General features: G+C 45.3%; 4 protein-coding genes and 2 long non-coding RNA genes across 11 annotated transcripts; 4 read left to right on the forward strand and 2 right to left on the reverse strand.

Moving 5' to 3' along the window:
• Nucleotides 1-5,487: 5,487 nt before the first annotated feature.
• Nucleotides 5,488-65,093, forward strand: LOC135391813 (baculoviral IAP repeat-containing protein 3-like). 3 transcript variants are annotated; one of them, XM_064622286.1, is made up of 11 exons: nt 5,589-5,666; nt 21,909-22,003; nt 22,807-22,849; nt 26,800-26,937; nt 29,159-29,296; nt 30,100-30,199; nt 41,632-41,675; nt 44,312-44,385; nt 44,960-45,018; nt 48,689-48,795; nt 56,887-65,093. In XM_064622286.1, the coding sequence occupies exons 2-11, from the start codon at nt 21,947-21,949 to the stop codon at nt 57,006-57,008; spliced, it is 882 nt and encodes a 293-aa protein (XP_064478356.1). In that variant the 5' UTR covers nt 5,589-5,666; nt 21,909-21,946; the 3' UTR covers nt 57,009-65,093. The 3 variants fall into 3 exon arrangements, with proteins under 3 accessions (XP_064478355.1, XP_064478357.1, XP_064478356.1); XM_064622285.1 differs by lacking the exon at nt 21,909-22,003 and having other exon boundaries at nt 5,488-5,666; nt 22,789-22,849; XM_064622287.1 differs by lacking the exons at nt 21,909-22,003; nt 22,807-22,849 and having other exon boundaries at nt 5,577-5,666.
• LOC135391814 (uncharacterized) lies at nt 37,322-39,409 on the forward strand. The gene is made up of 3 exons (XR_010422115.1): nt 37,322-37,683; nt 37,796-37,850; nt 38,051-39,409. It is a non-coding gene; the product is annotated as an uncharacterized LOC135391814 (long non-coding RNA).
• On the reverse strand, nt 59,492-63,454 carry LOC135392550 (uncharacterized protein K02A2.6-like). Its single transcript, XM_064623257.1, has one exon. It carries the CDS (start codon nt 63,452-63,454, stop codon nt 59,492-59,494), a length of 3,963 nt encoding a protein of 1,320 aa, XP_064479327.1.
• An 11,989-nt stretch (nt 65,094-77,082) lies between the features above and the next one.
• LOC135393414 (uncharacterized) lies at nt 77,083-77,774 on the reverse strand. The gene is made up of 2 exons (XR_010422622.1): nt 77,678-77,774; nt 77,083-77,243 (listed from the first exon to the last, which is right to left on the reverse strand). It is a non-coding gene; the product is annotated as an uncharacterized LOC135393414 (long non-coding RNA).
• A 10,809-nt stretch (nt 77,775-88,583) lies between these two features.
• Nucleotides 88,584-106,421, forward strand: LOC135391815 (uncharacterized). 4 transcript variants are annotated; one of them, XM_064622290.1, is made up of 6 exons: nt 88,584-90,687; nt 91,256-92,117; nt 93,434-93,660; nt 93,719-98,450; nt 98,977-99,085; nt 105,686-106,421. In XM_064622290.1, exons 2-4 carry the CDS (start codon nt 92,007-92,009, stop codon nt 93,783-93,785), a joined length of 405 nt encoding a protein of 134 aa, XP_064478360.1. In that variant the 5' UTR covers nt 88,584-90,687; nt 91,256-92,006; the 3' UTR covers nt 93,786-98,450; nt 98,977-99,085; nt 105,686-106,421. The 4 variants fall into 4 exon arrangements, with proteins under 4 accessions (XP_064478360.1, XP_064478361.1, XP_064478358.1 ...); XM_064622291.1 differs by having other exon boundaries at nt 93,719-98,125; nt 98,330-99,085; XM_064622288.1 differs by having other exon boundaries at nt 93,719-99,085.
• On the forward strand, nt 100,356-103,463 carry LOC135392551 (uncharacterized). Its single transcript, XM_064623258.1, has one exon. The coding sequence runs from the start codon at nt 100,356-100,358 to the stop codon at nt 103,461-103,463; it is 3,108 nt and encodes a 1,035-aa protein (XP_064479328.1).
• Nucleotides 106,422-111,596: the final 5,175 nt, after the last annotated feature.

Genomic DNA, 111,596 nt, shown 5'->3' on the forward strand with positions numbered 1-111,596 from the left:
GGTGCCGAAAGCGTGTGAAGTAATTAATAATAAGTAAGGAAGTAATAAGTAAGGAATGTAATTAACGAGCGTATGCAACGCTCAGTGGTCAGCTCTTGGTGTATATGTCGATGAAGTTTATCAAACAGAAAGTTCTTCGATAGCGTCAACTCTTTCTGAATTTTGAGTTCACGGACTTCCGTGAAACACCCGTTAGAATACGCTTCACACGGAGGTTTGGTCGGGGTGACGAAACCGGTTTTGCAATCCGGGGATGCTCTCTTTAGGATTGTCTGCGTTCAATCCAGACTCTAGCGGCACTGAACAACAGGCCTTTCGCCTTTGCCGATAACAAGGTCGTCGGGACAGCATCGCTTGCGTGCTGTTCCGGGAAATAATTTTTCTTTCGCCTTTGCAAGATTGCAGGAAGATGGTCCACAAAGCAACAACAATTCGAAGCACTGAAATCTCTCTGCGCTCCCTCCCAATTATCATACCCTTATGAAAATGAATCTTTCCTTTCTACGGACTTCTTATGTACTTTTTATTTCCTATATTGACAGTCTCTTGACTTGGACTTTTTGTTGATCAAGTCAACAGGAATTTCTGTTGATGTACTTTCTGTGACGGAACTTCCGTTGACAGCGTGCAAAAAACTTGTGGACTACAATTATATGTACTCTCTGGAGACGGATTATATAGGAGGTCCTGTTGAAATTTTCTGAACTTCCTGTGGGATTATCCACCAAAGCTAGGGTTTGCCGTTGCTGTTGTTTTTTCGTTCACCGTCAACAGACCAGAGCCAACAGAAACAAGAGATTTTCTTCAGACTTTTTCTTAACCTTGTGCTGACATCATATGTTTACTTTCTGTTGACTTAGAGCCGGTAACTAGAGCCACTCACAAAAGAGGTAGTATGTTTTTCTATTGAATTTACACATATTGTTTGCATATCCCTTACAAAAATGGTTGTTAGTTCTTTGTTTACGGTCGACAGACCAGAGTCAACCGAAACAACAGTTTTTCTTGAGACTTTTTGTGAACTTCGTGCTGCATCATGTGATGATTTATGGCGTTTAACTTTCGTCACGACTGACGCCCTGGGGGAATGTACGCCCTGGGCCGACTTCTAAGAGAACTGTGCCATCATATGTTGACTTACGGTGTTTAACTTTCTGTAGACCATTCACAACAGAAAGGCAACATGTTTTTCATTTGAACTTAGCAGACTTTTTACACAGGGAAGAACATGAAACGAATAAGGAAGTTTAACCTGTTTGATTCACTGTTGCATAATATAGTTTATTCTCAAACGAGCAAAACCACTTTGTGGCACGAGCGCCTTTCAAAAAGCGAGATCCTAACAACAACAACAACAAATAAGTTAATGATAATGAATGGGGAAATTCGCCACTTAAGGTGCGGCCCACTACCCCAAGGCACAATGGGGCAGGATGTGATGTGTCCTGATGATGAGGTGATGAACGATGCTAAATAGGGAGAGTCAGTGGAGTCAGTATCCTGGCTGCACACGTCCCTTAGGAAAATGAATTTTGCCGGTTTCATTTTTTTATGTCCTTTGGCCATTTTTTCATTTGTTTCCTCTTTGATTTCCTGTGGGTTATTGTAAAACAAAACGGCTATAGATGCTTTTCGAATTTCAGTTTTTCAAACTGTCCAGATAGGTCGACAACAGGCAGTAACTTTATTTGGATTTCCTTTTTCTTCATGTTCAAAAGACAGCATGAAATAGAAAATCGAAAGACGTGCCTTGTTATATGAAAGCTTGTTGTGCTAAACTACAGAACATCAATAGGCAAAATACTAGGCCTACATAAAAACTACATACAGACCTTGTTTGAACAGTGTTAATTCTAATCGTTGGCTTTCCTTTGGCTATTTGGCGCGAACTTTCTATAGACATCTGTTCGAAAGAAAATCGATAGAATATATCTCTTTTGTCTCTCCATAGAATTTACTCTGACTTGATGAAAACTGCTATGGAAATTCCGTTGAAGCGTATCAATATAGCCTATAAATTTCCTCTTGACAAAAACTGGATTTTGTATTGCCGGAGCTATTCACATATTAATGGCCATGTTGAAAATTGGCCACCGCGTACCTTTTGGAATTCTGTTGAGTTCCTGTGTGTGCATTGATGGGTTATGTAACCCACGCCACGCCACGCTGAGACGACGCCTACTCGAGCTCCGATGCACGGACTTTTCTCTATGGCCGCTCTGCTCGGCCCAGTACGACATCACACACAGCGGCCTGTGTTCAAAGCAGTTCTGACTTTCTTGAGCGATTCAGGTCTTATGAACAGCCTGTGAACTCAGTCGTGCAATCTGGTTCTTCTGTGCGCCACACTCGCCCTCAACACATTAACCTCATGCTTTCCTTTTAAAGTCATTTTCTGTGATCTATCTCATCATTCTTTCACCGTTTGTTAGTCATATTTTTGTCGTCTTTGTCTTTAATCTACCTCATCCTTCTTTCATCATTTGTTAGTTTATCCTTTATTTCCTAATTCCGTTTCTTTTCTTTCGATTTATTTCTTACTTCTTAACTTTCTTTGTTTATTTATTTCTTATTCCCTCTTATTTCTTTGTTTTTTAATTATTTTCTTTTTATTTAGTTCTTATTTCTTAATTTACTTTATTTATCTATTTATTTCCGGAATAGCAAGGCGGCGTCCCGTTTGGCTGACCTTTCCCCCGTTCTTTTTTCCTTTTCATCTAATAAATATATCCCCCCCCCCCCGATTTGAAAGGCAACACGTGGCCATAATTGTGGGGATCACCGAGGATAATCCTCAGCGTCTTTCGTAATATCTTGATTTACCAGAGCTTTCAGGATGGTCATCTCTGAGCACTTAGCATGTAGAAAGGCATACTTCTTTCAAAAAAGCAGCACTCCAGCTTGTCTTGCGAGTTTCCGCAAGTTCGAGAGTCCTGCGTGCCTCCGATTCAGAATGAAGGGTGAGGTGTATCAGCTTAATACAGTTACGCATGCATACAACACTGATGTGGGGAATTCCTTGAAGTATCAACTCACCATCAAGTTAACGTCTGTGTTTCTAACTGCAAACTTGCGCATTAACGCGTAATTTCCCATCCAGGTTGACATTGATGCAAATGGCCATCTCGCAGCGCAACAACAGCAACAACTTTATTTGATAATGACGATTGTGTTAGAAACAGATGACAGCTTGATGGCAAGTTAATACTTCAAGCAATTCCTAACTTCAGTGTTGGTTGTATGGGTAATCCAAATAATCTGAGACACCTCACCCTTCATTCTGACTCCGAAATAAGCAGAACTCTCGAATTTGCGGAAGTTCGCAAGACAAGCAGTATAGCCTATAGTATTTGTATCGCTTAGGAAGGAAATGGCAGTGCTACATATTCCTTTCTAGCTCCACATGCTACTGCATACTTGTACTGCATACCACTAAAAGAGCTAGAACACAGACGATGACACACAGAGATAACGCCCAGTTTATTGACACGACGCAACGACCACTGGCCCCGATTATTGCTATGATACGCAGATGAAAGCGAGGTTTCATGATAGCGGGGAGCAGGAGATCTGGCAGGGTTTTTTTTATTTCGGAGGGAAGGGATATGTGCGTTAGCAATACCTGTATTCGCTTGTCGAAAAAGAAAAGGGAACTTTCAAGCAAGCCCAAGCAGCACAATGTACTGAAAGTCAAGTGCAATAGGGGTGGACGGGTAGGTGGAAGACCTTGAACGAACTGGTGAAACTAAAGAACATTGATAAGACACATACCATCCACTCCTATTGCACTCGACTTTCGGTACATTGTGCTGCTTGGGAGGTGTTGTGTCGCGTCAGTAAACTTATGTATAGTGCGCTATGTGTATTTGTGTTGTCTGTGTTGTTTTATCACTTTTTCCGGTGAGCAGGAAGGAGTTGGACAAACGGCAAGATAGCTGGTGTTGAATTGTTGTTAACATTGCCCTGATAATATTTAATAATTGGGGGTTTACGTCGCGAGACAGCGGAGACATTGCCTAGGGTTTGAGGGGGAAAACACAGGAAGAACACGGGACGAGATGAACAGATAGACCCACGAACCACCAATGACAAAAGCAATGGATAAAGCGGCGGTTATTATGCGTTTATAGCGTCATTTCCCTGAAAGTCCGCCAGAAGACACAGAGGAAACTTCAGGCACCACATGTCTTCATCCTTTCACTTCCTACACTCTAAAAACAGAGCTTCACCGCATAGCACGCTGTGCGTCAACCATTGCCACGAATGATAGGCTTATCGCTTCCGATTCGAGGAGAGTTCCGATTCGATTCGAGAAATGGCGTACGCCATTTTGTGGCAATTTGGGGTATATGGTAATTGCCACAAAAAGGCGTAGCGTTCCTCTCTCCTCGAATCAAAAGCGATAACCCTATCGTTCGCGGCAATGATTGGCGCTCTACGTGCTATGCGGTGAAGTTATGTTTTTAGAGTTTACTCGTTAACGTGAGTGAGTGAGTGATTAAGGTTTTTCTGGCGCATGAGCGACTACGGCTATTAACTCGTTAACGTGACTGCGGAAAACAACAAGCGAGCGGGCGCTGTCGCCCTTCATGGAAGAACCGTTTACAGCTCATTTATTTTGCGTTTTCTCACTTCGTGCCAGTCATGCGATAGCTGCTGTGCTCGCAAGGACAGACGCGGGGCTTGATGATTGCATCGTAAGTGGAAACTCACTACCAGGGTTACACAGTCCTGAGGTTCGTCTGTTGCTTGAATCGAGGGAATAATATTTATGTGTCGATTTATGTGTGCTGTAAGGACTTTTTAAAGAGTTGTTGTTTTTAAGGATGTGTTAACGATGTACATTTTTGTCGTTTTCCCACGTAGCTTGCTTTCCAGCCGTGGTGAAACACACGTGCAACACGAGGCCTTGACTCTTGTTAGTTCCCCTGCCTGCGACAGCTATGCGATACAGGTATACTTGAGTGAAAGTCAGATAGCGGAGCAGTTGGCGGTATTCTTGAGTGCAAGAAGTTCCTTTTGAAAACTTGGTGTGGTGCTGTTTGTAGGCTGTGGCGAATATTAACTTCGTTTATCGTCATGATGCTCGATGCGTCGAGATAAGTAATCGGAACACGCCTACTGGACAGCGTTGCGCATGGTGCTCCCCGCTGTCCAATAGATGCGTTCCGATTATTTTTCTCTACGCATCAAGTTAGCTCTACAGTGAACGAACTTAGCCTCCCAGGTCTGCACAGATAAGGTATCATGTGATGACTCACGTGTATGTAAGTAAGAGGAAGTCAATTGGTTATGGCTCTCCTGGACACTTCAAGCATGATAAGGTGCATTTAGCTGGATGGGGTAACTTCGGCGATAACCCTGGTGGTTATCGTGGTACAGGGAGCATCCTCTGTATAGCGCCTCCTACCGTTTCTTGCTGCACGAGAGAGGTGATGAATCACGCGAATGCAAGACAGAAATGATAGCACTCGGTTAGTTCCTTATACGGACGGCCCACTCAGATAAGGTGCATGTTATCAATACGTCGACGCCCTTCAACAAGTACATTACCTTCCTTTGATATCACTGTAACGTTTCCTTTCTGCGATCCCGGAGTGTTGGCAAAGTGCGGCCCCCGGTGCAATAACGGTACTGAACGCGAGCAACGGTCTCATCCTATAACGGTAAGCTTATGACTCCTCGAGGGAACGCTTCTCACAATTTGGTATTGCCCTAAAAATACCGTAAATGGCGCGCAAACCCAGTAAATAAATATTTACCTATCTCCGACATAAGTCCCCGTTACGGCCGAAGGTGTCCCCCGGGTTTCTCTTGGGTTAGACGTGAAAATAAAAATACCTGCTGAGAGGTTGATTCATCATCCGACAAATTTTGTTAGCTCCACCTTCACCCTCAGATAACAATGCGCCATCTTAAATTCTCACTACGGCCCTCCTTCCCCAGCGTTTCTCTTAGTCCCAATGACTCAACAAACTCCCCGCAACCTGTGTGTTGTTAAACTGTTGCCCAAATAATTTCTGACCCATGCGAGGGCTAGGAGATGTAGCGAAAGGCTTGCTTTGCTTTATAATAAGCTTCATTAAGACTGTAAGAATGGTGTCATGTTAACGGAAGGTTATGCAGGGTGTCCCAGCTAAGTGGGAACAGCTTTTTTAAAAATATACAGGGTGGTGCACGAACCATGATAGAAATTCGCAGTAAAAAACGTAGAGAAACTGGAGAGACATGCGGTCAAGCCTCCGCTCGGAAGGCTGACCTTCGATACCCCATATAAAAAAGCAAGCAAGCAACGTATTTTTTTCTGCCAATAACGTTTGCTACATATTGATGACATTTTTATTTCATTTCAATTGACGGAAAGTTAATTTCTTGAATTGAGCTCCGAAATTTTGCAAGGCACCCTAACTTTTTCTTTGCGGAAATGGGTTCCCCGTGGTCATTTTACTCAGTATAGCACATAATCTGGCAATTGCCGAAATAAATTCGCCAAAAATGAGCCTTTCCTTCCACTTTTATTTTCTGTTCTTTTTTGGACGGCTCGTAGTTTCAGCGCGTGTGCCTTGTGGTTCTGTGTGATATGTGGTAAATTACTTTCGTCAATTTCAAAAACTAGAATACGACACATCTGCTGTCAACAGAGATTGCAGTCACTCGTCAGTAAAATTACTAAAATTACAGAATTTTTACAGTGCATTTTTGTTTGGAAATGTGCATGTGAACCTCACGTTGATGGGAACATGCGCATATGAACCTAACGGTAATGGTGCTGACTTATAGCATGCAGTTTGGCGTTGTTCACGACAAAGACAATAGTATTTATGAAACGAGTAGTCATATAAGCATGTAAGAAAAAAAAATGATGTCAACTATGTCGTTCATGCAAGGACATTGAATGTTTCGAGTGACATTGAATGCTTTACCTGAATTAGTCGTGAAGCGCTCCTGAAGTTTATATTGGACGCGTTGTGCCCAGAATATGTGACTGAGGGGTGTTCAGGAGCCTTTTACAACGATGTACTGACAATAATGTTCACATAGTGTTGGCCCTTCTCCCTCTCTGCCTCTCTGTGCCTTCTGGTCGCTGTATCGCTGCTGTTTGCATAACCTCGCATGCGTGGCTTGCGTTCTTGTGTTCCGGAATACACGAACAGTGCACCTTCGCCATGAAATGCTTACTGTACTTGTGAGGAACGCACTGTCTCGTCTGATGCGACGCCTAGCTTGCTTAGCTCAGCAATCTTTCAAATTCCATTTCTGAAAAGAAAAGAGCTCAAAATACAGAAGAACTATTACGTATAAGACACGTCCAATTAAGGTACAAGCCTTCAGAGAACAATACGGTTTCTACCGGTTTACCATTTACTTTACTGTTGCTTTAAAGGTCAGCTATGCCGATATCCCAAATAGTCGAAACGGTTGTGATATTCTGAAAGCCCACATCCAGCTCTCCCCAAAATACACCTTCATCCTCTCAGTTCGGTACAGTACCATGTAAAAAAAATAGGTAATTCATTCCGAAACACACATGGGCGCAGCCATTTTTATGACGTAGATGCGCCCGAACGGGCATTGTGACGTGTACGCGCCTTCGTACTTGTCAGTGGATTTCAGCTACGGCTTCTCGCGGCTTCACGTATCTGTGCTTGACGCCGGGCGGACAGCCGGGTTCCACCGTTCCGCGATAAGTAAACAGTGCAGGAGCTGCGAACTCATTCGCGAACCAACCTCTGTGCGATGTTGTGACTGGAATTCGTCGTTTGTGTTTTGTGAGCACGAACAATTTGTATCAAATCGCGTCTGCGTTAGCCCCTTTACGGCACTTGCCCATTGTAGAGGCTCACGTTTCGACAGCCGTGTCAGCAAGAAAATGCCGACAGCGTTTTATTACTGCAGGAAAATTGTGCTATGTATTTGAGAAACCGCATACTGCTATGGGACAAGTTTTACGTACGATTTATCAATGTGCAACACCGTCGACGATGGTATGTAACGACGAAAGACGTAAAACGAAATACAAATCACATTTTAAACTTTTTGTGGGATTCTGTGCATTTTCCAGAAGCTTTCTTTGAATCATGCACTCCCATGTCACGCTGCGTTGTGTGGTACGCTACAAACTACTGCATTTTATGTCTAACATCGGGATATTGTTTGTAATGAACACCGTCGCACAAAAACATGCACACGAAAGCTCCAGTAGCCATGTGGTTGCACACTATGCAGACGCAAAAGAAGTACCAGAGCACATATTGCCACTTTGAAATGTGGTGTCTGAAGAGTTAGGGCATAGCATAGATCCTAGAAATCAGGTGCACCTTATCCTTCTGTAGAGTGCTCTTTCAATTCACAACTCAGCCCATGGGGTGTAAAAGTATTAAAGGCAATTATGTGACTTGTCGTCGTGGGTGACACCACTGGCCAGCCTCGGGATTAATTCTGTGCTCAGGAATTACTGTACAAAGCACTTTGTATGTAGGACGTGATAAGCAATATGTAAGTTGCAACCTTGTCTGCAGCATTCTCGATTGCCTCTTACCTTTACAGTTCGAGATACGTTACCAAACCATTTGCAAAGGGCACTCTTACAGGGGCCGTGTAACTTGAGTTTTTAGTATAAAATTTATAAAAATATAAGTATACAATATGTAATATGAAATTTATATAAAATCAAAAATAGCATTTATAAAAAGAATTTATAAAAAAATAAAAAGGCTTCATGGAAGCAATCCGTTAGCATACCCATTGCACATGAAGCACAATTATATATGCTTGGACATCATCTAATTAATCTTCTGAACCGTATGCGTGGCTGCATACGAAATTTTTTATGCGCATCCTCTACCTTCCTATTCCTACATGTGCACACGAATAACAGTGCATATACGTGAAGTGGCAAAACGCAACGTTAGACTCTACCATCATTGTGCCCCTTTAACTTTTCCACATTTATGTCTGGTGAACAGGGAATATCTCACTAGAAAAGAAGACATTTGTGCATTGTTTGGCAAGCAAATAAATATATTTATTTACATTTTCCATAAATCAACAATGTTGTGACCTGGTGCAAATATTAATGTCAACAAGTAAAGTACTTACAAATTATTCCTATGTGCTCAAATGCAGATATGACAATTCTGTTTTTGTACCTCAGCACAGTACAGTTTCAAAATTAACAAACTGCACAGCATCAGCAATCTTAAAGTATCTGAAGAGGGGAATCACATAAAGCTCCAATAATAGACTGTGCAAACAAAGCTAAAAAAAACAAAGTACTTCAAGAAAAATCTGAATAATCGGTTGCCGTTGTGATATGTACTACTATGCACAGTTCATAAATGGAACATGTTACCTCATTGCATTGCCTCCATGTGAGCACTAGAACAGGCAGCTTTTTAGGTCGCTCTTTCCGTGTTTTTCTATTGTCTCTTTTTGTTTTCTGTTTTTGCATTAGCAAGCATGGCCATAGTGAATCACAAGCAACCAAGTACAGGATGAGACATCTACAATGCGACTGCTAGCTCTAAACTGATATATTTATTAGCAGACTCTGGAATATACACACATATGCTGCTAAGAAAATGACAATTTAACCAGTAGAATAACAGACAAGAAAAAGGGTTATATATCTTCCCCTCTCCTCATTCTATTTCACAGGCAGCCCTAGTATCATTCTGAGTGTGTCCGTGCGTTCCCTTTGAGATAACGTATCTCTGACAGAAGAAAATCCAACAGCGGACTGCTTACGGATGCAACTATCTTGGATTTCTCTAACCACTTGTTATTTAACCGCTGCCTTGAGCTGTGTGTTCTGGAAATTTAGGCAGCATCCAGAGTCCCTGCAATGTGTTGCCATGTTTCTCGAGGGCCTGTGTTTCACTATGGCTCTCAGATACAAACTACCCCATTTCAACACAGTAGAAAACATAGATTTGTAAATAGCATCTGTTGATTGCACTGTACATACCCCCCACATAAAGGATCATAGTGGATACTACATCTTGTGCGATAATGCCAGGAACACAAAAAATATAGATTTCAAACCACCCTTACGTCGTAGTAGTAGTATTTGTGTGAAGCTGCGCAATTCCTGTCCTGCAAATAATTTAAACCGTATGTTTCATCTGCCAGCGTGATGATCCCCTGAAAAGCAATTCACACTTGGCGGGAACTACCGGTTCTGAAACCTATCCCTGACATGTGTAGCCATCAGGGAGGAAACCCAAGGGCTGCGGTGGAAAAGACAAACACACACGGGCTATGTTCTCTCTGTGTATCAGCTGCTCTGGCTAGGTTTCTATTCACGCTTAATGGCTGTAGCAGTAATGCATGAAGTCCACTGCTAAGTTGTGTTGAGAAACAGCACTTTATGTTTGCCATGTCTAAATGAAACGTACCTGACCTGATCCAAATTAACCGTTCTGAGTCTGGAACACACAAAGAGAAAAACGCAACACACGCCACAACATTAACAGATAGCAAATGAGCTGTAGCAAGCTCCCCTTGGGACAAAGTCAACAAGTAATTCACCAAAAGTCAATGAGCGCCTGAAATGTAACATCTCCAGTGGCGTAGCCCGACCTCAAAGGTAGGGGGGGCTCGATACGAAAACTCTCCCCCCCCCCCCCCGCTGATCCTGTGTCGACAACACACACATACTTGTGCACACTTCAAACTGAGGATTAAAAAAGGGAACGAAAATAGTTGATTTAGACGTTCACAGTACGATTACATGTATAGGCTGTCATGACCAATGAAGTGGTGTCACGAGATTGGAAGTATTTTGAAAAGCTCATACTTTGAAAACCATTCAAGAATGCTCCTTAGATAGACGCCATGAACTGCAAGAACTTTCACGATAGTCACACTGGTCCCCCCCCCCCCCATATATTATGTTCTCGGATTTGCACGATTTGTGTGGGTCGGTCCGTGGCAGGTAGGGGGGGCTCGAGCCCCCCCTAGCCCCCTCGTGGCTACACCACTGAACATCTCTGACTGGTAGCAGGATGGCCCACGTTCAATTCCTGGTGCTAGCACTGACTGGCTTTTTCATGAATTATTTGTTGGAAGTTTCGATGTGCTTGAGAACCATTCGTCAACCATTGTATCCTCATGAGGTGATGAGGGTTTGTCATCCCAAAGAGACTCCCTTTCTGGCATGTGTCCTTATGGATGCTCATCACTGCAGAAAAAAAGAAAGAAAGAAAGGAAAAGCATTTAATGACAAGAAATGGATAGTTGCATTTACTGCATAATGATTGTGCACAACAGAAAGAATACTTTTGCACAGAAGGCTGTACTTCTTGATGTCTAACATCAAGTTACAAAATTCCAGAATATATGACATGTTGTAAGGTAGAGAATAAGTAGAGTTATTGAGTTGTCGAGCTGAGTTGAGGGGGCAGTTGTACCCCCTTTTTATTATATATGATTATATAATTATGTTTATGTCTGTACCACCCCACGCTCTCTACATTACAACATGTTTTATATATTCTGGGATTTTGTAACTTCATGTTAGACATTAACAAGAGCAGCCTTGTGCACGAAAGTCTCGTCTCATTAAAATTTAGATGCTCTCAACAGTCTTCTTTCTGTTGTGAATCTCTATCGCAGCATACCTGCACATTGCTGTTCTACGTACTGTGACTTTGCAGTAAGAGTATGGACTTGGGTACTTGAGAGTATGGGTAAAAAGACTACACAGCACTGCTCAGGTATTTTTGCCTATCGAACAGTATGTATGTATGCAGTATGCACACAGTATTTGTGCACCGGACCCACTAAAAATGTAGTGAATGTGGCATTGCCCACGGTAATGCACCAAGCTGAACACAATTATTGTAGAATCCAGGTATTTTAGCTTACATGTCAAGCCAGTACCACACCAGTATCCAGTGTGTAGTTGTGACAAATAAATAGTTTCCATTTTTCTTAGCTCTCAGAAAACAGACAGTGAATCAATAAGAGCAGACAATGTTAACATGAATTCTGGGCTATTCTTCAGTTGAAGATTCACAGATAGTAAAGGCACCTTCCTCAATGGACGTTGATGACACTGAAAATTCTAAAATGTTATCAGAGGCGACATCAGCTTCGGTGTGTCAAAGGATTGTATGTCCAACAGTAATCCAGCTAACAGTAACAAAAATGTGCAAAAGACAAATTAAATGAACTAATGTAACGTACCTTCTATATCAGACAGTAAAGCTTGTAACACCCCATCCACAGGAACCAGTGTCCAGACACAAATGTGCTTGAACTGGGAGATAGCAGCTAATCGGAATGGCGATCTTTGTTTTCCACCCTGGAAGCACATGTTGTAACTTTGAGGGCAGATTTAAAAGTGGTGTCAAAATGTCTGCATGCGAGTGCACATGAAAAGTTGAACATAGATGAATACTCAAATTATAACATCACATTGTCATACCTGTTGGTGGAGGTGGACTGCAACTAACATGTCAGCAATTTCTTCATGACCAGATGCAAGCCAGATCATGCTTCATTTCCGCCTTCAGCGTGCACCTGTGATAATTCAGAAGTTAGATTATCAATAGTATACTATTGTGTTGTTAATCGTGGTTATATCAGAGTAAGCGCAGTAGGACAGCTGCACAATCGATTCATTAAGCTTGCTATTTTTTATATCTGAACCTCGACTTACCATTTTTTGCTCTCGTTTTTTGCCTTGATCCTCCGTGGCACGTTCAAAATGTTATGCGTCGGGCACCTCAGATTTTCATCAGACGATTTCGTGCCGAGATTCCAAATTGCCTCTGGAGTTGCGCGTAACCTATGATAACATTCGTGGACGAAATCCTTGCAGTGGAAATTAGCAGGCACCACTGTCAGCCAAGAGCTTCGCACTGCTTGGTCTTTTGGCAGCTTATAATAGGTAACACTTGAATGCACCGATGAATTGTTCTAACAGCGTAGCACTCTCGCATCTTCGACAACTTCGCCGTGGCATATTTACGAATCATATCGCTCCAGCCCATAAAAGGCAAGGTCAGAACAAGGAAGTGCACTTTTCAAACGACGCTGTGCCAAAAAAAAACATTCACATGCTTTGTTTCCGGCTTAGCAACAACATAACAGCTGTTCGCTTATGTACGATGCACAGAGGAGGAAACGAAAGAAGCCAAGCTGCCAAGCCAAGAGTCCATGCCAAGCCAAAGACAGATAAACCGAGAGCAGTGACGTCGGTGCGCCCGTGCGCTGGGTTTGCCGACGGTCTGACGGCCGGGCGTGGGAACTAAAAAAGCTGTTTTCTAAAAAACTACGAACAGTTGGAGCAAGATATTTCGCACACATATTCAGTGTTCGGTAATGAACACACAGCGCGAGTATCGCTCAGTTCTGCGGCACTTCAAAATCGGCATATCTGACCTTTAAGTCACGACGAGACAAATAAGTTTCGGCCGAGGGAAACTGAAAATATTTGGTTGCTTCGAGCGAACCCAAGGGGAAATTTGAGCGTCAAAGTAATATTTGCATTGAGTGCATTCCTTGACTGCACCTAGTCTGAACTAGAAATATTAAAGGTATCGTAAAACAGTGTTGGAGGAACAACGGAAGATTTATCTGTTCGATAGCCTGAGCCCTAACTACTGTTACGTCACAATTTTCGTCCCAATTGCACTCGTGAGTTTTTAGAGAATTAAAATGGAAAATTGCGGGCAGCACTGTGTCGAAGTTCTCACCAACTGTGCATTGCTCGTCAGGTACGGTCACAAAATTGCGTTGAATATGGACAGCATCGGGTCTAAAACGACAGTCAAACGACGATCACGTGACAAGGTCAGTCTATATGACATGGATCACCGTTGGTTGACGAATTGAGGATTGTTTGCTACCAGACGTCGCAGCGAGCCGTTTCCCATCAATTTTGTTATCAAGTAAAAATAAAAATATTTTGCGTTCCCTGACACACTTGCGGCTTGCTGTATTGGCAAGTAAGCAGCTATTAAACCACCCGTCAACGTAACGTGTCTCTCGGCTGTTTTACGGCATATTTGAAGTTCTGCACTTGGCTGCTAATCAAGTACAGAGTTCTCGATGACCTCGTCGAACAGCTCATTTCATCTTTTAAGGCGAAAGGCTGAATGCAGCCTCTTCATCGGGTCGTGCAATGGGGGAGAGGGAATCAGTTTAATAGAAAGAAAAGAGGATCCAAACAACGGATCCAAGCGAGCCTATGGATGAAGCATCCCAAGGTAACGTGGTATCGTTTTAGACCCGACCTGTTAGACCAACTACAGCCGGAGGATCTTCATGAGAGCTGTGTGTCCACACATTGCGCAGAACGCGATCACTTACAAAAAAAGGAAAACATGTCGTACAATATCTATGAGATGTTGGTGTTGTGAGGGTGTCCAGACGGACCGAGTGATGCGGTTCAGTATCAGGGTGATGCTCTGATACAGAACCATCATGCTCTTTTACGAATGGCATGCGCATCAGGACTTACTGTCCCTTTCGCAAACCTTGTGAATGACATTGCGAACAATGTAATACCATGTAGAGCGCCACGATAACTGACTAATCTCCTCACTGTGTAGATAGATTTTATCATTGACATTCCTGTGTGCATGCTACCGTTGTTTATCGTTGTTCATCTGTATATATGTGTTCATGTGTACCCGCGTGTGTGTGTGCGGCATGGGGGTGTATGCGTGTGCTTTGCAGAGTTTATTGCGTCGAATAAATCTTCCCACTACACATGTAATACTGTGCAGCATTTTCCGACTCAGTACGTCAAATCAAAATGCTAAAATGTCACTTGTCCCCTGGTACCACCCTCTGGTTGACTTTTCGCGCAGGTTGTCAGTTGTAAGTGGTCTGTAAGTTGCGGCTACCCCTCCTGGATCCTGGACAATTGCTCGTTTTACCCCCACCACGAACCGTGTCTTCCCACTTCACCTATTCCCATTTCGCCTAATGCCTTTTAGCGAATTATCTTGCAATCCCTTAGGGAGTTCACCAAGTTCCAGCTCAAGGGGGTTCCATTTGGCCTAATATATGCTGCAGACAGTCCCACTTCGCCTATTGATCCGTCTCAGGTGATGAAAGAAGGCGGTCCACCAGCGTGCTGCCAAAAGTCCCTTTCGCATCTTCACATAAATTTACAACCTTGTTGGTTTTATTTCAGCATAGCATTGCGTTAAATACATTTTTTAGTACTTCCTGAAAAGTAATTGCGTGAAATTTGTTATTCTTTGTCGGGAAGTCAAAGTTAATTACGCATCTCCACATAACAACTTTATCCCTTTGCTAGTTCTATCCAAGCGTGCTGCCAAAGGTCACTTGACCTGTCATTTATTTCGTATCTGTGTGCTAAACCAATGAGGTCCGTCACAGATCACGTGCACAGGGACCACGTCACGGCAATCTGGTTTGTCACAGCGTACCCTTCGTCATGCCTTCGTGTTGCCTCCGCTCTATTCACGAGTAGAGTTTTCTGTCTCTCTCGTTTTTTTAAGTGAGCAAAAATCCAAAAATCTGCCTCTAATTTTTTTCATTCCAAGTCGAATTCCCTGGGCCGCACGAAAAACCTGCGTCCTTGCTAGTGATTTTGCAAAGTGGTACACTCTCAAAACTTAACTTCACCGCACAGCACGTCCTGCGCCAGCCATTGCCACGAATGATAGGTTTATCCCCTCTGATTCGAGGAGAGAGGGAGACGTACGCATTTTTGTGTCAATTTTCATGTCTCCGAATTGACACGATAAGGTGTACGCCCCCCCACTGTCTTCGAATCAGGAGAGAAAACATTATCATACGTAGCAATTGGTTGGCGCAGAGCGTGCTATGCGGTGAGAGTGTAGTGTTTGCGTGTCCAGTCTGTATGGAAACTTCTGTGTTTTACGTTAAACATTAATCCATTCACCCATCCAGGAATCAACGAAAACGTTTTACTGGATTTTATTATTTGTGGTATCGCACACACCTTCGTTTGCAAATGTAAGGGGTCTTTGTTTTTTGGGACGACGTAAGATTGTCGTCGGACGAGCGCATTCATTTCTTGCAGACGTCACTATCGGGGCGGGGCATGTAAGTAACACCCACTTGTTGACCGTCCCGTTTCGCCTAATGAGATTGCACAGCAGTCCCATTTCGCCTAACGCCACTCACCCCTCCCGGCTCTTAAATCCGATAATCCGGGTTAGGCAAAATGGGAATAGGCGAAATGGGATGTAACCCCACGAACGGTTAAGGCAGACAAACGCTCACGAACGCTGTCAATGTTATGCTTTCACTCGATTTGCATATCTCGTGGTGGCAAACACAGCAGCCGAATCAGTTCCATAAATATATTCCGTTATTGGAAATGAACTCAACTTGCAACAACAAGAACACATAAATTAATGATGATGAATGGGCAATGGGAAACTTGCAATGTCCAAGTGTATCTGACGAGGAGCTTGATTCTTCAATCCCGTTTCAATTCACTGCTCAATAGCTCTCCTATAAACGAAAGTACAGTTGTACACGCTTAGCTTTGATTATTATTAGTTGTGCACGCTTGGTGTACAGGTGTAGGAGTGTGCAGTGTGTTATGTAGTGGTTGTGCAAGGGCGACGCGTTTCGCATCGAACCTCATCAACCGCTGCGGAACTCTACGCTATCCTTTTCTTTCTGCAGCATATCGTTAATTTTACACCGCGGGGGATGGGTTGTGTGTACTGACTCAAAATCTGCACTGCAAAGCTATTCAAAATTCTGGCATACGAGGCTCATCCGCACCCTTAGTCACGGATGAGTTAATGGCTTACTACCCTGTGTACGAAGCAGGCCACAGGCTGGTTCTCCAGTGGGTTCCAGCCCATTGTGGCGCCGCGGGGAACGAACAGGCCGACAGCGCCGCAGAAGCAGCTCTCTAGTATCGGAAGTGGACCAGTATTGCGCTCTGCTGAGAGGGCACCGTCGTTCCATTCTGCGCCGCCTCGTGACACCCCTGCACAGTAAATCATTTTACACCTTTTTTAAGCACATGCTTGTCCCATGGCGCACTCCATTTTTTACACCATGAAATGTGGGTGTTTTCTGAAACACCCACCCTCCTCTCCTCAAGATGCTGCATTAATTCACCGAATGCGACTCGACGTGGCTTTTACAGCTCAGTGGCGTTAGCGCTCGAGACAAGTTGACCCTCCGAGAGGGTGCCACTGGGTGACCTAGAGTATCTCGAGCACATTCTTCTCTATTGCCCACACCTTCCCGAACCGCACTCTCCGGGTCGTTTAGTCAGCTGGACTCTCGCCCCTTCTCCCTATCGAAATTGCTTGGCCACTGGCCGAATCGAGCCCACCAACGCTCTGCACTCCAAGTTCTTTTGACCCTTCTGGACACAATCGGGCTTCGACCTTATTATGAAGGGGCTCATTATCGCATGTTCCACATCACTACCACCAATGGGGTAGAGTGTCACCTCAGGCGATGAAACTCCCCATTCATCATCTTAAAAATAAAGTTGTTGTTGTTTTCTGTAGTGTCACAAAATAACTAGATCGCGTTCGGCAACCTATGTAGAGCGACTCTATCTTACCAGAAATGCTTACCTGCTCCTCAAACACCTTAGAGCAATGTCGGCTGTACGTTTGGAGTGCAATGACTAAGAGATCTTCTTGAGTTCCCTATATGTTTTCGTATTCCTGTACCAAAAGACGCGCCGCTCTGTTTATCTGCTCCGGTCAATAAAGTTGCAAAACAGTTGGAAAACAGTGCTATCAACACGCTCACACTATAGTTATGCAACCGATTTCGAGACGGCAAATAGCTTCGGGGTTCATACTAGAGTCATTGAATACCTTCAGAGTATTGCAGCTGATGTACAACTGCAAGTTCTACGCCAGGTGGCGCCTTGTGGAGACGCCATATTGGCACCGTTAAGTTCGTCCGTTGTTAAGTTCGATGTTAATGGCGGATCCCATTTCTAGACGTTCGTTCTTCCTTCTGTATCCGACCACGGTTTTGCGTCTTCCTTGACGACAATGGAGTTAGGCCTTCTAAACAAAATCGCACAGGCTCTTACGGTCAACGCGCTTCAGTTCGCAATGTGAAATAAGCTTGCCGCAGCATACGGTCGTTTTGAGTGGACGAAAGAAACTGCGCTCTTAAAAATGAACTTCACCGCGTAGCACGCTCCTAGCCAATCATCATCCGGAATGATATCGGTGTCTCCCCTGATTTCTTGAAAACAGGAGGCGTACGCCCTTTTTGTACCGCTTATAGCGTGCATAATTGGTACCAATATGGCGTATGGCCCCTGTTTTCAACAAATCTGTTGTTAAAGGTCAGCTACGCCGATTTCCCGATGTGTTGAAACGGTTGTGATATTCAGAACGGGCACATCCAACTGCCCCCGAGACGCACCTTCGTTTCTCAATTTTGTCTTCCTATTACGAAAATTAATTCATCAAAGAAATCAAAACAAGCCATGGGCGCAGCCATTTTTGTGACGTAGATGGGATAAACCTGCTCCATCTACGTAGATAGAGAATCGTGCGTCTGATTGGATGAAAGCTGAGGCTTTCTCTGACTTCCCTGCCGTCTTCTCCCGTTTGCGAGGAAATCCAGTTATGGCCGCCGGCTACGATGAGTGTTTCGTCCGACGTAATCCCGAGAACTATTGAACGATGGAAACAACAATCGCGAACTCACCTCAACATCATTTTCGGCGTGAAATTGTGATTATGTGCTCGAGAACTTCGCAGTTCAACCGTTCGGCTGCCATTCACGTCAACCCGTTTGCTGCTTTTACTACAAGTACAGGAATGGGAGCGATTGAGCAACAACGTGAAACTTGGTGATCGTTTGAGCATATACCTGCAGAGGACTGGTCTTCAAATAAAGAATATTATATATAAAGAATATAAAGCCGTATTTCTGCCCATGTACATCGTGCGATTGCCAGGCTTGTTACACGAGATACATATATTGTGCAGCATCATAGCGCGACTGCAATGAACGACGTAGGAATGTATCGTGACCACTCGAACTGCATTCGTTGAACCATTCGTCGGTTATATGAAAGTGTTCATTAGATTTGCCCCGCACAAAAAGTGTTGGATGTAGTTTTGTAGTGTGTTGTTTATCTCGTAGAGCGCATCGCGGCATGTAGGTCGAGAGCCCTTATACGTATTTTTGCATGTTTACTTGAGTGTGCGCATTGTTCTATACCACCCAGGCCATATTTCATTCATAATAATTTCGCAAATAAACACGTACGGGTAGATCTCATATTGCTTTTGAGTTAGGCATAGTGTCTTCAGATCAGGGTATGTGTACCCTGTTTGCTGGGCCCAACAGATGTTATTAAGGGTAGTGCAACATTTCCCACTTCTTGAACCATGCTAACATTGCCAGAATAAGGAACATTACACTGTGCTGTGTATTCCACACTCAGTTGTCTCGCGACGTAAACCCCCAATTATTATATTGGGTACTCCACATGTTCAACCAGTCAGCACTTCCCATATCCTATTTTTTTTAAACATGTGCTTAAAATTGCACAACTGCCACTCAAGTAACTTTGCCACCAAATTAGTCAGTGACAAAAGGTATATGTATTTTATCACAAATTTAATAACCTTAGTGGAAATGGTTGATGTTGTCCTCTGCCTTGTACGGTGCACTTCATAGCAAAATACACAATAGTCCAAATGTTTTCCTTGTCCCCAAATGCCCTGTCAAAGCTGAAAGACTCTTATCAAAATGAGGAAGCGGGCTTGCTTGTCCAGAGAAACAAATATGAAACTGCAGTGCTCAACGTAAATGACTGCATGCTCAGCAACTAAGGCTGGTGATGCCGAAGACCAAAGATTTCTAGGTTAAAAGGATAAAAGACCACTGCAGCGTATTAATGTTGTTTCGAAAGTATAACACCACAAAATTTGTGAGCGTCAGTTGGTGTATTTAGTTATGTTGGTCACCTCCTGCACCAATTTTTAATAAAATTCAAATGCGTTGCTACCAACCAGGACCTAAGCCTGACCTATGATCTAATAATAATAATAGTATCTATCTATGACCTATATGGACCTTCACCACTAGTTTGGTCTAGGTTCCACACGTGGCTTCTAGTGAAATTCGAAGCTGCTCTGTAGAGCTGACAGGAGACTTGCAGAGTAGATAATTTTTTATTCATATTTTCCAAAGAACATGTAAAAAACAATGTGCTGTACCAACTGTATTCAAAGAAATACAAAGATACTTTGTTTTAGCTATGTGCATATTAGCAGATTATAGGTGAACGATGACACACAATGGGCGTCAAGGGTGAGAACACAAGAATACTACCACTGCAGGCACTGTCCTGAAATTCGAAGTCACTATTTGTCAGAAAGCAATGACCACGCACAGCCTAAGGATCATATTGAGCTCCTTCCATTATTCTTTTTATTGACAGCATGTTGGCTGCCATCCGGTCCATGAAAGTGACCCTTATCGTTGAAAGAACGGTTCAACAGCAAGCTAGCTGGTGATAGTGTCCATGATGGCGAGACCTGAAGAGGAGATACAAGAAGGGACATAAACAAGCTATGTTAAGACATTGTGTATGTCCCTTCCTATCCCTCGTCTCAGGGTTTTTTGCTATGGACCTTCATGATATTTCCTTCGGCAAACTTTACATATTTTTATGTAGAATTGTGAAGGTACAGCCAGGCGCTGTTAGCAAATCACACAGTACTTTTCTTGAATCAAGAATCCATAGAAGGTACACAGTCATCTTCAGCATTGCACACATCTATGGGACATGTTAATCACTTTGGAATGTCACAGACATGTCACGGAGGCCGGCACATGATTAGTGGTGCTGAACAGACAACTATGTATTTGTCATAGTTTAGGCATAAAAAGCAGTTTTGTCACCTGCATGTTGAGACAGATGTATCTCTACACACTTTGCCATGACACAAATATATGAAGCAACAAATGTACCCTCTACTTTATTATGGTTATTAGTCAACACTGCCAAGAACGTGGGAACACAGTCTTGTACCACCTACACTCTTCAAAATGACCTTCACACACGACACATTGTAGGTCAACGAGACTCCAGAATGATGTCCTCCCCCTTCCCATTGGCTGAAAACATTTTTCTACTACTTTGCATAAGGGGAAGTTAGTACAAGAAACGCACAGATTCCTTTTTTGAGCAAATCAGTATTCAGAGCGTTACCATACTGTGGTAGGCCTGCAGTGCATTACGTGGTGCAGCACACACTGTAAAAAATTTCACCGTAGAACATGTCCCCCGTTCTAATGACAGTCTTCTCCAGTTTTTCAAACTGCCATTACCCATAGTGCTTTATGGTATGACACAGTATTTCTAAATCTTTACTGTAGTTTACTGGTTGTAGCAGAAAAAAGACACCACTGTTTCCGATCACAGGACGCAAGCCATAGGTGCTATACGGAAACAGCACATGCTGCTCTCTAGCAGTTGTTAGTGTTTGGACATGGTATGGTGCATGCAGGGTGAATTCCATGGTTAAAATATCCAAACGTGAACAACTGTTAGATTACATGATGTAGAATGCTCTATAGTACAGTAAAACCTTCAAAGTCGGACACCTCCCTACCTCGGACAACTCCTCATGATTTCATTGCACGGGCAGGCTCCCATTGAAACTACATGGGGACGAAATTCTCTATGTCGGACACCTCCCTATCTTGGAAGTAAGATAGGGTTTTCCCTGCAAAGTCGGACAAAACCCTGGCCAAATTACCTCAATATCGGCCCATCTTTGCACCAAAAAGACCCAAAATGAGCCAGTGGCCTTGACTTTTGCCCCTTTTTTCCCCTATACTGGTCTCGGCATTTTGTTGCTTTAGTTTTTAGAGTCCAAAAACAAGTGCTGTCAGTCTACATTGTAATTCTTTATGTGAGCACTTGTCTTCAGTTTGTCTAGAGCCTTTGAACGAGCACTGCACCAAAGCTATGAGAAGTAGGCTGACGCTTCAGAGACAAGTCCTTGCCGCTCGAAAGGCTCCAGAGGTAATGCCATTGAGTAGAATCTGAACGGAATTGAATATACCAAAATCAGTAATAATTATCAGTGAGTGGGTAGAGGTACCACTACCAGGCACCACCACCAGGTACCACTAAGGACCTTAAATTGAAGAAGGGGGACATTTCTCACAGCTGTGATCTCTTCCATTTTTTGTTGCCGTCATATTCTGTAACTCGGACACCTCTATAAGTAGGAGACGCTTCGGCTGCACCACGGGTGTCCAACATAGGAAGGTTTCACTGTATTTATGTTCCGTGTCATGTGACCACAAACAATATATGCTTTTGCTCATGCTGCACAGCACAGGCGAATTGAGCTGCATGTGAGGATAATAACATGAAACCCGAGGCGCGGAGGAAAAGGCATGACTTTACGGTCCCTGTGTCAGTTGTTTCATGTTGTAATTGCGTACCAGCTGGCCTGTACCTAAGAAATAGGTTTGATGCATTGTACACGCAGCATAGACATGCAGTATGTGGTGTGTTGTAATGCTCCATGTGGATTGTTTCGGTACAATCTTGAACTATGCATACCAAGGAGTAGGGCATCTGTGACAGGTTTACCTGGAAGTAAGAATGTAAATGTTAGCTGAAGTCATTGAATAATTAACATTATCAATATACTGCTGCAGATCATACCAACAATAGCACACAAGATGCTCCGAAATGTTATGCATTAATGTCTCTGTACTCACAATATTAGTACAGCAGCTACTGAAAGGCATAAAACAAGTTTTTGTATGCATGATACCACTTGAATGCAACACAAGCTTCTCCTGCACTGCCAGAACACCACGGCGGACAGATTTACCTTACTTCACCTGAGAAAAAGTATGTACTGTTGCACATATGATGCTGTTTGAATGTCTCGAAACACATAATTTATGACCGAAAGACATCAACTGGAAGATTTCGATTTACCTTAGTCAAAACTGAGAAAAAGTATGTGCTGTTGCACACATGAAACTGCTTGAACTGCCCTTGAGCGCTCTGGAAGAACACCTTATTGGTGACCAAAATACAACAGCTTTAGTCAACATTGAATTTATACCTTACTCAAAATACACAAGATGTGCTGCCGTGCATATGATACGATGATGCTGCTTAAATGTACTCTGAAAGCGCTGGCACCTCAGGCATGGTTGCTCTAAGCTAGCGAGCAACAGCAAGGGTATACGAACACAAGAAGTCGAGCACAAGTGATGGAATGCACTTGATTAATCAGAAAATGAAATGTCTCAGTACCAGGTGTCACTGTTCCGTCAACAAAAACATATGAACTTTGAAGGGGCGTCTGGCTGGCACTGGTGAAAGCCTTCAGCTTGAAACCCAGACGGTGATAGTTGAGACGCGGAGTGCAAGCTTTTCGGTGGTGCCAGAATGCCTGCGAAATTATTTAACAAATAAGGCAATTCCAAATCTGTACTGAGAATACACCCGCTGGGGCGTAATCTCTAAAGGATGAAGCAGTAACTGACAGATAGCGTATTTTTCTCTTCTACGCGATGCAATTTACACCTCATGACTGACTTGTCTAACATTACGCGTCTTACCTTTATCTGCTGCCTAGTCCTGCCCCTGCAATCTCCTGCTGCAGATAAGGTTGGCACAGCATCCCGGACGATACATCTTCAGCTTCTTGTGAAACAAGTTGCGCATTGCTTCCGTAACATTCGTATGAGCCAAATGAACAGATCAAATCACTGCTTTCGAAGGTGACACCCAGTCGGAGTTGTAACCGATTGTTGCAGTCAATAGATTTCTCTTTCGCCTTTCGGAAAATTGTTGTTTGAAACATTGGAACTGCATGCTGAAGTGTTCTTGCAGACGGGAGCAAAACGCTCACGCATTCTCGGCACGCAGTGCAAAACACGAATGACACCAGGAAGTCTGTACTGGCCTAGCAAATGCTTTGCAGTCGAAGGAAGCAAAACTCACGTTCCTCGTGGGTTTAGTGAAGTCCAGAAATATATTGGCTCCCTAACAGCGAACTGTTTATCACTTCCCCAATGTGAATCTGCGCAGCAGACGGCTCGGCAGAAGAAACTGGCCGGCTTGGCGGAAGAAACCAAGCCAAAAGTCATGCCAAGCCGGAGCGCGGGCAGACCACGAATGTGTCGTCGACACAGGGTTTGCGGGCCACAAGACGGGATGTCAGTGAAACTAAAAATTCACTTTTTCGGAAAACCACGAGGAGTTTGGGATAACTATTTTGCATACATAATCAGTGTTCCCTTATGAACACATCGTGTGAGTACCATTCCATTCTGTAACACTCGAAAATCGGCGTAGCTGAGCTTTAAATGCCTTTAGCACTTGGTATATAAACACGCGTCCGCTTTTCTTGAAAAACCCCAACTGATTTATAAGCATCAACATGGGTTTCGTAAAAAACGATCCACTGTCGCACAACTTGTGGAGACAGTTCATGATCCCTGTGACGCTATAAATCGTAAGGGACAAACTGATGTTATATCTATTGACCTACAAAAAGCGTTTGATAAGGTTCAGCACAGCAAACTCTTGCAAAAATTACGTTGCTACGGGTTTAGTGATACTTTACTGCATTGGTTGTACTCATGTTTGAGCAAGCGTACTCAATATGTGAATGTGGATTCCCACTTCTCTGGCGTTCTTTCAGTTTATTCAGGAATACCACAGGGGTCAGTGCTAGGCCCATTATTATTTTTGTTATATGTAAACGATATGGCTGATTGTATTTTAGAACCTATCCAACTGAAGCTATTTGCTGACGATTGTTTAATTTATTGTCCAGTTGAAACCAAAAGTGATCAGGAAAAGCTCAATGCTGCCTTCCTATCCATAGTCAGTTGGTGTAATACTTGGGATATGAATATTAATTTTAGTAAAAGTTCCTACTGCCATATTACCCTAAATCAAAGTTCACATCTCTCGTTTCGGTATGGGACCCCAGAAACTTGTTTAAATGAAGTGTTGGCGTTTAAGTATTTGGGGGTAACAATTACAAGAATAATGGACTGGGGAAGTCACATTGACACTATTTGTTCATCTGCAATGCGCAAGTTATTTATATTAAGGCGAAAGCTCTCTAACTCGCCTTCTAATGTTAAATTATTGGCGTACGTCAATACTTAGATCGTCCTTAGAATATGCCAGCAACGTGTGGGACCCACACACAAAAAAAGCACATTGATAAATTAGAAAGCGTACAAAATAAGGCGTTAAGATTTATATTTTCTGCTTACAGTAGGCTTACATCCGTAACTCAATTGAGAAATCGTGCAAACCTTGATACCCTCGAGAAACATAGGAACTAAATCGACTTAAAATGTTTTATGCGATTTATACTGGTCAGCTGGGGGTTGATGCTACTCGCTATATGTCTCCAAAGCTACAAGAAAGACCGTTACGATCAGCTCATCAGCATACATTAAAGCCATATCAGAGTAGAGTTGACGTCTTCAAGTTATCTTTCTTTGTGAGAAACCCCGGAGGAGTGGAACCGGTTGCCAGTTCCTTTGCTTAGCGATGTATGTAACGATACTGTGTTTACTCGCATGTTAGAAAGTGTTGTGTAGCATGTGGTAATTGTGTGTATAGATGTTTAAAGCGTTTCCTTGATGTACTGATATGTTATCTGTGTGAACATGTGGCTCTCCTGTAACGGCCCGGTAGGGCCCACAGTATTAATAAATAATAAAATCAGGCGCAAGAACGATGCCACTAGGGATGATATTATGATAGTTGGCTAGGAGCGTGCTCTGCGGTGAAGTTCATTACAACACCACCACCACCACCACCACCATCATTTTTAAGAGCGCGCAGTTGGTTCCACTGGCGTGTCAATAAAATGCCGCCGGTTGCATACTTTGTCCAATGGGAGAGCGGCGCTCTCAATGTTGCCAGGCGGCAGTCGGCATAGTGCAGAGGAAACGCAATGCAATACTCTGAGCGAAGATATTCAGTGAGTCTAGCCCATACCATGCACTATGCTACACATACCTCTTTTTGTTTCGCAAATGTGAGCTAAAAAATTAAGCACAGAATAACACAATTTATATTCCTAAATGGCCGATTACGCGCAGGTTGTGAGAGTAAGTGAATTGATGGAAGATCGTAACATACGCCGTAACAAGAAAAAGAATTCTGCTTCGCCGTTCTTTATTCTCTTTGCTTTCTATCTCTGTGTTCCACGTCTTCCATATTAAGAAAAGTAGCGGTATCGGAGAAAGAATCCGCTGCTAACTATATTTGTAGCGGAGATATTTTTACCGTTACCAATGTAAAATGTAGCGGGATCGCGCCACTCCGCTACTGAAAATAGTAGCGAATACGAAAGTAGCGAATAGCGGTTACTAGTAGCGCCGCTATGTACAACACTGATTGTGTGTTACCCGAGTGAAGAGAAAATAAGGTTAAAATCGATAACGAACCCATTGCAAGGCGACACATAAAGAACGAGACACACACAGCACTGGACTGACAAACCAAGGACTTTATTTTTTTTTTTCAACTTCAGCCACCTATATCTGCTCTTCCCCACTCTCCTGCTTTTCTCAGCGCGGTACGTCTTCCCACGCTTTTAGCGGAAATAATTTTCTGTGCTTCCTTTTCTCGGCAAAAATGCGTTACTGTGTCACGCATTATGAATACAGTTCGAGAAATAGTTGTCTCTGTTCAATTTGATGGGCAAAAATATATTTTTCTTTTTTGCAATATAGTCGTTCCATCGAAAACTACTTTCGCAGCGTACACTTTATGCAGGAGACGCCTCTTTATACAGCCGTTTCTGATTGCAGTGAAAGACAGCAGTGAAGACGAAGGGTATACCACCATGGCCACCGGCGCGTCTAAGTGCCTTGGTGAAATAACGAATGAAACCGGCGCATCCATCAACAGTCAAGCATACGGTGGTAGACCAGGATCGCCCATGCAAAGTAAGATCGATTTCTCCTTTTGAAAAACAACCCAGGTATTGCAATGTTACTTGTGAGGAAGTACGAAGTAACACATGAGGCCCACACAGGGTCCATAGCCCGCAGGGTGGCCTGCCAACATCGGTTTTTGCCGCACAGCAAAGGCAGCTTTTTCGAAGTTTGGGTACACACTTCCCTTTCCTTTTGCATATCCTACATTGAAAGAGGGCGTATTGTAGCCATGATTGTTCTGGTAGCAATGCACACGCGATGGGTGGCAGAATGCTGTGGTAAGTTGCGCTGGATGGGTTTCACACCAGTACAGTTATTTACGAGAAGAACAGATTGAAATGTAGTGACGTGAGGAAAATTTCTGTTCGGTAACCTATGTAGAGCGACTCTATCTTACCAGGAATGCTTACCTGCTCCACAAACACATTAGAGCAATGTCGGCTGTACGTTTGGAGTGCAATGACTAAGAGATCTTCTTGAGTTCCCTATATATTTTCGTATTCCTGTACCAAGAGACGCGCCACTCTCTTTATCTGCTCCGGTCAATAAAGTTGCAAAACAGTTTCAAAACAACAGTGCTATCAACACGCTCCCACTGCAACTGATTCCGTGACGGCAAATAGCTTCGTGGTTCATACTAGAGTCACTGAATACCTTCAGAGTACTGCAGCTGATGTACAACTGCAGGTTCTACGCCAGGTGGCGCCTTGTGGGGACGCCATATTGGCTCCGTTAAGTTCGTCTGTTGTTAAGTTCGATGTTAACGGCGGATCCCATTTCTAGACGTTCGTTCTTCCTTCTTTGTCCGGCCACGGTTTTGCGTCTTCCTTGACGACAATGGATTTAGGCCTTCTAAAGAAAATCGCACAGGCTCTTACGGTCAACGCGCTTCAATTCGCGATGTGAAACAAGCTTGCCGCAGCATACGGTCGTTTTGAGTGGACGAAAGAAACTGCGCTCTTAAAAATGAACTTCACCGCATAGCACGCTCCTAGCCAATCATCATCCCGAATGATATCGGTGTCTCCCCTGATTTGTTGAAAACAGGAGGCGTGCGCCTTTTTTGTATCGCTTATACAGTGCATAATTGGCACCAACATGGCGTATGGCCCCTGTTTTCAACAAATCAGGCGCGAGGTCGATATCACTAGGGATGATAGAATGATATATAGTTGGCTAGGAGCGTGCTATGCGGTGAAGTTCATTACAACACCACCACCACCACCATCATTTTTAAGAGTGCGCGGTTGGTTCCACTGGCGTGTCAACAAAATGCCGCCGGGTTGCATATTTTGTCCAATGGGAGAGCGGCGCTCAAAATGTTGCCGTACGGCAGTCGGCATAGTGCAGGGGAAACGCAATGCAATACCCTGAGCGAACATATTCAGTGAGTCTAGCCCATACCATGCAGTATGCTACACATACCTCTTTTTGTTTCGCAAATGTGAGCTAAAAAAATTAAGCACAGAATAACACAATTTATATTCCTAAATGGCCGATTACGCGCAGGTTGTGAGAGTAAGTGAACTGATGGAAGCTCGTAACATACATCCTAACAAGAAAAAAAAAATCTGCTTCGCCATTCTTTATTCTTTTTGCTTTCTATCTCTGTGTTCCACGTCTTCCATATTAAGAAAAGTAGCGGTAGCGGAGAAAGAATCCGCCGCTAACTATATTTGTAGAGGAAATATTTTTACCGTTACCAATGTAAAATGTAGCGGGATCACCACTCCGCTACTGAAAAAAGTAGCGAATATGAAAGTAGCGAATAGCGGTTACTAGTAGCGCCGCTATGTACAACACTGATTGTGTGTTACCCGAGTGAAGAGAAAATAAGGTTAAAATCGATAACGAACCCATTGCAAGGCGACACATAAAGAACGAGACACACACAGCACTGGACTGACAAACCAAGGACTTTATTTTTTTTTTTTTTTCAACTTCAGCCACCTATATCTGCTCTTCCCCACTCTCCTGCTTTTCTCAGCGCGGTACGTCTTCCCACGCTTTTAGCGAAAATAATTTTCTGTGCTTCCTTTTCTCGGCAAAAATGCGTTACTGTGTCACGCATTATGAATACAGTTCGAGAAATAGTTGCCTGTGTTCAATTTGATGGGCAAAAATATATTTTTCTTTTATTTTACAATATAGTGGTTGCATCGAAAACTTTTTTCGCAACCGTACACTTTATGCAGGAGACGCCTCTTTATACAGCCGTTTCTGATTGCAGTGAAAGAGAGCAATGAAGACGAAGGGTATACCTCCATGGCCCCCGGCGCGTCTGAGTGCCGTGGTGAAATAACGAATGAAACCGGCGCATCAATCAACAGTCAAGCATACAGTGGTAGACCAGGATCGCCCATGCAAAGTAAGATTGATTTCTTCTTTTGAAAAACAATCCTGCCAGGTATTGTAATGTTACTTGCGAGGAAGTACCACATGAGGCCCACATAGGGTCCATAGCCCGCAGGGTGGCGTGCCAACATCGGTTTATGTCGCGCAGCAAAGGCAGCCTTTTCGAAGTTTGGGTACACACTTCCTTTTCCTTTTGCATACCCTACATTGAAAGAGGGCGAATTGTAGCCATGATTGTTCTGGTAGCAATGCACACGCGATGGGTGGCAGAATGCTGTGGTAAGTTGCGCTGGATGGGTTTCACACCAGTACAGTTATTTACGAGAAGAACAAATTGAAATGTGGTGACGTGAGGAAATCTCCAGAAATAGGTTGAGGTGAGGTGGGGTAAGCTTTTTGGAAAACACCGAGGTGACGAGAGCAGTAAAGAGGTTGAAATAGGATGAGGTGACTAACCAGAAGCGGTAAAAGATGAGGTGAGAGCAACGACTGTAAGGCGTTTGCTCAGCTTTACTTTCAACATATGCAGGAAGCTGATTTCAGCAAACGTGCTTTCAATACAGTGGCGATTGCGTCCGGGATCTTGAGAATGTGTCACAAACTAGGTTTTCACCTGCTCTGTGTGTCATGCCATCCTCGGGTAATTCGAACCAGAATGTTCTTCTCTCGTGGTCTTCTGGGGGGACATTGTCAGCGCGGTGCGTTTCCTATCGTCAGTTATTAGGAGCCTTCTTGGGTCGTCGAGTAATAATTTTGTAATAGACATAACCTATAGATCGTTGAAGTAGTAATACTGCATTATTCTGCTTGGTGAAGGGCACGGCAGCCATCCAGAAAATGGCAGTCCCAGTGCACGAGAGCGAGCGGACTACGCAACGATGGCGGCAGGAAACGATGCAATGGCGACCTTCGCTGAGTAAGTATGGTTCGAACTCTGTACATTTCTTCTACAACGAATAGTCACTTTAAAGCTGAAGCGAATACTTAGGAATAGAAGGAAACGCATACACACAAGCGTACGGTAGACACGTGCACACGGATATTTGTATCTCTTCCGGCTTTTTGGAGCTTACGAGCTTCGGTTTGAATTCAGAATATTTAAATAATACACGTTATACTGTGATTCCTTTCATTGTTTGAAAGATTTGAATGTTAACCGCTGCCGTTGCCGGTAGTCCCTATTACACGTAAGGTTTTCCTGCATGTACGCGTGATGACATATTGCACGTGCTGCAGGGTAGGACTGCGGCTAATTTCGACCATCTGGAGTTATTATCACGTGCGCCGTAAATCTCCGACGCACGGTGCTAGACACAGTGTCACCGCACAGGTGACCTTAAATATGGCCGCGCCCATGATCGCTGGCCAAACCGTTTGTGAACAACGCATTTAACTCCGTTACGTTTAACACCGTTTTGGACGTCTTTTGATCGCAGGAATAATTTTTATCCGATAATCTCGCAGATTTGTACCTAAGAGTTCGTACTGTTGACGACTTCCAACGACCCCGGTTAAGACACACTGAACGGTTGCGATGTACTTAAACCAGGGATGGAATACTCCCATTGATCGCAATGGGGAAGTTTTTCGGGCAGCAGCAGCGCTGCTGAAAATAGAAAGTAAGCATATGATGTCAACACAAAATTAACAGAAAGTTTCAAGGAAATCAGATGTTTTTGTTGAGTGTATTACGCAAAGAGTCTGTGTAAATTCTATAGAAAAAAAAACTTGCATTCCTGAAAGATGAAAGTCACTGAAAAGGTTAGCCAGCTGTAGGGATCGAACCCACATCGTCTGGATTTCCGGTCCAGGGCTCTACCAATTGAGCTAAGCTAACACGCCTCTCCAGTGACTTTCGGGGTGCGTCATCTGAAGGGACGACAAACCAGCCACTCACTCTCATCTCACTCACCCTCCTTTCACTCTTACATTTTTTGCTCACTCATACACACATTCATACGACGGAAATCGACGCAAGCGGCACCTGTTGAACAAGAGAGAAACTGATGTTCTGAGGCCTGAACAACATAGAAGGGACAGATACAAACAAAGCCTCAAATTGCCTAAGAAATTTCTTAGGCAATATGAGGCTTTGTTTGTATCTGTCCCTTCTATGTTGTTCCAGCCTCAGAACATCAGTTTCTCTCTTGCATTCCTGTTGGGAATGGTCTACAGAAAGTGAACGGCCATAAGTCAACAGGAAGTAAAGATATGATGTCAGCACAAAGTTAACAAGAAGTCCTAGGAAAATCTCTTATTTCTGTTGAGTTTGGTCTGTTGACTGGAAACAAAAGCTCAACAACCATTTTCATAAGAGTTGTGTCACCCCTGTGAGTTCAACGACAAATGGCAGATGGCGTTCCCGAGGCGCCTTGATCCGTCTACGTGGCGTTTATGCTGATGCCTACAGTGACGTTGATACAGTTTTAGGTGGCGTTTTACTAGTAGCAAAAAGTGTCCCCTTCATACCTATCCAATACTCTTGGCACCTAAAATGGTGCTGCATATGTAGAACAAGGGGGCAGATATCGAAGATGGGTTGGTTGGCAGCGCCTCATACATGGAGGAAGGAAAGAGAGGAGGAGACCTATTGCTCTGAGAAGTGAAGCAGAGATTCGGGGCCACTCCAGTGACATCACCGCTCGCCTTCGCTTGGTCTTCAGAAGAGGAAAATGAATCGCATGCGCCAGCAGTGACGTCACATGTTGTTGTTTGCTGCCGCCGCCCGCCGCCTTGCCGTCTGCTCGCTTCGCGTGCGCATGCGTTAGCAGACAGCGGTTTGCTCGATGCGGTTTGGGGTAGTGATGAAGCAAATTTGCTGAATATTCCCTTCAAGTTCTTCACTAGACGCCCGTCGATGTTCACCAGATGAGGTGAGGCAACGGTTCAGTAACGCCTGCGAGTTGCATGGTCGGTTGAAAAAATGAGGGCGTCTGTACAAAATTGTTCCGTGGCCGCTTTGTTACTACAGATATGCAAGAAGTCCAGTTTTTTCAAGCTGCACTCGCTCAGCCCAGGCAACAGCAGCACCAGACGAATGTACACAACTTCCGAGTGAATTAAGAAGCAAGAGTGCAATTCCGACGCTGGCAGGTACGTGTCATGCTCTGTTACACTGTAAAACACATGTCATTCGCGCTCAATGCACTTATTTTGGAGGTGTTGCAGCAAATGATGCTGTTGCACAAAACGGCAGTCTGGTGCTGTAATGTACACCCATACTGTCGAGTTCGACTAATTCTGAAAGGATGTCACAGTGTTCCAGACTGAGAACGTCAGTTCCCATCGTCTTCAACTAATTCGGTGGCGTGCGGACTATCTAATTGTATCACCTGTTCTATGTCTTCACATAAGTCGGTAAATATGTAACAAATATCGTAGTATTATTACTGATTAAAGGTCTTCATACATGGAGAGAAGAAATGCAGAAGGAGGCCAAGAGTCATTCTACGAAAGGCATAGGAGCACAAAGATTGAAAGGTGGAGGTTTAAAGTGTTTCGGTTTAAAGGACACATCAAAGGAAATGTTCCATAAAGTCACATGGTTCCGTCATGCGTGGGGACACCTGCCTTGCTGATGTGTCTGCCACATTCCAAAATGGCAAGGTATCATTTGTCTTCCAAGCTTGCTGTTATGCATATGACTTTGGGCTGTGCACTGACAAAGACAGAGGAAGATGCAATTGAGACAGCCCGTGCAGTCCCCTGTAAAACACTATGTTGTACTAGAATGTCTTTTTTTCTTATACCTTCAAGAAAATATTTGTTGATATTAGGAAAATTACGTGACTGTTGTGTAGCACTTGGCTTTCTATGCAGCTCAGTATTTGAGGTGTGATGGATGGCATATTGCAAAGGATTCAATTCACCTTACAAGGCAGTACTTGTGCACCACCATGAGGGACTATAATATTTATTACCGTGAGAGGAAAGATGACGACAATCAAAGCAGTGTTGCCCTGTTGGTCAAAGCCCAAACGAGCAGTTCAGTGTTTTCCCTCACACACAAAGGCAAGAAGGATGCTGCTACTCTCTTTCAATCAGGAAATACTGACTTGTTGAGGATTTCTTGCTAGTTCTCATGACAGGCAAAAACAGCTGTTAAGGCATTTGGGCACCAAGAAGTGTGTCCACAGATTATATGCATGGAACCACAGCTGGGTCATTCTATGAGATTGTTGTGTACTGACACTAAGTATATTTTGATAAAAAGCATCTGTTGCAGTTTAAGAAAACAATACCATCAGTCCATCACACATGCTCTAGTTATATTGCAGGAGAGTACTCAGTAATGGAGAGACATAAACACACACAATAAAGCATAAACTGATTAGAATGGCAGAGTGAGCCTACTGGTACATAGCTAATATGAAGAAATTGGATCTGTAAGGACAAGGGACATAAAGGACATACATACACAGGACTGGTCCCTCGTCCTTACAGCTCCAATTTCTTCGTATGGCTATGTACTAACAGGCCCACTCAGCCATTCTAATCAGTTAATGCTTTATTCTGTGTGCTCATTTCTCTCCCAGTACTGAATACCCTCCTGCAATATAACGAGACAACTTCCCGCGTGATTGTGCCTCTGGCTGATGGTATTGTTTTCTTAAGCTGCAACAGATGCTTTTTACCATGAAAGTATAACATCAATTGGCATTGCACGCATTGCCTTGGTGAGCTCCAAGCGGTTGTGTGTATTCTTGTGAATGATTTATCTTAGGAAATGCACACCCTTACAACAAGCATTACCAAACTCTTTATGGCTATACATAATTATTTAATTAGATGAAAGGAAAAATATGTTGCCATCACAACAGTACCAACAGGCCCAATCCAACAATTTGTCTCCATCACACCAGCTGAATTGTCTTCTTTCAAGAAGACTTGCATAGACTTCGCTTCTATCTTGTCTCGTGCTAGTGTTGGCTATAAGTATGGGGGTTCTATGGTGACTTTACATGTGGAAGGAGGAGCACCTCTCAGTGTGTGTGCCTGCTTCTGTTTGCCGCTAGGGTGTCACTCCAATGAAGAAATGCGACACCCTTTTGTTTCGTAGACTTTTGTCTCAAGCTCTACAAATATTGATGCAGCTTTGCAACCAGATTCTAAGAGCCTGCCAAGCAGCAGGAAGTACACCCAGCCATTCATTCATTCTGTTGAATTCATGTTTAAAGACCTTTACACCTACGTCATTTCCTCATCAATGCAGCATTGTCATGTGACAACACATGACACTTCATTAATGCGTTCAACATGCATTGAGCTTTATACCTTTGGTTCGGCATGAAACAATGAATATTTAAGTGAGCATACCATTTTCCAAATTGCAAAACATCAAAAACAGTTTATTAACATGGCTTATATCTTGTGCCATCTACAACTGATAGGATAGTATTACCAGGCTCGTATCCATGAATTGGTCTTAACAATAACCCCGTTTTCACGATATCCCAAAAAACCACCCTTAACCTCGCTAACAATGTTCTTAGCAGGGGCCACATGAACTCACTCGGGAATGATCCGTATGGTTTCTGGCCATTGTACTCCATGAAACTATTGGGTGGCAATACCATATTCACTTTGTTAAAAGGAGACCTACGTCTGGAATCATTAAACTTGCAAAGCTCAGATGCTGTTAACGTTCTGTGTGCTGTTGTTTATCCATAATCACAAGCATGGAAGGGTGCTGGAGAAAATGGGGGGGGGGGTCATTATTGTAGTTACGTCACTACAGCTTAACATATCACCTTCAACATCGCAAGGGCACCCCCTGTAGGGGGTGTCACTGCACATGTTGGGGTGTAGGGGGGTCTGGATAAATCACTGTGTGCGCTACGCCCTTATCCACTCACATATCGTCTCGCATATACCTTCAACCCTTTCTCCTGACCCAGAAGTGGGCACTGCATATTATTCTTTTTTTAGACCCTGATGAGCTTGTCTCATTTGCTTTTCCCCTTTACTGCATCCTCAATGTACACCAGCTAGTGAGGTATAAAGTAGCTCAGGTTGTGTACCAGCTATTTTACACACCTTTTTGTCAACTTCAGTTAGCCATGCACAGCCTTTTTTTTTTTCAATGGTGCAGATACATTTATATTGTAATGTAATTAAAAGACATTCACCACAGAGAGAACTACAAATAATGCTTATTGATGTTGTTTAACAAGGATTTATTTAATTTTAATGATGTATTTGCTTTCTTGGTACAAGCAAATCAATACGTTGGTCTATGTGACTCAAACCATATCAAGCTCTTCAAGCAAGGCAAATCGCATGTCTACTCGGACCCCCATGACCCCCAGAAGAAGGCTCATAACCACTCCACGCTCATTTTGGGGGGGGGGGGGGTCATGACCCGCAGCTTGAGAAACACAGCTCTCCGCCTTTCCAACAATAATCTTGTATCCTTCAAAAAGGCGAGGTGACATGCAATACTTTGATTATTTGCATGTCTCTGCTGTGCAATATCTTTGCTATTTGTTTCTTACACTTGACATGTGTTCTTGGTATTTCTATTCCCCTCAAACTGTGTAGACATTTGCAGTGACTGTGTCTTGGACTGTTCAACAGGGCTTGCCCTCTCAGTCATCTTATCAGTAATCAGTGTACACCATCATGGAATAACAATAAAAAATATCAAAGCTAAAACAAGAAGAAACAATCATCTGAAACACACCTGTCTGACTGATTCTTTCAGCAATCTCCTAACAAATGCTTGCTGAGTAATAGTTCACGTAACCACTCCTCTGTTTGCGTGGCACAGAATATGCATCTCGAAGATGATGATGTGCACAGAAACGTGCTGTAACAGGACGAGGAAGTTGAGATCATGTGGTGAACCTATGAGTTTGTTATTGCCTTGAATGGGCAATCATTGCACTGAGGTAGAACTTATTTATGTTGACTACTGCCTTCAAAGTTCAACTAGAATTTTTTCATGCCCTGCACTTGTCTTTGTATTCCGGAGGCCACCCAAATGACTTTCGTAAGCCCTCTTGCAAGTCCAGCCTTTTGGGAACAAAATGGGCTACGAAATCTCAAATTGGAACTCTGACCTTACCGAGCAGTGTTTGTTTGCTGTTGGGGGTGTACAATGTACAGCTTGAGACAAAAGTTTACAGAACACCATAGTGTCACACTTCTCCATTGGAGTGACATCCTAGCATCAAATAAGAGCAGACGCATATAATGAGAGATAGAGAGTTTGATAGATAGATGATCAATCTTTTGCTGGTAGTTGTCAGGGGACCGCTCAGATGAAGAAAAGCACCAGTGCCGTGAACTTTTGTCTCAGGCTGTACACATGGTGTAGTTGTAGTCATACAAATTCTGAATCGCATGCCACTTCTTGAAGAATATTTTGAAATTTTAAAATGTTATGCCTTAATTGTTGGCTCTCATCATGTCTGAGATGGTGGGGGCCCCGGAGCACACCTCTCGTTATGTCCTACAATATTGTCAGTCTGGAACGTCGCAGACGAATCATCAATGCAGGTTGCCCAACGTGTGATGGAACCTTGCGATTTTATGGACCTTTCTCCTTTGATGCTCTTCTCTGTAAGAGCACCCAATTAGATACTAATATAACACCCACCATTCAATATTTTAGCTCCTGTGCCATTTGTAAAATGGCTCTTAGCTGCCTTCTGCATTTCTTCTCTCCATGCATGAAGATCTGAAATCAGTAATAAAATCTCAGTGTTAACACAATTCTCATGTATTTTAGTTTGTTGTTCCCAGTTGGGAATTCTGAGTCAGGAACACAAGCACAAAATAATAGGAATAATTAAGCGCAACTAAAGATTACCGATAACTGTCGGAATTACGATATTTGTTACATATTTACCAACTTATGTGATGGTTGATACAATTAAATTGTCCGAACACGCCAACCAAATTATAGTTGAAGACGATGGGAACTGACATTCTCAGTCTGGAACACTGACATCCTTCCAGAATTAGTCGAACTCGACAGTATCGGTGTCCATTACGCAAGAGACTGCTGCTTGTGCGATACCATCATTTGCTGCAATACCTAAAAAATAAGTGCATGAGCGCATATCTGTAGTACACAGCTAGAAAAAATGTATTAATACGAGTGGTTGTCCGCTAAAACTGACGGACGCTCGGCCGCTTAATACGAGCGGTGCATAACGTCCGTTTCCACTGGAGCAGTTCCACTGGAGCAGCCACTCTTTGCGTTACAGAGAGGGGTATTATCTTCGAAATCCTCCCACTAGAGGACACCACGGTTGTGCCGTTGACCGTTGACCTGTTTTACTTTTCAAATTTCCAATGGCGGCGATAGCGACAGACGCGTATCGGTCTTTTTTTTTTTCTGCCAGACCCTAGTACTTGGGCCCTTGAACTTCTTCAGTGCTTGCGCCACCGAAGGTAAGTAACTGACCCTATACTCATTGTTACTTAAATAGCACAGTGCTTATGAATGTGTGTCGCAAAAACATGCCGGCTAAAATCAACATAAGCCAAACTTCTTATTCCCCAGGCTGTGGTTCGTCTCATGCGCGTTGTTATATCCTGCACTCACAACCCGCTGCAGTGTAGGTATATTCAGAAGTTTGTGTATTTTCCTAATTAACAAAAAACGAAAGACCGAATGTAATAACAATTACGCCATACACAACTCGGCAGCATTAGTCAGCGTCTCATTTGCATGTCATTCTTGTGGTGCAGCAAGGCTTTGTCTTTGCCTAAATGATTGTTACCGTCTCATTGACGTGACTTTCTCTTCTTTTTGCAGACTTGGATAGAAGTTCCAGATTTTAAGCAGAACACCTTTTCTATTTCTGGGGAATGTGCTGCCGCAACCATTCAGCTCAGGTTCGTACATTCTCGTTTCAGGTGGTGACATTTTCAGTCAGAGCACTTTTTTCTTGACGTGAAACGAGCGATACCCTTTGAAGCTGTTCGGAAGTTCCTTGATGCTGCGATGCTTATGTTCTCTGCATACTTTGCCCTGAACATGAAACACCCATGATGCATGCGAGCTTCACTGGAATTCATTATTGAAAGGTACGTTCAAGGACAAATGAATGTAATACTTGTCCACTTATTGTTCACCAACTAAGCGGTATGACAACGTCCTACACGTCTGACAACGTCCTACAAAGCCAGCGTGTGTATGACACTACTTATACGCATGATGCACTATTTCATTAACGCTAACGAAAAGCAACATGTGCAGGCCATGACTAGCTGATACCTGTCAACAGAATTCTGCACTGCGAGTGTAGTGAAAGTTTAAATCCTGCCACGATTTAAATCTGAATGAAATCGAATCTCACTTTATTTATTTATCATATTATTACATTTATTTATTATATCCATTGCCAAATCCAGAAGGCTGGCAACATAAAAAAATTCCTGGAGGAACAAGCCCAGCTAGCCTATCCAAATGCTTATACGTACTTCCACAGAAGTAGAATGCAATCAAATTTTCAATCCTTTATTAGATGCACGATTCATTCTGAAGCTAAATTTGCTTCTAAAATGAAGTTTATATCTAAATTCATTGGAATTCTTCCCATACTTGATTTTGATTTGATTTGCTGCATCCTTTCAAATAACCTCAAATTTGTTTGGTCAAATTCACATCCCTCATGTAGACTGGTATACATATTATACTGTGAAGCCAATGTACATATCATTGGCTAGTCGGCCACTGAAACTACAATTCACTAACGGACAAACGTTTATCAGTCTTACATACGACATTTGTACCTTACTTAAATGCTTCGTGTTTCTTCCATTACACATATCATGAACCAGCCAGAGGAGCGGGGCACAAAACAAGCCAGGAAGACACATTCAAGAAAGGCACTTAAGGTGATTCAGCTGTTGCGTCAAACGAAGTGGGCCTTCCAACAATACCAACTTGTTAAATAAATATTTGTATAAAGCACACTTCCTGCACCTGTTGTGTTGGTGACAAGTAATCTGAGCAGCGAATGTTACATTGTGGATGTATTCAAGTAGGTTTTCCAGCTTAGAAGAGACGTATCCAGAGCACAAGTACATCGTACCGTACATCGGTCAGAGGCTGCGATGCCCTTCTTCTGTTTGTCTACACATCTTTGTTCCTGTGAAACATTTATATGCGGTCTCCGTTAGTACAAGTGTGTATGGGTTGAATAGCAGTACCTCGTCATAAGTACCACTGGAATGTGCGTCGTACAGGAGCTAGTGCAAACGCGTGGAGCTGTAGAAAAAAGCTGGTACACTTTATTATAAAGCAACAATCACCAGTAGAAAAACGGCACACCTTAACATTTTATAACGGAAAATGTGCGGTAAAGAAACAGTGCGCCGTACACCGTAGAACGGACAAATCTCTGCAAGTACGGCATCGGTAAAAATGTCCGTTTTTCTACGACGCTTTCGTAACGTCTTGCAACGGAGCATTTGTTTGTAAAGAAACTTTACTCCGTTGATCAGGGAACGGACAATTGTATGGCAATATCATATCCAGTAAAATTCCCGTTTTTCTACGGATTTATTTTTAACAGTGTACCAAAGCGGTCCACGGAACAATTTTGTACAGGTGCCCTCATCTTTTCAACCGACCATGCAACTCGCAGGCGTTACTGAAACGTTCCCTCACCTGGTGAACATCGACGGGCGTCTAGTGAGGAACTTGAACGGAATATTCAGCAAATTTGCTTCACCACTACCACAAATCGCATCCTCGAGCAAACCGCTGTCAAGGGATATTGAGTCATCCTGAGTCATCCCTGTCTGATCATTAATTTGACTAAATTAGACACGGTCTTCACATTGGTGGGGTAAAAAAGTGACCCCTACTAGGCAAATTTCCGACTTAAGCTCGCAAAAATTTACATAATTAAACTTACGTTATACGACATTCACATGAGGAGGTGGCAAAAACCCAGTAAGAACAAATGCCATCGACCGCATGACTCTAGGTGGTGTAGTTTTTTATTATAATTCAATGACACGTTTTCTGAGACACCCTGTGTATCAGACGACAAATCTGTACGCGCATGCGTGTGTTGTCGCAACCACAACTTACCCTCCTTATGAGCAGAGTGGAGAAAGAGTTCTTATCTTTCGCCGCACAGTTGTGACCTCATTTCCGCTATCATGGCCTACTCTGGCAATTTTTCGCTTCCTTATAGTAACCCCAACACACATACACACACATAAATGGGATGATGATGTGACGGGTCATTCTCCGCCGTTATGTCGGTACACTGCCCCATTGCGCTTGTGGAAGGGATGAGAAAGTGGTGATGATGGAAAGGTGTCCTATTAGAGTTCGTCCATTAATCTAGTACTGGAGAGGAGCTCAGCAACAGCTCGTAGGCCTTGCATCAGATGTGAGAGGTCCGATCATGACGCGAGAATTTTGGCTAAGTCGAACTGGCGTTGATCGACGCGTTGGAGAGCAGTTTCCATGAGGGCGCGCTCGCGCTTGTATTGTCCGCAGACCAGGAGGACGTGGTGGAGGTCACCGCGCACACCACATGAAGAACAGAGGCTGGACGCACTGACACCGAGGAGGTGTTTGAAAGCCAGTGTAGAAGACACATTAAGTCTCATGCGGTGGAAGACTGTGGTAAAGGAACGCGGCATTCGGGAGAATAAGGGACAATGTGGGGTCAACGGAGTAAAGCAGAGAGCTGGTGGTGATGTCACGGTGCCATTGAGACCAAAGCTGCCAGAGTTGCATAAGAAAACGTGCCCAGTGTGAGCATCCACAAGAACCTCGCGAGATAGACATTTACAGAGCAACAAATACTGATATACCAGTGGCGACTTGACAAACTGTAGAGCAGCTTTCGTCTGGTACGCAACCCTAAGGGTGAGAACATCTAGATTCAACTTTCCGGCAATACAGATATTATACAGCCATAAACTAACCATGTGGATTCAGATAGTACTGTACTGATGTCTGTGTTTCTTAATGAAATATCCGTTTAACTCAGCTGATACCGTCTCAAGAAAAAATAATAATGATGTGATACAGCACGTTGCGGAAGTAAAGGTATAAAAAAACCATGAAGGTATAAAGAAACAGAAGGTATAGCAGCCTCATCTGTACCGTGAAAGGCATAGTCTGGTGATCTATTCCTGGTATACCGGATATAAACGGGTGGTGATGAGGTATAAATATGGTACGTTACCCCTCCTTTATACCTCTTTTATACCCTTGAGAAGGGTTGGAGGTATAAATAGGAAATTTATACCTCTTCTATACCCTCCAAAGGTATATATCTGGAGCAGAAGGTATAAAAGAGGTATAAGAGCACATTATTATACCTTATTCATACGTGTTCTTTTTTTTTTCTTTTTTTCTAACAGTGTAGCTGCGTCAAGGTTTAACAGTAGCATTGAACCTCGTACATGTGAGTATATGCAGTACTTTTATTCTGTTGTCATTTTTATTTTTTCTCCATTATCGTAATTGCTTGGCTCATCTTTTACCCCTTCCGAAACCCAGCAATCGGTTACTGAGCGGTTGGCACTGAATGCTCCGGGGCAGCGGGCTGCACGTTTTGTGGAGCGACCATCACCGTACTTGTCTTTCGCGCATCCAACTCAGTTCAGTCTTAGGCTTACCGTGGACCATATAATTCTTTTTTTGGAAGGGCTACTGCTATGAAACATAAAGCAGCACGAGTGAAAGGGCAATTAAACGTTAAATCGCCATCCGACTTGCACACCGTGGGGAGGGAGAGTGGCAAAGAGAGAGGGGAGAGACCGCAAACCTGCGGGACCTGTGACACGTGCTTCCGCTCGTCGTCATTCCCTGTGTCTGTTTTTTTATGTGTGTCCGGGTGAACCTTTTCTTCCCTTTTTTTTTTCTTTTGAAGAGTAGCGCGCCAAATATTGGCTGACCTCGCTCAACACTTAAAAACAGCAACAACAAGGGCCTCGCTCGCCTCGCATAGAGGCGAGCTTAATATACCGGGTGTTTCAGTTAACTCCCCGGGCTAAATCATTTGCGAACGGGTGCACCAATCGACGAACTTTTACAAGTATCTGTGCGATGCCACCTTCAATCTTCGCACCGTGTTCATGAGTGACAGGCGCTCATTATTTAAATAAAAATTCAAATGAGTTTCGTAAAAAAACATGACTTCTAAAGCAGGGCGCGGTCGACATTAAAATGGGTACTACCCCTTTTGGGACCTTCAGTGGACACCTTTTAGAGAAAAATCTGCACACCGAAGCGGGTCATTTATTGCTGTAATTAATTGGTTTCGGTTTACATATTTTGTCGGGGCTCGTCGCGGTGAAGCGCAAAAGGACGCTCTTCCATTCCCTTATCCACCAATGAATTATGTCCTTACACCAATAAATTACACCAATGAATTACGTCCTTTTGCGCTTCACCGCGACCAGCTCCGACAAAATATGTAAACCGAAACCAATTAATTAATGCAACAAATGACCCGCTTCCGTGGCAGATTTTTCTCTAAAAGGTGTCCACTGAAGGTCCCAAAAGGGGTAGTACCCATTTTAATGTCGATAGCGCCCTGCTTTAGAAGTTATGTTTTTTTACGAAACTCATTTGAATTTTTATTTAAATAATGAGCGCCATCCACTCATTGAGACGGTGCGCAGCTTGTAGGTGGTATCGGATAGATACTTGTAAAACTGAAAGTTCGTCGATTGGTGCACCTGTTCGCGAATTATTTAGCCCGGAGATTTAACTGAAACACCCGATATATAGCGTAATATATAGCTTAATAAATATTTAATACCAAAAACACTTGACAGGCTACGCTTTGTATGTGTCATCAGAATGGCCGATTCTACGTAATGGTACAGTGCAGGACGAAAGTTTACGGAACACGCTCCGTCGCATTCCTTCTACAGAGTGCGACACGCTAGCACCGAATGGTACTGTACGGACTTTGCAAACAGGCGACTGTGTTACCTGTAGTCAGTGACAACATGAGTCATACACACCCGCCCCACACAAGAATCGCTCAGCGCGCGCGAATGTACTGTGGCGCCGCCAAGTGGGGACTGGGAGAGAGAGAGCCGGCATTACTTCACGAAGCGGGGGCATCGTGCAAAGGCTGGTGGCCAATCGCAGGAGCCTTCCACGGATGAGTGGGAGGTCCCAATTGTAGGCCTTAAGTTGGCAGTGACTATAAACACATGTCGGTAAGTCCGTACGGTCCCATTCGCTGCTAGCGTGTCACTCTGAGGAAGGAATGCGCCGGAGCCGGTTCCGTAAACATTTGCCCAGCGCATTACATGAAAACATGTTTGTCGTATTTCACTTTATCTTTAAATCGCGCCAAAGCCATGAATTGTCATTGGAGAGCGTTAGTCGAGCCCTGATAACATAGATCCCGAAATACCGTATCTATTGCAACCAATCAATAGATAAGACTTTCAGTCATACACACTATACCATTGATTCCCATATGTAGGTTAACTTCACGGTTAACTTCGCTAACACTTTCTATTATCGACATACGCCTTTGTATACTACACTCTTAAAAATGAATTTCACCGCATAGCACGCTCTTAGCCAACCATCATCTCAAATGATATCGTTGTCTGCCCCGATTTGTTGAAAACGGGAGGCGTACGCCTTTTTTGTGACACTTATGCTGTTCATAATTGTCACAGAAAAGGCGTACGCCTCCCGTTTTCAACAAATCAGGGCAGATAACGATATCATTTGAGATGATGGTTGGCTAAGAGCTTGCTATGCGGTGAAGTTCATTTTTAAGAGTGTAGGATGAGTCCGTCAGCGTACCGTTTACCAATCTGCGGCTAAATTCGCTAAGTACATTTTCCAAGTGCAAAGCTTTGAATCAAGCCGTCGTGCTTTTGTAACTTGCCCGTTGACGTGACAGTCATTCTAAGAAGATTATAACCCTACGAAAGTCACCATTTACAACATGATTTTGAAGATGCTGATGGTGCTGGTTCTGATTTCATAGGAAACGAGTCATAACTTGGTAGATCTTTATCTGTTCACCAGTGTTAACCTCGTCATGCAATGATTTTCACACAGTCAAAACCGTTGATTTACGGAAGCGGCGATATGTGGAAACGTCTCCCTTTCCTGGAGTGATCCCAGGCAGTGAAGTAAGTCGTTGGTTATCTTATTCGATAGAACTGATGAGACTCCACAATACAGAAAATCAAGAACAATGTTTGTACGATAGTTGAAATGCAGTACAGTCAAACTCCTGTATAGCGAACACCTTTTTAACGAAAATACCGCTACAGCAAATTTTTTAGTGGTCCCGCCGGAGCCCTATAGGTCCAATAATGGACATCCTTTTTAACGAAAATACCTTTACTACAATTGTTTTTTTTTTGTTTGTTTTTTTTGCTGTCCCCTGAGTTTTGTTGAGTTTGACTGTAATATGATTGAGCGGAGACAGCACAGAAAGCTCAGGATTCCGCGAAATTTCGATATCCGGGGCCTTAAGTATAAGCTACATATTATGGCTGCTGAATAAAACTGCAGAGAAAGAAATGTCGACGTAGAGGAAGTTTACGAAGTGTGTGGTGAAATGACAAACAAGTCAATGTTAACTACGACTTCCTTGGACAACCTTCACCGTTGTATATTACCCTGTGTGCACGGTTTGCTCAACGCATTCAAAGTGTTACCATCGTATGGCCGTCCACACATTTACTCGTTTATTTACAGCCACGTGAACAAATGATGCGTGAAACGCTGCAAACTTTGAATGCACCCATAACCCCACGGTAAGTGATCGTGCATAATGGTGATGAGGCATGGACCGTACCACTAGGGTGTTTCACAATAGGGGACCGAATTTTAACATACACGATAAACAAGACGAACGCAAACGAAAACTCGTGGAGAGTTTCCTCAGCGACACATAAATATAATGGGGAGTTTCATAGCAACCCAGCAACGATCTGCTCTCAAAGCTCTTTTGACATTTCTGGGCACCATCGGACTACGGCTCAGTATTTCATTCCCCACATCCCCACCAGCAATGGGGTAGAGTATCGCCTCTGGCGATGAACCTCCCCACTCCCCATCTCAAAATAAAGTTGTTGGTGTTGCTTGTCATTCGCTGTGCGAAATGCAGTCACTCGAAGAACACAATTTTTGATTATATGTAGCGACCGCCGAATTCATGCAGGGTGTTTGTTTTCATTTGTTTCAGATTTTTATAAAAAGCAATGAGAACAGGTGTGTAAATACACCAGGGGGTCATACGGCCTGCCGGACACGTTGTCACCAAAGAGTACTACTGCGTTACTAACTATCTAAAATACATTGCTTAATTCATGATATTACAAAAGTAGATTGATTAATTAGGGACTCTCGTGCAAAAAGTGATACAGCAGAATGGAAGACCATCGTATTTGAAAGCTTCTTCTGTTTCTTTTTTATCCTAAAGCCCAAAACGAACACACGCGGTGAAATGTCACTCGCAGAATGAATTTTACAATGCAAAGTCTACATCAGACGGCCACGTGCTTTCGAACGATGAAGATGATTAGGTAGATGCTGGCTCCGATCAAGCGCTTTGCGGTTCAGATACACACGCTTAGAAATGAACTTCACCACATAGCACGATCCTAGCCAACCATCATCCCGAATGACAACGTTCTCGCCCCTGATTTGTTGAAAACGGGAGGAGGAGCCTATTTTGTGTCAATTATGCACCCCACAAAATAGGCTCCTCCTCACGTTTTCAACAAATCTAGGGCGAGAACGTTGTCATTCGGGGTGATGGTTGGCTAGGAGCGTGCTATGTGGTGAAGTTCATTTTTAAGAGTGCACCCTAAGAACATAACTTCATCGCCTAGCACGCTTTGTGCCAACCAGTGACAAGAATGACAGGGTTATCGCTTCTGGTCTGAGGAGAGAGTGCGCGTACGCCCCCTTTTGGGGAAATTATCATATAACCAAATTGACGCAAAAAGGCGTACGCCCTCCTCTCCGAATCAGAAGCAAGAACTGTATCATTCCTGGAAATGATTGGCGCACACCGTCTCATGCGGTCCTCGCGGTGAAGTTGACGGGCAGGTTGCGTGCCATGCGGTGAAGCTCCATTTTAAGAGTGTCCGACCACTCCGTGATCGCGAAGAGGATTTTTTTTCTTTTTTTTTTTCTGTTTCGGTTGAGTTGCATAGCAGAATTATGCGATTGATGTTGTGTAAAGCACATGATCATTTCATAGTTATTTAAAATTGAGAATGCATTCACAAAGGATTGTCTCCTGTGCTGCTATGCCCCAAATCCCTTAATTAATGACTTTTAGGTAATTATTCATCTTGCAGTTACATACTGTCACCGAGGCTATGTCCGTTTTCTTGTATAGCTCAACTGCAAAAGCGGCATGTATGCTGCTCTCATAGTTTTTTCCTTCTTTTTTTTAATGAATTCGGACACTTTAATACATATATGGTTCATTACATCATGTGTTCCCGGTGCCCATTTTCTGCGCTTCTATTGCTCTCTTCAATGTGAAACTCTTAGTGCAGGTTCACACCGATGCAAAGGACCGCCTTGTACGTTTATAACCTGGGATGACTTGTCTAACCCCTTTAAAATGTCTGTAAATAATAAAAACAAGTGTCAGTATACACTCTTAAAAATGAACTTCACCGCATAGCACGCTCTTAGTCAACCATCATCTCAAATAATATCGTTGTCTGCCCTGATTTGTTGAAAACGGGAGGCGTACGCCTTTTTTGTGACACTTATGCTGTTCATAATTGTCACAGAAAAGGCGTACGCCTCCCGTTTTCAACAAATCAGGGCAGATAACGATATCATTTGAGATGATGGTTGGCTAAGAGCTTGCTATGCGGTGAAGTTCATTTTTAAGAGTGTAGTACGCGCTTCTTCTTTGACTACCTTCACTTGGCGTAAGCTCCTTCGTAGCTTGACGCGCAGCGCGAGATCGACGCATGCTAACGCTAGAGTCACTAAATAGGCAGCGGAGTAGCGACGCCATAATGTAAAAGCCTGAGTCTAGGCACACAGAGGGACGACACGAACACTCGACTCATGTGTCGTGTCATTGAGTCGTGTCGTCTCTCTGTGTGCTCAGACTCAGGCTTTTACATTATGGAGTTCATCCACCAGCTGGCCTGCATATACGCCATCTTGTCAGAGTAGCCACACTGAGCCATGCAGGCGAGCGAGTCCGCCATCTTTGATCCGGCGCGGCTGCGTCGGCTCGTAATGGGATGCCAGTATCCCCCTTGTCCGCGGGAGAACCGCGCGCGGTCGAGCCAGCTCGTAACCGAGGAAACCGGTTTTGGATACAGGGCACTCAACATGGACGGCGCGTTCTTGGAAGGAGACCGCGTGACATGATCAGCCCAATCGCGGACACCGTATGGCGGCTTCGGCGCAGAATATTAATGCGATACTCTGCACCCCTATTTGTACTTATTTGGATATGTCAGCCAACCGTCGCAGTCGATTTCAAAGAGAGGCTCTTTTTGGCTACCATTGGCTGCTCCCGCGGCTGATGACGGCTTGTCTCCAGGACTACGACCACCGAAGCGCGTTTCTGATTGGCGGTCGGGACTTGTTTCTGTTGAAGCGTTGCGCAAGTACACTCTGAACCAAGTCTGGGTATTTGCACTGTTTTGAATGAAAGAAAAATACTGAAATTGTGCAATTATAAATCAGCTTGGTGAACCGAAAACCAAATGTCCGATTTGGGTTGAAAAAAAAAAAAAACGTGCAGTGGTGGCGACACCATTTATCCGCGCACATGGACAGTACCGAAGGTACAGATGAAAGTCAACTTCACCGTACAGTGAAACCAATGAGAGAACCAATGAGAACCAGTGAGAACCTGTGAGAACCAATAGCTATTTAGAAAGTGCGATATAGAAATAATTTAAAATTATCTCTCCTGCTGGCAAATTGAAAGCGTGCGTCGTTTTGCTTGCATTTTGCATGTACTCTTAGACGTACTGTTATAGCTATACGAAAATGTTTACGAAATGTTTTAAATGTCAGCGGGGTTTACACCCCGCTGACTGCGGAGAGTTATGTGCCGAAGTGCTCCTTTTATGGTGTACCCAAATATTTCAAAAATGCGAAGAAGAATTTCTGAAATACATGCACTGACCCCACGAAAATAAGTGAGCTAGTGAACATGAATCCCATGTGGATATGCACTGACACGTACACTCATCAGTAGCTCAACTGTGAAGACTACTTACTCACTGTGAGATTGATTAGCATTCCCAGCTCGGACTTGTGCACGAACCTGTAAGGTTTGCTTCGTACATGTATCCTGCATTTACATCATGCGTTGTGTACATTTGCTGTAACATACGTTCTTGAAGAACTCGCGAGGATTGAATGTTAATCGCTCGCACTGGACATTTTCAACACGTTCGCTGTCGCCTTTGTTTCCTGATGTGGCAGGTTCCAACAATATGAAGACAGGATGAGGAGTTTCTATGGATCCCGGCTACAGGCGCATGGCGAGCAGTTCATTAAGGACTTAGCACGTGAGGGTTTCTATTACTCTGGTAAGTACTGTTACATGCGTTTCTCCCACGTCATTAGAATGTACGGCCAAGAAGTATAATGGGAGCTTCCGGGGGGTGGGGGAGGGGGGTAATGGCAGGATAGGCTCTCCGTTGTTGGCTACACAGAAGTGGGCGTCGTCACGACTATTGCCAAAAAAAAAGAAAAAGAACGCAAAGAAAAGCAAAACACAAAGGACGGACGGACGGATGGAGGATAGAGGAGGTTGAAGGATGAGGTGCACGAGTTCATTGGGAAGAGTAGAGTATTAGATGGGTCGATGAGCAAGGCCTGTCTTCAGCAGGAGGTTTCTTGCTTTGGCGGAACGTTCGGCTGAAGAACCAGCGGGGTAGAGGATGTCCGCTAGCGTGAGCGAGGTGGAGCGAGGGAGATGGGCTTCGCGCACAGAATGGTATGCTCGGTACGGGAGCTTCCGGCATTTGCCGGTGCCACTAGGATGCCGAATCCGGGCCGAATGTGCTGTCTGGGGTTTTTCCTGGGTTTTGCTCGGACGCTTTCAGACACATGTCGGCACAATTCCCGTAGAAGTCGGCCCAGGACGCACATTCCCCTAGGGCGTTAGTCGTGACGTTGCCCACCTCTGTGAAGCCAACAACGGCGAGCCCTTTCACCAGCACCACCACCACCTCCGAATCCGGCCGCCGGCTCTGCTGTCTTCCCTGGGTATCCTTAAAACGTTTTTAAGACAAATGTAGGCACAGTTCGGTGTGAGGTCGGCCAAGGAGGCACGATCCTTCACTACGATATTCGTAACGCTGCCCGCCAGTGCGTAGCCGCGACTACGGCAAGCAGTACAATCATCATCACAACCACCACGGGAAGGCACCGGTGATGATGATATAACCGCCTGTCGTAGTCTGCGCGCCTAAGGCTGGTCGACTGCGACATGCAGTTCCATCATGGTCGCCACCACCAGCACGGGAAAGAATCGCTTTAATGTTAGAGGGCATGCAGGGGAGCTAGATAACCGGTATATCTGGTGTAGCGAACTTAAAGAGCAGATTCTTTGTCAACAATTTGTAAATTCACGAAAATCTGAATGACGAAGGCATGCAGTTGCACCACGTGCACGAGGACGTATTGACACTAATTGCTGAAAGAGTTGCCTCAAGGATTACAGGAAATTGCTACCTGTGGTTCTTATATTGTTTGATTTTTGGTAAACTTCATTTCACCCGGATAGACGCCTCTGTCTCAGTCTGTTCGTGTGCGCGCACGCGAATTCTGGCTAACCTTTTCAGTGACTTTCATCTTTCGTCGTTAATATCTAACACAATTTGAGGCCTTGTATGTATTTGTTCCTTCCATGTTGTTCCAGCCTCAGAACATCAGTTCTCTCTGTACGCTGAAAGCACTTCCCTTCGTTCGCTGTGTATTAACGATTTTCAGGCGTTATATGCGCCTTTGTTTCTTGCGCTATTCATAGCTATGCTACGTTTTTTCAAGTTGAGAGTTGCAGTTAAAGGCCAATAGGTTAGAGCAAAAAAAAAAAATGAGCACGATCAATGAAGCTTATGTGGTAGACACAGAGTGTCCCAGCTAAATGCGAACAGGATTTTTTTTTTAGTATATACGTATCTATCAATTTTTCCGAGATGAAATCAATTGCAATGTGGCACATGCTGATGGGCACCAGCAAACTCCTAAGGCAATGCCATAATTAATTTTTAATACTTAACTATTTAATTCTAGAAGCTACGATGTTGTCGCTATGAGAACATCTGGTCGCTTCGGTCCGCTGATGCCACGGATGATTTTTGAGAACAACAACCCGTTAGATAGATCGTCCGCAAAAAAAAAATCGTGAATTTTTTCTTGACAAAATCTTTTTTTTTTGTCCATTACGCATCTTCGGAGACGTGTCTTCCCTTCACCCCTAATGTGAGTGGGTGAAAGAGCACACTACCCCTTCTTCCGTTCTGGAAAAAGATTAAAGACAATCAGAAAATGCAATCCAAGATAAGGACAGTGCCGATAGCGTCACCCGATACATTTGTTTTTGTTTTGTTTCCTGAAGGTAAAGCTCATCTTCGACGCATGAGGCGACACGGTGCTCCTTCACTCTCTGACATTGGGAGTGAAGGGAAGAACGCGTCTCTGGGGGCGCGCAATGAACAAAATAAAGGAAGAGATTGTGTTCCTTCACGAATTTTTTGTTCTGAAAACGGCTACGGTACCTAGTGACCGAAGGGACCAGATGTTCTCATTGGAACAACTTGGCAGCTTTTATAATTAAAGACCTAGTTATTACAAGTTGATTAGGACATTGACTTAGAAGTTTGCTACTGCCCTCCTCAGGATTGCCCTTCAGCATATGCTATATTAGAACTGATTTCATCTCGATAAAGTGATATACAGATATGTTTAAAGAATATGTTCGTGGTTAGCTGCATGGGACACACAGTATATCCGCTAGCGTTACATGATCTCTTTGCGCAGCGAATCAACCATAGGCAGAGACGTTTATTAAGGGCATTCCGAGAATCGCGGAACACCCTCCCTAAAGTCGGCTACAACTGCATATCCCATAGGTGCAATGTACCACGTTTTTCTCTGATATCTCCATAAACCCAGTGTTGCCAGAAAATGTCCACGTCTAGAGGAACGAATGAGACCCCCTACGACATTTTGATACCAAGATCGCGCCTCTAGAACCACAGAATTTTTTGCCCGACCAACTTAGCCTATTCGCGTTTCTTCTACGGAGTAACGTGGGCAGTACGTCTTTGCTTGTAAGTATCTACGAAACGTTAACCACCCCAAAAAATGTCCACCATGAAACGTGAAGACGAAAGATTCTACTTCAAACGGAGGCGAAGAACGCCACCCAAAGTAGCGTCTCAATTTTTGTCCCAGGGCGTATAAAGTTCTCAATCAACGAACGAGGCCTCGGAACGAGCTTATGCCGGGTTATGCGGATCCGACTCGTGTTCAGCTGGCGACGCCGGTAACGCTTCGACGTTTACCGAGAAATGCCTGGGTTCGAAACCCCGCGTTTCGTTCCTTCCAATACCTTTTTTTTTTTAACTCTATTTCCTCCTTGCTACGTGTTTTATCCATTAGCACCGGTTGCTGTTTGTGCTTTTTTATTTGTATTTTTGCTAAAAGCCGCGCGCACAGTGCTATGGGGGGGGGGGGATATGTTTAATGCAAAGTAAGAAAAAAGAGAAGGGAAAGGTTAGCCACGGTGTGGGCTTGCTATTCCCTAATGCTTTCAAGCAAACAAAAGAAGACACAAACAGCTGGGATACAGAAAATTATAAAAAAATGCAGAAGAAACAGCTCCTTCACTAATCGTTGCGCATAGGACGAATCAGAGAATGCCCAGGAATTTAGATTCCCGAAGGAATCGTGTCAGCGCAGACGTGACTTGACGTGACGCAGACGTCAACGCAGACGTGACGCAGAGCGTGCTGGGTAGGGCCAAGTAGCACCGCGAGGGAAAGCTCTCGGTAGCCTAGATGAGCAAGGCGGCGCCGGAGACTCGATCGGTGATCTTCGTACCGCTGGCAGGCAATGCGAATGTGTTGCACATCGGCTTCTACGTTACACGTTGGGCAAAGAGGTGACGGGTGCTGATTCATCTTAAATAGGAGGAGAGGAGTTCGGGCCACATTCAGCCGCAGCCGATGAAGCAGCGATTCCCCGATGCGCGGGATGCGGCCAGGCACAGCACATGTCATGAAAGGGTCAATGAATTTAAGGAAGGCATTGTTTGGTATAGCTTCTTGCTGAAAGAGCTGTGTGCGGTTGGCAGTGAAGCGGCGGATTTTCAGCTAGGATCGGTACTTGAAGACAAGCGCTGTAGTGATACCGTTGCGTAGATGCATGAAACTAATATGGATGTTAAATGCGGTGTCCCGCGGGTAAGATCTCACGCACGTTAAGTCACTAGACCGCTCTTCGTCGGTTGTGGGTGCCATAGTGCTCATTGGCTAGCAAAATGCAGATTTCACGGGTAGATAATGGGCATACCCTACCCTTACTTTAAAAGCCTTTCGTGACTCGACGGAAATGGACAACATGCACCAAAGACATTTTCCTTCACTCTCATTTCGTACATGGGTGCCGCCACCCAGGGAGCTACGCTACACCGGACCGGCTTTTGTCGGTCAGCGGTTGCCTCTTCCCCAAATATGCGGAACAGGTCTTTTTCTTGCATCACCCGTAGCTCGACATTCTCCCTCTGTCCCACATGAATAATCCAATGCTATACGCAGTGATTAAGAATAACTACCTACAACATGCATTGCAACGTGTTATAAACATATCCTACTGAAGGTCGCTGAGACGCTAAATTTGGTGCCATGTGAAACACGAGACCACAGAGTTGCCAGAGCATGCGATACGCCGCCAGTCTCGTTACCTTATTTGGGGACCTCGTACGACAGCGCTAACCGTTACTATTGTTTTTGTTTCTTTCCTGGATCCCTTGAATTGATGTTGCTTTTTTGACTTTTTTATGATCTGTATTGTCGATATGACTATACTTTATAACCCATTCCCCTCTATAGTGCTTTTCCCTGAGGGTACTAATAAATACATGTCCTCAGTGTGGCCCGATCATGGTTACGGTTTGCGACAATGCTTGGGAGATATGTCTCTGTCACGGGCAAAGCAGTATTGGAAAAAGAACACTTTGTACCGATTTCAAGAATCAATTCCGAACCTGCCGTCTGGGTTTCATTGTGGCCCTTGCTAAACGTCCTTGAAAAATCGCTTTCCACCTAACAGCAAGTAGTAAACAGAGCCGGGAAGGTTGTTTATCTGCTGCAGATAACCATGACGCACAATGATACGGACACAAAGTCAGAGGTGTATAAACGAAAGGAAACCGCGGATAGCTTATCTGCTTCTTCGACGTTTTTTTCTGGGGTGTCACGATGGCATAAAGATTCATGTTCCCGTTGCCAAATATAAAATTATGCGGTTATCGCGCTGACGTCCGTTCGGTTGCCAGCGTTTCCACGTTGTCATCACAGAACTCAGGGACGAATCCACCCCATGCAGGACAATGTATTGAAAGCCGAGTACAATAGTGGTGGACGGTATGTGTCTTATCAGTGTTCTTTAGCTTCACGAGTGCCTTCAAGGCCTTCCACCTATCCGTCCACCCCTATTGCACTCGACTTTCAGTACATTGTGCTGCCTGGGACAGCGTTTTATCAGGTGTATATTGTATTGTATTGCATATTTCCGTCACTGCACTGATATCCTTCTTCAATAATAATCAAATCACAATAAAAAATATCTTGTTGAGATAATAATTAGACATACAACTTCTAAAGAAGCTTGTCCCGAACGATCATGCAGCCACAGTCCAAACCGCTGGACCAAAAAGGACGCAACTTGGCACACATGCTCATGAGGTCGTGTAGGTGCACACTAAGAAGCGATTTCAAAAAATGCGAGCTCCGCACGAGCCCGATGCGGCAGCTACAATACTGGAAGGTACGAGCAAATCAGGGCTGCCTTGCTAGTCTGATATACAACGAAGCAGTATATACTATGTGTATAATGTGCGCAAGAACGTAGTTGCTATTTTGCCCTTGGTCACTCAAAAAGCAGCATTGATAAAAGGGAGAGATAGCAACTGTGTGGGTAAAATAGCATATCGGATATCGCACACTTTGGATTCCGTAATTATTAGTGGCATACTCATTCTGTTTTCGTATACACACGAACGCAGCGTGGTGCAAATTCTATGACCAACAGTACACGTGTGTCAGATGAATATTTCCAAAATTAGCTCACTAACTTTCTCTTTAGTGAATTTTCCGAAGCACGAGGACAGCAGAATTGCTGCCACGTATTAGAAAGGCCGCATTGTTCGGTGAGCGTCTTGAAGGTTGTACGACCACCTGATATCGCTTTTAAAAAGCCGCTTGCTTCAACGTGGGCCGAACTCAATATCCCCGTTTTTTCTATCCGTATTTTTAAAGTTTGTTTTTGATTACTCGACATGACTAAAGGGGCCTGGTAACACGCTCCTGGTCCTCATTATGCACTGCGACGGCCAATGCGCAGCCCTGCGCGCACTAATTTTGAGAACACGATAACGCTTCCTTTGCGCAGTTCATGATTAGGCCTGTGATGGGCTCTTTGTATTCTATCCACCCATGCCGTCTTGGGATAAAAGTTTCTATAACGCTGGAATCTTGTATTTAAATTCTTCCAGCCTCCCCTGCGGCCCTAGGGGAACATTTCATGAACACAATCCGTGAGTTGATTTATTCCAAGGATCCCGCTCGACGCGTGTTCCCCTAAGCAGCAGGGGAGGCTAGCTGAGAGAAGTTCAATACAATATCCCAGCGTTCCAGAAGCTTTTTTCCTAAGCTGTACACCCGCAGTCCGAAAACGGCGAGCTTTTAAATCAGCGTACAACCGAAACGGCGCAACAAGATTGCTTCTTCAGCTTGTTTAGCAGGCATCTGGTAAAAAAAAACAATCAGGGAAACAAAAAATACTAAACTGATAACCGCGCTGGCGGAAGGTCAGCGGAACAATGATAAGTCGTTTCACGCGGCCTCCGGCTTACTCTTCCGCCCTACCCAACAGTTCCTCCTTTCAGCTGTTGTGACCCCCCAGGCAGCACAATGTACTGAAAGTCGAGTGCAATAGGGGTGGACGGGTAGGTGAACGGCCTTGAACAGACTCGTGAATCAACAGAACATTGATAAGACGCATACCGTCCACCCCTATTGCACTCGACTTTCAGTACATTGTGCTGCTTGGGCCGTGGCGTTGCTTATCTTACGAGGCATTTCTGAAGTAAGATGAAGCTAGCGTTCAGAAGGAATGTCCCTCAACTCTCCTCATATTGATTGAGAAGGGAGCGTTCGCGTCACTGGCCAAAGGCACAGACACCATCGTAGTTCACCCCCCCCCCCCCCCCCGGTTTTGTACGAACATCACAGCGTGTCTGTCACTTTAAATCGACATAAAACATACATCCGTCCATTTCGAAGAGCGGAGGAGAACTGATGCGTGACCAGTGCTGTCAAATCTCGTTCCCACGAAGTCGGCAGTGGTGCCCGAAAAGTCGCTAAAATTGAAACTGAAAGTCGCTAAAAAAAGTCGCTGCCGCCACTGTGCCCTTTTTGTTCGTTGCATGTTATGAAACAATGGGATTACAGAAGTAGCAGGTTGTGTCAACGAGCGCGCGTGCTAGATGACCAAGAGAGGACATGACAAAATGTGTCTGAGTGAATAAGAATAAGAGAAAGTGAATGAAATGCCTTCTTCATGTCTAACAACCTGGCACAAATCTCACACTCGGAATGGATGCACTGGGCCCTTGCGTCATAGTCTTTTACTGGACGCAGCTATCCCTTGAAAACTGACGGCATCACCAAGCTCTTGCGGTATACTTCTGGTCTTGCTTAGGTGGCAATTTGAAACTTGCGTCTAGTCAACACGGCGCGTCTGAAAAGAGGCAAACTGGAAACAGCTCATAGAAACTAGCGCTGCGGAGAGCAGCAACGTAACTCCACGACGCGCGCCGGAGGTTGCCGTCCACCGAAATGTGAGAGAGAGAGAAAAAAAAGAACGCTTCTTCCCGAGTTCATGAAGGGATATTCCTGTCGCTATTTCGCGTTGTACAGAGAATTAGCGGAAGGGACAAATGCTCACTGTCGATATTTGTAGTTTCTTTTTCGTGCTAGCGCCGCGAAGCAACTGTGGCTATGAGCGGCGTACAGATGTGAACAGATGGAGAGAGGACAGCAGGAAGGAGTGGGGGACAAGGGGGTTAGTATGCGTCATGGGACGGGCTTCAGGGGGAACTGTGCCAACATTCATCTGGAAAGTCTTTGGAAAACCCAGGGAAAACCTCAGACATACAGCCGGTGGTAGGATTCGAACTCACCACCTACCAGTCTTCAGAACGACCTTGGCTACCACCAATGAGCGGGACGCCTTAACCACCTCGGGCATGCCGGTCATTCGTAGTTTGCGTACTGGGTCTTTGAGTGAGGGTGGCTTGACTTGACTGAGTAAAATCAATAGCAGCATGCATTCAGTTCGTCCTGGCACTTTGTAATCGGTACATTTGCTCCCTTGAATCTTTACAGGGAATGGAGATGAGGTGGTTTGCTTCTTCTGCGGTTGTCGGCTGGGAAACTGGCGTCACGGACAACGGCGGTTTCGTGGACATGGGGACTACTACCCTAGTTGCTCGCGCTTTCGTTCGTAGTCCCTGAGGCTGCAGTCACACTGGTTGAACATAAAACACCAAACACGAACATTCCCTCAAACATGTTTGTGGTCAGGCATTTTGTCAGGCATTTGTGTGAGGCATTTTCGTCAAACATGTTTGACGAAAATGCCTGACAAACATCCCCCAAACGTGTATGGCTCAACAGCTGTGTGTCACACTGCGAAAACACGTTAGAACATGCTCAAAGACACGGCCCAGGGAACACATGGTGGGCTAGTAGACGTCTAAACGACGACTAAAAAAGAGATAAGGAATGTCTATAGAATGTCTAGTCACTAGACCAAATGTCAAGTATCCGTCCACTAGACGTCAAATATCTGTTTTCTGTTATCTGTTATCTTCTGCTTCTGTTATCCCTGTTTTTAAGAGTGGTTATAACTGATAAGCAATTACTTACAAATTACCGTCCGATATCGTTGACTGCTTGTACCTGTAAAATGTTTGAACACATACTGTGCAACCATATTACTAGCTTTCTTGAATCACACTCTCTTTTGTCACAGTCTCAACATGGTTTTCGTAGAGGATACTCCACAGTCACCCAGCTCATTGAATTTCTTCATAGCTTAGCTTCCGGAATTAATGCTATCAGTCAAACTGATGTTGTATTTATAGATTTTAGTAAAGCGTTTGATCGTGTTTGTCACCTTAAGCTAATGTATAAATTAAGACGCTTGTTTAACAACGATGTTATTGCTGCATGGATTGAAGATTACCTTTTTGGCCGCACGCAGAATGTCTTGTACAATGGCTGTATGTCTAATGAAACGCCTGTTCTTTCTGGAGTGCATCAAGGATCCGTTCTGGGGCCACTGCTTTTTTCTTTATTCGTCAACGATATTGTAAAAGGGGTACCAGCAAAGATGAGATTATACGCTGATGACTGCGTCGTCTATACAATGGTTAATTCTAGCAGCGATCAGATCCTGCTTCAAGAATCTCTTAATAAAATTGTAAGGTGGTGTGATCAATGGGCATGTCCATTAATTTCAGTAAATGCGCAACTATGAGTTTCACTTGTCGCAGGTCGCCATTGTTATATGAGTACAAAATCGATGGGATATCGATAAGCAGAGTAAACCACTACGAATATTTAGGGGTTACCTTGAATGCTAAGCTTTCTTAGTCTGAGCACATAGATGTTGTTTGTTCTAAGGCAATGAAGAAACTTGGATATCTGAGAAGATCACTTAAGTCTGCAAACACAGAAACTAAACTGCTAGCATATAAGACAATAATTCGTCCCGTTCTAGAATTCGCATGTGAAGTGTGGGGACCGTACCGTAGATCTGACATTATAAAACTGGAATCTGTTCAGAAGAAGACCGTGCGCTTTATTTTATCCAGGTATCATCCTATGTTCTCACCCAGTGCTGCGCTTCCGGGGCTTTCTCTAAATCCACTCGAGACTAGATTCCGTGCGATTCGTATGAGGTCATTTCACGCTATCGTAAATGAGAACGTAAGAATACCAACTGATCATTATCTCTCCTTTGCTGGTCCTTCCTCTCTAAGAAGTGCGCATGCGTTAAATGTCGTTCCATTTTGCTATAGAGTTGATTGCTTCAAGCTTAGCTTTTTTCCAAGGTGTGTTGATGATTGGAATGCTCTTGAAGGTTCTGCTCGCGAGCTACCTTCTACTGCTACAGGAGATGGATAGCTATATTAGACCCCTTTCCTACCCACTCATAAAAATCGTGTAGCTTCAATTTTGTTACAATGTGGACATGAACTTAGACTTCCATTTGGGAAACGTGTTCACCATACCTCACGTGACAGTGTCAGGAGTGTAATCGGAGAAGCATGTGCACTATACTAATAAGTCGTGTTAAATGCTGGTCAACTTGGACATTATTTCTAAGAGTGTGCTCGTTTTGCAGCACAATAAGCACAACCATAGCTGCTCCGGTTAAGCTAGTTATTCTAAGCCAACACATCCTACCTGCTATCACCATTGTGAGCCATCATGATCTGACTCGTCGACATATTTTTCTGTCTTTTTTTTTACCAAATCCCTGTGCTTGGGGGTGTTATATTAAAAATGTGAGAATTCATTTCCTGGATTTTGGATTAATTATAGACCTATAAGTATTTTATGCGCCTGCTCCAAAGTCTTTGAACACATTAATCTGTCCTCGTACTTTAAGCGCAAAATTGCAGACAGTCAGCATGGCTTTATGCCTGGGAGATCAACAGTCACAAATCTTGTATCATTCATGTCAGTCTGCTCCCCAGCGGTTCTTCCTCGTGGTTGAGATACCAGGCCTAGGGAGAAATAAACGGTTTAATGGGTCATGTGAGAGAGACCGTGGACAGCGAAGCTTCCCCGTCGAGGCCAACGATCGAAGACGAAGCTGATCCTACTAGCTGGTGCTGAAGAGCGCGAGAACAGCTGACGACGTTTCGTCTTCCTCTCGATCAGCTGTTTCTTGCTCTCAGGCCACTACATCCCTCCCACCTTAGCTGTAGCCATAACGTTGGGGGCCTCTCCGGAGACGCGAAGGATAGCGCCTGGTGGCAGCATCTCCTGAGCCCATGACCTGTCCAGGCTCGTGATGACCAGGAGCAATAGCGTCATTGTTACCCTGGGGTTCGTGGAAGTCGTTCTGGTTCCCCTCTTCTGGACGAGGATCTCGGCGGCAAGGAGGGGGAAGAGGAACCTCGTCTTTTCGGAATACCTCTGGAACTGAAGCTTGGTCAGGCCAGGAATCAACGGAGTGCCGGCACTTGAGGTGGTCCTTGTGTACGCGGTGTCGCCTCTGCTGCTCATCTTCGACGACGTAAATTGCCGACCCTTGTTTGGAGAGAACGACACCAACTTTCCAGTGGGATTTCTTGCCAGGGTCCAACATCCAGACCTTTTGGTTTATCCCAAAGCTCCTGTCTCGGCTGCACTTGTCATAGTTGCGTTTCTGACGTTCGCGCGACATGCGCACTGTACCGGAGATATCGGGCTGACCAGGACGAATAAAATCTAGGAAGTGTCGAAACTGACGTCCATTTAACATTGCACAGGGAGAGCGCCCTGTTGTGGCATGCGGGGTTATCCTGTACTTGAACAGGAAACTACGAACACTGTCCTTCGTCCCTTCCAGCGCTGCGCGGCGAAGGGCTGTTTTGAAGGTACGCACAAAGTTCTCCGCGAGACCATTCGATTGCGGATGGTATGGCGGCGTCAGAACGTGACGTATCTCGTTTGCCTGAAGGAAGTTCTTAAACTCCTTGCTGGTGAACGGTGGACCATTGTCGGTGACCAGAACCTCTGGCAAGCCATTTCGTGTGAACATGTCAGAAAAAGCAATAGCAGTCTTCTCAGCAGCTGTGCTTGTCAGTTGTTCTATTTCCGGCCATTTGCTGTAGGCGTCTATTACTATGAGGTAGTGCTTCCCATTCAGCTCAGCGAAATCGGCATGCAGACGTACCCAAGGCTTATCTGCGGGTTCCCATTGGTGAAGTGGCACCGGTACCTCGTGGGCAGCAACAGAGGCGCATGGCTCACAACTTCTCACTTCCCTTTCGATATCTCTGTCGAGGCCCGGCCACCACAAATAGGACCGAGCTAACATCTTCATCTTTATTTGTCCAATATGGCCCTCATGAAGGAGACTTAGCAGAGGACTTCGGAATTTGGGTGGTATCACCGTTCGTATCCCCCAGAGCAGACATCCTTTGTAGATCGTTAGCTCCGTGCGGCGTTGAAAGAACGCTTCCAAACAGGGATCGACGTGCGTCGGCCAACCACCGGAAACGAATGCAGCCACCCTGGCCAGGTCCGGGTCCTGTGACGTGGCCACAGCAATATCCTCGACGGAAATGGGTAAGGTAGAGACCTGATGGTCCAACACTACGTTTACCTCTGTCAGGAAGACGTCGAAGATGCCCCGTTCCATCTCTCGGTCAAAGTCTCCATCTGGACCCTCAGGCAGACGAGAGAGGCCGTCGGCGTTTCCAAATTTCGCAGTTGGCGTATATTGAATGTCAAAGATGTAGTTCATTAAGATCAAAGCCCATCGTTGCAAGCGACTGGCGGTTGTCGCAGGAATTCCTTTCTTGGGACCAAAGATCGTGGTCAGGGGCTTATGGTCCGTGTACAGAACAAACCTCCGGCCCCAGAGATACTGATGAAACTTCCTGACGCCAAAAATGATGGCTAAGGCCTCCCTCTCTATCTGTGAGTAGTTCTTCTCCGGGGCAGTCAATGTCTTCGAAGCGTGTGCCATTGCCATGTCTTTGCCATCGACCTTGTGATAGATAACAGCTCCAAGACCTCTAGCAGATGCATCTGCGGCTAAGAAAATGGGTTTTGCAGGATCGAAATGCGTAAGCGCGTCCACAGATACCAGCATCATCTTGACCTTTTCAAAAGCCTCCACACAACCCGAAGACCATTCCCACGGTACGGCTTTCTTCAGGAGGTCATTGAGGGGCGCAACGACATCAGCAAGCGATTTTAGGTATTTTCCGTAGTGTTGTACCATACCAAGGAATGACCGCAGCTCGGAGACGTTCGTGGGTGCTGGCATATTGAGCACTGCGGACACCTTCTTGGGCGATGGCCGGAAACCCTGTGCGTTGACTACATGCCCCAAGTACTCCACTTCGGCCCGAAAAAAAGCACATTTCTCGCGCTTCAGTGTAAACCCAAACTCGCGTAGTCGGCTAAAGACCTGCTGGAGATTGTCCAAATACTCATCATCGGATTTGCCTGTGACGATGATGTCATCTAAATAGCAGGCAACCGACGGTATGCCTGCGGTGACCTGCTCCATGATTCGTTGAAAAACTGCCGGTGCTGAGGCGATTCCAAAGGGCATTCGCGTAAATCGGAAGAGTCCTTTGTGCGTATTGATGACAAGGACCTTCTGTGCTTCGTCGTCGAGCTCCATCTGGAGATAAGCTTCCGACAAGTCTAACTTGGAAAACCGCTGTCCGCCATTGAGTACGGCTAACAGCTCTTCAGGCCTAGGGAGTGGGTACTGCGATACAGCCAACTGCGGGTTCACCGTCACACTGAAATCCCCGCAAACCCGAACAGCCCCATTCGGCTTAGGAACGACGACGATGGGGGTAGCCCACTCCGAAACGTCGACCGGCGTTAGCACTCCGTTCTTAACTTGTCTCTCGGTGTCTGCTTCGACTGCTTGCCTCGTAGCAAATGGAATCGGACGCGGTTTAAAAAACTTTGGTTGAGCAGCCTCCTTGAAATGTAGATGCACCTTCGTCTTTGTGCACCTCCCCAGACGGGATTGGAACAGGTCGGGAAACTTGGACAAGACCTTTTCGAGTGAACTTCCAGGCCTGACAACACTTCCGACGAACAACTCATTAAGATCCAGTCCCAGGTGACGAATCCAATCTCTACCCAGTAGGTTAGTGTGCTCCATGTTAGTAAAGAACACTTCTAACTTCCTCTTCCGTCCACCATAAGATACTTCCACTTCCGTCTGGCCACGAAGGGGTATATCGTCTTTGCTGAAAGACCGAAGACGGAACCGTGGTTGTTTCAGCTTGGGTTTACCTAACCTAACATAGGTAGAAGTATTGAGAAGAGTGGCCTGCGATCCGGTGTCCACTTGTAGCAGCACATCGTGCGACCCTATCTGGCAAGTCACAAACTTGTCTTCACCGGTACCCGCGAAGAAAACATCCGAAACATACTCCACGTTCCGATAGCTCTTCTTCCCTTTCGAAGGACGATTGGCACGGCACATCTTAGCGATATGGCCAGTTTTGCCGCAGTTATGGCAGTCTTCATCTCTGAATCGACATGTGTCCGAGTCATGATTAATATTGCCGCAGCGAAAACATCTTGCATGATCGCTTCTTTTTTCTAACTTATGCACGGTCTGCTCGGCATGAAGTTGGCGAGACTCGGCTTCTGCGGTCAACGTTTTGTCAGCCATGTTGGTAGCAGTTTCAAGCGTGAGACCCTTCTCTAGGACTAACCGGGCGCGAATTCGTGGATCATGAAGTCCCACAATGAAGGCAGTTAATAAAGAACATGCTCTCACATCGGTTTCTGCTTCATATTCACAATGAGGGATGATGGCGGAAAGGCGTTCCAAAAAGTCTTTGACAGACTCCGACTCGTTTTGACGGGTTGAAAAAAGTTTCCACCTCTCAAATTCTTTAAACTTCTTTGGGGTGTAATGCTCGGCAAGCTTCCTTGTGAGTTCAGAATATGCAACGGACAGAATGTCCCGTGGCTGAACAAGGTTGTACAGATGTTTGAATACTTCAGGGGTGAGCGACGTTATGAGCAAATTGGTTTTGTCTTCCTCTTCGGTGACTCTAGCCACCCGAAGTGCAGCCTCAAACCTTACTTGATACATGTTCCAATCTTCCTTGGCCGGGTCAAATATTCCTGGACTGCGGAATCTGCGAGAGTTGTCGTCGCCCGACAAACTGGGTTGAGTCGCCATTGCTCGTCGCCAGTTGAGATACCAGGCCTAGGGAGAAATAAACGGTTTAATGGGTCATGTGAGAGAGACCGTGGACAGCGAAGCTTCCCCGTCGAGGCCAACGATCGAAGACGAAGCTGATCCTACTAGCTGGTGCTGAAGAGCGCGAGAACAGCTGACGACGTTTCGTCTTCCTCTCGATCAGCTGTTTCTTGCTCTCAGGCCACTACAGTGGTCAAATGGATGTAATCTATTTTGACGTCTCGAAAGCATTTGACTTAATGAACCATGATCTGCTCCTTCGTAAGCTTGGTTTATATGGTGTTTCTGACACTCTTGTATGTTTATTTAACTCGTACTTACGGCATCGCTTATACTCTGTGTGTGTGTCCGGATCCTACTCTGACACCTATGTTTCTACGTCTGGTGTACCCCAAGGGTCAAATCACGGACCTCTACTGTTTAATATTTTTATTAATGATCTTGTATCTTGTGTTAAACATTCCACCATGCTACAGTATGCTGATGACTTCAAAATAATGAAACGCATAACCTCGCCTTCTGATTGCTTACTGCTTCAGGAGGGTGTTTACAATGTTATTTCTTGGTGTACTTCTACTTTCCTCAAAATCAACACGTCAAAAACTAAAGTTATCTCATTCACGCGCAAGTCTCAAGTAACCCGATTTCAGTACTTTTCTGATGGCGAAATAGCCCGAGTCGACGGCATTCGTGATCTCGGTGTTGTCTTTGATGCGAAGCTTCAATTTCATGAGCATGTGAGAGCAATTCGTTCTGCTGCTCTGCGCATGCTTGGATTGCTCACCTACAGCTGTAAAATGTTTTCTTCTCACACGGTATTTCTTACCCTCTACAAAGCTTGCGTTCTTCCCCGACTTGAATATGCGTCAGTGGTATGGAATGCTCTATGTGCCACCGATATCAAACGTCTTGAAGCTGTGCAAAAGAAGGCACTTCATATTATTCATTCGCGTTTCTTGCGGAATGTCCCCGCATTTTTATCGTATGACTATGACAAGCTTTCAAATTACATGGACTTGCTTCCTGTTGTTAACCGCCGCCACATTCATGACATGATGTTTCTTTATAAATGTGTGCACTCAATATTTGATTCCCCTTTTCTGTTAGGCCGCCTAATTTTTTGTCTCCCGCGTGCTACTCTGCGGAACCCCCCAACGCTCTATGTCAACCACTGCTGTCCTAATGACCCCATTACACGATGCCAAATCTTGTTTAACTCGCTCCCTTCATCTCTTGATATTTTTTCAGCATCATGTACATCATTCAGGTGTCATATCTCTTCTCATTTTTCGGAGATTTCTTTTCTTTGACTTTTTCAGATAATTTCCCTTTTGTTGCAGTGCGATTGCATGTGTTTCTCACATTACAATGTGCGTGTGCTCTTTTCTCGTTTTCAATTCAAGTCATGTATTTTTTTTTCTTCATGTACAGTCTCTTTTGTTTTTGTTTTTGTGTGTGTGACCGCGTTGATCGTGTCTTGTTGTTAGTGCATATTGTATTACTGTATTTGTATGTATATTGGGTCTATTTGTAGTGCATTGTATTATAGTTGTGTGCGCCAACATTAGGGTCGTCACGTCCGTTCTTGAGCACCAATAAAACATTATTATTATTATTATTATTATTATTTTGTTGAATTAGACACACCCTAAAACGGTGCTAACAACGTATGCATGTAGAGTAGATATACATGTGCATGGGACACATTTTAGATTTGCGTTATTCAAAGAATACCAACCACAATTACCTTGCCACTTTCACTTGAAGCTTTCTCGGTTTGGAATTTTTTTGCTTATTCGCTTGATGCACACACACACACATTCAACTGGCATTTCCACTCTCACAGCACTTGTGCGACTACAAAATATTATTTCCCGAACTCACCATATGTCTAGAGCATAGGATCCTGGTACTGATCACTGAATATTAAATGGACTACTAGGACATAATTTCGAGCAAAGAGGAGATAAGCCAATACATCAGGATTATATGTTTCATATAAAGTACTACAGGCTTTCTACAGCATAACAAAAATGCAGGAAGCAAAACTTGGAACGTTATATCTGATGCGTCCGTTTTATGCTACAACCTTTGTGCTACACATGAAAAGGGTGGAATGTAAAAATATGAAAGAAAAAAATCTGTGCCTTCTTGTCCCCCGTTTTCATTCATCACATAACAAGTAAAAAAAAAAGTTGCCCATTTTGAAGGAATATGTTAATTTATATTCAGTTATCTTTGCTTTTCTTTTTCTTCCCGTTAACTATCATCCTGATTACTTCACTCGGTAATTTTATTTTTTCAAACACCAAACCAAACTGTATGTTGTACTGACAACCTAATGGCACAGTGTCAGCAATGAAATCACGGATGGTGAACATGATTTTATTAAAAAAGAAGCAACTGCATTTAGTATAGCACAACACGTCTGAAATTTTTTATGGTCCTGACTTTGGATTGCTGAAGGACTAAAAGTAGCACAGTAGTTATGTCTTCTCAACTTGCAAAGCTTGTCGACGCTGCCTTCCGTTCTCCCAAATGCCCCTATTTGATGAGAACGCGCTGGGTAAAAATACTTGGAGCACAGTACCAAGTACACACATTGAAAAGTACTTAAAATAAAATACAAATACTCATTTCAGTGTTAGATACTTTAAGTACCTCCTAACACAGAATATTTGTTACACCAAAGCAACATTCACATATTTCAGCTTCGTCTGAAACACCGATGTGTTCATTTATATGTACATAGCATATGGAAGGTGGAAAGATGTCAGCGCAAGTGCATGAAGGGTGTGGAATTCTGGAGATCTGCAATACAAAAATAAGGCAAAGAAGTCATGGAGAGGTACATCAAGGACTCAGATATATAACTGATATGGGTGGAACTGCTATACACATAGAATTTTAGCAGAATTTCACATTCATAAAGAAGTTAGCAAAGCCGCAGTATCAGTTTAATGATTGCGCTTTATGTTCCAGATCCAAGCGTTTTCGTGCTCTATTGTTTGGATAACAGGTGAAATGAAAACTAGATTATCAGAACCTTCAATACCACAGGTATCTCATACAAAACCCGCGCTTCGAAAATATATATATATATTTGAAAGAGGCTAGAAAATAATTCAGAAGATGTATCCAGATATGAATCGGTAATCCAGAAGATGTGGGTTCGAGTCCTACAGCTGGCTAACCTTCTCAGTGACTTTCATCTTTCATAGAAAATATACCTAGCTTTTGCGTAGTACGAATGTGCAACAATATATTCACTGGATATCTAAGATGATGATGCGTCGTAGAATCACGGACATATGAAGCCAATTCAGAGAAACATAAACTGCAACAATTCTACGTGCATGAAAGTGCAGTACTTACTTGTGGAAAGGTACTCCTTCTCCTCTGTCCCACCTTCGATTACAGTCCTCTACGGCGTATTTGCATGGCATGTTCACATTATTGCCACAGGAAACCGGAAAGCGAACGCAGATGATTGCCGATAAGGAGTGTTTTGTAGCGGTTTTAACAAACAGCGCCTTGAGGCGCTAATTAAAGTTACCTTGGCGCAGCTTATGGTCTGACAGCCACAAAGCAGAAACCGAAACTTGCATTGAGGTGAACCACGTCTATCGAAATAGAACAGTAAAATGCACAGTACGCAACTAATTTCTGTTTCTAATCGTTTTGTTCGGTCATCTACGAAACTTCTCTTTGGTATGAGCAAGAGAAAGCAGGAAAAACGGAACTATTACATAGTTGAGATTTCTTTCGCCAAAACTAGCGGGATGCATCAACTCCGGTCGGACAACTCGGGGGCACAATATGGCAGCCTCCATCATTTGACGGCGATTCTGAAGGAGTTTGGGTCACCTGGTACACGGCGCTGTTAGGCGGTTCAAGCCGTCAGTGCCTTCACAAACCCGCTATGTACCGCTTAAAACTATACACGCTGCAGCCCGAACCTCATGAATGAGAATGTTCTCGAAGGCGCACCGTCAATGAACCCTCTGTTTCTTACGAACCCCTTATTTTGTCGGGTACGTAGCAGGTACAGATTTTAGATTCGCGACAGCTCGACTTCGATCTGTTGTGAAGCCTCCACTCTGCCTGCCTTCGAACAAGCCCATTCTGCGAAGACCTGGCACATAGCCCGAAAGGAGGGCACAGATATCGTTATCGTACAAAGAGGCTGTGCCCTCCACGTGTTCCCTATTTGGGATTAACCTTCCTGGTGTATGGTTGGAGTTGTCTGCAAACTGAGGTCACTCCTACTGCATTGTGGAGCCGTCTCCGCTAGTCATGGAACTGCTACTTTTAACACAGGGTTGTGTCCACATGCGCCATATTGCAGCACATACGCTTAGGTGCTTGAGTGTTGCCATTTCCTGTACGCTGCAATGGAGGGACCATGGCCTGCTACAGCAAGCATCTTTGAGAAAACGGTAGCGTGGTTTAGATCTCTTTTATGCGCCTCGGTGGGAAAGCTTATCTGTGAGTCAAGGAAGTCCAAGTCCAATTTGTAAAGGCACACCAAGGTATGTTTACTAACTTCTCGTTCCGGGCAAGCTCAGTTCTTTTTGTAACAACGCTTTGTTTTGCGCTTTTTAGCGGTAGGTAACAACGCTCAGCTTTTTAGTGGTAGGTTTGTTTTGTGCTTTATTTGCTTTAGGGGAACAGAAAAAGATATGCGGTATATCTACCGAAGCGGCTTCAGTAAATCGCTTAGAATGGTCTTGCAAATTATAGACTTCAGGCGACCTACGTGATTTATTATTTTGAGACATGATTTTATTGTTTTTCGTTTTATTTATTGTTTTGTGACATTATTTTATTTTATTATTTTGAGACGTTTGAAGTTCGTCATAAACGATGATGTTCCTGTCTCTCCTAACTTTTTACCCTCTATTTCAGACATTACCCTGTAACCTATGGGCAATACCCCCTATAAATGTTACACAGATCATCCATAAATAGAGGTTACTGTCTCCTACCCGCCACATGGGCCTGTTAAGGCGGTGCATCAGAGCCGGCACTTCGTCGTCTACAATCAAGGGATGGCGCAGCGAGCGAAATGGTTCGCGCAGACACCGCTTCACAACATTTTGGCGCTTGCTTGGAAATGCGGTACCGCTGATGTAACGTCTTCTTTTTGTGTTATTTTTGTTTTCTCTTGGCGCGCGACGGGTCAAGCGAAATCTTGTGCAAACATATGACCGCTCGTGCTCACCCATGCCAAGTCCAACACTGTAAACACGCATATCGCGCTCAGCCAGACGGAACAATTAGTGGCGCGGCTTTTGAATGCGCACAGGCTGTCCAGCTGTCTCCTGAACTTCTTCGTCGATCTGTTGCTGTTCCGTGCTCTGTTGTTGTCGCGCGAAGGGGTAGTCACCAGTCGTTTCGTGTGATTTCTGCAATGCTTTCGCATATAATAAATGAAATTCCTCGTAACACAAAAAACCTAGGTTGGACACGACGCGGTTGAAACACGTTGGTGTCGGCATGTTATAGCCTACCGACATTACGCGGAAATTGCGAAACGAAGCCGCAACCTGTTTTTGTTATTTTCTGTCACCCTGGGCTTACAAATTTCAGACCACGTTGTGGTGGTGCAAAACGCTTCATTTACTTGCACAGTCAGCGGAAATGAAATAAAACTGCAAAGAGGCTGCATAACGTTTCCCATATCCTTGGACATCAGTGGAGAAGGAGGAAAAAGGCAAAAGAGAAGAAGAAAAGGGAAGAAAAGCAGGGTAGAGGAGAAAAATGTGTCTGCCTGGACCATACAGCTGCTTGGAACGTAAAGTGCGAATGGAGGTTTCCAGTTTGGTCGTCTGTATAATTCGGGTCTATTGTGCTCATCCTGGTCGTCACTAACCACGGCCCCAGACTTCGCCCAAGCACAGATCAGCATGCCGCGAACTGGGTCTCTGATGTCCCATTCGTCTGGAAGTGACCTTCAGCTCGTGGTTCTGTCAGTCTGGATCTCGGAGTGAGAGCATTTCATAACAAATTGTGATTGTGAGTGTCATCTTGCCTATCCGCGCAGGAACTTCCAGAAATCCTCTCTAGCTTTCTTTTTTGGTCCTCGTCGTGGCTGCTGACATCACGACCTTGTCTCGATTAGCAAAAAGCACACGGCACACTGATTACAATTGTTCTGGCCTGGCGTACTTCCTTCTGTAATCGGGAACTCTAATTCGCATGCTTCGATGATAGCCAGGGTCAACAAGCTCTAGCAGGAGGTAGTCGTTATAAATTCGCGCAAGGTACACCACCCTTTTCTCGTTCCGCAAGGCGTCGTCCAGTACCTACAACGAAAAGGCAGTACTGCCGGTTGGTTATACGTGGAGTTGGCCGTGGATCTGGTAACGGTAGACATGCGTGCACTTCCACAGACCGCACTTCCTCAGTTCCGGTACGTGACTCTGTCCTGTACGCTTGATACCGTCCGCCAGTTGGTCCTGATATTTCGCGAATGTTCCGGTCACTATACAAGGCATGTTCAGCGCAGCACAGAACTGAGCATGGGCTCAATATCGCGCTCCACTAGAGAGGACTCCCAAAACTACAGCGATGTTCACGTCCATATGATCTTGTCCGATGCTTGGTGGACGCTCAGTGTCAGCCACATCCTTTAGTCTGTACATTTTGCACTGCAGTGTTAGTTCACTGCGCAATTCTTTTCTGCGTTCAGAAACGACTTTCATGTCCGCAAGTGCAGAACAATGGGTGATGGTTTCCGAGCGCCTTTAAGCTACTGAATAGGTGCATTAGTGACAGACAGACGTAACTAAAGCCCACAATATTGACATGTAACTAAAGCCTAAAATACTGACATGTAACTAAAGCACTTGTAGAGGGGCGCATCCTGCATAGTCCACCAAAAAAAGACGCCGTAAGCCGCTTTCTCCTTTCTTGTTTCCACCGGAGGCTCAGCGACTGCTCTATGGTGTCTTCCTGTAATGCGGCATGCTCCTCCTCTGAGAGCTCAAGCAATTTTTTGTAGTCGATGCATGCCGTTGCGAAGGACGTTGCGAAGGACTCCATGTCTGGTCTTTGCGCTTGTTCCCCATAGTCAGCATTTCGGCGCTCGGGTTTCTTACGCAGGGCTGGAAGGCTGGCCTTCTTGGCTTTGGTGTTGAGACGGCGCTTGGCCCTTGCCTGTTCACGTGCATTACAACGTTTTTGAAGGCTCAAAGTGTACTTCCCTGGCTTTGTTTGACACATCTCCTTGTGCACACGATGATGCAAACCTTCACGTGAGTTCACTGATACGGCTGCGGCAAATGCGCGTGTTTGGTAAGACCGCCGCTGGCAGAAGTTGATCCGCTTTCCCCCAACAAACTTCGCGATAACGGAATTGAAGTGCTCGGCGGCGTTATTGTCAATATTCATCAACAAGCTGCGAGCATTGCCTGCAACACGACTTAGTGTGATCTCAGTGACTTAGTGACTCAGTGACTCCGTGTGATCTCAGTGATCTCCAGTGTGATCTCAGTGCGCAACCCTGTTCTGCACTCATGAATTATTTCCATGTCTCAAACAGCCAGAAGCTTTCGTGCCTGTCCGCAATGGCTTTGCTTCAAATGTTTCCTTTATACGATAGCTGACTGGTGCTCTGAATTTTTTCTTGCATTCCTGTTTTTAATACATAATTTCCAATGAAGTGAGGCTAAACGCGATCGTCCCGGCGTTATATGGGGGAATGACATGCCACGTTCATGCCCTCCCCCGCCCCTCCCCCCCGAGAAAATAAACATCGATGAATGAACAGCTCATGTATAGTATAGTCCGTTCACGTATTTGCGGCAGGGCTAAGCTGCGTGTGCTCGTGCTCCTGCGTCACAGTCAACGTCGGCCTCGTCGCCCACCTGCACGTGTAGCGGTATAGCATTTCCAGCGCTCAAATTGTTGTGTCTTGTGACGATACCCTCCATGGGAGATGGCAGCACTGCGCTGCTCATTCTGAAGCGGCGTACTCCACGGATGACCATACCTGACAAAAACTCGTGTGCCAAGTCAACGGCTTAACATAGATGAAATCTGTTTGTTGGTATTGCTTCTTGATATGTTTTTCTAGTGCGTGATCGAGCCAGATTTTCGATTTTGGGCTGCTATATTTTGTAAGCGGGCGGAATCTCGAAATATAGCTTTTCCCAAACCTTTCGACGACGATATAAAAATTTCTGAGTCTAAAACGCAAAATCTGCTTCGATCAGGCACTAGATCTAAGCATCCTCTTCCATTTAAAAGCAGTTGCACGGAGATCAACCAAATTTTCGCGGCGCTACGGGAGTTGAAAAATGTATGGGGATTCCCATAGAGCGTCGGTGGTGATGCACCGCCTTAAAGAATGAGTGCAGTTTTGTAAAACAAAATAGTTTAAAGGTCCGGAGACCAAACACAACAGTGACACTCAATGCGCAATGTACCCTGCCCATAGGACAGTAGGCGAGACGCACGGAGACTCCAGAGGATGTCCAGAAGGTCACATGATTTTAAGAATTCTATAACCGCGTGTATGGTCGGTACTTGGTGACGCACGGGCCAGCGCCCAATACATTTTTCGGGGCTGAAACAAGGCGATCATCCAGGTGAGCCAGCGATATTCCAGGATACGGCGATGGTCATTGTATCTAGCACAGTCTTGAATGACGCAATGAGAGATCTCGTTGGTATCAAGGATTCCTCGGAGCCTCACAACGCTGACATATGCTAGCCTAGCGTCCCAAAAAGGGTACCCACCGTTGGATGAGATGGTGACCCCGTAGTCCTTACTACGTAGATGTACTTTTAATCCATTGGCTGCGCTGGTTTTCGTCTTTGGGAAAGGGGAACTCATCCTCCATAGGTCCCCCCTCCCCCACGCAATCTTCTCGGCAACCCGAGACTCACCACTCGTGAACTTCTTCCAGCTTCACATTTTACACAGACACACTGCACAATGGGTGAGATTACACTTCACTACAGGAACACGAATCCAATAGCCGCAACCACGCTTCACTTAGAAACAGCTCAGTCAAGCCAAGTGTCTCCCTCTCAGTAAATCCTGCCTGTGCCAACCCTGCCAGAATTCACAGGCATGATGCCTCTGCTGCAAGCTCACCAGCCTGCAGCTTCGATGAGCATCCACGGTCAAAGCAGGGATCCTGCATATCTGTGGCTTCTCCTGGCTATGTTATCGCTCCCACTTGAGAAACCATTTTTATCCATGGTGAACTACCATGAAGAACTTTTGAGAATTGCTGCCTTCAGTGAAATACAGGGTCGTCAGGGCGCATGCTGGCAGGACCAGAGCAGAGTTTTATACAATGCGCCGTGAAGATACAGCACACGTGTAAAGACATTATCTCTGTCACACCTGCAGGGCGTACAGCACACGGAAACAAGCACTATGGAGGAAGAGGAAATGTTTACTTATGTAAACATTTCAGGAGCGTGGCATATTTGTCTCGCTTCTGCCACGAATACAGATTGCCTCAGTAACCATGTAAAAAAAAATTAATGAAGAAACTGCAATGCGGAAAAATATGCGATGAACGACGTTTATCTGTAGGAAACTTTTGCCACTGCAGGTTCGTCAAATTTTCATTGAAACAAATTAAATTTCTTGAATTCGACTATGAAATTTGTCCAGCCAACTCCCTTTTACTCGCGAGTGATAGAAAGCGCGTGTCATATTTATCCCATTTTTCTACAAGATACATTCCCTACTACAATGGTAATAGCTATAAGAAAATTCAAGGACGGTTATGACTCCTGTAACGCGAATTCCAGCGTCAGCTGTGTGTGGTTGAATGAGGACGCCTTATAGTTTGTACACGAAGTGTTTGTTTTTTACACACAGGTACACAACGATTTTTTTTTTTCGCTTTCCTTTTCCTTTCGCCGTTTTGTGCGGAGAACGCAGAACACGGGACCAGTAGTAGGTCTGCCGCTGTATAACACGGTCGCAATTACGCACGCAGCCGTAAATTGTCGGCCGCGCTCAATTATCAATCATGTTACTGCAAGAAGCAGATGGTGAAAACGGTGACTTGTCTATTCTCTTTCCCTCTCACTGTTGCTTCAGATAACTGTGGCGTTCTAACTTTGCTGCCCGTACTGCCGTTGCCAGCAGAAGCAGTGACAAGGAATATGAAAGGCGAATAAGTTCTTCTCGCTTACTCCGCTTGGCGCCCTGACGGGGAGCGGCCACCTTTTTAACTAGCTAGTACCATTGTAGTAGGGAGGTATTTTGTAGTGGTATGGGGTAAGCCCAACGTGCGTTTTCGGTTTGATCGGTTTGTGGCAAAACACAAACAAAAAAGACGTTACGCTGACTAAGCATATTTTGGAGTTCACTGCAGTGGAGTTCATGCCAACATGCTTAATTATTAATGCTTTTTGCTCACTTGTTGGGTCGTGGAACACAGGCGTTTTACTTTAAAGCAATTGTTTACGGTGTTTACATGTTTGGCATGATATTTTTCCGTAAATGCTTGATTACGGAGTTGGGTTAGACTCTTCCACACTTCTCACACGGGTAGACTATTCCTGGGAACCCATATACTCCTGGAAAAAAGGTAACTAAAAGTTTTTCGTTGGTTCACACGCTTCGTAGGAGAAGCCGTCGTGGTGGTAAATAATGGAAGCAGGGGGCATAGGTGAGCTGAAGGTCGCTACCCGGCATATAACGGATGTAGTTATTATAATTTACGCTTCAGGGCACTGAAATCTAGGCGAGCGCGCGGGAGAGCTCGCCTCGCGTCACGTATTAGTACACTTTCGGATTGCGCACGCTTTCTTTTATACCTGAAAAAAAAAAATGGTCTGGCAGACCTTTCCATTCAACGAATATATATCCCCCCCCCCCGGAAAAAAAGCTCTATGCAAGGCGTACTCTATAGATTGGTGTTCCTCGACACGCACTACATCTTTTTAATTCACATCTCGGCCCTAAGAAGAGAATCGATCAGCAAGCGTGAAAAAAATAGAGAAGATTAGAACAATGCGACTTCTCACACTATTCTGCAGTTTTCGTTCGCCTATGACGCACCGTGTTCTTTTCGCTTCTTTTTTTCTTAGACAACGGTGCACGTGAGCTTCGACATCCGTATTGGCTGTAAGTAGTGATGTGCTTTATGCAGCATGCTGCCTACGTGGCAACAGTTTGCAGTTGGAAACAAGACATCTACGGTAAGGTGTTGCTTAGGAAGGGGTCCAGTAGCGTAAAAGTAAGGATATGGTATTTATGTTACTTTTATTTGTAGCGACGGTGGTATACACTACTCTTTTGTGAACTCTTGAGTAGTGGTATTCCCATACTTCATTTTGGTAGTGGGTACAATACTGAATTAGATCGACTACCATAATTTCACTGTGGACGGTGCTACCCTGTTAGAACAATTTATCTTCGCATACCAGTGTTACCTACAACAAGTTACCAAAACAGCAAGCAGTGCGAAGCTCTTGGCTCACTGCGATTAATTGCTGTGTGGACTGACTTTCACCCCCGAAAGCAACGATTTACTCTAAGGATTTTGTAAATGAGTGTTATCATAGGTTACGCACGAGTCCAGAGGCAATTTGAAATCCTGACACGAAATCCTCTGAAGTGCGATGCCCGAAAGCTGCCTGTTCTAGTGCCCCCGCGGAGGCAACATAATGGGGCAATATGTTCCACTCATGAACTGACATAGATAGTACACATCAGAATGGCAACCAATTATTCATTTTTTTCTGGAACTATTTTGTCTCTTGGAACTTCGATTATCCAGATTATTATTGCAGCTTTATGTGATTCGCGTCTCGAGATATTTTAAGATTGCTATCCTGTATAGTTTTGTTAATTTTGAAGCTGTATACAGCGTGGTATAAGCTGTATACAGTGGTGTGCATACATTCCTGTAAACAGAGTTAATTCACAGGCTGACCACTGATGTCATCCATGACAGCAGTCACATAAAATGCCTGTGTCACTTTTACACCCCATGGACTGAGTTGTGGGTTGAGATGGGATACGGTACGTGCACCTGTTGATTTAATTTCTAGCACCTATGCTCTCTTCAGACCCACGAAACAATATTTCTACGTAGCAATACGTGCTCCGGTATTTCTTTGTGTGTGAATGGTGTGCAGCCACATGGTCTTTGGAGTTTTCGTGTGCATGTTTTTGACTGTTTTTATTAAAAACAATACTGTTCTGAGGTAAAACAGGAGAAATCTCATATCTGCATTTCAATATGTAGGAATACTTTGTAAGTACTTTCCTCGTTGTCATTTATATTTGCACTAGTTCCCAACACTTGTGATTGATGGAAAATGTAACTAAAGAGATTGCTGGCTAAACAATACACAAGCGTCGTCTTTTTCGAGTGAGATATTCCCTGTTCACCAGACAAAAAAAAGCAAAGTTAAAGGGGAACAATTATGGTAGACTGTTTATTTATTTATTTTTTGCCACTTCAGATATATTTACTGTTATTCGTGTGCATAGGGAAGGATATGTATGACTACACACACATCACAAGCTGACCACTGATGTCATCCATGACAGCAGTCACATAAATTGCCTCTGTCACTTTTACTTTGGACTTAGTTGTGAGTTGAGATGGGATAAGGTGCACCTGTCGATTTGATTTCTAGCACCTATTCTCTCTTAAGACCCACGAAACGATATTTCTATGTGGCAATATGCGCTCTGGTATTGCTTTGTGTGTGCATGGTCTGCAGCCACATGGCTTTTGGAGCTTTCATGTGCATGTTTTTGTGCTATACGGTGTTCATTAAAAACAAAATGCAGATGTTAAACATGAGTGCAAAGTTTGTAGCTTGCTACACTACGCAGTATGACATATGGGAGTGTGCGATTCGAAGAAAAGTCCTGGAAGCAGAGAATCTCACAAAAAGTTTAAAATGTCATTGACGTTTTGTTTTACGCCGCTCGTCATTCGATAATGTCATCGACTGTGTTACACATCGGTAAATCGTACGTGAGACTTGTCCCGTAGCGTTATGCGGTTTGTCATATGCAGAGCATGCGTTTTTCCTGCAAAAATAACACGTTGACGGCATTTTGTTGCTAAAACGGCAGTCGAAACGTTAGTCAATTTCCTAAGATATTTGTCCCTACACGGACAACTACTGTAAAGGGGCTAATGCAAACGCGAGTTGATACAAACTGTTCGAGCTCACAAAACACAAACAACGAATAGCATGAATTGCAGTCACGACATCGCACAGAGCTTGGTTCACCAATGAGTTTGCAGCTGCTGCTCTGTTTACTCATCGCGGAACCAGTGCAACCCGGCTGTCCACCATTTTCAAGCACAGATACGTGAAGCCACGAAAAGCCATAGCTGGAATCCACTGACAAGTACAAAGGCACGTACATGTCAGTAGTAGTGTATCAGCTCAAGTATCCGGAAACTCACATATTCGTCTGGACGCCATTAATTAGCAATTAGAGCTAATTGGGACCCCCCACATTATTCAGGACCCACCAGGGAGTCATTACACTAATTGGGGATCATCTAAGACACGTCCAGACCACTGTGTGAGTTTCCGGCTACTTGAGCTGATAAAAAATAAAAAAATAGGTAGAAAATAAAATAAAAAGATAGAAATAGAGTGGAGAGAAACAATTTATTCGAAAATCAACGATGCCGCGGCGAAGAAACGGCTCCGGGGTGACCAGCGCTTGTTGACGTCGGGTAGTTGCAGAGATCGACGACAGGTGGCCACTTAGTTGCAAGGCATCACACCAGATGGCGCCACCATCATAGCTCTAGAGGAGAAAGACAGAGAACAACATACTAGCGGCGGGAAGAACTGCAACACTGCTAAACAAGTCCAGACATGCGAGAGAAAAGGTCTAACCGCTACTGCTAAAACAGCACGGAGAAAACAGTACACATCGAGGAAAAAGGCTTACGGGGACGATCGCTTAGGCCTAACCACAACACTACGCAGCTAACACAAGGCGGGAACCACACATCGCTAAACATGCGTCAACAGGCTTGCTCACCGCAAAACAAGTCTAAACATACGAGGAAAAAGGCTTACGGGGGGGGCAATCGCTTAGGCCTAACCTCAACACTACGCAGCTAACACAAGGCGGGAACCACACATCGCTAAACATGCGAGAAAAGGCTTAGCACGAGCGCGGTCACCGCTAAACACGGAAAACATACGACAAAAGGAGCGCGTCAAATCACTCACCTTTTCCCCCGCGGCAACTTCCAGGCAGAAATTGAGCGAGCGCGGAGAACACACGTCTGCTCTCTACGAGAGCCAGCCAGAAACTGAGCGAGCGCGCGGAGCGCACGTCCGTCTTCCGCGACAGCCCGAGAAAAACTGAGTGAGGCGACGCGCGCGCGCGCCCTCTGCTCCACCCGTCCGCGCATGCGCGCGCGCGCAGCTCCCTCTGCGCCGCCCGCGGGTGTTTTCGGTTTTGGCTCTCTGCTGCGCGCGTGCGCGCTCCTAGCCGCGACGGGTGGCTTCTGAGTTTCACTTTCGTTTCTTTGCGCGCGCGTTTATCTCTATAAAGGCAGCGCGCACCGCGCTCGCGTCATCATTCTGACCGATACGTGGAAAACGCCATGTGTGGTTTATTCTCCTGCGCTTCTCATCGTCGCAAGGAACAGACAAAAAACGAAGAACTTCGCGAATTTATACGCGGTATCGTGGAGGAAGCCTTTCAAGTCCACCGCCTGGAATGGTTGCAAGCGCGTCAAGAAATGTGTCAGGACAAGATGAAGACGCTCGACCGCATCTTAGCGGCGGACAGACTGACGAAAAAGAAGTCCAACTTTAGCCTGGACAATCTGTATTGGGAACGCAGTTCCGATGTAGAGGACGACGACGAGGATGTGTAAATAAAAGCGATGCATTTCTCTTCGAGTCTCAGTCTCTTCTTTTTCTTCGTGCAACGTGTACGCACGCAACATGTCTTCCCCCGAACCTTTTCGTTTCCGTCATCCCTTTCGCTGTATCTTAAGCGGCCCCTCCATGTGCGGCAAATCTACTTTCGTTGCTAACGTGTTGAGGAACCTGAACGACGTGGTAGACAAGCCTCCGTCACAAATATTCTACGTGCAGAAATATGCTTCGCCGAGCATGCAGGACGAATTCGGGGACTCCGTAAAATTTACCAAGGAGCTACCGCGAGAGTGGGACACGTCGTGCGCTACGCTGATCGTCGTCGACGATCACATGACCGACGCCGGTTCCTTGAAGGAGGTGACCGATCTTTTAATTCGGGGTTCTCACCACGCCAACGCGTCGATCTTCTTACTCGTTCAAAACATCTTTTTCGACAGTAGCCATTTTAGAACAATATCCTACAACGCCAGTTACGTCGTCCTGTGGCGCACCGTGCGCAGCGTGCACCAGATGGAACATTTCGGCCAACAGCTATTTGGCACAAAAAGATTGGAGTATTTTCTGGACGCATATAAACAAGCGATGTCGTCGCCCCACGCATATTTACTCGTGGATCTTCACAACTATACGCACGAGGATCACAGGTTGCGTAGCAATATCTTTCCGGGAGAACGTCAATATATCTACGCTCCGAAATGAATCTCCGCCCTCACCTCACTTTACTCAAAGTACTCTCCACTCTACCCCCTCCGCGCCGTCGTGACGTCTTGAGACGTTCGTCCTCGTCCGACATGAAACACCTCTCCGAAATTTGCCTCAATGTATTGAACGGAAAGGTGGCTCTAGCTCCAGATACGTTCGCGCGTTTGAAGAAGCACAAACGCTTTTTACGACGGCTCGCCTACAAAAAGATTCACAAGAATCCGCAACGTTTGAAGCGCTATCTGTCTCAGCAGCGAGGACAGGGCGTTCTTTCGTCGGTGGTTCCTCTCCTGCTTTCCGCCGTGTTGAACCTTTTCGCCAATGGCCAAGAGAATTGAAGTGACCACCTCCTCCTCCATCGGAAACATTCTTTCCTCGAAGGAGAGTGACGACGTCAAAGTGAAACTCATACTGCAAGCACTGTATCGCATACTCAAGCAGTACGGATTTGACCCCTACGACAATAAAAACAAGGCGTCCGACACTACAAATGACTTTGACTATTCGCTCCTCTCTCCAGAGGTGGACGAAGAGGAAGCGGAAAGGGTCGTCTCGGAATTAAAGAAGGTTCTTTCCTGGGATCGCGAGGGTTGTGTCTCCGTGTCGGGCAAGCCCATCAGACACTCCTCCGTTTACGAACTCGTCAATTATTTGTTGCAACGTAAGACGGGAAAGAAACCTTCCTGGTTCCCCAAAGTCTCGAAACTATTGCGTCTGATTTCTCTACCCAAATCTCGCGAGCCTCAACAGCAGCAGCAGGCCTCCATTGCGTGGACGACTTATGGAGGGATATGAGAAACCAGAGGGTGGTTTGGGGGGTGTGGAACGCTATAGAAAAGCGCATCACTTGAGCAAAAAGAAGGCTCTCGCCATTCTCAGAAAGCTGGATGCCTACACGCTACACCATCCGGTCAGAAGAAAGTTTAATAGGAGGCGCATCATCGCGCTCAAGATCAACGACGTGTGGCAAATGGATCTGGCCGATTTTTCAAAATACAAGAGATTCAACGGTGGCTACCGCTACATTCTCGTGGCAATCGATTCCCTCTTCCGCTTTCTGCGCACCCTCCCACTAAAGACGAAGCGCCCCGCCGAAATGAAAAGGGCCATGATAGGACTTTTTCGGGGAGGTAACATACCTACATGCATCTTTTGCGACAGAGGCGGGGAATTCTACAACAAGACCGTCAAGGAGTATCTCTCACGAAAGAAGGTACACATGTATTCTACCTTCTCTCCAGTAATCAAAGCATCGCAGGCAGAACGCGTCATACGCACTTTACGCGACAGAATATTCCGTTATTTTAGAGTAACGGGAAAATACCACTTCGTTTCCGCGCTTCCCAAGATCGTGCGCGACTACAACACCACCAAACACAGGACTTTGGGCATCAGCCCGTCCGAAGTCACGCCCGAAAACGAATTGGAGCTGTTCAATAAGATAAATGGGAAGCCCGTCGTACCCTCCGTGAAAAAGAAGCTCAAACTGGGGGATAAAGTGAGGGTCCTACTACACAGAAAAGGTTTTCATAAGAGCTTGGAAGGGAGTTGGTCGCCTCAGATTTTCACCGTCTCCCGCCTGAGAGACACCTCTCCTCCCGTCGTACACCTGGAAGATTACCGGGGTAAGGAAGTGGACGGATCTTTCTACCCGGAGGAGGTACTCGTCGTAACCCGAGACGCCAATCAGCCTTGGCCAGTAACGAAAGTGCTGAGAAAGAAGCAAGTGAACGGTCAGAGCTTCTCCTTGGTTCGCTGGTTCGGTTACGACAAAGAACACGACAGTTGGGTTCCGAGCAGCGACGTGGTCAAGATTGGGAAATGATGTCAGACATCTACGTCCACCTGCTCTCGAACGCCAGCATGGATAAGTTTCCCTCGAATAAACTCAACGCCTTCACAGTAGCTTTCGATAGTCCGCTTCAGCTCTCGAATCGGTATAAAGTCGGTCTGATGGATCTCAGCATAAGTAACGATTTTTTAAATATCTGGTACGAAAGGCAAGATGCGAAAATCGAGGTTTCTTTCGAGGACACGGTCGAAGCCGGCAGAACTTTTCGTATCACCTCGGATCTCGAGAGGGATTTGGGAAAAGCCCTTTCGGAATTCAACGTTTCTTTCGCGTACAATAAATCGCGATACGACTTCGTCTTACCCGTGGACGTGAAAGCCGTGGAATTGGACCCTCGGCTCGCACAGGCGCTCGACGCCTCGCTAGCGTCCCGCGAAGCAGGTCGTGCGGTGAAACCCCCCAAATTGAGCGAACGCGAAGCCACCTCCATCTTATTGGAGCACGTCGCACCCGTCGCTTTCGGCGACGTCACTCTGAATTCGGAAACCACGTCCCTACGGAACACACTCAACAAGTATTTCCAGACGCACAAGCTGGACGCCTCGCTAGAATTCGCGGATAACGTCTACTCTCTGAAAACACCGAAAGGGTTGCACGTGCCGGAACCCTTTGTGAAGCTGCTACATCTCACAGCCGTCGAAGGACACGAAGAAACGCTACGCGTCTCTCTCCCCGTAGCGCGTCAATTTTCTTTCACGATCAAGACGAAAATTCCTCGATCTTTGCAAGTACATGTGCCTCCCGGCTATTATGCGACGCCGCAAGCACTTCTAAATTCAGCGCGTAGGCGAACGCGCGCGCTTCAGCTTCGACGGAACCGAACAGAAATGTAAAATTCGGCTTTCCAAGGGCACCTCCACCCTAAGACTTTCCGAGTACCTGGCCGTGCTTTTGGGCTTCGAATCGCGTACCGTGTTCACGGGGGAGGATGCCACGAGCTCCGTCGAGGTACTCCTGGAACCCCCGTTTCATAACATAATCGTCTACACGGATATCGTGGAACCCACGTACGTGGGGAGCGGGAAAAAACCGATACTAAAAATACTACCCTTTTATTACGAGAAAGACAAGCACGTCGTCACCTACACGTTAGATAACATCCAGTATTTTAACCTGTCTCAATTCGAAATTCCCTCAGTGACGATCGTTCTCGCGGACGGAACGGGAAGACGTTTGCCGTTGCGGTCCAAAGGCAGAACCAATCTAACGTTGCATTTCAAATATGTACCGTAATTCCCCCAAAATAATTCCCGTGTACACGGGACCCCTTTTCCAACGAGGGGGCGGTGTGTTGAGCAACATATCCAAGTTTATCGTTCCCATCTGGCAGCAAATAAAACCGATCGCCAAGAGAACGTTGAAGCGCTTGGCGCGGAATTTGGCCGATGGCGAAGGAATATCGCGCGCAGTAAAAAAGACGGCCATAGCAACGGGGAGAGACGTGCTGGATTCCATGGAGGGCTCTGGAAACAACAATGGGAAGAAACGCAGCAAACGACAACAAAAGGCGCCGACACACGACGCACCTGCAGATATCTTTGGTACGCCGTGAAGGTCACACATCCGCTGCGCGCGCTCCGTCATGACGTCAACGAAAGGAAAAATACAGACGCCGATCTGTCTAACGAGTGATGTGATGATATTCGAACCCCCTTCCATTCAATACGGCGTGGAAGATACTTCGTACCAACTTTTTTATCCGGTCAACGGGGTAAATAATTCCGTGATCGAGTTTTGTATTCAAAATTTGCAAAGGGCACACTTGGATCTCTACGGCAGTTTCGTGTCTTTGACCGTGCGCATTGTTCGCGACGACGGGGAAGAAATGGACGAGAAAGATGTCGTTTTCCCAATAAACCACCTGTTGAGCGGCATGTTTAAGACGGTCACCGTTTATGCGAACAACAAACTCGTCAGTTCCAACGAGTTGTACGCCTACAGGAGTATTTTGGACGTCGTGCTTCATTCCACGCCCATGGCTCAAGAAACAGTGCACGCGGCTGGACTTTATGTCGAGGACGACGAACATTTAAAGGACGATTACGACGTCTCGTCTCGCGGTCCGAAACAACGTTACGAAGCGACGAAGGGTGGAAAATACTTTAACCTGGTCGGTCAGATCAATACCGACCTGTTTCAACAGCCGCGCCAGATGGTACCTGCCGTCGAAATTCGCGTCGTTTTCCTATTAAACTACGACGAATTTAAACTCGTATCGGCCCCCAAAGACAAGAAAACGTACAATTACGAGGTGGACATTAAAGAAATGACGTTACACTTGAAAAAGGTGACGCTGGCACCTTCCCTATTTTTGGAATACGAGCGGCGGCTTCAGACCACGCTGGCCATCTACGTGTTACGCGGATTGGAAACCAAGGTGCGGAGCTTGAGTGCCGGGAGCTTGGACGCTCACTTTGAAAACGTTTACCCCGAAAGGGTACCTTCCAAATTATGCGTCGCCCTGCTCGCCACGTCCGACTTTCTCGGCGACATCCAATCGAACCCCTACAAATTTCGTCATTACGACCTGTCTCATTCGATGCTCTCCGTGGATGGCCAGCAAGTGCGAGCCGAGTACGACTTTCAGAACGACCTCGTCAAAATTCCCTACTTTAACTTCTTGCAAGAACTGGGTGAGAAACATTTCAAGTATAGCTACGAGCGATTTAAAACGAACGGGTTCCTCCTCTACTTCAACTTGGACGTGGACAAGTGTTCTTCTCCTTCGCATTTGAACGTGTGGCGAAAAGGAAACGTTCGCCTGCAATTACGCTTCGCTAAAGCCCTTCCACACGCGGTCACCGTCCTACATGTTCGGACACGGGCGGCGAACCGTCGAAGTCGCCCCTGGACACACTCGTTCCTCTCTCTTCCTCTTTATGACGTCATTGAACATGTCTGAACATGTTTGGACGTGTTTGAACATGTTGTGACGTCACTGAACATGTCTGAACATGTTTGGACGTGTTTGAACATGTTGTGACGTGTGTAGACACGAACCCCGCAATACGAAAAACGTCACGCAGTACGAATTAGATTGGTGGTTAGTGTGTCGCGCCCAGTGTAGAAGGATCTTGGGTTCGAATCCCACTCTGGGTCTTCTTGTCGTCATGTACAAGTCGTCCCAGAGTGTTAGCTAGAAATTAGTGTAATGTTTTATTCAACGCCGATGACATCATTGTCATATGCGACATCGCAAAAAGGCGCGAAAGACGGAAGGCGGGGTGGTCAAAGTACAGACGACACCGTCGCAATGCGAGGAGGAGGAGAGCGGTGTAGCGACTATAAAAGGTGCGCTAGTTCTACGACGATTGATCGACAGCCCACGAGGGGCATTCATCCACGACGTGAGTCGTTTCGTGGACCAAAATGTAAGTTGACCGTCTCTGCTGTGAGAGTGTATTCTATGCATGACATTGTTTTTCAGGAACCAATAGCCGCTGTCACCGCATGACACTGAACACAGGGTCTCATCCCATCCTCTCTCATCATCATCAATCTCAAGCGTTCCTCAACTGAAGGGAAAAGTGAGCATTGTTTCGTGAGAGGAAATCTCGTACTGATTTTGTTTGACCGCAGTGCCGCGCTGTCTCGTATGTCAGTACGACCCCATCGATGCCATGCTCGTGGCCGTAGAAAGAGAGCACGAAGCTAGAATAGAGAATCTCGGTAATAGCCCAGTCGTCCTTTCAGATGATGACGACGACGACAGAGTCAGTAGTCCGCCTTTCGTAATACCTAAAACGGACGACGACGAACCCCTAGATGGACATGACAATGCAGACGAATTGCTCATGTGGGAAGGGGATCAGTCGTATGCAGATTTCATTCCTCTGTCTGGTAGGGTTCGAGATGAATCACCAGATGCAAGCCCAGAATTTCGAAACGAAGCTGAGCCTGTCCAGGGTCGTAGAATCGTTGAATTGAGAGAACACGTCGTAGAGAATCATCCCTCCGTCACGGAGAGACGATTCCTTCCTTTCTTTGTCACAGATGAGGCATTTGACGGAACGGCTACTAGGTACACGCTTCTCTGTTCCCCGCACGACGACAACGTCGACGATTTGCGACTCTATCTACCGAGCATAGCTCCAGTAATCACGCGCGTCCTCGAAGCATATCCCATGCCTTTCAAATTTTGTCTGTGCTCGAAAGCGCTCATGGTTAAGGACGGAGCCGACGGGTTGACTTCTCATCTCCTTCACGTGAACCTTCACATGAGAGTGGTTCATAACCGTCAAGAAATCGAAGACGCGATAAATGCTGCTATCGCAGAATCCTCGCAACGCGTTGAAAACTATGCGAGAGAAGGGTCTGGTTTCACCTCGAACGACGTCCAATGTGTCGACTTAAAACTAACGCGCTTAAAACCGAAGCGGATTGGGTGCACGATCGAGCTTCCCGAAATGTTGAAGAAAAAAACAAAGACTCTCACAAACGTCAAACTTCCACCGAATCACGAAAACGAGTGTTTCAAGTACAGCGTGCTGGCACTCTTGCATCCGTTGAGGAGCAAACCAAACCTTCATGTTAGATACCACAAATACATGAATCCTTCGAATCCGGAGACGCGTGTAACATACTGGCCACCCTGCTTCCCAATCACTTACGAAGACATTGCCCTGTGGGAGAGAAAAAACAAAATCTCCGTGTACATCTACGTGTTCGACGAGCAGACGAGTTCGATATCTACCGGACGGGTTCCCTGCACGCTCTATCAGGACAAAGTCCACCTGCTCGAGGTTAGGGAGCATTTCTATGGGATCCAAAAATTTAGCACTTTCATGGGGCGAGGTGACTATTTTTATTGCGAGAAATGCACGAGCGGTTATAGGACGAGAGGGGCGTTGGAGCAGCACGAACGTTTGTGTCGAGACGTAAACGAAGTAATTCTCGAAATGCCAAAAGCGGGGGAGAGCGTTTCCTTCACCAAGATACAGTACATGCATCCCTATCCCTACTTTGCGGTGTTGGACACGGAAAGCATACTGGAAAAGGACGCGCTCGTTAAGGACGCCTCGAGTGTGCACAGGATGAGCTCGTATAGCATTGTGCTAGTGAGAAGTTGTGATGGGAAAATAATGGACGTAGATGGCTATTTGGGACCCAACGCGGCAGAAAAATGCTTGCTCTCGCTCAAGCGATTTAGCGAACAAATCGATAGGCTGAACCGTCTTCCCTCACCGTTGGTCATGAGTATGGAAGACCACTTTCGGCACGCGAGCGCTACGCACTGCGAATTTTGTGGAATCGAATTTAACCGACATACGCGGAAGGTGTCGCATCACGACCACACCCGTTTCGTAGACCCCGGTTCCTCGAATTTTGTCGCGACGCTGTGTGATACGTGTAACTTTACGTGTCGTAACACCAAAGAACTCGTCGTGTGCGTGCACAACCTGCAGTACGATTTGAGCTCCCTTCTCCGCCACATGCACGTTCTAAATCTGGGCGAACCGTGGATCTTAGCTTCGAGCTCGGAAAAGATAAGAGGGTTCAATATTGGTGTTCTCTATTTCCGCGATACCACGCAGTTTTTCAACCTCTCGTTGTCTAACCTGGTAGAAACGCTCCTCTCCAGCGGTGGCGAGAGTGCGTTTCATTGCACCCGTCAAATGTTTGGTGACCGTTTCCGACGGCTTCTCAAGAAGGGAATTTACCCGTACACCTTCGTCGACAGTTTCGAAGCGTACAATTTGCCCGCACTACCGCCAAAGGAAGCTTTCAAAAGTGACCTGAACGATGAAGAGATCACGGACGAGGACTATCAGTACGCCCTCGAGATTTTCGAATTGTTCAAATGCAAGGACCTAGGAGATTACACGCGTCTCTACGTCACGCTCGACACCTGTCAGCTGTGCGACATCGTGCTGTATTTCAGAAAGATTGCGCTAGAGACGGATGGGATAGATATCTTACGCACCGTGTCCCTCGCCAGTTACGCGTGGAGTAGCGCTTCGAAGCTCACCAATGTCAAACTCGAGCTCATAAGCGACCAAGAGATGTACGAAACGATCGAGAAGGGAATCAGGGGAGGCATTTGTAACAGCTTCCACAGATACTGTCGGGCTAATCACGAGGGGTGCGACGATTACGATCCCCAGCAAGAAAAGACCTTTATCCAGTACCTCGACGTGAACAGTTTGTACCCCTACGCGATGACTTTTCATCTCCCAACAGGGGGCTTTGAGTGGGTCGATCCTTCGAGGTGGAGCGAGATCGATTTTCTCAACATTCCTCACGATTTGGAAGTGGGTCACGTCTACGTAGTAGACTTGTCGTATCCCGAAGAACTGCATGCACTCACCAGGGATTTTCCCCTGGCACCCGAACACAGGTGCGTGGACGAGAACGAACTCTCCCCCTACCAACGCCACCTGAAAGATGTGTTGTCGCTGAACGCCCCTCCCACCAAGAAACTCTTGCTGACGTGCTACGACAAAGAACGTTACGTCGTTCATTATGCATTGCTCGCTCTGTACGTGAGGTTGGGCATGAAAATAAAACGTGTTCACAGCATCCTCTCGTTCCGCCAAGACAACTTTTTGCGAACCTTCGTGCAGAGGAACGTCGCGTTGAGGAATGCCGCGTCCACGAAATTCGAGCTACTTCTGTACAAAACCATGTCGAATAGTACGTTCGGTAAGACGATACAAAATGTAAGACGGATGAAAAAGTACGCTATAGCCTACGACAAAGAAAGCGCGCTCAGAAAAGCTAGCTCCGTCGACTGCCAGCATTTTCTCATTCTGAGTGACAAGTGCATCTTGTACGAGATGAAGCAGCGCCGCATCAAATGCACGCACCCCCTTTACGTGGGCTTCGCCATTCTAGAAATATCCAAAGTCCGAATGTACAGCTTCATCTACGAGTCGCTCTTTTCTCGCTTGTCATGTCCAGTGCAATTGATCTATAGCGACACGGACAGCATAATTTTTTCTCTCACATGTGAAAGCCTGGAAGAGCAGCTGATGAAGATTGAGAGTGAGTTAGATCTGTCTTCCTATCCGCCAGACCACCCGCTTTTCAACGACGAGCACGCGAACCAGATGGGGTTCTTCAAAGACGAGACGGGGGGTGGAGTTATTCAGGAAGTCATAACCATCTGAGCGAAAATGTACAGCATTCTCTTGGCTGGGTCACACAAACAGATCGCGAGAGCGAAAGGAGTTAAGAAGGACGTCGTGAGGAAACATTTATTGCACGAAGTGTACCGAGATTCTCTGTTCAATGAAAAGGCGGTCTCTCAGAAGCAGTGCACCATCCAGAGTATAAAGCAAACGATGTACACCATTTCGAGACTCAAGAAGAGCTTGGTCCCCTACGACGACAAGCGCTATCTCGTGGATGCCGTACACTCCTTCCTTTTTGGGAGCTGCGAATACGGTAAGCTTTGTTATGTTTTGACGCGTATAGGATTACGATAGTGCTCTCTCTTTGTGCAGCAACGGAAAACCCGGAAGAGAGCCCGAGAGCGTCGTCGTCAGGCATCGAGTAACCGCGGAACAAAGAGCTGCACGCGCATGTAATCGAGAATAAAAGTTCTAGTCGAGACATGTCTCTCTCTCTCTCTCTCTCGCAGACAGGAGAAGTACGGGTCATCGTGGCAGTGTGGTAGCGGAATGGGTGTACGAAAAGAATTACCATTCCGTCATCGTGCTGGTGCAGTGACCCGCGCAATGACGACGCTGCGATGAAGATACCCCATATCTAGGGTTTGTGGTTTTCGGCATTTATTTTCAACCCAATTCGGGGGGTGTTTATCGGCATTTATATGGGGGACTATAAATCGGATTTTTTCGGCATCTATATTCCGCCCAAAAAATAAATGCCCGGATACGGGCATCTATTTATTTCGCATGAAGGAAAGCCTATTTTGCGCGTGAAGTGACAACGAACCGAAAAGAAGTGAATCGATTCATGGCTTCATTACCAATGTCTTTTATTGCCTGTGCCAAACCAGCAAACAAGGAGACTGCCTCTTGTTGTGATAGATGCAAGCGCACATCATCATGCTCGCATCTGTCATAGCGGCTCGCTCCTTGCGATTAATAACACGCAGTTTAGAGAACGCGCGCTCAACGTTAGTGCTAGAAACAGGAATAGCCAGTATGCTTGAGGCGCACTGCGATAACAAAGGCCAAACAACAACTTTATTTTCGACCTTTGAGAATGGGGTAACAAAGGCCATGTGCTGGAACAGGTCGTCCAAAACTGAATAGCAGATATATCCACCTGAGGGGAAGGGCATACAGCATATTCGAAAAACTCGCGCTTTATATCATTCATACGAGATTCATCTCGTAGAACAAATAAGAATAAGTCCTCATACAGTGAAGTGCCTTGAAGTGCCTCAGGAACGGAAACAGGGGTCACTCCAACTAGTAACTGGAGGGGAGTAGATAGAGGAATAGAAAAAACACAAAAATTAACTAGAAGGCTAGGGCAGGGGATGAGCGATCGGCTTTTGAAACTGTTTGGGAGCTCCGTACACTCGTGATCTCTTTTTAACCCGACAACAACATACCATAAAGGTTCTGAATAGTAAATTCACTAAAGGTAGGTGTGTCACTAAGTACGTGTGCTGCCAAAAGGCGGTCACCGACCGCACAAACACACACCGACCGACACACACAAACGCAAACCGAAACAAGAGCACAGCCCGAAGATAATGCCACGCTTGAGAAATAGTCGACAAAGGGAGGTTCCAAGGGGATTTCTCTTTGCCGTTCCAGGAATGGCAGCTGTCAGGATACGAGAAATTCGGATTTTTTCGGAATATTCCGAATCTGAAAAAAATCATTCGGGGGGTGTTTTCCGGCATTTTTCGGAAAATGCCGAAAACCACGAACCCTACCCATATCCTTTCTCTTGAGGCAAGTCAGGGAGGGTGCAGGCATCTATCGACTAAGTCCTTTGTATGTATTCAATAAAGATGTTTCAGTGAAAGAACACACAGAGTCTCGTCAAAGTTATTCGGACTGTTTAATGCGTTGCATGTCAATAACCAAGCGGTATTTCAATAAATCAGTGACAAGGTTGGCGATGTAGCTGCTTGCAAATGTCGCTGCTTCCACAGGGCGTGCTTAATATGAGCGATGGCACGAGCGAGAAGGTCCACGATGTCTGCAGCGATGTAGTTGAATTCTGCGTTGGCCAAGCTCACAAATTCGTTCATCAGTCCCAGGGGTCCGTCTGGAACCGTTATGCAGACGTTCTTGTAACGGGCGTAGATCCGACGCACGATCTCCTGCAGCGGCCCCGGCGAGATCTCTCCTATATTGCCAAAGCCTACCATGTCTATCACGTAGCGAAAAGCAGTGATGACGAGCTCGTTGTGGGGAATTTCGCCGTTGAAACATTCCTTCTCCACTTCTTCCCAAGAAGCGTGGGTGCGGGAACAATTTTGTAAAGAGTGGTAGCTGAACATCTTCACGTAGTGATGACGCGAGCACGGTGCGCGTTGCCTTTATAGAGATAAACGCGCGCAAAGAAACGAAAGTGAAACTCAGAAGCCACCCGTCGCCGCTAGGAGCGTGCGCGCGCGCAGCAGAGAGCCGAAACCGAAAACACCCGCGGGCGGCGCAGAGGGAGCTGCGCGCGCGCGCATGCGCTGACGGGTGGAGCAGAGGGCGCGCGCGCGCGTCGCCTCACTCAGTTTCTCTCGGGCTGTCGCGGAAGACGGACGTGCGCTCCGCGCGCTCGCTCAGTTTCTGGCTGGCTCTCGTAGAGAGCAGACGTGTGTTCTCCGAGCTCGCTCAGTTTCTGCCTGGAAGTTGCCGCGGGGGAAAAGGTGAGTGATTTGACACGCTCCTTTTGTCGTATGTTTTCCGTGTTTAGCGGTGACCGCGCTCGTGCTAAGCCTTGTCTCGCATGTTTAGCGATGTGTGGTTCCCGCCTTGTGTTAGCTGCGTAGTGTTGAGGTTAGGCCTAAGCGATTGCCCCCCCCCGTAAGCCTTTTTCCTCGTATGTTTAGACTTGTTTTGCGGTGAGCAAGCCTGTTGACGCATGTTTAGCGATGTGTGGTTCCCGCCTTGTGTTAGCTGCGTAGTGTTGAGGTTAGGCCTAAGCGATTGCCCCCCGTAAGCCTTTTTCCTCGTATGTTTAGACTTGTTTTGCGGTGAGCAAGCCTGTTGACGCATGTTTAGCGATGTGTGGTTCCCGCCTTGTGTTAGCTGCGTAGTGTTGTGGTTAGGCCTAAGCGATAAGTCCCCGTAAGCCTTTTTCCTCGATGTGTACTGTTTTCTCCGTGCTGTTTTAGCAGTAGCGGTTAGACCTTTTCTCTCGCATGTCTGGACTTGTTTAGCAGTGTTGCAGTTCTTCCCGCCGCTAGTATGTTGTTCTCTGTCTTTCTCCTCTAGAGCTATGATGGTGGCGCCATCTGGTGTGATGCCTTGCAACTAAGTGGCCACCTGTCGTCGATCTCTGCAACTACCCGACGTCAACAAGCGCTGGTCACCCCGGAGCCGTTTCTTCGCCGCGGCATCGTTGATTTTCGAATAAATTGTTTCTCTCCACTCTATTTCTATCTTTTTATTTTATTTTCTACCTATTTTTTTATTTTTTATCAGCTCAAGTAGCCGGGAACTCACACAGTGGTCTGGACGTGTCTTAGATGATCCCCAATTAGTGTAATGACTCCCTGGTGGGTCCTGAATAATGTGGGGGGTCCCAATTAGCTCTAATTGCTAATTAATGGCGTCCAGACGAAGATGTGAGTTTCCGGATACTTGAGCTGATACACTACTACTCACGTCACAGTGCCCGTGCGGGAGCATCTACGTCATAAAAGACGGCTGCGCCCATCTGTGTTTCAGAATGAATCATCTGTTTCGTTGACGTGGTACGGTACCGAACTTGGAAAATGTAGGAAAATGAAATTTTGGGTAGAGTTCGATGTGGCCATTCAGAACACCACAACCGTTTCAACTGTTTAGGATAACGGTGTAGCTGACCTTCAATGCCAGGCGTTAAAATTTCCTATTTTGCATAAGCACATGTTTAACCTACTATCTCTGGTGGCATGAGGTCCTTCTTCACTTACGTATGGGGCATGTGGTTTAATATACAGGTTATCTCAACATTTCAGGTTATCAATACACTATCAGCTGCATGCTCTGCGGTCGTCGGACTACTGATCACGCGTGCGGAACCTGCCGCTTTGGTTATGGTCTCGATGTCCAGAGGAGAATCACCGATCTTCACGAAGCTCATCTTCGAAAGGTAACCATTATGAACCTCTTAGATTAGAGAAACCTGGAAATTATAGACAAAACCACTACACTTGTTCTACAGACGAATAGCTTTGTCAGGGTTTTCCAGAAAAGCGATTGAAAGACAAGAAACAGTAGTTGACGAGAAGCTGGTGAAGGTATGAAGGTTATGTGCAGGGTTAGGTTATTACCGCCAAGACCATAGACATTTCTATTGAATTGAAGTGACATCACACAATGCTTAGCCAGCAGTATAATTAAAGTGACGTCAGAAAATGCTTAGCCAGCCATTGAGTAGAAGGAACATCAGACTGTGCCTTTCAATTAAAGTGACAGCAGACAATATTCAGTCGGCCAATGATTTGGAACGACATCGAGCAGCGCTTAGCGGGCCATTGGACTAAGTGTCATCAGACGGTGTTCAGTCAGCCATATACTGGCACGACAGTGGGCTGTGTTTTATGATAGCAATTAAAACTCAAATATGTGCACTACTGAGGTTCTGGTAAGTTGCCGACAACGCCATGCGTGAGAAGGGAAATATGCGGAGAACGTCAAAGATGTCCACTGGTTTCTCTAACCTGCAAGCACTGACAATTTATAGTCGTCATGGGGATGTGACACATTTGTATTTGGGTTCATTACCGTTTCTACGCATGGTACCGCACGTCAAACAGTTCAAGAAAAATAGATCTCTTCGTGCCGTAGTTACTACCGTAACCGTACCTTACCGTAGTGCCGGAGTCCACAACCTCACTGGCTGACATGCCTGCCCAGTGTAAGGTTCGTCCACACGGTGCAATGTTAGTGGCACGCATCGGATTTGCTCAGTATTCAGTACCCGTGTGTTGTACCTTTAGTATCGATCACCAGATCAACCACATCCGGTCAGTGAGGGTATACCATGATCCACTTCACTCCTTGTTTAAGCTCCGAGATAGAAGAAATCTTCACTCGATATATATTCTTACAAGCAAAGAACATAGCGTGCTCAACGTTCCATAATGCGGTGAAAAGCTGAAGAAAAGCTGAAACTTCATTCACGTGTTATTAAGACCGCTTCGCTGTCGTCACTGAGAACATAGGCCGCGTTTCTTTTTCTTTTCCTTCTTTTTTTTTTGACACCCCTTTCACAGTAACGCTTGGAGGGCAAATAATATGTTGTGTGTGTGTGTGTCAGAAATGGATCGAAATGTCAAACCCCTTTAAACCCACTGATATACATATACTACTGGCTACATTAGATCGACTAGCCTGATTACTGTGAATTGAAAGTCAAGGTTGCAGAGGAGTCGTTCAGTCTGGTTCCGCAATATTTTTCTCCAGCTCGAAGACGAAGGTAACGCACTGGCCTCGCAAGAGCAACGAGATCTCGTTGAAAGCTTCCTTGCCGATGAAGAGCCGTCAGAGGACGATCCTCGTGCTTTACTTTCCCTCAAACCAGGCGTTTTGTACAGAGCAGCTATAGAATTGCCTCAGAACGCCAACAAGGAAGACTTCAAGGTGTGTGTACGCAAGCTGATTACACTGAAGGAACCTCTGCCCAATATCATGTAAGGATTAGTCCGAACGCATAAAGGAACGAAAGCAACAGAATAATGTTCATTGCAGCAGCAGTATGCATGGCGTGGAGCTCCCAGGTCATCGCAGGCAGGTCGTGGGCCAAGTCACGCCATAGAGTATGCGGTGCTGTGGTTACTCAGCTTCCTGAGGCAGCCTTCCTGCGGACAGGAATCTGCATTAATTTCAAGCTTCCAACTGTGTTATCTTGTTTGGTTGCTGTGGACTGAAGAAGCCCAGGGAACACATGGTAGTCAACTAGACGTCCAGACCTGTTCTAGCCCTAGACTTTAGGGATAGTGCCCAAACTAGACGTTGACTAGACGTCTAAAAGTCTTACCATTATTTAGACGTCTAAAATTAGTGATTTACTAGACATCTTGTAGACATTTAGTAATTGACGTCTAATTGTAGACGTCTTGTAGCTGGCCTTGTATGTACCACATATTAGAAATCATCAAGATTTTTGTTTTATTAGCTTTTTAAGAGGTGTGAACACATTCACACATCAAATACAGTCACTATATTATAAGAGGTGGTTCTAAGCTTAGCTTTCAGGCTTACAAAACTGAAGTTCAATTGTTACAAAACATATGCAGGAAACTGAATTACTTGATGGCAGAGTTAACATAATTGTGGTGTTCAAGTCGTCCGTGAACCGGCCCTGGTGAGTGAGTTTGTTCGCCTTCTGATCCCGAGATCGCTGGTTCGAACCCGGCCAAAAACAGCAGCAACTTAGTGCCAGGATACAGGTTGCTTAGACATGACATCTTCCACAAGGGACATTAAATACGGTGTGTTGTGTGGTGAGCTTTCATTGCACATTTAAGGACACTCAGGTGGGCAATCCACAGACCGACTGCTGTGGCGTCGCTCATGATCTCAGTTGTCTCGCAATGTAAACCCCAATTGTTATTAGGTCTCCCATGCTGGTATTTGTCCACAAGAGTCGTCACAAGAAATCTAAAAAATGTAGCCAAATGCAGAAAGAGAACTGGAATTAGGAGGGCCATCCAAAAATAAGTTTCCCGATATTTGTTATTCAAAGGAAACACCACTAGGACAAACTGAATGGTGTAGTAGTTGGGTGTGACATCCCGGCACTGCAGATGTTGGTTAATGGAGTGCCGTTCACCTAATGTGTCAGGCATTCAAGCATGGATGTAATATTTCCGAGTACGTCTGACTATCCTAGTACGGAAGAGTTATCCTATTTTTCGTTAAAGAATAAAAGAGTGAAAGAGTACTTTAGACAATATCCACTGACAGTTAACACCTGTTTATACAAAACACTTTACAGGCATTGAAATGGTGTGTCCTCTATACAGGGTCGTGAAAATCTGCACAATGAACAGTACAGTGGGAGATCAGCTATAACACCACGAAACGACGTTTCTTTTCTGAAATTCCGAGAATTGTTAACGGAGACTGGCGGGTCACTGGTACTGCACTCTGATACTAATGAGAACAAATTTCCTTCAGCATGGTCAACAAAAGTTATGCGAGATGGGGGCCACATTTGCTCGGTAACGTTTGTAAAGAGCAACGAATGAATGCAGCTTGCATTGTCCTTCAATGGTATCAAGACGGTCAAGATGAATTTCTTGGAACAATTTTTATTAATGAAACCTGGATGCATTATGCAAGTGCTGAGACAAAATACCGTAGGAAGTCATGGTGGGTGCCCGGTGAAAGCATTCTGAAGGAGGTCAAACTCGCGTTTTCGTCTGGAAAGGCTATGCCGACAATGTTTTAGGACTATCATTGTGTGCAACTTGTAGATTATCTCACATGCACAATGACAGTAAATGCAGATGTACTGCGAGATCCTGGGAAAGCGTCAAACTACAATGAAACAAAAACGCACAGGACTTGGAAGGGTGTAGTACAACCACGTCAACGCTGTCTGCACTCGTCTTGAAAGACTCGGGATTTGTTCCAGAAATTCATCTGGAAATTTGCCAAAGAGAGAAAAAGTACACAAGCGAGCTGGTACAACGTTGAAATAGGAAGCATCACCTTGAGCATGAGGAGAATGAAGTATACAGGAGACACACAAACGTGAGTTTCCTTTTCGTGGGCTTCCTGTATACTTCGTTCTCCTCGTGCTCAAGGTGATGATTCCTACTTCAATGAAAATTTGCCCAATCTGCTGTTCCATCTTCCTCTCAAAGCACCCCTCGGCAGTCACCAATTCGCAAGTGATCATGAAACACAAATTGATCAGGTGAAATGCAAAGTGAATGCCTCACTTTGTAAACAGGGCATAGCATGGCACAGACAACGTATTGAATACTTGGTATCACAGTATCAAAAATGTTCAGCTAAATAAGGTGACTGTGTTAGGGAGTAACGTTGAGCTCTAATCTGTACATAATTTTTTTCAATGTTGTGCTATAGGTTTATTATTTTGATCACAGCAGAGGAACTTTTGTTGGATGATCCTCATACATGAAGGAAATTCCTTATTATCTTACTTTCCATCACACGTGTGTGGAGCAGCAAGCACAATCTGTTTGCAAATGATCATACTGAGGTAATAAAACTGGACTCTGCAACAACCTTCAGAAACTATGCAAGGAATGGACCACATTAACTTTGTCCAATTATATTATGACCAAATGGATAGTATGTAGTCTTTCATGTTATGTGAGTTGTATGCCCATATATTGTAACAAAAGATCAGTCAAATGAAGGCAGTCTGACTGAGGTATGTAGATAATTTAAATAATGTCCATACGTATGATGATCCGAGTGTTTTTGGCTCACTGACATGCATATACACTGACAGCATCCACAACTAGAAGACATTACCAGAATCTAAGTGCTGTGAAGTAATATTTTATTTTACTGAATATATATCTTTTTTTCTTAACGGAAGCCCGCATTTGTTCGGGGCAATGTTTTTGGAACTAGCGTTCCTGATGGCGTTACCGTTGCGGGTAAATGTAATTTTGTACGAAGTAACTCCCCTGCACCAACACCTTAGCACCAACTGCTACACCAACTTAAAGAAATCAGCAACTAAATTATTGAATCACTGAAACGTCAATAAAAAAGTCGACGACGCCGACGAATCGTGCAGCGCAGCACTATAAACCATAGCTCCACAAACACAGAAGCACTTTGCACGTACTGTGGGCAGCAGATAGCAGATGTTTGTTTACTGCACATAACATTTTCCCACAAGCTACACAGCTGCAGCAGTAAAATGGAATCTGACGTGACTCAGGGATTTCAGAACCCTTCAAAAAATCTTGAAACTGCCCATGGTATCTCTTTGAAACCACTGAACAGGCAATGCGCTACATATTAGGCACACCTGTAGCTCAGTAGCAAAGGCACTGATAAAATGTTTGCAAAAAGAACAGCGATTTTCAACACATACATCACAAAATACGACACTCGTCGCTGCAACAACGATGGCGATTGCATAATGATGATGATGTTGGTGTAACTTCCGCTGGATTGGCATATGTGTTATTTAACATTTAACCTCCACCACCCAATTATAATGAACGGCTACGGAAATTAAAGATATTACAAAAAATAAGTACTCAATAAGCACGAGCTAAAGCAATGGCCATGACGCCTGCCCGTCTACCCAGTTCGAACCAGTTCAGTTTCAACGGTTGAAACTTCAAACTTTCCGGACGCGCAACGGGTAGCAGTTGGGGTCTTCGCGACTGCATTCCACTGGTTGTTATACGAAAATCTTTCGAAGTTCTAATCTCCCGCGCGTTTTGTCTTGCAATTTTTGAGCATAGCGAGAACGTACGCCGTGCTGTCCAGTGATAAAAGCTGTTGAGCACAGCAGAGCTCCCAGAGTACTGTGGTGGACAACGTTTCTTTGTTCTCTGGCTTTCTAGTTTAAGGGGTGAGTTCACTCTTCATTAAAGTATGTGCCTGTTTCTGTGCACCAAATCGCATGTAGTAGAGATGCGTGGCATAATATTGGAATATCGTTTCCTTTATTTCGGCTTCGTATCACCGATTGAAGCATATTGGAAGTGTGGGTTGACCTGACTGCACTTGCATTCAAAGTAGTGATTAACGTTGTATGTTCGGCAGTACAACGTTTCATTAAGTGCCTTGGTTCGTCTTTGTGCTAAAACAAATACGGTATCACTAATTAACCATCGAGATTAACGAGTTTTCGATGACTGTTGAAGTCTTGACTAAACGAAAGTCGACAGTTTCGGTTTGCAGGGCGGACATGCCGTAACATAAATGCTGGTTAGTTCATTGTCATGTCAGCCCGACTTCGGTTGTTGCATTTTTCGCTGGTAGTGAAACTACACACTGAAAATTTTGCGCAAGTACTTTTGTTTGCATATCATGGTTTCATAGCAACTGGGTTTTTCTTTTTATAGGTGCTTGGACTATCTTGCATGAAAATAGTGGTAACCTACCCTACGAAACAGCTGTTTGCACATAAGCTTAACAGTTCCCTGTGAGGTGAGGGGAAGCAGTTGTCACTGACGTGTGACTGTGTTGTCCTCCAATGTTCCTGATGTTCGATGTGCCCCCTAATCTTACTCTGGAGGGTGCCTCTTTAAATTTTTTGTCAACAAAGTATTGCAAATATAGTTGGTGGAAGACTCTAACTGCTTTCCATTTACATGGTTGTCTTGTGGTTAACGAAATCGAACTTTTTTTCAGATGCTGTGAAAGTCAGCTGTGAAAGTCAGCAGGGAAGTGCGATGTAGAAGAAACGACTGCCAGAAGCTTGCTAAGGAACCGCACAACCTGTGTGGGCAGCAGACAAAATATTCATCAAACGGTACAAAACTAGTATTTTTGTGCTTGGTCGTTTTGAGACATCCTTGGTATTGTATGGAGAACAGCGTGACTATGTCATTCCGTCTTACTTCACCCAAACAGCTATCTGGTAGTAGTGCAAGATTTGAGTTCCTAAAAGCTTTATTCACTGAAGTCACCTCAGCGCCATACTATAGGTCCCGCAATGTTTAGTCCTTGCATTTGTTTGCTGCATTATGCTTTTTAGGTGACTATTAACACCAAAAATATGGAAATGCTCAGACATTCTACAAATCACAGAGCAACAAGTTTTAAACACCAGATATATACCGTGAGTATAATATGGGTAACAGCTTGACTGAAATCTACAATAGGGTCGATGGCAGCAAATCTGCCTGCTAGCGACAGTGGCGGTCTCCTGCGGATGACGTCATGTGAATAAACTTGTATACTACTTGTACGTACTTATAATATTTGACGTGGTGATACAGCTCTTGCTTTGTATTGTCTTTTATAATATACACAGTGTTTATTTTTATCCTGTACAGAAGTTTTGCACCAAAGTTATGAGAGCAGCACAGATGTTGTTTTAGCGTAATGGAGTGATGGAAGTGCTGCGCCAAGCATGGAGTGCTTAGCAGTCGCCTGCTCGACCAGGTAAGGTCGTGTGTCACGAGAAAACGCCTGTCACATTGATGTACTTTCACAGCAAAAGCTGTTACATCCTCATTTCCCTGAGATCCTGGCAGCGTCCGCTAGAGCCCTGTGCAGATAAGATTTTTAGCATCCGCGTACACGTTATCCGATCCGCACCGTTGCATACACAACCGTTTAGATCCGGAAGTTTCAAAGGACGCGTAAACACAGCCGGAAGAATGTTGGTATAATTTCGGATGCCTCTGTTGGGGAATCGAAACTAACTTTATCTTCTTTGTGTGTGTTGAATGGGTTTGGGAACTGTTCTGAAAACGAAAAGGACGAAGAGGAAGTTAGCACGATGATGATTATTAAAACGAACGTTTTTTAGACGAAAAATGACGCTTGTCATCCTTTTCTGATCGGCAAACTGAGAAACGAACCGGGTCATCGTGTTGCAGAACACAAACTTATGGTGCCGAAACCCGGGAATTCCACTGAGATACCGACTAGAGAGGGTGGATTGGGCATCAACAACGATGGATCGTCTAAAGCAAAAACGAGGGGTTCTACGTACAGCAGTGACGAAGCTTAACAATGAAATCGACGTGTTACTGGGAGCACCTACTACAACGACGGGTGAGCTTTGCACAAAACTTGATCTTTTGAAGTTAAAAGAAGAGACTCTGAAGTCTTTAGACAACTCTATCGAGGCTCTTGTGGTGGATGAAGACTTCGCTGATGAGGTTCAGACAGTCTTTTCTTACGAAGAAAAAATATGTGTAACGAAATCAAAAATTTGTCAGAAACTGAATGCGCATGAGAGACCACCTGAAGTACAACCGGAGTCCACAACAGGCACGCAACAAACACGGGCAAGAAACCCCACTGATACCAGGGTGAAACTACCAAAGTTAGAAGTGCCGGAGTTCAACGGAGAACTTACGCTTTGGACGACGTTTTGGGATCAGTTCGAATCCAGTATTCATACAAACGAAACTTTGCACAAAGTTGACAAGTTCAAGTACCTTAAGAGCTACTTGACTGGCAAAGCAGCTACCGCTATTAGCGGGCTGCCACTTACCAACGAGAACTACGATGCTGCGATAGACATTTTGAAACAACGTTTCAACCAGAAGCAACTTATTGTCGACATCTAGACTGGTTGTTGAATCTGCCAAAGGTTAACGATGCACAGAATTCCGTTCGACTTCGGGAACTATATGATGAGATCCAAGTAAGGATACGAAGTCTACGGGCTCTTGATGTCGACCCGAGAGATTACGGAGTCATGCTGATGACTGTGTTACGCAAGGTCATACCAAAAGAGGTGACTTTAGACTACAATCACAAGTACGCGGGAGGTACCCCCGAAGGCAAAGAAGAAATTGAGAATTTTCTAGATTTTCTCAAAGTCAAAGTGGAAAGTCGAGAGAAGGACATGTCGTCAGTCGACAAGCGCATGGAAGGCGGACGCCATAGCACGGAACGAAGGGACACAAGGCGACCCTTCGAGCGGCAAACGACCGGAGCCTTGGCGACTGGAGTGACAGTTCGACAGACAGACTGTGTTTTATGCAAAGCAACTGACCATACTCTAGAAAACTGCAACGGCAACCTCGCGGTTGAAGACAAGAAAGCTTTACTTTCGCGAGAAGGTCGCTGCTTCAAGTGCGGAAAGCGGTATCACCGATCAAGAGACTGCAGAACCGCTCCTCGTCTAAAATGCTCACACTGCGGTGGGCATCATCTCACGGTACTATGTGAACAGCCCTTGAAGAAACAAGGCAATGAAGAACCCAGGAATTCTCGTTTGGGTGTGTTGTCATCTACCATGTCTGAGTCCGAAATCAACAGAGACAGCGGCACGATCCTTCTACTGACAGCTCGGGTATGGGCAGAAACTAACGCAAAGCGACAGTTTGTGAGGATAATGCTTGACGGAGGAAGTCAAAGGACATTTATTAAGGAGTCCCTTTCACATCTGCTTGACTGCGAATCAGTAGGGGAGGAGGTGTTGACGATATGCGCCTTCGGTTGTAGGCCGTTGAAAAGAAGGTGTCGTCGTGTTAAAGTTTGGCTTCGCAGCCAATATTCCCGCAAAGAAGTGTGTGTTGAAGCTCTGGAAACACCTGATATTTCAGCTAATGTGCTACACCCACCTGATTGTAATCTAACACGAACTCTAACCGAGAGAGGCATGCAGGTGGCCGACGTTGTACTTACGGGCATAACCTGTAATAACGAGGTCCAGATCCTCATTGGTGCAGATTCCTACTGGGCAGTAGTGACAGGCGAGACGGAACCAATCACAGACAAGCTCTTCGCTATTAAAACTATATTCGGCTGGACAGTTCAAGGCCCTACTTCCTCATCGCCGTCTGACAACTTGGACACCAATGTAGGTGTGCTTAGAGTATCAGCGGAAAGCTTTGAGGACGAAACTTCTTCCCAGCTGCGAAGATTTTGGGAACTTGAACACATTGGGATTCAGCACAACGAAACCGAATGCAAAGAAGATCATACTAATAAAGTGATGGATCATCTTACTAAAACAATTACGAGGAAAGACGGAAGGTATGAAGTTTCCCTACCTTGGACCACGAAAAAAGACGAGTTACCTTCAAATCTAGAAGTAGCAAAGACAAGACTCCGATCGCTAACGAAACGCCTCATGAGAGATAGTGGGGTAATTGAAGAGTACGATGCTGCTATTCGCCTCTACGAACAAAACAGACATGCGGAAAAGATACCAGCGGACGACAACTCGGCTAACACTCAGTACTACCTTCCTCATCGAGCTGTGATTCGACGTGAGCGGGACACCACAAAAATAAGGATTGTATTTGATGCTTCTTCTAGTGTCGCTAGCGAACCTTCTCTCAACGATGTTCTTCATGCTGGACCAAATCTTAATCCGGAGGTCCTTCACGTTCTGCTCCGCTTTCGCAGGAACACAGCTGCACTGATCGCTGATATTGAGAAAGCCTTCCTACAGATTTCATTAGCAAAAGCTGACCGCGATGCTTTAAGATTCCTGTGGTACACGACAACACCGAGAGTGGGACAACCATTACCTGACGTTGAAGTTCTGCGTATGACACGGGTTCCATTCGGCGCTACTTCAAGCCCTTTTCTTTTAGCTGGAACTGTGCGACACCATCTACAAACATCGTCCGAAAAGTACCCGAAGACTTGCGAACTCCTTTTAGAGAGTTTCTACGTAGATGACCTGGTAACCAGCGTCGACACAGTTGAAGAAGCACAACAGCTTTGGAAGGAGTCAGTCATCATTTTTGAAGATTGCTGCATGAGATTACGAAAATGGGCAACCAATGATGAACAGCTGTGTGCAACTCTGTGGCACTACGAAGACGAAAGGTTGTTCTCACATCACGAGAGGAAGGTGTTAGGTCTGGTTTGGGACGCGGAAAGTGATACGTTACGAGTTGCGCTAAATTCCGTGATGGACTTTCTGCTGACAGCTTACGTTACCAAGCGTAGCCTGCTTCAAACGGTAGCGCGAATATTTGATCCTCTTGGGATTCTCGCACCATTCGTTATAAAAGCCAAGATCTTGTTCCAACGTGTCTGGCAAAAGGAACTAAGATGGGACGAGAGTCTCCCGCACGACATTCTGGAAGACTGGCAAAAATGGTGTCATGAACTCCCAAAAGCCGATGAAATATGGATTCCAAGGAGCATTAAAAGTATGGCGCAAGTACTCAGCCAATCCGTACACGTATTCTGCGACGCCAGTTTACAGGCATACGGAGCGGTCGCCGACATCAGGAGCCAATATGCCGACGGATCATGCACCGTTCAACTTTTGTTGTCGAAAACCAGAGTTGCTCCTTTGAAAAGCATCACATTACCACGTCTGGAACTGCTCGGAGCTCTGCTAGGGACTCGCCTTTGCAACTATGTCAACCAGAGCTTCAGCGACATTGTTAAGGCCACACTCTGGACTGATTCTATGATTGTACTTTACTGGGTACAGGGTCAAGCACAACGCTACAAGCCTTTTGTGGCCAACAGAATCTCTGAAATACAAAGTCACAGGAATCTTTCAGATTGGCGACACTGTCCTGGAAAAGAAAATCCAGCAGATCTTCTTACACGTGGCGTAAACGTTGAATACTTGAAGGCAAGAAGTGTCTGGTGGGAAGGACCGCCATGGCTGAAGGAAACAGAAGCGAGCTGGCCGAAGCTGGTTGACGTGCGCGGAATGCTAGGACAAAAATTCCGTGACGAAGAAGTCAAGACAACAAACGTCATGCTCCTGCCATCTCATCAATTGAAGCCAATTCTAAATTTGAACGACTATTGTTCGCTGGATAAAATCATCAGGGTAACGTCATGGATGTACAGGTTTATACAGAATGCGAGACAAAGATAGCCTAAAGAAAGGGGCCCCCTCACTACGGAAGAGCTACAGCAGGCCGAAAGGTACTGGATCAAAGAAGTTCAAGAGGAGGTATTCTCAGAAGAGTTGCAAGCACTGCATAGCTCACAACCAGTGAAATCAACGTCAAGTCTAAGAGACTTCCACCCATATTTGGACCCGAATGGACTTCTACGGATAAAGGGAAGATTACAACGAAGCAACGAAAACGAAGAAGTGAAGCATCCATTGATATTACCAAAGCAGCACACTTACACGCGACTACTTATCGAAAAGACGCATCAACGCTTACTGCATTCTGGAGTCCGTGACACGCTCGTTGAGCTAAGAGAACATTATTGGATTATCCAGGGTCGTCAAGCTGTGAAAAGTGCTCTGTACAAGTGCATGTGGTGCAAGCGGCAACGCGCTCAACCGACGTTCCAAGACGTTGCCCCGCTTCCTCCTGATAGGATAAACAGGACTGGACCTTTCGAGGTAACGGGAACAGACTTTGCGGGACCCCTCTTCTACAAGACTGTAGGCAACAACTCAACGAAATGCTACATCGCTCTTTTTACGTGTGCTGTAACAAGAGCGGTACACCTAGAAGTTGTCGACGATCTCACAGCAAACCAATTCCTCATGGCATTTCGCCGGTTCGTAGCCAGAAGGGGATTATGTAAGATTATTTATTCCGACAATGCGCTTGCCTTTAAGCGAGCTTCTAAGGATTTGAAGATCCTCTGGAACAATATACGTCGCCCTGAGGTACTCGCCTACTTTTCCAAAAAATGTATCCACTGGAAATTTATTATCGAGCGAGCAGCATGGTGGGGAGGGTTTTGGGAGAGGATGGTGCGATCAGTGAAGAATACTCTCCGACGATCACTATCAAAAGCTTTACTTCATCATGACGAACTGATCACAATTCTGACCGAGATTGAAGCCATAGTAAATTCTCGACCGCTCACCACTGTTCATGATACACCAGAGGATTCTTCAGTGCTAACTCCTGCTCATTTCCTGGTGGGAAAGAGACTGACGACGTTGCCAACTGACAAGGTGACGTCCACAGCGTCAGACTGGAGCTCGCTGAACAAGAGTTACCGACGTCGTGAACAGCTGCTCAACTCCTTCTGGACCCGATGGAGGAAGGACTATTTGCTACAACTTCGGTCCCATCACATAGCGAAACGTGGAAATGCAGTAACTTTGAAGCCCGGAGATTTGGTACTGCTCATGCAAGATCGCTTACCAAGACATCTGTGGAAGATGTGTCGGGTAGACACCATTATTCCCAGTGCTGACGGAAAAGTAAGAGCGTGCACAGTCCGACTACCAGACGGAACGTTGTTACGTCAACCTGTGCAACTTCTCTGTCCACTAGAGATTGTTTAATCAAGTGAGCAACTACTCACTGCGGGGGAGGATGTTGGGGAATCGAAACTAACTTTATCTTCTTTGTGTGTGTTGAATGGGTTTGGGAAATGTTCTGAAAACGAAAAGGACGAAGAGGAAGTTAGCACGATGATGATTATTAAAACGAACGTTTTTTAGACGAAACATGACGCTTGTCATCCTTTTCTGATCGGCAAACTGAGAAACGAACCGGGTCATCATGTTGCAGAACAGCCTCCATGCTCTCATGGAAGGACTCATGGCGACAAGCAAAGGTAAACCTTTCAACAAACGCGATATGGAGAGACTTCTGGAACGCTTCCTCACCGGTGCTCGTGTGGACGCCAAAATGCCTTCTCTCCCGTCTTGGCCGTGCATGGTCAAAGGTGAACCCGGACATGCGCTCGCTGTCGGTGCGCAATACAAATAAATTGCTAGTAGAAAAATTACAGCATGCGGTATATCTGCATCCGACCTCGAGCCATCCGATCCGCACACCGCAGAAAGTGATAAATTCTCATCCGAATCCGCAAGTATCTTACGGATATCCGCTTCAATCCGCGGATGGTGCAGGGCTCTAGCGTCCACATCAGGTAGTGACGCGCAAACAGATTTTCAGCTGTTGCTGCAATTTGTGTTGTGTAGCTGTAACAGTTCTGTGATTTTTGTACTTGCAGCTTCTTTTCTTTGTGTCTCTCAGATCAGTGTTGATACAGCTTTTGCTCTTATGTGGCCAGACAAGCATCCCGTGAAAGAGTGTGCATAGCCACTAAACAAACTAGTTAGAACTAGCAGGCTACATAATGCTTTCTGGCATGTTTTGTTCTATTTTCTAGCCACAGTGAGTCATTGGAGGCAGTGCTGCAGCACCAACAATCACTCGTTGGAAGAAAGGAATGAGGTGGCCATCAACACCCTGCTGCCAGTTCAACACTCCTCAGTCAAAACACAAGACGCCTGCTTGGCGGCAAAGTCAATCCAGTTTTAGACAAGAGTTTTGTACCGTAGACTTCGTTTGTGGTTTACTGCGACTAAATGTTTATGCTGAGATCTGTGTTGCTATCAATTATATCATATTTCTGCATGAATGCATGCCAGGACGGTAGCAGGACTAGCCATGGTCTAAAGTAGGTCTAAAGGTGGCTAAAGTAAGGTACAGGAAATGTATAACCCTAGACCTGTCGCCTGAATGGAGGGATAAAATTGATCTAGCTGTAGACTTCATGTCTAGTACATGGTTAAGTGTCTGACCCTGTTCCAGACATCCAGGTCAAAAGAGTGTCTAAATCACGGCTAGGTACATAGACATCGGATGTCTAGGGCTAGATGGCTAGGTGGCGTAACGTTAGACGTGTTATTTGACGTCTAGTGGAGGGATACTAGACATTTGGTCTAATTGCCTAGACATTCTATAGACATTCCTTATCTCTTTTTTTAGACGTCATTTAGACGTTTACTAGCCCACCATGTGCTCCCTGGGAGGAACCTGTACATTACAAGTTTAAAAGTAGCATGATTTTCCTTCGGATTGTCGCTTAGTTTTATGGAAAGAAAACAGCCTCGAGGGACCTTGTATCCGATGAACAACGTGTTAAATAAATTGTATTTAAAAAAAATATAGGGGCACGTTTTCTTCTCAAAGTGAATTATTATTTAAGTTGTTTTCTATTGCACAACAATATCAAATTTTGTTAAAACATGTTTCAGTAGAAGTGTTTTCCCCCTGGCTTTTGAAACCTTTTCTGAACGCTTTCCTTACAGTGCCCGATCACCTGTGATCGATAGTTTCAGAGCCAAGCTACTTGGCTCCCAAAGCAGGTATGGGCAAGTGGTGCCATTCGGTAGATACTATAAACGCTACAGAATGAGTTTTGTTCAGGTTTTCTTATGGTGGTGATTTATGAAGCTGGTTATGCGCCAAGGAGGCGGTGTGGAGATTTTATCTTGATCGCGTACCCCTTCCCGCGGCGGGCCTCTTGCAAATGCGCAATCCTCGAATTTGAAGCATATTTGGGTATGATTTCGTTTATTAGAACGCAAATACCGACACTGAAGGCGTTAGATGATCAGATTTCTGTCCTGGATGCGTGAAAGTATAAAACTTGCTGTTCTTCGTGTCTCAAAACTAACCGGGAGGATAGAAAAGCTGTTCAACAGCATATTGTGTGGTACAAGAACAGGAAAATTGAGCATGAATAAACTAATGCTTCTTGCAGAAAGTATTAGCATGCGTGGACGAAGGAGCTTTAGTTTATACCTCGTTGTCGCTGTCGTCGTTTACAATAATCACATTGTTCATTACATCTCCCCTTGTCAAGTTAGCTTACACACATAAACAACAGGCGTTACCTGAAATACCCATTTAAGACTGTTATCGATTATAACTACTCGGTTCTGGGGTATCTGTGAGGGCTTTAACGCTGCATGGATCTTCTCCATGTTCCGCATCTCCCGCTCCATTCGAGTAGAGCAGTCCTGAAATCCATGGTGTAGTAGGAATACATATGCTCAGTAGCTTCTTAGCTTCTCTTACTGAAACGTTCTGCCATCCCGTTCGATCTTGGGTAGTGAGGGATTGACGTTTTGTGCGTGACACCAAGGGTCTTCATAACCCCTCGAAACTAGTGTTTGTTGAAGGGAAGCCTATTGCCTCTGACGAAGTTGACAGGAATGCCGTGTGTGGCAAACACGTCAGCACAATCTGCTGTGACTCCTGTCGATGTGGCTCTCGTGAGTGGCTTCACTTCAAAATAGAAGGAATAGTAATCACCTAGAATGAGGAACTCTCTTCCTCCATGGTAGAATACGCCGCCGCCTATCGTTTCCAAAGGCAGTTTTGAGATTTAATGGCTCAACATCTGGAGCCTTGCATTCAAGGTCGATGCTTGTCGCACATTGAGCAGTACCTGGCTTCCTACTCAATATCCAGGCGCATGTCTCAACTTTTGTTAAGGTTCGTTAGTATTAACGAAAGCTAATGTGGAATTGTTATATTTGTAATTTGCGCGTTCCTGCTCTCGCGATGAATGATGCGTTTCCTGTGACTCCGTTCGAGAACTCACTCGGGTCGATCCGAGAGTGGGGAGTAGCTACTCTCCGCGCTCCAGAACCTACTCGATGACGTCACAACCCCTGTTCCAAATGCAGGTAGCCTACTCGAGAGTAGCTACTCCGAGTCGACTCACTCTACTCCCTATCAGACGGGGCGTAGCTAAGAGTAGTGATCAAAGCTGTCGTTTGTATCGAAATCTATGGCCGTCTGCGGCGATCAAAAGTGAGAATAAGATTTCGGGTTGTAATGTAGTCGCTGTTTTCCTGATCTTTATTTAACGTGCGTCTATCACGTCCTGGTCCTTCAAGTTCAGAAGAATTTCTTCCAACAGGCATGTCAGTAAGCTCTGACCCAGAGATGACGTCTCGGCTGGAGTGTAGTGTCTTGTGTAAAGATGCTGCCCAACATATGTGTGTTCAGGATGGTGTCGCAGCCTGCTTCTGAGGTGCACTTGATTAACAAGTCACCAATCGCATGAGTAGTACTGACTGGACACAGACTGCCACCAGCTCACAACTTCGTGTAAACACGATTTAATTAGCAAAGAGCTAATTGGGACCCCCCACATTAATCAGCACTCTCCAGGGAGTCATTACACTAATTGGGGAGCATCTATCTCGTGTCCAGACCAAGCTGTGAGTTGGCGGCAACCTGTGTCCATAAAAAAGAAAAAAAGAAGAGAAATAGATAGAAATAGAGGGGAGAGAAACAATTTATTCGAAAATCAACGACGCCGTGGCGAAGAAACCACCTCCGAAACGCCCGAGTGACCAGCGCCCGCCATGTTGGTAGTTGGCGACGGGCAGTTGCAGAGATCGACGACAGGTGGCCACTTAGTTGCAAGGCATCACACCAGATGGCGCCACCATCGTAGCTCTATGCGAGAAAGACAGAGAACAAGATACTAGCGGCAGGTAAAAATGGCAACACTGCTAAACAAGTCTAGGCATGCGAGAAAAGGTCTAACCGCTACTGCTAAACAGCATGGAGAAAACAGTACACATCGGGGAAAAGGCTTAGGGGGCGATCAGTTAGGCCTAACCACAGTGTCACATCACTATGCAGCTAACATAAGGCGGGAACCACTGGGCGCACATCACTAAACATGTGTCAACACAAACAAATGGCTTGCTCACTGCTAAACAAGTCCAAACATGCACGTACGGCGAACATGCGAGAAAAGGCTTAACACAAGCGCAGTCAAACAACGTGCAGACATCGGCAAATCACTCGTTAGTCACCGCTAAACAAGTCTAAACACAGGCCACGGCAAACATGCGAGAAAAGGAGCACGGTAAAACAACGTGCAAACACCGGCGAATCACTCACCTTTTCCCTCGCGGCGACAGTGCGACTGCTCCATCCGAGAGCCAGGCACAGACTGAGCGAGCGCGGGGATTGCGGAGTAACCAAGCGCACGTGTGCTCTCCACGACAGCCAGCGAGCAAGTGACTGGGGTGCCGTGCCGCATCACGAACGCATGCACGCTCGCGCTCTTAGCACCCTCTGCGCCGTCCGTCCACCCGACCGCGGGTGGTTTCGGTTTCACTCTCTGCTCCTTCCACTGCGCACACGCGCGCTCCCAGCGGTAACTAAGTTTTGCTCTTGTTTCTTTGCGCGTGTTTATCTGTATAAAGGCAGCGCGCACTGCGCTCGCGTCATCAATACGTGAAGATGTTCAGCTACCACTCGTTACAAAATTGTTCCTGCACCCACGCTTCTTGGGAAGAAGTGGAGAAGGAATGTTCCAACAACGAAAGTCCCAGCAACGACCTCGTCATCACTGCTTTTCGCTACATGATAGACATGATAGGCTTTGGCAATATAGGAGAGATCCCTCCAGGCTCTCTGCAGGAGATAGTGCGTCGGATCTACGCCCGTTACAAGAACATCTGTATAACGGTTCCGGACAGACCCCTGGGACTGATGAGCGAATTTGTGAGCTTGTCCAACGCAGAATTCAACTACATCGCTGCAGACATCGTGGACCTTCTCGCTCGTGCCATTGCTCATATTAAGTACGCCCAACGGAAGCAGCGACATTTGCAAGCAGTCTGCATCGTGAACTTTGTCATTGATTTATTGAAATGGTGTTTGGTTATCGACATGCGACGCATTAAACGGTCCGAATAACTTTGATGAGACTCTGTGTTTCGTTTCACTGAAACATCTTTATTGAATACATACAAAGGAGTTTGACGATAGATGCCTGCACCCTCCCTGACTTGCCTCAACAGAAAGGGTATGGGGAATCTTCATCTCAGCGTCGTGATTGCGCGGGTCACGGTGCCAGCACGATGACGGAATGGTCATTCTTTTCGTATACCCATTCCGCTACCACACTGCCATGATGACCCTGATGACACTGCGGTGACACTGACCCACGATGACGCTGCGGTCAAACAAAATCAGTACGAGATTCTCCCTTTTTGGAATAGAGTGGCGGCTTCAGACCACGCCGGCCATCTACGTCTTACGCGGATTGGAAACCAAAGTGCGGAGTTTGAGTGCCGGGAGCTTGGACGCTCACTTTGAAAACGTTTACCCCGAAAGGGTGCCTTCGAAATTATGCGTCGCCCGGCTCGCCACGTCCGACTTTCTCGGCGACATCCAATCGAACCCCTACACATTCCGTCATTACGACCTGTCGCATTCTATGCTCTCCGTGGACGGCCAGCAAGTGCGAGCCGAGTACGACTTTAAGAACAACCTCGTCAAAATTCCCTATTTTAACTTCTTGCAAGAGCTGGGTGAAAAACATTTCAGGCGCAGCTACGACCGATTTAAAACGAACGAGTTCCTTCTCTACTTCAGCTTGGACGTGGACAAGTGTTCTTCTCTTTCGCATTTGAACGAGTGTCGAAAAGAAAACGTTCGCCTGCAATTACGCTTTGCTAAAGCCCTTCCACACGCAGTCACCGTCCTCTTCATTTCTGAGTGTCCCAAGCTGATGTGCGTTGACAAGGACCGTACAGTCACCTTCCCATAGAAAAGACGTACGAGAGTGAAATCTTGGAACTCGTGTCCCTGAACCCCCTCGCTTCCTCCATGCTGAGAGGCATTTGCGCTTCCGACTAAGCCTACGTCTTACGCAAGCCCGGCTATCTAATCATCAATACGGAAGAGCGAAGAAAGCGCGGGCAGCACTCGGTGCTCTACCTAAAAAACTACGACGGGTCTGCCGTGTTTTTCAACAGTTACGGACTTCCCCCATCGAAGCAAGCCTTTGAAGGACTTTCCTAGTGGACGAGTATAACGACCAGTGACCAGTGTCAATCGCCTCTTTCGCCTTACTGCGGGCTTTTTTGTATCTAGTAGCCACGTGCATGTCGAAACGTTACAGCTTGAAAAATTGTGTATCCATGTTTTCCTGTAGCCTCGAAGAGAAGACGAAACAATAAAACGTCTCCTTGTGAGCGAACTCGTTTCGTAAAATAGTCTATTTATTTTTTCACAACATACACAAGACGCTTGCGAGACGATCTTCCAACGTGCTGACCTGACGCTCGTCACCGGTCACTGTGACGTCAAGAGATGTGTGGAGAAACTAGTAGCGACGGACGATAGGACGGTTGAAACCCGCGTTGATGAGACACGGGTCGACTGTCTCTCGTCGTCTATACTTTTCCAACAGCTCGAGCTTGTAATCTACAAAGCGCTTCATTTTCTTTGCAATCTTCCCACTGATGGTGAAC

This window comes from Ornithodoros turicata, chromosome 4, assembly GCF_037126465.1.
Source record: "Ornithodoros turicata isolate Travis chromosome 4, ASM3712646v1, whole genome shotgun sequence".
Classification (NCBI taxonomy): domain Eukaryota; kingdom Metazoa; phylum Arthropoda; class Arachnida; order Ixodida; family Argasidae; genus Ornithodoros; species Ornithodoros turicata.

Bases quoted from the DNA above. Each gene is read 5' to 3' on its own strand.
- LOC135391815 (XM_064622288.1), top strand. From the start codon at position 92,007: ATGCTCTGCGGTCGTCGGACTACTGATCACGCGTGCGGAACCTGCCGC. The intron at 92,118-93,433 runs GTAACCATTATG...ATTTTTCTCCAG, and splicing joins ACGAAGCTCATCTTCGAAAG to CTCGAAGACGAAGGTAACGC. The intron at 93,661-93,718 runs GTAAGGATTAGT...TGTTCATTGCAG, and splicing joins GAACCTCTGCCCAATATCAT to CAGCAGTATGCATGGCGTGG.
- LOC135391813 (XM_064622285.1), top strand. From the start codon at position 5,514: ATGTTATCAATACGTCGACGCCCTTCAACAAGTACATTACCTTCCTTT. The intron at 26,938-29,158 runs GTAAGATCGATT...TTCTGATTGCAG, and splicing joins ACCAGGATCGCCCATGCAAA to TGAAAGAGAGCAATGAAGAC. The intron at 48,796-56,886 runs GTAAGTACTGTT...GAATCTTTACAG, and splicing joins TGAGGGTTTCTATTACTCTG to GGAATGGAGATGAGGTGGTT.
- LOC135392550 (XM_064623257.1), bottom strand. From the start codon at position 63,454: ATGGCGACTCAACCCAGTTTGTCGGGCGACGACAACTCTCGCAGATTC.
- LOC135392551 (XM_064623258.1), top strand. From the start codon at position 100,356: ATGCTGATGACTGTGTTACGCAAGGTCATACCAAAAGAGGTGACTTTA.